Source organism: Gorilla gorilla, chromosome 7 (genome assembly GCF_029281585.2).
Source record: "Gorilla gorilla gorilla isolate KB3781 chromosome 7, NHGRI_mGorGor1-v2.1_pri, whole genome shotgun sequence".
NCBI classification, from domain to species: domain Eukaryota; kingdom Metazoa; phylum Chordata; class Mammalia; order Primates; family Hominidae; genus Gorilla; species Gorilla gorilla.
The window spans coordinates 28632773-28776951 of NC_073231.2; the positions used below are offsets into that span (position 1 = coordinate 28632773).

At 37.3% G+C, this 144179-nt stretch overlaps 1 protein-coding gene and 2 long non-coding RNA genes across 4 annotated transcripts; 2 read left to right on the forward strand and 1 right to left on the reverse strand.

The window, feature by feature from the left end:
• The first annotated feature begins 30862 nt into the window (after window positions 1-30862).
• ADAM7 (ADAM metallopeptidase domain 7) lies at window positions 30863-99462 on the forward strand. Its single transcript, XM_063708994.1, has 22 exons — window positions 30863-30997; window positions 32323-32426; window positions 37066-37142; window positions 53792-53870; window positions 55613-55689; window positions 56708-56897; window positions 58690-58743; window positions 66357-66428; window positions 72077-72246; window positions 75203-75287; window positions 77106-77236; window positions 79080-79254; window positions 80720-80809; window positions 81820-82015; window positions 82413-82515; window positions 82960-83146; window positions 89148-89228; window positions 90084-90162; window positions 90695-90800; window positions 91379-91478; window positions 97371-97426; window positions 98446-99462. Coding segments are annotated over exons 1-22 (2265 nt in total). The 5' UTR covers window positions 30863-30945; the 3' UTR covers window positions 98447-99462.
• LOC134759014 (uncharacterized) lies at window positions 81329-104763 on the reverse strand. Its single transcript, XR_010134855.1, has 5 exons — window positions 104681-104763; window positions 104470-104559; window positions 104009-104075; window positions 81778-82077; window positions 81329-81518 (listed from the first exon to the last, which is right to left on the reverse strand). It is a non-coding gene; the product is annotated as an uncharacterized lncRNA (long non-coding RNA).
• A 10218-nt stretch (window positions 104764-114981) lies between these two features.
• Window positions 114982-117094, forward strand: LOC109028079 (uncharacterized). Of its 2 annotated transcripts, XR_002007151.4 has the most exons (3): window positions 114982-115182; window positions 115333-115497; window positions 116879-117094. It is a non-coding gene; the product is annotated as an uncharacterized lncRNA (long non-coding RNA). The 2 variants fall into 2 exon arrangements; XR_010134856.1 differs by lacking the exon at window positions 115333-115497.
• Window positions 117095-144179: the final 27085 nt, after the last annotated feature.

A 144179-nucleotide genomic window follows, 5' to 3' on the forward strand; every position in this document is an offset into this window, starting at 1 on the left:
TTTTTTCTTCCAAACACTTTTTTAAACTTGTGTTTTAAGTTCAGGGGTACACGTGCAGGATTTGCAGGTTTGTTACATAGGGAAATGCGTGTCATGGGGGTTTGCTGTACAGATTATTTCATCACCCAGGTATTAAGCTCACTACCCATTAGTTGTTTTTACTCATCCTCTCCCTCCTTCCACCCTCCACCCGCCATTTGGCCCCACTGTGTTGTTCCCCTCTATGTGTACATGTGTCTCATCATTTAGCTCCCACTTATAAGTGAGAACATGCCATATTTGGTTTTCTGTTCCTGCATTAGTTTGCTAAGGATAATGGCCTCCAGCTCTATCCACATCCCTGCAAAGGACATGATCTTTTTCTTTTTTATGGCTGCATAGTATTCCACGGTGTATATGTACCAAGTTTCATTTATCCATTCTATCACTGATGAACATTTATGTTGGTTCCTTGTCTTTGCTGTTGTGAATAGTGCTGCAGTGAATGTACATATGCATGCATCTTTTTAATAGAATGATTTATACTCCTTTGGGTACGTACTCAGTAATGGTATTGCTGGGTCAAATGGTATTTCTGTCTTTAGGTCTTTGAGGAATTGCCGCGCTGCCTTCCACAATGGCTGAACTAATTTACACTCCCATCAACAATTTATAAGTGTTCCTTTTTCACCACAACCTTGACAGAATCTGTGATTTTTTTACTTTTTAATAGTAGTCATTCTGACTAGTGTGAGATGGTATTTCATTGCGGTTTTGATTTGCATTTCTCTAACGATCAGTGATGTTGAGCTTTTTTTCCTATGATTGTTGGTCACATCTATGTCTTCCTTTGAGAGGTGTCTGTTCATGTCTTTTGCCTACTTTTTAACGGGGTTATTGTTTTCTTGTAAATTTGCTTAAGTTCCTTACAGACGCTGGCTATTAGACCTTTATCCAATGCATAGTTTGCAAAATTTTTCTCCTATTCTGTAGATTGTCTAGTTACTCTGTTGATAGTTTCTTTTGCTCTGCAGAAGCACTTTAGTTTAATTAGATCCCATTTGTCTATTTTTGATTTGTTGCAGTTGCTTTTGACATTTTTGTCATGAAATCTTTGCCTGTGCCTATATCCGGAATGATATTGCCTAGGTTGTCTTCTAGGGGTTTTATAGTTTGGGGTTTTACATTTAAGTCTTTAATCCATATTGAGTTAAATTTTGTATATGGCATAAGGAAGGGGTCCACTTTCAATGTTCTGCATATGGCTAGACAGTTATCCCAGTGCTGGTTATCCCAGCAACATGTATTGAATAGGGACACCTTTCTCCATTGCCTGTTTTTGTCATGTTTGTCAAAGATTAGATAATTGTAGGTGTGTGGTCTTATTTCTGAGTTCTCTATTCTGTTCCATTGCTCTATGTGTCTGTTCTTATACCAGTAGCATGATGTTGGGCAGCATGATGCCTCCAGCTTTGCATTAGAGAAATGCAAATCAAAACCACAACGAGATACCATTTCACACCAGTCAGAATGGCCACTATTAAAAAGTCAAAAAAATAACAGATCTTGGCATGGTTATTGAGAAAAAGGAACACTCATACCCTGTTGGTGGAAGTATAAATTAGCTCAGACATTGTGAAAGACAGTGTGGCAATTCACCAAAGACCTAAAATACCATTAGATCCCCCAAACTCATTACTGGGTATGTACCCGAAGGAGTATAAATCATTCTATTACAAAGATGCATGCATGTGTATGTTCATTGCAGCACTATTCACAATAGCAAAAAGATGGAACCAACATAAATGTTCATCAATGATAGAATGGATAAACAAAATGTGGTACATATACATCATGGAATACTATGCAGCCATAAAAAAGAACAAGATCCTGTCCTTTGCATGGACGGAGCTGGAAGCCATTATCCTTAGCAAACTAACACAGGAACAGAAAACCAAATACAGCATGTTCTCACTCATAAGTGGGAGTTAAATGATGAGGCACATGTACACTTACAGGGGAACAACACACAGTGGGGCCAATTGGAGTGTGGAGGGTGGAAAGAGGGAGAGGATCAGTAAAAACAACTAATGGGTAGTGGGCTTAGTACCTGAGTGATGAAATAATCTGTATAACAAACCCCCATGATACAAGTTTACTTATGTAATAAGCTTGCGCATCCTGCACATGTACCCCTAAACTTAAAATAAAAGTTAAAAAAATAGAATATATTTACCATGGAATACTACTCAGCCATTAGAAAAAATGAAATGATGTTTTTGCAGCAACATGACTGGAACCGGAGGACATTGTCTTAAGTGAAATAATTCAGAAGCAGAAAGCCAAATACCTCATTTTCTCACTTACAAGTGGGAGCTAAATAAGGTGTACACATGGGCATAGAGTATGGAATGATAGACACTGGAGACTCAGAAGCGTGGGTGGGTGTGAGAGGGGTAGGTAATCAGAAATTACTTAATGGCTATAATGTACATCATTCTGGTGATGAAACAATAAGAGCCCAGACTTCATCATTTTAAAAAAAAAGGAAAGAAAGATGTTAGGTTTCTAACACAGCCCCAGCATTGTGTTGGGATTTAAGCACAATGGATCCTAGCACATAGGAATCTCTGTAAGCTCTCATAGCATTAGCAACTGGCCAAGAGAAAAATAGATATGAAGTGCTCTAGGGGTCATGTCATAATTTTTTAAATGTGGTTATTATCTTGGTCTAAAAACAAATTGAAAAGGAAACATGTACCCTTAATAATTAGACTAGATGAAAAGACTAATCCAACCAAGCCTTAGACATCGCAGAAACCAAGGGATATGTCAGCTACATGTGCATATGAGTTTGTGCCCACGTATGTACACACGTGTGTGCTTCTTCAGAGTACTCCATTGGAACAGGGAAAGATCATGACACATCCAAAGAGAAGTCTGGGAAGCCAGCTGCCCTAGAATGTCAGTGAGTGAGGATGCTGGATAAGGTCAATGCAGAGTTCAATCACCCCTGGGGAGACCTAAGAAGAGCACAGATGTTGGCACGGGGCTATGGGAAGGGAGGTGGCAGCACGTGGGAGATTGCACTGATCAAACTGATTTGCTGTTGATGGTGACAAATGAAGATGCAATGGAGAACTGATGAAGAGTTTGCTGATTAAAGTGGCATTGCAAGGTAGAGGAGGGAACAAAATTAGAACCAAGAAAGGACCTTCATTAAGGAAGTCATATAGCAGTACGCTTTTGGAAAAGGAAGAAATTAAAATGTGGCCATTTAAAAAGGAAGACAAATATTTTGAGCTTTTACAGAAGTCGAGTTTGAAAGAAACACACAAAACAAATGTTGGAGGTGATGGATACCCCAATTACCCTGATTTGATCACTGCATATTGTATACATGGATCAAAATATCACATGGACCCCCAAAATATGTAAAGCTATGATATATCAATTAAAAAATACACAAAAGTTTAAAAAGAAGGCCATTGTATGAAAGACATGGTTTAGAAGATAATTTTGCAGGGCCGAGATTCAGAAAGTCAATACCAAATGAGAAATATCTATGAATAAGAATGTTAGAGAGGACTTTACCTGCTGTGATACACTCAAATGGAGAACAGACGAAAAGTATGGAACAAATGCTGTGTTTTACGGGAGGTATTCTAAGGTGAACATTTAGAGTCTTGTGCCAGACGATATCCCTCAATTGGACTTTCTTCCTGGAGTTTTCTTTAGAATGAGGGTTTGAGAAAAAAGGAAAAGGGTGTCCACAGGCCCAGCACCTCACCACTTAGCACATAGTACAATACCTTGCTCTCAGCTAGATACCAGAAAAATGAAAGAAAGAAAGAATGAATGAATGAACCAATGCATCATGAGAGAATGGGAGAAGAGGACTGCACACAACATCTTTCTAACTTTGTCCACCGCCAAACCCACCACCACCTAGTAACAACCCTAAATTGGCAGAATATTTCATTCTGAAATCACATTAACCTATATTGTAGTATCTCCATCTACAAAGGATAAGAGGCAAGAAGAGAGAAACCTGCAAAAAGAAGACAGAGCCCCCCTACCCATCACAGAGATTTTTTTGAAAAAATAAAAAACCCAACATGCTGTTATCTCGGGTATAAAAATGGCCCCAGGATACAAGAAAACAGTGAGAAATCAGAGGAAAGGGAACATAACGAGGTTTTCATGGACATGTGGGAAGAAACTAAGAGGAAGAGTCAAGATTTGAAAATTCAGTACTGATGAATTAAATTAGAAGTAAGCATTTAGGAGAAAAATGCAAAACTTTTCAAATATTGTGAAGACAGTCCCTGACTGCCAGGTTGAGCGTGGTCTGGGTTCACTCACTCTCCCTCTGGGGATGCACCACGCCAATTCCTGAGAGAGTTAGACTTCCTTCTTTCAACTGCATCTTCAATAACAAAAAAGAAAAGCAAAGCTAAATAAAGGGCTTTTTGAAAAAATAATTTTACTCTGTCCTTAATAAAAACAAGAAATAAATACTGTGATAACATGCAACTTAAGTAGAGTCACTTTTCCAGGGTACAGCTCTCTGATATTAAGACAAACTCCAGGCCAATGGACTGGCAAGTCTTTATGTATCATGTCCAGTTCCCCTTCGGCTCCTCCATTTCCAGGTAGGGAATTGCATTTTATTACCGATTCCCTAATCTTTCCTCCTTAGTTCCTGATACCCTGCATCTTTAAAAATCCTGCTTGCGAACAGTCGGCAAGGCCCTTCCCTATAAGCTCCCAGGAAAGCCTCTGATCTCCACGCATGCCTTCCACCAGGAGCCCACTTAGCAGGTGACAGGGAAGGTGAACCTACTTCCTCAGCCCCACAGGCCTCTGTGCCCACAGAGCAGGGCGGGAGGAGAGGGCCTTCAGGACCAAGGACTTCTTGCCTTTCTTTGCCTTTGCATTTCCTCTGCATTTCTCGTGCATCAGAGGGGCTGTGACTGGTGTACTGTAGGTAGGCAGAGTGGGAGATCCCTGAATCCTGGTGTGTGGACCTGACTCAGACACAGGCCTATGTGGGCAAAACCCGGGACCTTTTACGCCCTCGTGTGGCCATAATGTTGACAGCAGCAAAGCCCAGGTCTCCATCTTCTGTTGAATCCTAGGTGATAACGTAACCCGCGGAGAATGGCTTTACTGCAGGCCTCCGGCTGTGCTGGTCGAGCTGTATGTGAGCACGTGACCGTGGCAGAGAGGAGAAACTCAGCTTCACAGACAGCTTCCACTGGACCTGTCCCTGAACCACAGTCTGCCCAAAGCCTCTACCCTCAGCCAATATGCATGCCCTTCAGGTCACCTTAACAAAAGCTGAGCTTCCTGGGATGAAAACTGCATCCCTGGCCAAGCCTCATTCATTCAGTTCAGCAGAACCAACTCCTCTCCTGTTACCTGTTGAATGAAGAAATAATCGATCTCTGTCTTCCACCCAAATATCTTGGTTCCACTTTTTATTTGAAACTGAATTTGAGACTAAGAGTTTGCAAGGATCCTCTACCTTATTTATGGCTGATTTGGCCAGTTTTCAGCCTAAGAAGAATCTTGGAAGGAGAAAACATGCAAGCTCTGGAAACGGTGTCTCTGGGGCACTGTTAATGTGCCTCGTGAACACACATGTTCACAAGCTGAGCGCCACCAAACCAGAGAGTGGCCAACAGCTTCCACAGAGACCCACAGAGCTGTCACCTGGAGTCTGTGCAGGGTATGGTTGACCACAGGTTTATTGTCTCTACTCAGGAGTGCCAAAGGAAAAGGCCAAATACTAAGGAGATTCTGGCTTATTGTCCATGGATATGAAAAGAAGGGGGAAAAGGGGATCAGATGAATCAGGGGTCCAGGTTAAAGCTTTTGGGAGCAGATCACCAGCTCCAGACTGACATATCTCACAGTCTTTGAACGGAAACAGACCTCCTGCCCAGACTAGCAGGCCAGGCAGGTAACCTCAGCCCAGCTGGCCAGAAAGAAACCTGCTCAGGCCTGTCAGGTGGATTTCCAGGTAAGGGATTTTCAGGGAGTTTAGGGCTAAACTCCCTGAGTTTCATTACTAGGGCAATAACTGGCAAGATGACAACATAATCTGTTCCTCTGAAGTATCATAATTAGTCCAACCACAGTGTGTCCTATCCTAGTGTTCATTCAACCTTCTCTATCCCCTTTTACTCAAAGAAAAAGCTACCTTCTCATTACCTTCTGATACGGTTTGGATATTTGTCCCACCCAAATCTCATGTTGAAATATAATCCCCAATGTTGGAGGTGTGGCCTGGTGGGAGGTGTTTGGGTTATGGAGGTCGATCCCTCATGGCTTGGTGAGGTCCGTGATAATGATTGAGTTCTCCTGAGATCTGGCTAATAGTGTGGGGCACCTCCTCTTCCCTCTGTCTTGGTCCCTCTCTTGTTATATGAGATGCCTGTTCCTTCACCTTCCATCATGATTGTAAGCTTCCTGAGGCCTCCCCAGAAGCCAAGCAGATGCTAGCACCATGCTTCCTGTACAGCCTGAAGAACCATGAGCAAAATTATACCTCTTTTCTTTATGAATTACCCAGTCTCAGATATTTCTTTACAGCAACACAAAGAGTGGCCTAGCACACCTTCTACACAATCTCCCTCCCTTCTCCTTAACCTCAGCCTCAAGCCACAGATGCCGGATGGCTTGTTCCTTTGCTTTCTCCTTGATGGTTCTACTTGCAACTGCAGGCTTGCCTCATTTCCCGTATTTAGATAAATCTCTTGGATCATGACTACCTACCTACTGTCATTTTTGAGGATTAGAATTCTAGGCAAAAGTTCTTTGTCTTATAAACATTTTTCAAATATTCCAGATATGTCACATAGATGTATGTAGATAGAGCATTTCCTCCCAGGCTAGGGCTTGCCTTTTCATCTTCTTAACGTCATCTTTTCAAGGTTAAAAATGTTCAATTTTGTTGAAATCCAATTTATCTTTTCTCTTCTATGCTGTGTATTTGCTCAGTACTAACACATCTTTTTTCCCTCTTGGTTGATAATAATTTCTTTTATGTTTTCTTTCATAACTTACATTCTTTTAGATTTTATATTTGGTTATATGGTATATTTCAAATTACATTTCATATATGGTGTCAGGTAAGGTCCAATGTTCATTTATTCCATATATATGGTGAGTTGGTCTAGCACCATTTACTGGAAAATAATGTATCCTGTTTTTATTGCATTGCCTTGCTACATTTGTAAAATAAAAAAGTCATTAAGAATATATGTGAGAACCAATTCTTGGCCTCTCTATTCTGTTCTATTGATTTGTATATTGATCTTGTAACCTTGCTAAACTAACTTATTCTAGTAGCTTTTATGTAGGTTCTGAATTTTGACATTGCGTTTTCTTAATATACCTTGTCTACAGGATTGTAAATCCAGGGCTCTCCATTGACTTGTCACATTATTTAGACACTGATGACTATTTCTAACCACATTGTGCAGCCAGCTCAGTTATCAACAACCCAGATTAGATTTGACCTACACGTGTGTCCTGTTCTGTATTCTGAAGCTCTCCCCTAATCCTGCCATGTGATGGCCTTCTGGTCCCATACTCAATAGCTTCCTCCCTGCACCAGGTTGTTGACCTGAATGTCATTCTCTCTTCTTCATCCTCCAAGTCAGAGGCATCATTTATATTTGCTTAGACAACAGTTTTAGCACAGAAATTCAATTTAGCAAATGAATCTTTCAGCTTTTACCCTGGAGGGGGCTATCTCTATGTGGTGGTGCAGGGGGAATCTCATGTCCTTTGGTAACTGAGCGTTTAAAAGATTAACACTTTTTAACTTTAATATTATTTATTTATTCATTTGATTATTTAGGGTACTATTCCTTCCCCTGTGGGTTAAAGAGAGATACAGAAGAAATAATCAATTTGAAGAAGATGGACTTGTATCTGGGAATTTTACAGCTCAGCTACTCTGGGGACATCTTTTTGACACAGTAGATACAGACCTCATACTACAAAAGAATATTCACCAAAACAGATGTAATAATCTTAGCTAAAATGGAAGGCCCTGGGTTGAGTGCAGAGACATGAAAAACTCAATACTAAATTACTTTTTTAAAGGAAAGAAAAATCCAGACAGTACTCAATAGTAAAGTCCTCTCTAAGCATGTGAGCACAGGAAGATAAAAACTTTGGCTGAGGTCAGGTGCGGTGGCTCATGCCTGTAATCTCAGCACTTAGGGAGGCTGAAGCGGGCAGACCACGAGGTCAGAAGTTCAAGATCAGTCTGGCCAACATGGTGAAACCCTGTTTCTACTAAAAATACAAAAATTAGCTGGGTGTGGTGATGGGTGCCTGTAATCCTAGCTAGTCAGGAGGCTAAGGCAGATGAATCACTTGAACCTAGAAGGCAGAGGTTGCAGTGAGCTGAGATCACAGCACTGCACTCCAGCTTGGGCCACAGTTGAGCAAGACTCCATCTCAAAAAAAAAAAATGATTAAATGCTGGGAAATGAACTTTTTCATGGCCTGCTAGGCAACTATCACCAGCTAGAGATTGTTAGTGGTTGTGTTTTCTCTGCATTTTTTGAGTTTCCCCTATGGCCCTAGACCAGGACAATAGGCATCTGTTATAGGCTCCGATTACAAAGAGCAGAAAGAATTCTTTATTTCTCTGCTAATTACTCTAAAAATGCAAGTTGAAAGAAAGAGTACCACCTCCTGTATCCATCAGCAAATAGCACCGTGCCTACCACCATTCCTTACCATTCAGGCCCTGCTGCCTCAAAATTCTCCGTTGTTGTCATGAGTCATTGACCAGCATGGGCAATGGCACCTTCCAGAGTTAGCCTCTGTGCAAAGAAAGCAGAACTGGGCAGAGAGACACCTGGCAAAATGGAAAGCATTGGCAGGGATGTGTGACTCACTGGGTACCTTCCAAATAGCATGTGGTTGGTTACCATATTTCAAGTGCTTTCACATTTTAACATATATGAAGTTGGGATACTGCTTGTAGTCTATACGTATGTATATTTTTTGCACATATACATATACACATAGAAACACACACACACTTTATAAGGTAGTGTTCCCCTTTTTCCCCTCAAAAAGTATGATGAAATAGATGGTGTCTATTCCATGTCTATTCCAGCATGATATCTGTGAATGGAGGAAATGCACTCATTACAATAGCCGTTGTAATATGTTAATAATACTAACCGAATGAGTCTGTAGTCTGTATTTTTACGTGTTGGTAGCTTGCTTTTTCGCATTAGGAAATCTTGCAGCTTGCTTCTCTTTTATTAGGCAATTGTGACACCTGCTGTCAGAAACAAAGAACTTACCCTCTTCTCAAAAGCAGGCCTTTTCTATGGAAAGGAAAGAAACATGGCTAGGACATGAAAACTTCTGGGTGAAGATGAGCAAATAAGTTATTTTTTTTCTGACTGTTTAAAGTGCAGTATTAAGCAGGTAGCATTTTTCATTGAAACATTCTAAACAGCCCCAAACCTGTGTCTCTACCTCCCCATCCCTGGCTTTTTCCCTGAGGATGTGGTGGTGAGCCATTTAGAGACCAATAGTTGGACTAATATTTGCAGGCATCTACCCAACCTTTGGGCAGGTAGGTAGCACTTTTTTCTAGTTTCTAGCTACCTACATACGTTTGCCTCATATCTCCTTTTTGGAGATATGACTTTATTAAGGTATAATTTATATACATATAAAATAAAATGCACTTACTTTTAACAAATGTAACAGTTTCTGCAATCATAATATAAAACATTTCCATTACTCATTCTTTTATGCCCCTTCCTTGTCAGCCCCAACTTCACCCTGGGTCCCAGGCAATCACTGATCTGCTAACACTATAAATTAAGTTTGTCATTTCTAGTGTCAAGCAAAGGGGATCATCCAGAATGCATGTTTTGTGCCCAGCATCTTTCACTCAGCGTAATGTTTAACAGGTTCATTTATTGTTCCAGTTACTATTGCTGCATAACTAGTCACCTCAAACTCAGTGGCAGGGAACAATCATTTTAGCATGCTCATTGATCCCGTAGGTCAGACTTTCATCAGACCACAATAGTGACAGCTCTGTGATATATAGGGCCTCAGCTGGGAATATAGGCAGACTAAGGGTGAACAAATGCTTGGGTGCCAGTGTAATGGGGGTGCTCTCACGTGCCTAAGGATTGATGCTAATTACTGATAGAGACCTCAAAGGCATGTATGGACTGGAACACTTGTACGTCATCTTCTCACAGCTTCATGGTCTCAGAATAGTGAGAATCATTGCATGGTAGGTCAGGATTCCAGGCAGAAGCCGTTTGGCCTTTTCTGACCTAGTCATGGAGGTTATGTAGCGTCACTTTGGTTGCGTTATGTTGCTTTTAAGTACATTATCATGGTCAGTGTAGATTTAAGGGAAGATCCAAACAATTTGACAAAGGATCTGTGGATATATATTAAAACTGCCACATTATTTAATTGCACTGGAATCATTTTTTAAAAATCATTTTTAATGATTTTTAAAGAAATCATCTTTTAACTGTTCATGGGTAGTTAGGGAGTTTCCAGTTTTTGGCTATTACGAATATAACTGTAATGAACATTTGTGTACAAGTCTTTGTGTGGGCATATATTTTCATTTCTCAGAGTAAATACCAAGAGTAAAATTTCTAGGCCATATGGCAATATATATTTAACTTTATAAGAAACTGACAAAATGTTTTCTAGAATGATGTCACTTTACATCCCCGACAGCCATATGTGAGAATTCAAGTTGCTTTACATTTTCAACAACAGTTAGTATTGTCAGTTTTTTCAAATTTTAGTCATTCAACTGTATATATAATGTTATCTCATTGTAATTTTAACTTTCATTTCCTTGATGACTTAATGTCATTGAGTGCAGTTTTGAATGCTTATCGGCACAAATGTGTTGCAATCATTTGCTTGTCTTTAATGAGTTATTTGTCCTATTATTGAGTGATTGCAGTTCTTTACATATTCCTGATACAAGTTCTTTGTTAGATAGACACACCACACAAATATTGCCAGGCTGTTGTTTTTTCCTGTTCATTTTCTTAATGTTGTCTTCCCAAGAAGTTTTTGATGAAGTCTAAATAATTTTTTTCTTTTGTGTCTTATTTTCTCTGTATTAAGAAATCTTTGCATCTCTTTGGTTGCTAAGATTTTCTCCTATATTTTCTTCCAGAATTGTATTGTTTTAGCTCTTACATTAGATTTATGATGCATTGCCAGTTAATTTTTATGCATGATGTTAGATATGGTTTAATGTTCACCTTTTCCATACCTATGTCCAGTAATTCTAGCACCATTAATTGAAAAAAGTATCCTTCCCTCATTGAATTACTTTCGTACATTTGCAAAAATAATTAGCGAGTGTAGACATGAGAGTCCATTTCTGCCCTCCTTATTCTGTTCCATTGATCTCTATGTCAATGTTTTGGATGCTTTGGCCTTGCTGAACTAATTTATTAGTTCAAATAGCTTTTTTTAGACTCTTTAGGATTTTCTACATACAATATCATGTTGTCTGCAAATAAAGAGATTTTCACTAAAGGTGTACTAACGAGTATGCCTTTTATTCTTTTTCTTACTGTATCACAATATTAGGTACTCTAGAAAAATATTAAGTAGAATTGTTGAGAATGAATATCCTTGTCTTGTATTTGATCTTATGGGGGAAACATTCACTTATTCACGATAAAGCAAGCTTTCTCAATCTCATACGGAGGAGGTAGACATATGGAGTTAGATAATTCTCCATTGTGCAAGGGGCTCTCTTGTGTATTATAGAATATTTTGCAGCACTTCAGGCTTCTACTCACTAAACACAAGTGGAACATCATCCCCCACCCTAACTGTGACAAGCAAACCTGTCTCCAAACATTGTCAAAAGTTCCCTAGGGGCAAAAATCACTCCCAGTTGAGCAACATTGCTATGAAGTGTGATTTTAACTGTAGGTTTTATGGAGATGCACCTTATTAGGTTGAGAAATTTCTCCTCCATTTCTAGTTTGCTGAGAACTTTTATCATCAGTGGGTTTAGAGCTTTATCAAAAGATTTTATTGTTTTAGTAAGTCATATGATTTTGAAGCGGCATTGCTGTCTGGGGTAAATATCCAAAATTCATCCTCTCACACCAGGGAAATTGAGGATGTGGATGCACAAGAAGTGAGTTTAAGAGGAGAGGTTTGGTAGGCGAAAGAAAGAGAAGAGAATAGCTCTCTCTCTTACAGAGAAAAAGGGGTTCTTGAGTTGGTCTTCTGGTTCTATGGTGAAATGCATGGGGTTTTATAGATGGGCTTGAGGAGGGAGTGTCTGATTTACATAGAGCCGAAAAGATTGGTCGGGCCAGGTGTGCCATTCACATAGCACGAAGAAGCTGACCATCCTACCCTAATCTTTTATTATGAAGATGGGGTCTCTACCTGTTCATTACCATGTTGCCTTTTTTTTTTTTTTTTTTTTTCTTTTTTCGCAGAGTCTCCTGCTTTGGCCCAGGCTGGAGTATGGTGGTGTGATCTTGGTTCACTGCAACCTCAGCCTCCCAGGTTGAATTGATTCTCCTGCCTCAGCCTCCCTAGTAGCTGGGATTACAGGCGCTTGCCACCACGCCCAGCCAATTTTTGTATTTTTAGTAGAGACAGGGTTTCACCACGTAGGCCAGGCTGGTCTCGAACTCCTGACCTCAGATGATCCGCCTGCCTGGGCCTCCCAAAGTGCTGGGATTACAAGCGTGAGCCACCGCACCCAGCCTGCCTGTCTTTTTACTGTCCACATGGCAACAAAGAAAACTGAAGAGGGAACCTCCATTTTGAACAAGCCTGCCCCCAGGTAGCCTTTTCCTATTGGCACAGTTGCCGGCATTCACCTATACAAGCTTCTAACTTGCTTATTTATGTCTACAGCTCAATTTTACAGGCTGCTGTTTGTTAGAAAAGACATTATTTGGAGGAGAAGACGCGGTTTGGTTTTTGGCCTTAGCAATAACACCACACATCTACAACCATCTGATCTTTGAAAAACCTGACAAAAACAAGTAATGGGGAAAGGATTCCCTATTTTATAAATGGTGTTGGGAAAACTGGCTAGCCATGTGCAGAAAGCTGAAAAAGGATCCCTTTCTTACACCTTATACAAAAATTAACTAAAGATTGATTAAAGACTTAAACATAAGACCTAAAACCATAAAAATCCTAGAAGAAAACCTAGGCAATACCATTCAGGACATAGGCATGCGCAAAGACTTCATGACTAAAACACCAAAAGCAATGGTAACAGAAGCCAACATTGACAAATGGGATCTAATTAAACTAAAGAACTTCTGCACAGCAGAAGAAACTGTCTTCAGAGTGAACAGGCAACCTACAGAATGGGAGAACATTTTTGCAATCTATCCATCTGACAAAGGGCTAATATCCAGAATCTACAAAGAACTTAAACACATTTACAAGAAAATAACAATGCCATCAAAAAGTGGGCGAAGGATGTGAACAGACACTTCTCAAAAGAAGACATTTATACAGCCAACAAACATATGAAAAAAGGCTAATCATCACTGGTCATTAGAGAAATGCAAATCAAAACCACAATGAGATACTATCTCATGCCAGTTAGAATGGTGATCATTAAAAAGTCAGGAAACAACAGATGCTGGACAGGATGCACAGAAATAAGAAGACTTTTACACTGTTGGTGGGAGTGTAAATTAGTTCAACCATTGTGGAAGACAGTGTGGCGATTCCTCAAGGATCTAGAACTAGAAATACCATTTGACCCAGCAGTCCCATTACTAGTTATATACCCAAAGGATTATATATCATTCTACTATAAAGACACATGCACACATATGTTTACTTCAGCACTGCTCACAATAGAAAAGACTTGGAACCAACCCAAATGCCTATGAATGACAGACTGGATAAAAAAATGTGGCACATACACCCCATGGAATACTATGCAGCCATCAAACAGAATGAGTTTATGTTCTTTACAGAGACATGCATGAAACTAGAAACTATCATTCTCAGCATCATGCACCGGGGCCTGTGGTGGGGTGTGGGCCTGGGGGAGGGATAGCATTAGGAGAAATACCTAATGTAGGTGACAGGTTGATGGGTGTAGCAAACCACCACGGCACGTGTATACCTATGAAACAAACCTGCAAGTTCTGCACATGTACCCCAGAACTTAAAAGTATAATAAAAAAGATATTATTTGAGGGTTGCTTTTTATTAAAAGGAAAACCAAGAACTCTTACCCTTCCTATCTGCCTAAATAATTTATTTCTAGCTTCTGTATCAGTTTCTCTTTCATAACGATGAAATGTAGGGGTTTATTTTTGAATGTTATTCCAAACTTGTATTTCTAGGATAAACTCCACCTGATCATGTTATATTATTCATTCATATATTGCTATATTTCATTTATTTATATTTTTAACTATTTTCTTGCTCTCTTCATAAGAGATACGTCAACCATTTTTAAAAAAATGTTTTTGTAAGGTTTTGGTAATAGGCTAATTCTGATCTCAAAATGTAATTGTGAATATTTTCTTTCATGCTCAAAATTTTAGAAGAGTTCATGTAGAATTCTTAAGACGCTGGCATGAATTTCACCAAGGAAGTTGTCTGGGTCTTGAGTTTGCATGGTGGGAAGGTTTAAAACTACAGATTCCATTTTTCTAGTGGCTATATCTATTCAGATTTTCTATATCTTGATTAATTTGTTTTAACAACTTGAATCTCTTAAGGACTTTCCCCACTTCATGTAGATTTTAAATATTTGTTAGCATAAAGTGGTGCTGATCGTAATCTCAAACCCTTACCCAACGGTGTTGATATTCAATCACCAGTATTGTTTCTACCAAATTTGCGGTCTGTACATGAGGGTATGAGAAAATGCATTTCACAAAACAACACAGAAGCATGGCAGAGAAGGTAGCAAAGTTCAATAGGAAATGCTGACATCAATGCACATCAATTCATAGAAAAATTTCAGAAAGAACACAGCCACATAGAAAATGAATGCGAATGTATTTTCCAAAAGCTATGCCCTAAGAGAAAAAAAAAAGCAGGTATTCATCATTATGGAAGACTTCAAAATACAGTTAATAATCATAAAAGTCAGTCAGTTCTTAGGAACTACTTATGTTCCTACCATAATCTGTGTCTGTAGTATACTTTTTCACATGTCCAATTTTTCTATTTAATTTTTCCCCTCTGTTTTAAATGGTCAGTGTTATTTTTTACAATTTGGTATGCTGTGTATTTCATTATTACACCATTTCCAACACTAAAGGTGTAAATTGTGTAAAGACTTTTAGAAAGTTTTTATATCTAAAATCTGTCTAATCCATAGAAACATAAAAACATTTTCTCCATATTCCACAGAAATATAAAAGTAAGATCATAAAACCTATATTAACAAGAAAAATGGGTTAAAGTAGCACCAGGTAAAGTTCTTAAAATTCTCTTTTCTAGTAAATCCCATAGATCAACTAGTTTTCTAGTTAATTAATTCTCCCTGTAGGGTAAAACACATTCACATGTAGGCCTGCGCATGTACACATGTAGAAAACAAATGAAAAAAAAATCCATTATTTTTACTAAAAGAAGTGACTATACTGTTTTATGTTTCTATTTTACTTTCATCTAGGAAATTAAAATAAGCTTCACAGAATTAGAGAATCAAAATAGTTTGTTGTAAATTAGGAGGAACATTCATTTGATTGACCTAAAATGTTCTCTCAGTAATTTTAGTCTTCAGATAAAGTACTTTTTCTCAGAGCATGCGGTTGAAGTCAGATTTCATTATTAGAAAAAGAGCATTTTAGAGCTACAAAAGAACTTCAATGTCTAACAACCTTAATGGATTTAGAGCTAATTTTAGAAAAATGTATATTTAGGACACATATTGATTCCTAGTACTGATTAAGTTCGTGTTTCTTCAGAAGTACATATTGCCAGTTACCACTCTATTTTCCTATTACCTAAATGAGACCTTCTAACTGCTCTGAATCATAAGTCTTGGCAATAAATAGATACTTGGTATTTTTTTAAAGTTATTTACTTTTAATAGAGTTAGTGTGATATCCTGAAAACCAATTGGATTTTTAGGACATAGACTCAGGAATCCTTATTCTGCCACTTACTATCTGTGTGAATTTAAAAAGGAGAATTAGTTTACTTATCTATAAAATTACCACCCCATCCTCCATTTTAAAGATGAGCACATAGGATAGGCAAGCCCTGGATAAAGCATGGTTATGTTTTGCCATCTTTGGAAGATTTAATAGAGATTGCTTAGCAGTGTGTGTGAGACACAGTAAGCATTCAGCAAATGGAAGGTAATATTAGTAACTGTCAATAATAGAAATGTTTTTTCTCTTTGTTCAATCTCAGATGTAATGTCACAGCTCTGCTGATTTTCTACTGCACCATTATCTCCCTGACCTAAACCGGTAGGCCAGGACACATGAGCACCTTTCTTTAAGTCCACTTTTTGAGGCCTACCTTCTTCTGTGTCACAGGTACTGACACAGTCCTTTACACACGTTCAACAAAGATTTCAACAAAGAGGGGTGCCCCAATGTCTAGGTAAAGAATTCCCAGAAGCTTTATTATGAGGTTAGATATTAAAGAGACAAACTTGGCTTTTTCTAAAACAAAATATAGCATTAAGTTACACAGTAGGTCAAACAAATTATCTTTGTTTCTTGCTTTTTCTTTTCTTGCTTTTCTATTTACGTGTGCATATGTGTTTGCACATGCATGTATCTGCATGTACATGTGCAGTGCTCTGTTACTTTTACTATTTGAGAGGCCTTCTATACATCTTCGTTCTTCTAATTTCCATTTCAGTTCTTCTTAAGAGCTCTTGTCAGCAAAATGTAATGCAGTAAACCTCTGGGGACAACAGCTACTCCAAGCCAGAAGTATATCCTTAAGAAAACGATTCCTCCTTCTCTCCACCTGCCTTCTTGTAATATAATAGTGAGTTATAACTGCAGTTGTATAATTAGTAGAACATCTATTTTAGAAGGAATATGATTTATTTATGCTCCATGTTTATTTCCTTGGAGTTTAATCTACTTAGCATTACTTTTTTTGGTGGGCCAAAACCTGGCCCAGAATCTGGTCGCCCTAAATAAATACTATTGGATATTTTTATCTTGAGTGGTTCAAAAATCTCCCCAAATTTAAAATGCTTACAAAAAAATGGAAAATAACACTAACATAAAAAAATATCGCTTAAGCCAGAGGTTGATATACATTTTCTGTAAAGGCCAGATAGTATGTACATATTTTAGATCTCACAGGCCATACGGTTTCTCTTGCAACAACGTTGCTATTGCATCATGAAAACAGCCACAGACAAGTAGACCTGGCTATGTTCCAATAAAACTTTATTTATAAAACTTGTTGTGTTCCATATATTGCAGTATCCTTTCCCCTTAAGAAATACAATGGCTGCCATTTTATTTCTTAATTTTGGAGAAAATCATGCAGCAGCCTTCCAAATTACTGAGAAAATCTTCCAAAATGCCTTGAAAATCATCACATTTAATATCCTATATTAAATACAGTTTGAGTACCCTTTCTCCAGCAAAAGAAAACTCCAGGAATAAAATCTCTGAGCCTGAAGGATAAAAATAAAATATATCAGTGTAAGAAAAAAACTAAATTAAGATCAAATCTGGCCCAATAAAAACCATTTGCTTCTTTCCCCATTCCAATCCATTATTCCAGATATCCTTATAATTAAAAAAAAACAGGTTGAACAATTTTATATGTGTATTTAAAATCTTTAGCAGCTATTGCCATCAGGATAAATTATCTTTTTACCCTAGCAAACTGACCTCTTCATGATCCATCTCCACCATCCCTGAGTAGCCTCATCTCACGCACTGCCTTTCCTCTTCCCCAAACCCATTAACCGATTCCATTGCTAAACACATCTCCATTGAGCACCCAGTTTTAGGAATGTGTCAGAGTTTATATGTGCATTGGCTTCATCTATATTGTTTTCAAGCATTTTCGTTTCAATTCATAACAATACTGTACTAAAGAGTACTTGTGGGCAAATTTCATCTTCCCATTAACATCTAACTTATTTTTTAATTTTTTTTTTTTTTTTTTTTGAGATGGAGTCTCGCTCTGTCGCCAGGCTGGAGTGCAGTGGCGCGATCTTGGCTCACTGCAACCTCCGCCTTTTGGGTTCAAGTAATTCTCCTGCCTCAGCCTCCCGAGTAGCTGGGACTACAGGCGTGCACCATCACGCCCAGCTAATTTTTGTATTTTTAGTAGAGACAGGGTTTCACCATGCTGGCCAGGATGGTCTCACTCTCTTGACCTTGTGATTCGCCTGCCTTGGACTCCCAAAGTGCTGAGATTACAGGCGTGAGCCACCGCATCTGTTTTTTTTCTTTTTTTATCTTCTTAGAAGAGTATTCAATTGCTACAAGCATGTATTACTTAGGCGAAGCAACAGAGAAAGTCCAGCAAGGAATATGGTGGAAGCCAAGGTTGGAGGACCTTAAACCATAACAACAAACAAAATAGATCAAAAGAAACAAAAGAGAACAAAGAAAACAAAAGCCTACCTCCTGACTTCATAGGGAGAGAGTGAGAATAGCTTTTGCCTGAATTCTCCTTAACAATTAGGGATAAAGGAGAATGGTTTTTTAAGGAAGAAACTTTGATGAAAGAAAATTCAAAAATTCTTAGATTTCTGTCTGAGGACAACCATTGGCATGAGCAGGCAGCAGGACCACCAACAAGGCACAGAACAAGGCAGAGGCTCCAAATATGCCCTTGACCTTTGCATCATTTGCGGTTAGAATTTGAAAATGGAAGAGACTGGTTTCCTTAATTTCAAAACTTGTGCAGGTGGTGGTTACCTTGAGAAGCAAAAATGTTTTTCTAAAGACTATGATTATAAAGGGTTTCTCTGTGATGCACAGAAGTGAGAGTTAGAATAGTGGAAACCCAGTAAATTAATTGTCTAAGAGACTTAGGCTAGGACAAAGCTCCCTCATTTGCTGGTCTTCCTAGAGCAGGTGAATTTTTCTCTTGAACCTCAGTTTTCTCATTAGTAAAATGGCTAAAACAATAACTAACATATATTGTTAAAATGACTGAGACTGACAGAGTGAATGCTCAGGATATCAGCTGTATTTCATCATTAGCTAGAGGGGTTAAATTCAAACCTGCCTCAAGTGCACGCTTTCCGAACAAAGGAGGGCATTCTGGGTGCCAGAATACACTCCTTTACTTTCTCTTGCCAGGGGACAGTCTTAGCAGGAGGGAGCTTCTGGCACAAATTTGAGGGCCACACTCAGCCTCTGACCCACGATTAATGGAGACCTGCCGGTACAGGCACACAGAGATCAAGCTGTGCCCAAAGGAACAACTGTGGGTGAAAGCGATCTTACAGAGTTTGAATGAGCAGACTGTAGAGATGCTATCACATTCATTTTCTCTTTTCAAGACAACAAAACAAAACAGAACAAAACAATTATGGATATTCAGGTTGTTACAACTATCACTATGGCCTTGGCTCTGGTATTCGATGGCCCATGAATAGCTCTTGATTCCAGATAACTCTGGAGCTTTTCAGCAGCCTTGGGCTAACTGTAGAGACCCAGAGCAGTATATATTTTTAGGAAAATAGAGGTTGCAGTGGTAATGCTTTTTCAGTCACATCAAATCTATAATATTTATAATCTATTCTATAAACTGAGTGTGGCAGTAAAGTTATGATAAATCAATTAACTTCTTAAAGTACTAGTCGCTGAGTCCCAACAAGGTGCATGGTCTGGTGTTTTCAGACCCTGCAGAAGACACGTGAATGTTAGCCACGGTTTCTGTCTTCAAAGAGCCCACACAAATTGTAGAAAATAATATGAGAATATGACCTATGATTCCTGGCATTGCAAATGTTCAGATGCAGGAATAGGCAGACGACTTGCAAATTAAGATTTATCACTTTATTAAGGTCTAAACAAACAAACTGAATACCTCACACTTCACTACAATGAGTCCACAATAACGAGGAAAGAAAAGATCAAAGACTCACTAAAGACCCTCACACACGAACAGGGAGACTGTAGAGCAGAGAGAGGCAGAGTATTAGGAGACAGGGAGGGGTAAGAGAGGTTTCCTGGAGAATGTGATATTACATGTGTGGGTTTGGGGAAAGTGATGGGCGTGGGGCAGGGAGCCCCTCATGCCGCAGGATGATTCATCATATTGTCAAATTGGAGGAGAAAGGTGACATGGAATCAAAAATATGATTAAGCTGCAAAAGGCTTTACAGGTGCTCTCAGAGTTCTGTTCAGTCAACCTTGAAAACTATCTTTCAGCAAAATCTGTAGGAAGATGAAAGCAAAGACAGCTGCATGGGAGAATTCACACAGGCATGCCAATAAAAGCAGCAGGAACACAAAGAACTGAGCAGGCCAACCAACCAAGTGATCTTTGGCCAAAAGTAACATCTCTACTCTTTCTCAGTTATTGATTTTAAAACATTTTCCAAACAGCGACTGGGCATGATAACCTATGCCTCCTAATACTTGAGCATTCATGAGAGTAGGAAATTCTCTTCAGAAAGCCAGAAGAATCTGGAGTCTTGGTTATTTATTAATAACACTCAGTTCTTGGAAAGAAAATGTAAGCTATTGTAAGAAATGCAAGAAAATGTAATATAAGGACAAAATACTTAAAATGGTCAATTCACACTAAAAGTATTTATTGAGAGGCTACTATATGTGAGGGACTATTCTAGACCTTAAGGGTGTAGCACTGAACAACAGATGAAATTCTATGTTGCATTCTAGTACAGAGGGATAGATGAAGAAATACACAAATGAAGTCTTCATTGAGCAGGTGCTAAGAACTGCTATGATAAGACACCAAGTGGGGAGGGGGATGCATGTTTAGATGCATGTGTGTTGGGGGAGTGAAATCTAAAATAGAGTGGAAAGTGCTGATACTTTCTGAAAAGTGGGAAGGTCTTACTGCAAAGCTGACATGTAAAGAAAGGACTAAAAGAGGTGAAGGATAGAGCCAGGAGGAAGGAGCCCTGGGATGACAACATGCTGGCATTTTACAGCAAGAACACAGCATGTTACATACAGCAAGAAGGGCAGAGAAGGTGAGCAGGGGATGGGTAAGGGACAAGGCCCATGAACAACAAGGCCCCAGAGCAAGTGGGGACTTGGAGATCATTGCAAGGAATTTAGCTTCTACTCACCTACTCACAGTGGAGTGGGAAGCTACTGGAGGGTTTTCAACAAAGAATGACATAGTATTGTGTCCATTTTAAAAGGAATTACGGGAGAGAAGCAAGGACAAAAGCGATGACACTGCCAATAAAGAGGGTGTTGAAGAAATCCCAGTGAGAGATGATTATGGATTAGCTGAGTGGTGGCAGTGCAGATGAGAAACGGTTAGATTCAGAGTGTATTCTGGAGGATGAGACAGCAGGATTTCCTGACAGATTACGTATGAGGTGTGAGAGGAAGCAAGGTGTCAGTGGTGCCTTCAGCATCTTTGGCTTGAGTAGCTTTATTGACAGCATTGCCATTTACCTGAGGTGAGAAAGACATATGGAGAAAGAACTTGGGGGATGAAGATCACGACATTGGTTTTTGTATATATTAAAGTTGAAATGCCTACTAGAGACCAAAATGAAGATGATAAATAGATAAATAAAGTCAAGGAAATATTTCTGGGTTCTATTAATTTGACAACCATACAGCTATAGTTTGAAAGACATGCAATTTATTGAGATTCTCCAAAAGAGTAAGTGTAGACAGAAAGGAGAATAAGCAAAAGGAGTGAGTTTTGGGGCTCTTCCCATGTTTAAGTCTCTGGAGCATGGGCAGAAAGTGAGCAGCTAACGAGAAAGAAATCCTGAGCTGAAAGTCACATAAAGAAAGTATGTCCAAACAGCGGATGATCAATAACAAATCAAACATGAATTTGAGGTCAAATGAAGTCAGGACTGCTGAGAACAGACCATCGAATGTAAAATCTGGGGGTTCTTGGCGACCTTGATGAGTAGTTTCAGCAGAGCAATGAGGGCAAAAACCTGTGGGGTGGCCTAAAAAGCGAATGATGAGAAGAACTAGTGACAATGACTATAGATAACTCTTGGAGGGGATTTTATTATAAAGAGATCAGAAAACTGTAGGTAGCTGGATGGAGATGTGAGATCAAGAGAGTTACTGTAAGTTTTTAAAGATGAAGGAAATTGCAACTTGTTTATATGCTCGTGGAAATGCTCCAGGACAGAGATGGAAAAGGATGCAAGAGGGGGTGAGTTGTGGCTGTCAATTGAGAAAAATGATGAGACAAGTCTCGATCATTTCAGGAGGTTTATTTGCCAAAGTTAAGGGCACACACCCATGACACAGCCTCAGGAGGTCCTGCAGACATGTGCCCAAGGTGGTTGGGGCACAGCTTGGTTTTACACATTTTAGGGAGACGTGAGACATCAACAAATATATGTAAGAAGTACATTGGTTCCATCCAGAAAGGTGGGGACAACTCGAAGCAGGGAGGGGACTTCCAGATCACAGGTAGGTAAGAGAAAAATGTTTGCATTCTTTGCGTTTCTGATAAGCCTTTCCAAAGGAGGCAATCAGAATATGCATCTGTCTCAATGAGCAGAGGGATGACTTTGAATAGAATGGAAGGCAGGTTTGTCCTGAGCCATTCCCAGTTTGACTTTTCCCTTAGCTTCGTATTTTGGGGCCCCAAGATTTTCCTTTCATATCGCCATGATGTCCTTTTATAGGGAAGAAGAGTGAGAGTCTAGTGCAGAAGTGGATGTATCAGCCTTTGATAGAAGCATGGCCCATTCATTCTCAGTAACTGTAAGACAGAGGATCTGAGCACAGACAGGTAGGTAGATGTGGTAGTGGGGGTTTGTAGAAATGATTTTCTGATTGTATCTTTTTTCAGTAAATTAGAAGCAAAGTCATTAGCTATTAGAGATGAAGGAAGAGCCATTGGAGGATTGAGGAGTGAGGTGAAGCTGTGACTCAGTTTTGGAAGAAGATGAAACTTATGAATAGAAGCATGAATGTCATCACCTTGGGCCCAGTTATTCAACAGGGAAAAAAATCTAATTATACTGCCTTTTATACCCTGTCACCACTTGGCTTCAAGCCTGTGTTATTTAAACCATTTTGACCTTACTGAACTTAGTGAAATTCTTAAAGCCATTATGAAACAGTCAGATTAAAAGTAAGAAAAACATCAACCCTTTCACAAAATTGAGAGTTATACATGTGTTATGCACTATTCATTAATTATCTTGTTTAATATACACAGTGATCCTGTATAGAATGCTAGGATCAGTATGTACATTAAACAAGATCATTAATGGAAATACCAAGGAGTTTGTTCAATGTCACTAGCTAAATAATATGATTACCATAATTAAGAGGTGAAATTGTTGTACACTCTGTTTACTCTGGGCCTGCCACGCCCTAGGAATAACCTTGACGCTTTGGGCAGCAGAGTGAGTTAAATTTTTTGACTCCTGTTGCATTTATTATTTGACATTTACTATATATAAATTGATAAATTTGTGGTTGGAAATGGAAAATAAGATAGTGATAAAATGACCCCAATCTTTTATTATTATGATAAGTTAAAATCTATACTTACAATAAAGAAGGTCTAAGAGAAGAAAAAGATCAGTAAAGAGATGGAAATATGTGAACAATATAGTGATAGAAACATAGCATTTTGTTGTTAAAACAGTCTAGGGGATCAACATAACTATTCCAATTTATAAATAAGGTGCAGGGGCCCCCAGAAATAAGTGACTTGCTGAAGTTCAACGAATTAGAGAAGAATACAGGGCTTCTAATTTAGAATTTGGTATTCTTTTCAGAATACTTAAGCATAATTACCGAGGTGAAAAGAGCTTCTGAATCTATGAAGAAAATTACAAATTCTCCTGGAATAATGTGTCTTTGGAGTACTTTATGAGGATATTTATTGTAAAGTCAGATAGAAAATGCTGATTTTTATTCCAGTAATTCTATATGAACTTTTTTTGCCATTACAATTATAATTTAAATAAGATACTTTTATTCATTCTCTTCAGTCTCTTCACTGACTTGAATGTATTGCAGCTTTTCTTCATGTTTCTTTTTACAAAGGTGGCACAAGGGTAAGCATTTTGGGTCCACAAAGTGGGCAACTTTTCATTTCCAACTCAGAATATATTCTTTATCAACTGCATTCTTCCCAGGCCTCCATTATTGTGAATTCACTCTTTTAAGTCGTTAGGAAGGTTGATGAGATTGCTCTCCAAGTTGCTAGCTGGGAGTGGGAATGAGGGAACTAGAGAGAGGAGACTTAGGAGGGCAAGCCTGAAGGAGTATGTGGGTTGTGAGAACAACCAAAAGGAGAAAAAGGCAAGCTGTGTGCAAAGTTGTGAGGCCTCCAAGACAAGTACTCCTGGTTGACTGTTTTGTAAAGAGCTGATGCCAGTAGCAATAAGGAATGAATGCAAGAATCTACGACCTCGAAACTCAAGGAAACCTAGATGGGGCTCAATCAGAGCACCAGCTGTGAGAGGTTGCTTCACTAATTTGCAGCAGAGAAATAAGAAGAGAACAACGCATTCTCATACTTGTTTATCTTCTCTAAAATCTGCTTTTGTTTGGCATTTGGACTCCACAGAGTTCCTTTGATATGGAGATGCTTCAGGGTTTATTGTTTTTGTAAAAAAGCTTTGTATATTTCAATAATATCATTAATTTAAATATAGAAAGCTGTGACCTGAGATGAGAATCCATTATGGGCTAGTAATAAAATCTTCATTTTTTTCCCCTATCCCATACTAATGATCTGGTAGAGTTTAGAATTGAGGGATCATATTCCTCAAATGGGAAAAAATTGATCATAGAGTGATCGTGAGAAGGAATAAAGCTTCTCCTCTCCCACATAAAAAAAGAGAGGCCTCAGTGTATAATAAAAATAACAAAGAGCTAGGCAGAAATTTTCTTTTCATCTCTGCTTTCCACTTATTATGTTGTTTGAATAAATTACAAAAACTTTTCTGTGAATTTCCTTAACGTTCTCAGTTATTTCACCTGGGGTAACCATAGATAATGCCATATGTAATATTTCAGATTCACTAGAAAGTTGGCTTGACCGTAAGTTGCTGAAAGACATCAGACAAATGCCTTAAAGCCTTATCTTTTAACATGACACTATAAATAACTCAGATTCCATGATTGGTATTTTAAAAATTGGTTTATTTCATTTTCCACAATCTTGACTGTAATAGAGGCAAGTTCAACATATTTCCCATCACCCAACATAAAATGTTCTTTTCAATTGTCACTGTGAATAAAGCTGACAATTTCCACTTGATGCGTGAATGACTGTTTGTTTGGTGAAGGGTCAGATACACTCAGTAGGCCCATTGGCCTTCAACTATCTCTTCTATTGACCGGAAAGAGTATTAGAAATTCTACCAGTAAAGATGATAATTTGGGTTAAAGCTGTTTCAAGGACAGGTTCAAAATTTCTGGAAAGAAAATATGTAAGGATCTAATCTGAAAATATTTTGCAAATTGGTTTAGTAATTCATTTAACAAATTTATATTGAATGCAATGTCTATATGCAAGACCTTGTTAGGTTTGTGGTACTAGAGCAAGCAAAGCAACTGCACTTTTTACTTTATGGAGCTTTGGTTTTCTGGAGACAAATATTCAGATATTTAGAGTAATAAGTGTAGGACACACCAACATAAATTTTCAGAAGTAAAAGAATCTTTTTTCACAAAGAAATGTGGCCTAGACTTAGGCATTAGGGAAGACTTTTTTGACATAGTGACCCTTGAACTGAGAACTGTAAATGGAGAAATTAATTTGACCACAAGGAGGAGAGGACAGGACTACAGGTAAAGAGGAAAATATGTCTAGAGGTCCTTTAATGGGAGAAAGCATTGCATATTGGAGTAAAGGGGGAAAGCCAGAAAACCTGGAGCTCAGAGAGCAGAAGAGAGAAAAAATAGTAGCAGATACAATTAGATCAATAAAAGTAATTATACCAAAAATCGACATTTATATAGCTCTTAGAAAATCAACACTTATCTATCTATTGACATATGGGAGGCATTGCTTTTCAGTGATTTACATAAATCACTTCATTGAATCCTCACAATTGCTGCAAGTTAGATAACGTTGCTATTCTCATTTTGGGAAATGAAAAAACTGAAGTACAGAGAGATCAGATATTGTCCAAGGTTTACAGGTAGGAAGTGTAAGTGTAAGTGCTGGGAACTGAACCCAGATGGTGTGGTTCTTAGTGCGTACTTTTATTTACTGTACTCTACAACCTCCTCATCATTAGAAGCTAAAATAATCATAGTTTACACTCTTTTTTTTGAAGTAGAGGTTTAATAGGCAAGAGAAAGAGAAAGGAATACAGCTCTCTCTCTCTAGTGAGAGAGAGGGGACTTCCAAGAGGAAAAGGCCCATAGTTTACTTTTATTGAGTGTTTCCGATGTACCAGGTATCTTTCCAAGTTTGCAAATGTATTATATTATACATTCAATAAAAATCTATTGCCAATCTACTGTTCTAGGCAATAAAGATACGGTGGTAAACAAAGCAGACACAATTTATATCCTCAAAGAGCTACATTTCAAGGAGAGTAGTCAGCCTATGAAAAAAAAGTAAACAAACAAGTAAATGTATAGCATTTTAGATGGTGACTAATACATGGCACAAAAGGGCTTAGAGGTGCCAGGGTGGGAGTGGGCAGCTCTATTTTGCATAGGGTGCTTACAGAAGATTCACAGAATGATGTCTTTTAATAGAGACCTGAAAGGAGAGAAAAGCATCGATGTGTGACTGACAGGGTTACATTCCAGGAAGAAGGAACACCGAGCAAAGACCCTTGAAGCAGAATGTGCTTGGCATGCTCAATAGATGCCAAGGACACTTGGCAATAGGCTCAGGGTAGGGAGGGGGGAGAGTAGTAAGATATGAAGCCAGAGAACATCAGGCTAGATCATGTAGATCCTGGAGGCTATCAGAACTTTCCCTAATACTCTGAAAATGGAAGTTATTGAAAAATTTGGACAGAAGGAATCACATAAAGTGATGCGTGTTAATAAGAGCATTCTAGGTGATGGGTGGATAATACATTGTGAGGGACCAAGAGAAAAACAGTAAGACTAATTAAGAGTTTAGCTTCAATAAACTAAGCTAGAGATGATAATGTCTAAATTGTCTAAGAATCAGCAAAATAGCAGTAAATGTGGTGGGATATGGTCAGAGCCTTGATGCCTTTTCAGGATAGTGACAACTGGATTTGCTAAAGAATGGGATGCAAAGTGTGAAGAAAAGAGACGAATCAAGGATGACTCCTGGGCAACTGAAAGAATGGAGTTGCAATATCCTAAGATAGGAAAGACTACGGAAACACCAGGTTTGGAGGGGGAGAGCAAGAATCTGGCTTTGTACTTGTGCTTGAGAAATCCATTAGTCTTTCAAGTGAAGATGTTGAAAAGAGAGTTGCTTCTATGAGTCTGAAATTCAGCAAAGATCAGGTTAGATAAATAAATTTGGCAGCCATCATATTATAGATAATATTGAAGATCAAAAGATTGAATGGGAACCACCTCATGAGTATACAGAGAAGAGGAAAGTCTCAAGAATGATGCCATGGGAATCTATAGCATTTACACACTGGGGAGAGAAAGAGGACCAGCAAAGGAAACTAAGAAGTTGCAGTGAATAAGCATGGAGGAAATCCATGATGCACCAGGGACTCAATTCCTTTCAAAAAATGAAAATAATCCACTGTGTCCAATGTTGCTAAAGGATCAAGTGAGTGCGAATTGAAAACTGACCACTGAATTAAGCAAGGTACAGATCATGTGAACGTCGCCTTGTTGAGCAAAGGGTAAAAAGTCTAAGAGGACTAATCTCAAGAACAAATAAGGAGAAAGGAACTGGAAACAAACTGTAGACTTTTAATTTTTTTAGAAATTTTACTGTTAGAATCCAAGAATGGGTGGTAGCTGTTTGAAAGGAGAATGACGTAAAAGAAGAAATATTTTTCAAAGGAAAGAAAAAATGATTATATATATATACATATATATATATATAATGAGATGATAGTAGAGATGGGGAAGAATTGCTGGAGTGATGACATTGAGGGGACAGGAAGGAATAAAATCCTGCATATTAATTGGGGAATAGACACTAGAAGCATGAACAGTGCATGCATAAAAACAGGAAAGAATGAGTCTATGAGTCTATATGGGCACACATTGTAAGGTAGATGTGATAATGAGAGAAAGTGAGAGTTCCTACGATGGTTTATTTTTTGTCAATGAAATAGAAAAGCAAGATGGTCAGATGAGAGTGATGAAGAGGAGATTTTGAGATTTAGGGAAAGAAGAAAGGGTACATAATAATTAAGAGAAGTGGGGAGTGAATTAACTAGGGAATAAAAGATGGCTTGTGAGTACGGATTCATTTAATCTTCACATCATCCCTATCAGATTTATATTATTATGCCCATTCTATGGATGAGAAAACAGAAGTATAGAAATGTTTCATACCTTAACCAAAGCCACAGAGTTAATAAGTGTCAGGCAATTTAAGTCAAGTGAGTCTTTTGTCTAACACCAGTGAAAAGCTATTGAAGTATTTTTTTTAACAGGCACATGACATGGCCAGGTTTACCTATTAAAAATATCACACTTGTGGCCATGCACAGTGACTCACACCTGTAATCCCAGCATTTTGGGAGGCTGAGGCAAGTGGATCACTTGAGGTTAGGAGTTTGAGACCAGCCTGGCCAACATGGTGAAACCCTATCTTTACTAAAAATACAAAAATTAGCTCAGCATGGTGGCACACACTTGTAGTCTCAGCTACTCAGAAAGCTGAGACAGGAGAATTGCTTAAACCCAGGAGGCAGAGGTTGCAGTGAGCCGAGATTGCACCACTGCACTCCACCCTAGGTGACAGAGCGACACTGCATCTCAGAAATAAAAAATAAATAAATAATCACACTTGTTGCAATGTAACCAAAGAATGTCTTGGACTAGAATGGAGGCAAAAAAAAAACTTAGTGGTGGACTGATTATAAGGGATGTCAATGATGATACTGACTTTCAGAATTGCAATGCTAAAGGGATGAGGCACTGCTGGCCAAGACAGAGGACAAACTGGGGGGAAATGTATTTTAAGTCTTGTACATATTGATTTTACAAGGACTTTGATCCTTCCCAATGAAGACATTAGGTAGAAACTTTGCTGTAAAGATCTGTTGCCCAAATGGCTAGAAATATAAAATGTGAGGCATAGCATAGCAATAATTAAACCATAACTGAAGATGAGATGGCTTTGGAACAAGCATAATCGGAGGAAAAGAGGGTGTTTAATAAATACCTCAAGGAACTCAAAAATTTAAATGCTACATAGAAAAGGATATGCCTACAAGTTGCCACTGAACCAGGAAGAAGTTAAGAAGGCTATTGCGGCAAGGGAGCTAAATAGTATATTTCAAGGGGAAGGATGTGGTCAACAGTGCTAAAAATTGTTAAGAGGGCAAATGAGATGAGGAAATAAAATATCTCTTGGATACAGAAATGGTAAAATCACTGGAGATATTGGCCATTTCAGTAGAATAATAAAGGCAGATGCTAGAACTGGGATGTGGTAGGATAAGTTTGAGGTAAGAAAATTGCAAGAAGTCCAGGTAATACTGTGTAAGAAATTTAGCTGTAAAGGAAATGGGAGAAAAAGTGATAGTAAGGGTATATGAGATATAGAATAGAGAGAATTTTTCAAAAAGGAGAGACTTTTGACTTGACTTAAAATGGTACCCCCGTTTTAAGCCAAGGGACTCTGATTTCTTTGTCTCCTTTCCAAGTTTGCTTATATTTTCCCAATTTGTAAATATCAGTGTCAATTTCCCCACCTGCAAAGTGGGGATTATATTTTATAATGCTGCTATACACGGCTGCTAACTGGGAGCAAGTGAACTGTATGAGAACAATTCTGTTTTTCAACCACAATGGATGAATATCAATGTCAGATGGATTTTTCCCCTTATGTTTCCTTGTAGAAAAGGTCATCCTTGGAGCAGAGGGTCTAAATATCAAAAGGAAGCTTCCAATTGACATAGATTGCTTCAGTTTGTGGAAATATTAGAGATATAGATGCGGGCAAGAAATAGAATCCCAAATGAAGATAAAAGGATTCTATTGGCCATGGGATAACTCTACCAACATAACAAGAGAACACAGACATACAGATAGAATTGTCGAGGCCCTTTGCACATTTGTCCATTGGTATTCTTTTTTGTATTGCTTTGAAAGGGTTCTATATTATATGGACACTTACTCCCACCTTTTATTTATTTATTACATACATTTCTGTAGTTTGGATATTTTAATTTTAATATGTGATTTATGCCATATAAATTTTCAATATTTCTCATTTAACAAATGTTCCTTTTAGTTTTTATATGGCATACTCTGCGTAGAAAGAATTTAACTGTCTTCAACCAAAGCATATATAAATATTTTTCAACATTTTTTTCCTAAGACATTCTTGATTTTTTTCCACTTTTGAAGTTTTCAGATATCTGGAATCAAATTTATATTAGACATGACGTAGGAATCTACGTCCAGCCAACCTTCACCACCACCACCTCGGTAGTTGTCTTTAATTAGAACATGATGTTCAACCTCCAGGTTTTAGCCTCAAGCACCTAGCAAGTTGTGTAACTCCCTCAAGGAACACTTCCTTGTTCTGGATCAAAACTGCCCACCTATCTGTGAGGTGCTTCATCACTGCAGTGGAAGTGAGGAGGAAGAAAGGTGAACTCCTTTTCTCAAGCACTTCTGCTCTCCTCTACCAGAATCACTCAGAATGCTTCCCGGGTGTATATTCTTGATGATTTTACTCATTCCTCAGGTTAAAGGTATGTCTTGCTCTTTTTATCAGGACTTTCTTATTATGCTATGAGGTTGTGTCTCTTTAGTCACAAACTTTAAATTGTAAGTGATAAAAACATTAAACATTGATGATTTTTCTGAGAACTTCGACTAGATTACAGCTAATCATGAGACTCCATGCATCTGTGTAATGCCATATCACTCTTGAACATTCTGACCCACAGTGAGGAGGAGAAAGGAGTGGACAAGTACTGCATATCTGCAGCATGGCAGGCACTGTGCTGGCCATTAGCTGCTTTGTATGTTAAAGTGTTTAAAATTTGAAATTAATATCTCCACTTTACAGATAAGGAAAATGAGACTATTTACAGATCAGAGAAATTAAATATGCTACTGCTGGCCACACAATAAATTGGTAAAGGCTTGATTCAAATCAGAGCATATTCCAAAAACCCCATGCCCTCTCCCTTTTATTGCTTTTTAAGTATCACACCTTAATTAAGCAGGGCTCGTCTCACAGATGACTATCAAGGTGATAAGACATGAATAGAAGATTATGGCTGGCACTGATGCAGGGCTACGCAAAATTCTTTAACAGGTAAAGGTCTTATACTTAACTACGAAAGGTAAGACTTTAAATGCAAACATCCCTGGAAGACCAAATTCAGTAATTTACATTCAAACAGGTCAACAGTGCAGGCTTTGACAGGAGACAAAATCCAGAGGTTGGCATGAGGATAACAAAATGACAACTGCAGGCCATACATGGTGGCTCACGCCTGTAATCCCAGCACTGTGGGAGGCTGAGGCAGGTGGATCACCTGAGGTCAGGAGTTTGAGACTAGCCTGGCCAACATGGTGAAACCCCGTCTCTACTAAAAATACAAAAATTAGCCAGGCATGGTGGTGTGTACTTGTAATCCCAGCTACTTGGGAGGCTGAGGTGGAAGAATCGCTTGAACCGGGGAGGCAGAGGTTGCAGTGAGCCGACTGCACTCTCCAGGCTGGAGAGCCACTGCACTCCAGCCTGGGTGACAGAGCGAGACTCTGTCTCAAAAAAATAAACAAATGAAACAAAAAATAAAATTACAGCTGCAGAACATGGCGAAAATATGGAGGAAATGGAGGGACACTGATTTCTTTGGCTCCTTTCCAAGTTTCCTTATATTCTCCTGATTTGTAAATATCAGTGTCAATTTCCTTGCCAGTAAAGTGGAAATAACATTTCATAGTGTTGCTGTCCATGGCTGCTAACTGGGGGCAAATGAACTGTATTAGAACAATTCCGTTTTCAGCCGCTGTAGACGAATGTTAATGTCAGACGGATTTTTCCCCTTATGTTTCCTCGTAGAAAAGTTCATCCTTGGAGTAGAGGGTCAACAAGTGGTTCGTCCTAAAAAGCTTCCTCTGATACAGAAGCGAGATACTGGACACACCCATGATGATGACATACCGGTACAAGTTTTGATTTAGTAAATAAGATTTGTTGCTTTCACAGGCATGTAGACAGTTGTCTCTAGCTCCAACCAGAAGCAAATAGGGAGAGAGGAGTTTCAATTTTTCTAAGGACTCCCATTCGGCATTAAGCATGTGCTTGGGAATAAGCAACCCCTCAGTGGGTTAGAAAACAGAAAAGAGTAAAGCCTGGGTTTAGGGAATACCATTCTAAATTTTCCAGTTTATGGAGTTCCACCAACAGCTTTTCAGGCTGACTTATAACAACCTCATTTGTTCTGAGCCGGTGCCTGGTGAATGTCATCTTGAGCAAGTTACTTTCCCAGAGGTCTGGTATGCAGGTTTTTGTTTATAGAGTCTGCAGCAAAGATGTGCAACTTTCAGAGGAACTCAAAGGCCTGCTTGGTCTGTGGCTCAGAAGGGTATTTATTCAGATGTTAACAATTAAATAAAAACGTGAAATATTACTTTCAAAAGTAACGAATGCTTATTATAGAAAATAGATAATATATGTAAGAGGGAACAGGCTTGAAAATTAAGATGTTTTCAATTTCCACTGTTATAAAAGACATTAGATGAATGTCCTTAGGTATTTATCATTAGGCACTTGATTTTTAAGCCTTAGGTTTTAATTGGGCTCATAGAGAATACTGACAGGCACTTTGCCCAAATGTACTATGGAAGTCCAAACCCTTCCCAGTGAATTTCTTCTGTCCATCATTAGAGCAGCCAGTTTTTCAAGTTCTCACTTGTTAGGTTTCTCAGTCATAAATTAGATACATTTCACTTTTCTAAACAGTCCCACTGAGATCTGTTTCCTATGGCTTGAGATGATTAAAATAAAAAGCAACTCTCCATCTCCTCCCCTTTGGAAGTAATATGTAACTATTTTGTTCAACGATTCTCTTTAATATGCAACTCTATTCTCACTTTCTCAGACTTTGTCTTGGCTGAAGATTGGTACTCAGCTAAGGGGGCTTTCACCAGCTTTCTACCACCCACTGTGCATACACTGGTGGGGTCTTCTCATGACTACTGTCTTAAGACTTAATCAAGACTGATGTTAAAAATCTCATTATGGCTGGGTGCAGTGGCTCATGCCTGTAACCCCAGCACTTTGGGAGGCCGAGGAGGGCAGATCACTCGAGGCCAGGAGTTCAAGACCAGCCTGGCCAACATGGTGAAACCCCATCTCTACTAAAAATACAAAAATTAGCCAGGCATGGTGGTGTGTACCTGTAATCCCAGCTACTCCGGAGGGTGAGGTGAGAGAATCACTTGAACCCAGGAGGCAGAGGTTGCAGTGAGCCAAGATCATGCCACTGTGCTCCAGCCTGGGCAACAGAGCAAGACTCTCTCAAAAAAATAAAAATAAAATAAAATAAAATAAAATAAAATAAAAATATCATTATGAATATACCAGATAAGTTTGGATAAGGGCAAGGAATGTAAACAATGAACATACACACATACACACGTGTGAAACACACATACACACACATACACATACACATAAAGCTTCTTGTAGTACCAGAATATGCTCAAACAGACAAAACAAAATTCAAACCACATTGAAGGAGTCTTGTCAAAAGAATTCAGAAGCCAACAGAAAGAGCTCCCGATGGCCAAAGCTGGGATAATGTGAAGAACAAAATAAATAACAGTTTTGTATTATGACATGAAGTGTAAATAAATATCATGAGCCCATACTGATATAAATAAATGACTGAATAAATAATATATAATAAATAAATAAATAAATAAATTGAAAAAATGGACAATTCTCCTGGGAGAGGAATCAAATAATTTATGTAGATGCTGTCCTCTCCAGGGGGTGGAACCTAAATCCCCACCCATTAAGTGTGGGTTGTAGGTTGTGACTTCCTTCCAGGAAGTATCATACTGAAGGGGGGAAAGAGTAATTTTACATAGAGAAAGATGAAAACACCACCTCAACCACGTGATCTGGTTTAACACTTGCTAAGTCCTGTGGCTAGTAGGGTGTAATAAAATGGCATTTTCTACTGTGGTTCTCACCTCAAAATCTGTAACATCAGTCTAAGCATGAGAAAAATATCAGAACAAAAACAAATTGTAAGACATCCTACAAAATGCTTGACAGATACTCCCCATAAAGGTCCAGATCGTAAAAAAAAAAAAAACAAAAAAAAACAAAAAAACCTGAGAAACCGTGAGACTTGAGGAGGCTAAGGAGACATGACAACTAAATGTAGTGTGGGATCTGGGATCAGATCCTGAAAGAGTTAAAGCACACCAGGGAAAAACTAAGAAAACCTGAATAACTATAATTAATAATAGTTTATGAATCTGGGCTCATTCGTTGTGACAAATAGACTATAGTAATGTCAGATGCTAATAAACAGGGAAACCTGAGTGCAGAGTATATGGAAACTCTGTACTATCTTTCCAACTTTCTGTAAATCTAAAATGATTCCAAAATAAAAATTAAAAACCAAATTCTGTTATTAAAAACAGTATTGACACAATTTAAAATATCATATTAACAATATTGACAATATTAACAATCTTCTAATATTTGTTAATATAAAATCCATATCTGAATTTCCAAAAAAGTTCCATTGCCACCATTACACCCATACATGCATGTATACATACATGCAGACACACACACATACACACCTCTACACATACAACTCATCATGTTGCAAAATGTGACCAAACCCTTTCTATCTGATTAAGTACCCACCCTAGTTTCTTGGCCTCCCACATGGGGATTCTGTGTCTTTATGATAAAGCCGTAATTTTATTGTTCAACTTGCAGTCAAAACAACCTTAACTAATGCACACTTAACATTGAATAAACACAAAACTCTCCTTCCCAACCTCATAGCTGACCCTCTTCAGATCCTCCTTGCTATAGTAGCATAGCTCTACAAGTTAAACAAATCAGAAATCTGGGCTTAGTCTTGACTACTCTCTCTTACTCCATCTGACTATCACTGAGGCTTGTAGATTCTAGCATGTAAATGTCTTTTAAAGTTATCTACTCCTTACTCCTCTGCTGAAATCATCTGCATTCATCAACAGCCTTAAATGGTTTTCCTGGCTATAGTACTGAGTTTTGCTAATCCATTATCTATAATAAGTAAAGTACTAAAACACCATGCTTGCTATGGCATGTTTCTGCCTAGATATTTAGCTTCACTTTGTTCTTAGGATAAGGCCCAAATCTTTGACTTACTAGGTTGAACATGATTTACTCCTTCCCACTTCATCATTTCATTTCTATTCAACTTACACCTGATTTTCCAGTAATATTGAACCTCTCTCTGTTCTTCAAATGTGTCATGTTCCTTCCTGGCTCAGGGCCTTGGCATGTGCTGTTCCCTGCCCCTGACTTCTCCTTGTAATATCCCTGGCACGGTCCTTGCATTTCTCCTATTATGATGCTCATTACACTCCACTATGTGTGCTTGGTTATCCAGTGTTTTTCTCTGCCAAGCAGGGGCTTCCATGAGGGCAGAGACCTCCACCGTCTACACCATTGAATTTTCCATATTATCTCTGTGCCTGAAATAGTAGTCATTGAATAAATGAATGAACAGTTGTCTCAAAGTCATGTGCAACACGTATGACCAACAACTGTGAATCTTAAATTATAGAGAATTTTTATGAAGCATGAAGAAATAAAATACCACAAAAGAAACTGGTGAAAGGACATGAATCAGAATCCATATGAAAACTACAAATAACTAAATAAAGGAAAAATGTTGATGTGAATGATCATCCAGGAAAACAATTTATCACAATAAGTTATCATTTCATTGTTCGAAATATTTTTTTAATCATAATATCTATTATTGGTAAGAAGGCAAGGAAACAGAAACTGCTATAAATTGATGGTGAGGTTCTAAATATGTCCACTTCCTTTCTTCAGGATAGTTTGGCAATAGTTATAAAAGCTTTACATTTTTTTTCATGTCATTGAAAATGCAGCTCTGTCCAACTACAGGGAATACCCCAAACCAAACTTCTCATAGTAAATATAGATTAAATAAATGAAGTTTCACTCACATTGTGCTTAGCTGCCTAAAGACACATACTATAAAAAATTTATTAAAATAGGAAATAGTCATGATTATCATTGAGTGGAAAGTAGACGAAAAAACAGTATGTATAAAAATTGTTTTAAAAATACGTGAACAGGATATCTGTGTATAGAGCTGCTACATGGACATATGGTAAATGGTGTATCCTTGGATGAGGAGAGAATCTGCATTTGCCATTTTATTGTATAACTAGAAACTATATATAATATGCTATATTATATTAATTATATTAAACTATATTATACTGTTATAAATAGTTGTAATATAACTAATAATATAAACTATAATATAAAAGAATAACTATATTTATATTTTATTCTAATATAACTAGAAGAAATCTAGTTCTAAAATATAACTAGAATGAGGTTTGTAAAATCTTCCTTCTAATATTAGCTCTCTTTCAATTCATCTTTATCAGTATTTTGCATTTTGACTGAAAGGACTGCTGGGTGGATTGGAGATAGGGAACGTTCACCCAAAGCACTACTTGCTCCAGCACACACTAAATGAGCCCATGTTGAAGTCACGTGATGCCTCTTCTTTTTTAGAAAATGTATGAAGAAGAATTGTTGTATGAAATAAAACTAAATAGAAAAACCTTAGTCCTTCATCTTCTAAGATCCAGGTAAGTTCTATTGTGATTCCAGTACCTTATAGATTTTAGTAATTATGGTAAGCCAATTTTCGTAAAAACTGCCAGTGAAGAGGATTCCTCAATTTTTATTTGCACGTAATCTGAATTTTTCCTCTTCAAATAAAAGCTCTTCATGTGTAAGCCAATCACATCTCAAAAGCTTAAAGACAATCACAGATGCCACTGTTCTCCCATTCCTAAATAACTCCTTACTCTGAATACTTGGAGTTTTTTGAGCTCCATATAGTCACTCTAAGAACAGGGTTAATACATTACTGTGTTGGGAATCAGTGGAACAAAAGAGATTTGAAAAACATGGTTTTTAAAATGACTTCTAAGTTGTGTAAGCTAGATATCAAACCAAGTTCCACTGCAGAGTAAACTAAGAACTGTAGCGCATTTGCTTCGTCAAGACATCTTGTGTAACCAAATAGTGTAATTGCAATGCCTATAACTTTCTTCATTGGCTTTCTTCAAAAGAATGTCTATTGTTGCTGCTGTTTAAGTTTCATTGTTTTTCCATTGGGCCATTTCTACACAAAATACCTCTGTCTCAGAGCCCCAGATATTAAAAGGATGAGGAGCTGTCAAATGCTAAGCAGAAAGAAAGAGTGACACTACTGGGGAATTGAGACTTTGGTCTATTAGCTAAAAGTAAATAACAACACACACACACACACACACACACACACACACAGTCCCAAACCCTCCCTCTATTCTGAATCCGTCACCGGACAAATGTGCCAAATAATAAACATAATCCCATAACCATATTGATAATACATTTAGACTCGGCATATTTTCACCTTCTCAGCATGAAAGAAGCAAAGATTTATTGAGATATTTCTATCTCTTTCTGTTACTTTTTAATTCCTGAAAAATGTATATGAGACAGATATTGTTTCATTTACACTTTGCTGAGGAAGAATTATAGGTGCAATGAAAAGATAACTTGTCCAGGGTCACAATACTCAAAAGCACATGATGATATCAGCAGATGGTCTGACTGAAGAGTTCCAAGTTACCTTCGCAATTACCCCAGGCTGCCTAGGCCTCTGAGTCAATTTCATTGTATTAGCCACTGCTTAATTCTGTTAATCAGCCTGGAGTGGCATGTTAGTGAATTGTACACACAGAGAGCAGTTTAATCTAATTTCAACATCTGTAATAGGCAACACTGCCTCATTCCCTCAGTTCTACAAAGTAAATGAACTTAGTGCATATCACAGAGCCTCTAAATCTGTGAATATTATGTGAGTGGATGTTTTCGTAATACAGTAACAAACAGAAACCGATCTTATTAATTTAGATTTCTATTTGTCTTTCTCTCCATGACCACACTTTTCAACATTTCCCCTCTAAGTTTCATTCAGCTTGTTTTTTATTTATTTATTTATTATTATTATACTTTAAGTTTTAGGGTACATGTGCACAATGTGCAGGTTAGTTTACATGGGCCATGGTGGTGTGCTGCACCCATTAACTCGTCATTTAGCATTAGGTATATCTCCTAATGCTATCCCTCCCCCCTCCACCAACCCCACAAAAGTCCCCGGTGTGTGATGTTCCCCTTCCTGTGTCCATGTGTTCTCATTGTTCAATTCCCACCTATGAGTGAGAATATGCAGTGTTTGCATTTTTGTTCTTGCGATAGTTTACTGAGAATGATGATTTCCAATTTCATCCATGTCCCTACAAAGGACATGAACTCATCCTTTTTTATGGCTGCATAGTATTCCGTGGTGTATATGTGCCACATTTTCTTAATCCAGTCTATCATTGTTGGACATTTGGGTTGGTTCCAAGTCTTTGTTGTTGTGAATAGAGCCGCAACAAACATACGTGTGTATGTGTCTTTATAGCAGCATGATTTATAGTCCTTTGGGTATATAACCAGTAATGGGATGGCTGGGTCAAATGGTATTTCTAGTTCTAGATCCCTGAGGAATTGCCACACTGACTTCCACAATGGTTGAACTAGTTTACAGTCCCACCAACAGTGTAAAAGTGTTCCTATTTCTCCACATCCTCTCCAGCACCTGTTGTTTCCTGACTTTTTAATTATTGCCATTCTAACTGGTGTGAGATGATATCTCATTGTGGTTTTGATTTGCATTTCTCTGATGGCCAGTGATGGTGAGCATATTTTCTTGTGTTTTTTGGCTGCATAAATGTCCTATTTTGAGAAGTGTCCTTCGCCCACTTTTTGATGGGGTTGTTTTTTTCTTATAAATTTGTTTGAGTTCATTGTAGATTCTGGATATTAGCCCTTTGTCAGATATGCAGGTTGCGAAAATTTTCTCCCATTTTGTAGGTTGCCTGTTCACTCTGATAGTAGTTTCTTTTGTTGTGCAGAAGCTCTTTAGTTTAATTAGATCCCATTTGTCAATTTTGGCTTTTGTTGCCATTGCTTTTGGTGTTTTAGACATGAAGTCCTCACCCATGCCTATGTCCTGAATGGTAATGCCCAGGTTTTCTTCCAGGGTTTTTATGGTTTTAGGTATAACGTTGAAGTCTTTAATCCATCTTGAATTAATTTTTGTATAAGGTGTAAGGAAGAGATCCAGTTTCAGCTTTCTACATATGGCTAGCCAGTTTTCCCAGCACCATTTATTAAATAGGGAATCCTTTCCCCATTGCTTGTTTTTCTCAGGTTTGTCAAAGACCAGATAGTTGTAGATATGTGGCGTTATTTCTGAGGCCTCTGTTTTGTTCCATTGATTTATATCTCTGTTTTGGTATGAGTACCATGCTGTTTTGGTTACTGTAGCCTTGTAGTATAGTTTGAAGTCAGGTAGTGTGATGCCTCCAGCTTTGTTCTTTTGGCTTAGGATTGACTTGGTGATGCGGGCTCTTTTTTGGTTCCATATGAACTTTAAAGTAGTTTTTTCCAATTCTGTGAGGAAAGTCATTGGTAGCTTGATGGGGATGGCACTGAATCTATAAATTACCTTGGGCAGTATGGCCATTTTCATGATATTGATTCTTCCTACCCATGAGCATGGAATGTTCTTCCATTTGTTTGTATCCTCTTTTATTTCACTGAGCAATGGTTTGTAGTTCTCCTTGAAGAGGTCCTTCACGTCCCTTGTAAGCTGGATTCCTAGGTATTTTATTCTCTTTGAAGCATTTGTGAATGGGAGTTCACTCATGATTTGGCTCTCTGTTTGTCTGTTATTGGTGTATAAGAATGCTTGTGATTTTTGTACATTGATTTTGTATCCTGAGACTTTGCTGAAGTTGCTTATCAGCTTAAGGAGATTTTGGGCTGAGACAATGGGGTTTTCTAGATATACAATCATGTCATCTGCAAACAAGGACAATTTGACTTCCTCTTTTCCTAATTGAATACCCTTTATTTCCTTCTCCTGCCTAACTGCCCTGGCCAGAACTTCCAACACTATGTTGAATAGGAGTGGTGAGAGAGGGCATCCCTGTCTTGTGCCAGTTTTCAAAGGGAATGCTTCCAGTTTTTGCCCATTCAGTATGATATTGGCTGTGGGTTTGTCACGGATAGCTCTTATTATTTTGAGATACGTCCCATCAATACCTAATGTATTGAGAGTTTTTAGCATGAAGGGCTGTTGAATTTTGTCAGAGGCCTTTTCTGCATCTATTGAGATAATCATATAGTTTTCATCTTTGGTTCTGTTTATATGCTGGATTACATTTATTGATTTGCATATATTGAACCAGCCTTGCATCCCAGGGATGAAGCCCACTTGATCATGGTGGATAAGGTTTTTGATGTGCTGCTGGATTCGGTTTGCCAGTATTTTATTGAGGATTTTTGCATCAATGTTCATCAAGGATATTGGTCTAAAATTCTCTTTTTTGGTTGTGTCTCTGCCTGGCTTTGGTATCAGGATGATGCTGGCCTCATAAAATGAGTTAGGGAGGATTCCCTCTTTTTCTATTGATTGGAATAGTTTCAGAAGGAATGGTACCAGTTCCTCCTTGTACCTCTGGTAGAATTCGGCTGTGAATCCATCTGGTCCTGGATTCTTTTTGGTTGGTAAGCTATTGATTATTGCCACAATTTCAGAGCCTGTTATTGGTCTATTCAGAGATTCGACTTCTTCCTGGTTTAGTCTTGGGAGGGTGTATGTGTCGAGGAATTTATCCATTTCTTCTAGATTTTCTAGTTTATTTGCGTAGAGGTGTTTGTAGCATTCTCTGACGGTAGTTTGTATTTCTGTGGGATTGGTGGTGATAACCCCTTTATCATTTTTTATTGTGTCTATTTGATTCTTCTCTCTTTTCTTCTTTATTAGTCTGCTAGTGGTCTATCAATTTTGTTGATCCTTTCAAAAAACCAGCTCCTGGATTCATTAATTTTTTGAAGGGTTTTTTGTGTCTCTATTTCCTTCAGTTCTGCTCTGATTTTAGCTATTTCTTGCCTTCTGCTAGCTTTTGAATGTGTTTGCTCTTGCTTTTCTAGTTCTTTTAATTGTGATGTTAGGGTGTCAATTTTGGATCTTTCCTGCTTTCTCTTGTGGGCATTTAGTGCTATAAATTTCCCTCTACACACTGCTTTGAATGTGTCCCAGAGATTCTGGTATGTTGTGTCTTTGTTCTCGTTGGTTTCAAAGAACATCTTTGTTTCTGCCTTCATTTCGTTATGTACCCAGTAGTCATTCAGGAGCAGGTTGTTCAGTTTCCATGTAGTTGAGCGGTTTTGAGTGAGTTTCTTAATCCTGAGTTCTAGTTTGATTGCACTGTGGTCTGAGAGATAGTTTGTTATAATTTCTGTTCTTTTACTTTTGCTGAGGAGAGCTTTACTTCCAAGTATGTGGTCAATTTTGGAATAGGTGTGGTGTGGTGCTGAAAAAAATGTATATTCTGTTGATTTGGGGTGGAGATTTCTGTAGATGTCTATTAGGTCCGCTTGGTGCAGAGCTGAGTTCAATTCCTGGGTATCCTTGTTAACTTTCTGTCTCGTTGATCTGTCTAATGTTGACAGTGGGGTGTTAAAGTCTCCCATTATTATTGTGTGGTAGTCTAAGTCTCTTTGTAGGTCACTCAGGACTTGCTTTATGAATCTGGGTGCTCCTGTACTGGGTGCATATATATTTAGGATAGTTAGCTCTTCTTGTTGAATTGATCCCTTTACCATTATGTAATGGCCTTCTTTGTCTCTTTTGATCTTTGTTGGTTTAAAGTCTGTTTTATCAGAGACTAGGATTGCAGCCCCTGCCTGTTTTTGTTTTCCATTTGTTTGGTAGATCTTCCTCTATCCTTTTATTTTGAGCCCATGTGTGTCTCTGCACGTGAGATGGGTTTCCTGAATACAGCACACTGATGGGTCTTGACTCTTTATCCAATTTGCCAGTCTGTGTCTTTTAATTGGAGCATGTAGCCCATTTACATTTAAAGTTAATATTGTTATGTGTGAATTTGATCCTGTCATTATGATGTTAGCTGGTTATTTTGCTCCTTCGTTGATGCAGTTTCTTCCTAGCCTCTATGGTCTTTACAATTTGCATGATTTTGCAGTGGCTGGTACCAGTTGTTCCTTTCCATGTTTAGTGCTTCCTTCAGGAGCTCTTTTAGGGCAGGCCTGGTGGTGACAAAATCTCTCAGTATTTGCTTGTCTGTAAAGTATTTTATTTCTCCTTCACTTATGAAGCTTAGTTTGGCTGGATATGAAATTCTGGGTTGAAAATTCTTTTCTTGAAGAATGTTGAATATTGGCCCCCACTCTCTTCTGGCTTGCAGAGTTTCTGCCAAGAGATCTGCTGTTAGTCTGATGGGCTTCCCTTTGAGGGTAACCCGACCTTTCTCTCTGGCTGCCCTTAACATTTTTTCCTTCATTTCAACTTTGGTGAATCTGACAATTATGTGTCTTGGAGTTGCTCTTCTCGAGGAGTATCTTTGTGGTGTTCTCTGTATTTCCTGAATCTGAATGTTGGCCTGCCTTGCTAGATTGGGGAAGTTCTCCTGGATAATACCCTGCAGAGTGTTTTCCAACTTGGTTCCATTCTCCCCATCAGTTTCAGGTATACCAATCAGACGTAGATTTGGTCTTTTCACATAGTCCCATATTTCTTGGAGGCTTTGTTCATTTCTTTTTATTGTTTTTTCTCTAAACTTCCCTTCTCACTTCATTTCATTCATTTCATCTTCCATCACTGATACCCTTTCTTCCAATTGATCGCATCAGCTCCTGAGGCTTCTGCATTCTTCACGTAGTTCTTGAGCCTTGGCTTTCAGCTCCATCAGCTCCTTTAAGCACTTCTCTGTATTGGTTATTCTAGTTACACAGTCATCTAAATTTTTTTCAAAGTTTTTAACTTCTTTGCCTTTGGTTTGAATTTCCTCCTGTAGCTCGGAGTAGTTTGATTGTCTGAAGCCTTCTTCTCTCATCTCGTCAAAGTCATTCTCCGTCCAGCTTTGTTCCGTTGCTGGTGAGGAACTGCGTTCCTTTGGAGGAGGAGAGGCACTCTCCTTTTTAGAGTTTCCAGTTTTTCTGCTCTGTTTTTTCCCCGTCTTTGTGGTTTTATCTACTTTTGGTCTTTGATGATGGTGATGTACAGATGGGTTTTTGGTGTGGGTGTCCTTTCTGTTAGTTTTCCTTCTAACAGACAGGACCCTCAGTTGCAGGTCTGTTGGAGTTTGCTAGAGGTCCACTCCAGACCTGTTTGCCTGGGTATCCGCAGCGGTGGCTGCAGAACAGCGGACTTTCATGAACCGCGAATGCTGCTGTCTGATCGTTCCTCTGGAAGTTTTGTCTCAGAGGAGTACCCGGCTGTGTGAGATGTCAGTCTGCCCCTACTGGGGGGTGCCTCCCAGTTAGGCTGCTCAGGGGTCAGGGGTCAGGGACCCACTTGAGGACCCACTTGAGGGTCTGCCCATTCTCAGATCTCCAGCTGCATGCTGGGAGAACCACTGCTCTCTTTAAAGCTGTCAGACAGGGACATTTAAGTCTGCAGAGGTTACTGCTGTCTTTTTGTTTGTCTGTGCCCTGCCTCCAGAGGTGGAGCCTACAGAGGCAGGCCGGTCTCCTTGAGGTGTGGTGGGCTCCACCCAGTTCGAGCTTCCTGGCTGCTTTGTTTACCTAAGCAAGCCTGGACAATTGCGGGCACCCCTCCCCCAGCCTCGCTGCCGCCTTGCAGTTTGAGCTCAGACTGCTGTGCTGGCAATCAGCGAGACTCCGTGGGCGTAGGGCCCTCCGAGCCATGTGTGGGATATAATCTCCTGGTGCGCCGGTTTTTAAGCCCGTCGGAAAAGCGCAGTATTAGGGTGGGAGTGACCCAATTTTCCAGGTGCCATCTGTCACCCCTTTCTTTGACTAGGAAAGGGAATTCCCTGATCCCTTGCACTTCCCAAGTGAGGCAATGCCTCGCCCTGCTTCGGCTCGCGCACAGTGCGCTGCACCCACTGTCCTGCGCCCACTGTCTGGCACTCCCTAGTGAGATGAACCCGGTACCTCAGATGGAAATGCAGAAATCACCCGTCTTCTGCATCGCTCACGCTGGGAGCTGTAGACTGGAGCTGTTCCTATTCGGCCATCTTGGCTGCCCTCCCCCTCAGCTTGGTTTTAATAATAATAAATACTTATTTTATAAACTCATGTTGAGAAATAGTGATGAATCTTTCTAGGACAATAATGTTAAATCAGATTGTATATTCATTCTGTGGAAACATTGATTGGGTCAATTTTCTGTTCGCTATAATAAATCTATTAATAGATGAAGGGTTTTATTTGTATGTGCATATACACCAGAAATATTAATTTAGAATCTACTATACAACCAAGCAGTTTATTATATATTTTATATATGATATTTCAAAACAACCACAAAATAATTATATTCTATTTACCTGTTGCATCTACTTAATGTTCCCAAAAAGTTTACTATGATAAAATTTTAACACACAAAGCAGAATTGAAAAAATCCATATACCCGCTAACATATACATATATCCATAGATCTATTAAGATACACATATTCACTAATATTTTACTATTTCTGTTTTATATCATCTTTCTCATCTATCCATTCATCCATCAATCCATTCATCCTCCATGTTATTTTTATGCATTTTAAATTATATTACAGACATCAGTTTACTTTCCCCTCAATACATGAACAAGCTTAGCATTAGAGTTTAGTATTTGTTTTCGTTTGTTTTGAGACACAGCCTCACTCTGTCACCCAGGCTAGAGTGCAGTGGCACAGTCATGGCTCACTGTAGCCTTGATCTCAACCTCCTGGGCTCAGGTGATCCTCCCACCTCAGCCTCTCAACTAGCTGGAACTACAGGCACATGCCACCACACCCAGCTAATTGTATTGTTTGCAGAGATGGTGTTTCACCATGTTATCCAGGCTGGTCTGAAACTCTTAGGTTCAAGCAATCCTCCTGCCTTGGCCTCCCAAAGTGCTAGGATTACAGGCATGCACCACTGCACCCAGCCTAATATAGGTTTACACTTAATTTTTTTCTTTGTATAACATTTTCATAAAATGAAATGCACAAATTTTAAATGTGCATCTACATATTTGTTGAATTTTATGTATGTATGTATGCATGCATGTATTCACTTATTGTAATTTGACAAACTATGATTGTATATATTTATGGGGCCAAAGTGATGTTATGATTCATGAATACAATGTGTAATAATTAAATCAAGCTAATTAACATATCTATCACCTCAACTACTTTTTTCTTTTTTTGTGGTGCAAACACTTAAAATTTACTCTCTAAGATTATTTACTCTCACTATTATTAAGTAAATTCACCATGCTGTGCAATAGATCCCAATAAAACACAAACTAACTTACTCATCCCATGTAACTTGGGCTTTGTACCCTTTGACCATCATCTCCACATTTTTCCTACAGCTCCAGTCACTGGTGACCACCATTTTATTCTCTGCTTCTATGAGTTCAATTTTTCTAGATTCCACATATAAATGAGATTATGCAGTATCTGTCTTCCTGTGCCTGGCTTTTTTCATTTGGCATAATGTTCTCCAATTCCACACATGTTGTCATAAATGACAGAATTTTCCTCTATTTTAAGGCTGAACATTATTCCATTGCGTATCTTTACCATATTCTCTTTATCTATTCATCTGTTGATGGATGCCTAGGTTGATTCCATAATTTGGCTATTGTGAATAGTGTTGCAATGAATATGGGGGAGGAGACATCTTTCCCACATAGTGATTCCAAATCTTTTACGTAAACACCCACAAGTGGAATTGCTGGGTCCATCCATTAAGCTCTGGCAAATGCACGTATCTATAATACTCTTATAAAAATACAGAACTAACACTCAGAAAAGTTCTTCATGCTTCTCCTGAGTCACCTCCTCTCAAAATCTGTCCTGGGAAGTTTTTTTTTGTTTGTTTTTTGTTTTTTGCCATAGATTACATTTGTCCATTCTGGAAATTTTTAACACAAGAATCACGCTACATGTACTCTTTTGTGTAAGACTTTTAAAATTTAGCATACTGATATTGAGAGTCATTCATGCTGCTGCATTTATCAGAAGTTTGCTTTCTTTATTTTCTTGCAGTATTCTGTTGAATAAATATACTGCAGTTCATTCATCCACTCTCCTATTGATAGACATGTGGGCTGTTTTCAGTGTTTGGCTATCATTAGTAAAGCTTCTATGAGTATTCATGTACAGCCTTTTTATAAACATATGTTTTTATTTCTCTTTGGTAAACACCAAGGAGTGATATTCCTGAGTCACAGGATATGTATATGTTTAGATTTATAGAAATCTGACAGATTCTTTTCCAAGGTGTTTGTCAAATTTTAGTAACTACCAGCAATGTATGAGAATACTACCTGCTGTATGTATTCTTCATCATTTTATAATGTCACTTTAAAAAATTTTAGCTATACTAGTTGTAATATTTAACTATTATTAAATGTTATGTTTCCTGTTGAAAACTTTTTTATGTGCTTATTTGATCATTTGTATATCTTTTTAATCTTTAAATATTTACCCATTTTTATTGGATTGTTTGTCCTGTTATTATTGAGTTCGAGGAGATTTTTTTTTTCCTCACTCTGTCATCTAGGCTGGAGTGGAGTGGCACCATCTTGGCTCACTGCAACCTCTGCCTCCTGGGCTCAATTGATTCTTGTACCTCAGCCTCCCCAGTAGCTGGGACTGCAGGCATCCACCACCATGACTGGCAAATTTTTTGTATTTTAGTAGAGATGGGGTTTCACCATGTTGGCCAGGCTGGTCTTGAACTCCTAAGCTCAGGTAATTCACCCGCCTTGGCTTCCCATAGTGATAGGATTACAGGCATGAGCCACTGTATAATTTGGAGACCAGCCCTTAGTCAAATATAGTTCTCGTTATGTTTGTTCCTGTCTGTGACCTTTTAATTCATTTTTAAAAATTGTGTCTTTTAACAAGTAAAAATTTATAATTTTAAATAAATTTTAATTTATCAGTTTCTTTCTTTATGGTCATCATTTTCTAGGACCTAAGAAAAATTGCCTAACTGCAAATCACAAATATGTTATATGTTTGCTTCTAAGCTCTTCATAGTTTTAGCTTTTAGTTTTGGTCTGTTATGACCTTAAATTTGTGTGTGTGCATATGCGTGTGAGTGTGTGTGTGTGTGTGTGTGTGTGTGTAATTTGCTGGAGAAGTCAATATTCTTGTTTTTCCATATTTATAGGCAATTATTCCAGTCCATTTTGATGAATTGTCTTTCTGGGGCTATTGGATTACTTTGGCACCTTCGGCCAAAATCAAATGACTATTTCTTGGCTCTCTATTCTATCTTATTCATCTATTTACAGTCTGTAAGCCATGGCCATACTGCCTTGATTACTGCAGCTTTTTAGTATACTTTGAAGGCACAATGTGTAACTCTTCTAATCAGAATTGTTTATTTATTCTAGGTCCTTTGCATTTCTGTATAAAACTTAGAGTCACCCTGGCAATTTCTATTAAAAGGTCCGCTGGAATTTTATTGAATTTCATTTTAACTTATTGACTCTATAGATAAGTTTGGAGAGAACTGACATCTCAGTAGTGTGGAGTATTCACATTGTAACTCATCTACTTTAATGTTTGTTAACATCTTTTAAAGTTTTCAATGTGGAGCTCTCACCTGTCTTGTTAAATTTATTTCTTTATATTTACTATTTGTGGTGGTTATATAAGCTGAATTGTTTTTACTATTTCATTTTTCTATGATTTGTGTCTATAATATAAAAGCAAAATGGATTATTTTATTTAGGCTTTGGATTTGAGAAGCATTAGTAAATGAATTTATTGATTGTTTTGTAGAGTACTTAGAAATCTTCTAGGAAATTTACCATCTTGTCATCTGAAAATACTGATAGTTTTGTCTTCCTCTCTGATTATTATTTCTTTTATTTTTATACTTTATTTTATGACAATGGCTAGGACCTTCATTACAATTTTACCAGAATGAGTGAGGGCAGACTTACACTTTTCCTGATCTTAAAGGGAAAGTGTTCAGTATTAAATGATTAATATGACAGTACCTGTAGATTTGTCATTGATATACTTTATCAAATTAAAGTTCCTTGAAAAGTTTGCTGCAAGTATTCTGTCTGAATCCATTGAAATGTCCATATGGCAGTGTACACTGATTTTTGTTCATTATACCTTATATATTATTTTATAATAAATTATTTTATTTAATTTGCCAATATCTTATTAAGGGTTTTTGAAATTATGTTACTGATGGCTATTCTGTGTTTTTAGTTTTTGCAATAGATTTGTCAAATTTTGATGATAGATTATGTTGCGCTTCTGAGTTGGGAAATATTCTCTCCTATATTTTCTTAAAAAAGTTATTTTCAAAGTGTTTGACAGAATTTACAAATGAAACTTCATGTGCCTTGAGCATATTTGTGTGTATGTGTAGGAAAGAGGTTTTATAACCAATTCAAGTTTACTTATAAGGGGTTATTCAAAGTTTCTATTTTATCATGCATCAGTTTTAAATTACAGTTTTCAAAAAAAATGTCTATTTCACTTAAGTTGCCCCCTTTTTTTGGCATAAAGTGTTTCATAATATTATCTTATAATTTTTAAAAATGTAATAATCTATTTAGTGATAACTCTTTTTAAATTTCTATTATTGGTAATTTGGGTTCTTCTTATATGATCGATCTAAAAGGGACTATCAATTGTCGACCTTTTATTTATTTAGTTATTTTTATTTTTTGTTTTTGTTTTTGAGACAGAGTCCTACTGTATTTCCCAGGCTGGAGTGCAGTGGTGCAATCATGGCTATTGCAGCCTCAACCTCCCAGTCTCTAGGCATCCTCCCACCTCATCCTCCTGAGTATCTGAGACTGAAGCCATGTGCCACCATGCCTAGCTAGTTTTTTAAAAACCTTTTTGTAAAGATGGGTTTTCGCCCTGTTGCCCAGGCTGGCCTCGAACTCCAGGCCTCAAGCAATTCTCCTGCCTTGGCCTCCCAAAGTGTCAGGATTACAAGAGTGAGCCATCATACCTGACCTGATTTTTCTTTAGCTTTGTGAATAATTGTAATTGGTTGTCTATTTATTTCACTGATCTCTTTTATCGTTTGTATTATTTTCTTTATTATTCTTATTGAGTGTTTATTTTTCTCTGGTTATAGAAATATTTAATATTTTCTAAGTATTTAAAATATTGAAGTCATAGCATTTCTCTCAAGTCTTCATTTAGATACATCTCAAAAGTCTTGATTTTTTTATTATCATTCATTTCAAAATATTTTATTTCTTCTGGGATTTCTTCTTTGAGTCATGAATTATTTTAGAGCATGTTATTTAATTACCAATGTTTGGATTTGTTTGATTTTTTAAAATGTATCTTTGGGCCAATCATTTGTGTATTTTGCAGTTTGTTATCTGATATTAACACAGCTATTCCAGCCTTATGTTTACTATATAAATAAGATACTATTCTTTTATTCATTTCCTTTCAACATATCTGTGTCTTTACATTTAAGATGTATCTTTTGTAAGATGGAAATTAGTTTGGTCCTGATTTTTAATGCCTTCTAATAATCTCTGATTTTTAATAGGAATGTTAACATTAACATTGAATGTTAATGTTATTGTTTTTTAATAGGTTAACATTTAATGTTAATGTTACCATTCCTATTAACATTACATTAAATGTTATGATTGGCATGGTTGGAATTATTTCATTTATGTTTATCTCCTCTGTTACTATCCTTTTTCCTTTGATCTTTGGCTTACTTTATTTTTCACTTTCCCTGCTGGCTTCTTATTAATCTCTTAACTTTGTAACAATGACTCTCTACATTAGATTTAATTTTCATTTTAGAGATTGCAGAATATATTTACAATTAATCATTAAGTTACAGTTAATGTCATGTCATTTTATGTGAAATGTAAAAACATTGCAATAAGTTCATTTACAGACACTCCTTATTTGCGAAAAGTTGCCATATATATATATACACATATATATACACATATATGTGTGTGTATATATATGTATGTATGTGTGTGTGTGTATATATATATATATCCCATGATGCATGACTATAATTTTGGCTTTAAACATTTATATGTATCTTATGTGAAAATAGGTTTTAGTTTATTCATTTATCACTTCTTATCTCTCCCTTTTTGTTACAGGTTCAGTTTTTTTCATGTGTTACAATTTCATTGAGACTAAAGAACTTTTACCAATTTTTGTAGCATAGATCTGTGGCAAAAATTCACTTCAGTTTTATTTTATCTGCAAGTCTCTGTCTTCCTTCTTGAAGGCTATTTTTGCTGCATATAAAATTCTGGGTTCGCCAATTTTCTGTAAGCTCCACCTTCTGGGTTCACGCCATTCTCCTGCCTCAGTCTCCCGAGTAGCTGGGACTACAGGCACCCGCCACCACGCCCAGCTAATTTTTGGTATTTTTAGTGGAGACGGGGTTTCGCCATGTTAGCCAGGATAGTCTCGATCTCCTGATCTCGTGATCCACCCGCCTCAGCCTCCCAAAGTGTTCCGATTACAGGCTGAGCCACTATGCCCAGCCGATTTTCTGTATTTTTTTAAGAAAAGATGATGACTGATGATGTTCTCTCTTCTGGCTCAAATAGTCTCTAATGGAATGTTAATTGTTGTATAAATTTCTGTTCCCCAGTATGTGTTGTGTTGTTTTTCTCTTGCTGGTTTTGAGATTTTGTCTTTATTTCTGATACTCTGCAATCCGACGGTGATGTGCAAAGGTGTGACTTTCTTCACGTAAATGCTGTTTGATGTTTGCTGAACTTCTTGAAATTATAATTCACGTCTTTCTCCAAATTGGGTTCCTTTTTTGCTACTACTTTTCCATTTTTTTTTTCTGATACCTTTCTCCACTTTCCAGCACTCCACTTATCAGTATGTTAGTCTTTTGATGCAATCTACATAGCTCTGAAGCTCTTTTTTTTCTGTCTCTTTTTCAGGTTAGATAATTTCTATTAATCTCTCATTGAGTTTGTCAACTCTTTTATCAGTTTTGTTCTTATTTTAAGGATATCAAGTAAAACTTTTATCTAGGTAGTTTTTAGCTATAACATTTTCAATTTGTTTTTAAAAAATACAATTCCATTTATCTGCCACAGTTCTACATTTTTGCATGCATTGCAAATAACTTTCTTTTACTTTGCTAAGCATAGTTATAGTAGCTGCTTTAAAAGTCTTATCTGTAATTTCAACTTCTAGATTAACTTGAGATAAGCCTCTGCTGATCATCTTTTCTCTTGACAATAGTTCAATGTTTTATGTTTCTTCATTGTGTAAATTTGAATTATGAACTAAACAATCTGAATGTTGTGTGAAATGGACTCCAAATTCTGTTATGTTCTGCTGAAGAGTTCTCATATTTTCATTTTATTTGGAGATTAACATTGTTGGACTTAAACGGCAAATTCTGTCTTTTGGGTGGCATCAAATTTTAGTTCAGTTGTTTTATTCTTAGCATGGCTACTTTTAATCTATCCTTCACATGTCATAGTTCAGGGAAAATTCTGAATTTGAGACTGAGTTTGTTTACAGAACTGAGGATTCTCCCCGCTCTCTCATTTTTTTCCATGATTACTGTGTACATTCCTGTTACTGTGATTACTCCAAACTCTGTTATATGGCTTTTCAAATAAGAACAACTGTGGTTTTCTAGCAGAGTTTTATCCGTCCTCTATAAGGCAGACTTCAGCCTGACCTCAGGCTAAATGCTGTAAAACTGGAAACTTCATCTTATGCTGTGCCTTCTTCCCTGTTTCTCATACTGTGCCTTCTTCACCTCTCACGCTGTGCCTTCTCCCCTGAGCCTCCTTCCCTTTCCCAAAGGATGCTGACATCCCTTCAGAGTCTGCCTGCTTTTGCTCGGTACCTAGATCCTTTAGGTACTTTCTTTTTATATATTATCCAGAACTAAATATTTATACATGGAATGTCTGTCTGGTAGTAGCTTATTCAGCCATAGCAGGAATGAAATGCTATATTTAGTGCATTTTAAACATTAGTTCACCATTTATTTTTTTGACCACTCCTAATATTCCAAATACTATCTTAAAAACTGGAAGACACAAATAAATAAAAATGAAAAGTCCCTTTCCTATGGTAGTTCACAGGTAACCTTTGAAGACTGACATGAAATACATCATGGGTGAACAAATGATAATTGGTACACCAAATTGGGCATGTTTTCTATTAATGTATACCCCTTAATCTAAGAGTAATGTTCAAAATTTGGAATATTTGGAGTAAAAACAGCAGCAACAGTAACAAAAAATGAAACAAAGAACATGTAATAGCAGCCACATATATGGCCAATATAGCCTCGAATGCTTATTGTCTTCACCTGTACAGAAAAAGTTTGCTACATTTTTATTATGTAGCAAACATGAAAATGAATATCTTTTGAAGTGTGAAATATGCCTTATGAAGGGATCTCAAAATCTGCTTGATGGAGTCAGGATGTGTGTTTTGCACTGAGTTTTGAAGAACTTCTAGAAGATTCTTATGTTCAGGTTGGGATCAAGAAGCGGCCATGGGTAGTCCAAAAAGATGTTCAAGAAAAAATTATTCAGTGACAGTTGTTAAAGCACTGTAAGGCAGGCTTTATTCAGGCCCATCACTATAGATATAGAGACCACTGCAATGGTAGGGTCTTGCCATGGGGGAGAGAGATTGGGCTCAATTCCAAATACAGCATGGGTAGTGGGTAGTGTGAATTTATTATAATTAATACATATTACTTTTATCTAAATATGTAGCTGTTAGGTTACTATATATTAAGATGTACTCGCCACATATATCTTATGATGTGATGAATATAAGACATATTCATCACATATATTAATGCATGTTTTTTGCATTAATTTTGGTCTCCGATTTTTGCTTAGATAACATTTTCTCCAAGCTATTTTTAAAATACTGCTTTGCTAAAACAGCCAGAATCTATTTTCTAGCTTCTCTACAGTCTTTATGAACCATGATATTTAGGTAGAAAGGCTCTTCATATGAGTGGGCTTGATTTTGCTTTACTATTTCTAGCGGAAGAGGATCTTGCTGAGATTTGGAAGCAAACTGGACACTTCTCCATCACATTATAGGTTTTATCTGTCAGGTTTTTAGAACGAACAAATCTCACCACCTGTCTGCCCTCTTTTTCAGGGAGTTCCTAGGCTCAAATTACAGTGAAACATTCTACTCCATGAAAGGAGAAGCGTTCACCAGGCATCCTCAGATCATGGTATCTTATGGAACTTTACTGTGTCTCTTCTCTAAAAGTAGTATTTCCTGATGTGATTTTGAAACCCTGTTCTAGCTGTACAAGCTGCTCCAGAAAGTACTACATCAGAAATAAGCTCTGAATTGATTACTCTCAGTGAAAAATTATAGTATAAAAATACGATTGTGTGGACCCTAACCTCTTACTGCCTAACAAGCAAATCAATGACTGCTAATATATCTTTGCTTTTCCTAAACTGATTTCTACACACTCAATATGGTGTTAAGTCTGGGAGAGGGTAAAGCAGGACACCAAAAATATAAGGCACCTTATGAGGCTGTGATCAAGCTAAACGGATAAAATCTGAAGCTATGAAACAACTTTAAAATCTCCATTAATTGATCCTTATGTGATTCTCATCCCCTTGCCCAGTTTTTCTGACACACCAATGTTGAGGTCTTTTCTTCAACCCTCAAATGAATTTTTGTTCATTTATTATTATTATTCCATTAATTTTAATACAATCTAGATACAGATTTTATTTTTACATCCCCATTACTTTTTTCCAAAACATGTCCTCTGTAACCTTCTACCAAGAACATTACTTTTACCAAACCTATACATTTAAAAAAGTATTTCCTCCATTTAAAGCAATGGTGAACTTTTTTTGTTTTGTTTTGTTTTGAAACAGAGTCTCACTCTGTTGCCAGGCTGGAGTGCAGTGGCGCAATCTCAGCTCATTGCAACCTCCGCCTCCCAGGTTCAAGCGATTCTCCTACCTCAGCCATCCAAGTAGCTGTGACTACAGGCGCACGCCACCATGCCCAGCTAATTTTTGTATTTTTAGTAGAGGCGGGGTTTCACCATGTTGGCCAGGATGATCTCGATCTCTCCAGGCTGGAGCGCAGTGGTGCAATCTCAGCTCACTGCAACCTCCGCCTCCCAGGTTCAAGCGATTCTCCTGCCTCAGCCATCCAAGTAGCTGTGACTACAGGCGCACGCCACCATGCCCAGCTAATTTTTGTATTTTTAGTAGAGGCGGGGTTTCACCATGTTGGCCAGGATGGTCTCGATCTCTTGACCTTGTGATCCACCCGCCTTGGCCTCCCAAAGTGCTGAGATGACAGGCGTAATCTACCACGCCCAGCAGCAAATGTCAACTTCTATGAGAGCTAAGTCTTCATGCAATCTTCAAAACAGGACAAGAGGAAAACTGGGTAACATTCTTTTATGCAGGGGGTGGGTTATTTGTCAGGGTGTGAGGTCCCTGGAAGACCATAGAAAGTGTCATCCGTAGGGAGGATTTTAACACATGGAAATGATGGGAAAAATAATTACCTGATTGGACTACCATGGGCAGAGCATCAAGTAGGGAGTAATAAAGACACCAACTTGATTGAAACAGAGAGGCTGGAGAGAAAGGCTAGTTTCGTAAAAATTTTAGGGTGGATTAAAAAGTAATATTTCTAAGGAAAAGGTCACAATTCTAAAACTACTGTCATCATTAACAGACTATTAAATTTGTAGAGGAAGAATCTATACTTTGCTTTACACAAAATAATCACATAATTAAGGTAAAATGTCTCTGAAGCAGGCTCAAATATTTCTAAATGAAAGAATTTAATGAATGAATGCAGAACAAATATCAATGCAATGTGTCAAAATAAAACATTGATATATTCTGAACAGAAAATATTTAGATATTAGTATCTATATAAAATCAATATTTATACATATAGTAATAGAGTCTTCTTCTATTTCAGGATCACTGTTTTTACCAAGGATCCATAGTACACGAATATGATTCAGCTGCCAGTGTCAGTACGTGTAATGGTCTAAGGTAATGCAGAATATCTTTCTTTTTCCTTTATGAGTTTTCCTATGGACTTTCAAAGAAGTTAACTTTGTTGATTTTATCACTCCTGGTATATAGAAAAATTAATGAGAAAAAAGCTGCTGTGCATTTTTAGCAGTCTCAGCTGTAGCCTATGATTTACATTTTGACAAAGAGATGTCTAATGCATAGTCCTGAACAAGACAAGCTTTGCAGTATATGAATAAGGGATTCATATTTGGAAGATTACTGAAAATCATTTAGTCTGGCCTCTCATTTTATAGATCAGGATACTGACTGAAATTAGAAACTTTCTCCTGAATATTCCATTTGCTAGTGGTAAAATTGAGTCCGAAACCCAGGTCTTTTGAATGCTAGTTTTGTGAATTCCCATTATGCCGTAAGGCTTGACTCATGTAGCTTTTTACTAAATTGAGCTGTGTTTGCAGCCTCTTGAAAGTAAAAATTCAGAAGTAAAGCCTATAGTTCTCTGTAGATCATAGGCTCATGGACAAAGAAAGATGATGTGGAGAGGTAAAGAGGAAAAGAACAAGGAAGTTCTGTCTTTAATTACGGGAAATTTACTTGACTAGTTCTTAGTGTTTTCAAGAATGAGAACCCCTTTAATGACACAGTTACCACATATTAGTATTTTTACTTTCATATATTTACTTTCATATATATTCCATGTCATGATAGACATAGAAACTCACATAATTTTTGCAATAACTCTGAAGACTTGACAGCCGTCCACAACCACCAGTGGGACTTGCTACACTACCTGTACTCAAAGCAGATACTGGACTGTGAAACTTGTGAAAATCTAGTAAGTTGACTCTTAGAAAAAAGTATTGATTCAGTCAAAGGCCTCATATCATCACATTTCCTTACCACTGAAAGCACCCTCCTACCTGTTCATGAAGCACTGGCTTTTTGGTTTCTCTTTCTTGAAAAGACAAAGTCAATACAATGAAATAGAGTAATTATAGGCCTTGAATACACATTGTGTTCCCAATTTCTACAGGGGATTCTTCAGAATAAACGACCAAAGATACCTCATTGAACCAGTGAAATACTCAGATGAGGGAGAACATTTGGTGTTCAAATATAACCTGAGGGTGCCGTATGTTGCCAATTATTCCTGTACAGAGCTTAATTTTACCAGAAAAACTGTTCCAGGGGATAATGAATCTGAAGAAGACTCCAAAATAAAAGTGAGTACTTTATTATTATCTTTACCCCAAATGAAACACCTTTTATTTTCTTGATGATGTCTAGGGGTAAAGTATGAGTCCAGTTAGTGAAATATATGTGCTACTTTGAGTCTGGCACTTCATCTGATATTTGAAATTGGAAAACTTTTTTCTTATCTATGTAAAAAGTGTTTATTTCATAGAGTAAATCTCAGTTTGCTTCATCAGTTTCAAGAAAGGATGATTCTACAATTCTATGTATAGATTGATAACATTGGGGCTATGAGTAGTTGGAAATAATGAAATTTTCAATGTCCTAAAACCTAATCTAGAGATAGTGTCTTTCCTTTTCTTCCCTGCCATTTTTTTTTTGCAGAGTTATTGATGACAAGCTATGTTCTCCCCTTTTTATCATTCAAATGTTTTAATGGTTAAGGATGATTAAGGATAAAACAAGTTCAGTTTTTGGTGTGATGGTTGTATAAAAGTAGTCCTTGGAGCTTTAGGCTTTTCTATACAACTAATCCATATCCCCTTAAATTCCCAGTGGATGTTGGCCTGTAAGCTACATGGTTGTTTTTCTTCTTCTTATGTCCATGATTTGTATAGTGTCTGACACATACTGTATGCCTAATGGATGTGTCCTGATTGAATAAATCAACAAATAAATGATTACTTAGTCCATAGAAAAAGATTTAGCCAAATCTTTGAACAATTTACCTCTGTTTTGTCCTCAGAGAATATGTACATACCTCAGCACATGCACACTGAAAGCTGAATACTTAGAAGAATTTCCTGGTATTGGTGTTTTATAGACATAAAAGATTGGCCAGGCATGTTGGCTCATGCCTGTAATCCCAACACTTTGGGAGGCTGAGGCGGGCCGATCATCTGAGGTCAGAATTCGAGACCAGCCTGACCAACATGGTGAAACCCCGTCTCTATTAAAAATACAAAATTTGGCCAGGCAGTAGTGGTGTGCGCCTGTAATCCCAGCTACTTCGGAGGCTGAGGCAGAAGAATACCTTGAACCCAGGAGGTGGAAGGTTGCGGTGAGCCAAGATTGCACCACTGCACTCGACTCTGGGCGACAGAGTGAGACCCTGTCTCAAAAGAAAAATAAATAAAAATAAATTTAAAAAAAAGATCTATGATTAGCAAAATTTATACATGTTTGCTTGGAATTGAGACTACTGAAAATTAGAAAGTTGGGAAGCAGGGGAAGGAGTACAAGAAATGCAGTCAGTCCTGTTGGTCCATGCTATGTTTTAACTCTCAGTTACAGATGGATGTTTTTCACGTGAGCTTACTAATGAAACACTTACTCAGTAAATGAAAAAAAAAAGAAAAAACCTGAATGTTAAAGTATGTGTTATGATTATTTACAACTCTTATTTGACCTGAAAGCCTAAACAAAGCATTAGGAAAAAGAGCTAATGCATGCTAGGCTTAATACCTAGGTGATGGGGTTGATAGGTGCAGCAAACCACCATGGCACATGCTCACCCATGTAACAAACCTACACATCCTGCACATGTACCTCGGAAATTAAAAAATAAAATTAAATTTAAAAAAAGAAAAGAAAAAAAGAACAAATAGAAAATACTAAAATCCGATGTATAGGACCCAATGTTTAATCATATAGATCTCATTTAGATAAATTCATACAATTTTTATATATTCATATGCCTCCCTATTTTGTATCAATATCAACATTTCTTACCTTGAAAATACTAGGATTTTTTTTCCAACTTAAAGGGTTAAGATAAAAAGTGTTAACCATACTTCAACTGAATTTTCCCTAAATTTACAGGGCATCCATGATGAAAAGTATGTTGAATTGTTCATTGTTGCTGATGATACTGTGGTAAGTTTTCAATAGAACATTTCTCTCTTTGTTCTTCCTTTTGGAACTTGTAGTTATCATTCTAGCATAGAGAGAAAGGTATTCTAATCAGAGTTCCATTCTAGGCTCAAAGTCCTATTTTTAGCTTCCCAAAACAGACTTACATAAGAGATTATGGGGTCCTTTGCCACAATAGCAGACTGACCCAAAATAGAACACCCCTCCCCATTAAGAACATATGGAAATGCTGAATGACATACAAAAAGTTGAAAATATTTTAGCAACCTGTTGTTAAGCTCAAAAGAAAAAGTGGAAAATCTCCAAGTACTAAAAATGAAGAAGAAAATCTCTATCAGAACAGTGAGTAAAATTTAAAGGCTTGGTGACCCCGCTATACAGAATACAAAAAGAGGCAATTGTAATGTAATTGAATGTAAACCCCTGAGAAGCAAAATACTGAAATTTGGAAATGAGACCTCTGCATTATTCTCAGAGCCATAAAGGGCTGCCCATCTCAGAAAAGGGAACTAGAAACGCTCCACAGAAACTGCAAGAGATAAGGGAAATTTTCTGTCTGCCTATAGACATGAGCAGGTAAAATGTTACACATGGGAAAACAAATCTCCTGTCTGTGTTATGCACAGATGTGGGACATGATATTATATATTTCTTCAGATGCAGCATTGCCAAGCAAATTTTTTAATATAAAAACTTATTAGAGAACTGCTAAACTGCTGGAAGTCAAGTCAAAAATGCCCTAAAGTAACTCTTCAATAATCCAGGATAAAATGAACCACATGAGGAAGAGTCAATCAACTTAAAAAAAAGGAAAATAAGCTCACCCGGAACTGTAAATCATCCAGTGATATTTCAGACTGTGCTGTGACATTAAATGTTTTAAAGTTATTAAAGATGTAAAGATGAATTAAAATGACACTGAAATAACTAGAAAAGACTGGACAAAACAGCAGGCATACTTGAAAAACTACCCGTTTTAACATTTATAAAAGGAAAACGTATATACCCTTGAAAAAATTAAACAGAAGATTAGACACATGTGAAGAAAGAATTAGTGAACTAGAGAATGGAGGATATAGAGAAACCACCATTTCTCCAGAGAAATAAAAAGTTGGAAACTGTAAAAGAGAACATAAGAGACATTAATTCAGAATATAAAGCTTATAAAGAGTGAATGGGAATGATTGGATGACAGATGACAAATGAGAGACAATTCTTGAGAATTTTCCAGAAGGAAAGGAATAAGCAAATCAGATAACATTGTAGAAAAATTTCTGAATATCAAAGACAAAGAAAAAATCTTTTAAAATCAACTGTAAGAAACAGACAGATCGCCTATAAGTAAATCACAAACAGAGCATACGTTTTAAACAACAGAAGATACAGTTTCTAGAAAGTAAGTTCAAACAGCTAATGCAAAATGTTATAAAATTTAAATTGAGTACTAAAGTATCAGGCAAGGATAATATATTCGGAGAAAGAAATCATACTTAAAATGTTCTATGGAATTTTAGATTAGGAATGTAAAGGTAGTCACAATTTTACACTGCGTAAGTAAAGTGTGAGTATTAAAACTTTAATTGTAATCACTATGAACCTAGCAATTAGAATGTAAATATCCCAAAAGAGTAGAGGGAAATAGATGGATTTGAAAATAAAAAAAAAGACCAATCCAACAGAAAGCCTCAAAGAAAATACACACTTGCACACATACACCTACAGTCATGCACCACATAACAATGTTTTGGTCAACAATAGACCACATATATGAAAGTGGTTCCATTAGATGATAACAAAGCAGAAAAATTCCTATAGCCTAGTGACATTGTAGCCATCATAACATTACAGCACAATGCTTCATTCATGTGTCTGCGGTGATGCTGGTGTAAACAAACCTACTGCATTGCCAGTTGTATGAAAGTACAGCACATACAATTATGTATGGTACACAATACTTGATAATAATAAAAAGCAACTATGTTACTGGTTTATATATTCACTATATTATACTTTTTATTGTTATTTTATAGTGTACTCTTATTGATATATTTAAAAAGTTAACTGTAAAATAGCTTAGGCGAGTCTTTCAGGACTTATTCCAGAAGAAGGCATTGTTATCAGAGGAGGCAGCAGCTGTATGTATGTAATTGCCCCTAAAGACCTTCAGTGGGACAAGATACGGAGGTGAAGACAATGATAGTGATGATCCTGATTTTGTGTAGGTTTAGGCTAATGTGTGTGGTTTTTGTTTTAGCTTTTAACAAAAAAAGTTTGAAAAGTAAAAATAAATAAAAAACAGAAAAAGTTTACAGAATAGAGATATAAAGAAAAAATATTTTTGTACAGCTATAGAATGTGTTTGATTTTAAACTGTTGTCTAAAAAAATCAAAAGTTTAAAAATTTTTAAAGTTTATAAAGTAAAAATGTTACAGTATGCTAAGGTTAATTTATTATTAAATAAATAAAAATATACTTGTGTAAATATAGTATAGCCAAGTATAGAGTGTTTACAAAGTCAACTGTAGGGTATAGTAATGTCCTAGGCCTTTACATTCACTCACCATTCATTCATTGATTCGTCCAGAGAAACCTCCAGGCCTACAAGCTCCATTCATGGTAAGTTCCCTAAGGAAGTGTACCAGGTTTTTTTTTTTTTTTTTGTCATGTATACCATTTTTTATTGTACTTTTTCTATGTTTACATACACAAAAAGCATTATGTTACAATTGCCTACAATATTCAGTATAGTAACATGCTCTACAGGTTTGCAGCCTAGGAACAATAGGCTATACCATATGGTTTAACTGTGTTGTAGGTTATAACATTTAGGTTTGTGTACGTATGCTTTATGATGTTTGCACAAAGAAGAAATCACCTAAGAATTCATTTCTCAGAATATATTCCCATTGTCAAGCAATGTATAACTATATTACATATATACATACACACAGAATAGTAAATACAAAAACAGAAAAAAAAATGTGAAAGTAATTCCAAATGTGTCAGAAATTAGAGTAAATATAACAATTACATCTGCCTGTTAGAAGTTAGAAAGTCTCAAATTGAATATAGAAAAAGGACATTATGACATTTACAAGAAATATACCTAAACTTCTCGAGACCTAAAAAATCTCAAAACTAGTTTCTTCTCTCCAAAAATATATCTTATGATTTTAATAGTATATAAAAGAGAATTTATGATTTAAAAAGTTATTTGAGATAAATTGGGGAATTAATCAGAAAAAGAGCACCAAAAGGATACAAAATATGAAAACACCTAACAACAAAGTATAAAAAGATAACAAAAAAAAACAGGGTTGCCAGAGAAAGTAGGGTATTTTTTAGCTCTTCTCCGTCAGAAAATGTTAGGTCAAGAGGAAAAGCTTCAGCCAAAATGGACAAGATTTGAACCACATAAATGTAAGTTTGATTTAACCAACTGATATACTACCTTGCATTTTAAAAAAAGAATATGTGTTTTTTTCATGTACAAATAACATATTTGAAAAAATTAAGTGGGTATCTGGCCACAAAGAAAATACATAGAAATAGCAAAGAGATATCATAAGATCACTGTTTTCTTTTTTACCACAACCCAATTAGAAGTTATAACAGAAATTGTTAAATTAAACCACTAAAAGACCATTCGTTTGGAAACTGAAAGTACAATATATTTCCAAATATTAATTGTCTAAAAAATCAAATCTGAAATTATGGACTATTTATAACTGACCATAAAAAATAGTAAAGTAAAATTTATTAGATACAGGTAGCACACTAGTATTTAGAAAGACATTTGTCAATTTAAACAGTTTTATTAAGAAAAAAGAAAGAAAATAAATGGACTAAGAGTCCAACTAGAGAGATTAGAAAACAAAACAGTATAAATCCAAAGAAGGTATAAAGAAGAAAGTAATTTTAGCAATGAGAAAAATCAATAAAACCACCAAGCAAAACAAAAAAAATACCACAATGGAGTAGTTCAACAGAGCCAAGTACTAGTTCTTTGAAAACATTAATGAAATAGACAAGCTTCTGACAATGCTGATTAAAAAATATAGAAATATATGTACAATTAGAAGACAAAATATAAATAAAATTAAAGTTACACTTTATTAAAAATATATGAAGAACTATGTGCCAATAAATTTATAAACAGATGTAGTAAAATGCTATCAAGCTGACTCAACGATAGGAAACCCCAAAAAGATTTACAGCAGATTTGAAAAATTACATAAGTAGTCCACAACCTATCAGCAAATAAAGACACCAGGAGCCTCAGATTCGTTTAGTGGCAAATTTTACCAAAGTTTGTTATAAACAAACAACCTTTGTTTAACAAAGATAAATAACCTTATCTTTTACAAACTGTTCCACAGAATAGGAAAAGAGGAAAAAATCCCACATTTTATAAGTTTATTATAACCTTTGTATTATTTATCTACCACTGTGTAATCAACTACTCAAAACCTGGTAGGTAATCAATGACTCATGCAGCTGCAGTAATCTATTGGCTCCAATGGCTGGCTAGTCTAAGATGGCCTCAGTCATTTGCCTGGTACGTGATATTGGGTTTCAGCTGGCCATGTATCTCCAATAGGCTAGCTAGTTGTGCTTTCTTGCATCATAGCTGGGCATCAAAGCACCAAAAGAGAGGTGAGGCTGCAATGTGCAAGAACTTTTCAACCTTCTGTTTGTACATGTTTTCATGTCTCAACCAAAGTAAGTCATATGTCCAAGCCTAGAATCAACATTGGAGGAAACTTACAAAAAGTTATAGATACCTGTAAGAGTGATTCCTTGAGTCATTACAATAACAATCTATGACAACTGATAATATTGGTAACAGATCTAGACATGATCTTATAAGAAAGTAAAATTATAAGCTAATGTCACTTATAAATGCAACTTCAAATGTCCAAAAAATACTTGCAAACCCAAGCCAAGATATATCCATAAAAATTTACATGAGAGTGATGGTTTCCTCCGGTAATGTGAATATTGCTTTGCTTTGACATGAATAGATTTTTAAAAAGCGATAATTTCAAATATCTCAAATTTATTTATATAGTATATATTTGTGTATGTATACACATACATATAATTCAACACTCATTCATAATAAAACTCTTAGGATACAAAAAGTGGAAGAAAATAAAGTATATTTACCAAACTCCTATTCAGTATAAACATTAAACTTATTAATAAAATGTTGGCAGTTTTCCTCCAAAATTGGAAATAAGGTACATTTGTTCATTGTCACCAGATTTCTTTTAACATTTTTACTGAAATTCCCAGCCAATGTAATAAAAAAGGTAAGACCCATCTTAATTGAAAAGACGTAACAGTTTTTACACATTAAAGATAGAAGAAACTATAATTAACCTATGAACAAAATTTTAAATCAAAATTAGTAAGTTCTAAGCACTAAACAGATAGGCTTACACTGGCATGTTGCTGAGAAATTTTATAAAGAATGCTAAGAGACACTTTGCTCTTAATAATAATATATGTGTTACTAAAGACCAAGAACAGGTTATTAAAATTTTTACTCATGTAGTAGGTGAAGTCTTGCTTGGTGTGATTTTAGTTGCATTAAACTGGGCTTTAGTGTATAGCTCTTGCTCATGCTGCTTTAATAGTATCTTAAAATATTTAAGGGTTTCTTTATTTAGAGAAGTTCCTATGGTAAATCACCCACTTTCATTAGACAAATAGTTAATGAGCATTCAATATGCCAGGTTCTGAGTATTAATGATATATATGATAGCCAAATAAAAAAAGCAGCAGAGGTCAGGTGCAGTGGCTCACACCTATAATCCCAGCACTTTGAGAAGCCAAGGTGGGAGGACTGCTTGAGACCAGGAGTTTGAGACCAGCCTGGGCAACACAGCAAGACCCCATCACGACAAAAAGAAAAGAAAAAAATAGCTGGGTGTGGTGGTGTACACCTGCAATCCCAACTACATGGGAGGCTGAGACAAGAGGATCACTTGAGCCCAGGAGGTCGAGGCTGCAATGAGCCATGTTCACGCCACTGCACTCCAGCCTGGGTGACAGAGCAAGACCTTGTCTCAAGGAACAACAACAACAAAAAGAGCAAGAAAGCAAGAGAAGGATAGAAAATTTAAGCATTGCAGTCAGATGAAATAAGGAAACCAAAGGCAGTCTTTGGAAACCTGTTGAGAAGTTTATATATCTCCACCATAATGAGGAATTCTCAGCAGGGAAGTGAAGTGAAGATATGGATGAAACACTGACAGCTAGCAAGTTGAAAAAGAAGAGCAGAACACAAATGTCTGAATCCTGGGAAACACCCATCATTAAATAAAGATTTGGCAATAAAAGTGCAAAGCTCATACCTAACCATTCCTCCTCCCTCCCCTCTGATTGAAACTCACTGACTGATAAAGCATCTAATCTTTGTGATCCCTAAAATAGCTTCAGAATATTCTCCACAGTGAATTTTAGGCAGTGAATTTTGGGTAATTTTTATCAATCAATCAATGGAAATCCTGTTGTGAAACACATTTGTCATCCAGCATTTAAGGGATAATGGGAACACACAATAAAATAGTAGGAGTGTACGGGGTAATAGAAACCAAGAAGAAATTTCTTGAAACAGAAAATAGTCAACATTAAATGTGGAGAAGATGACCTGAAAGGAAAATACGTTCACAATGTATTTGATAATTAAGAGAATATTTGTGGGTTATTAAGAATAGTTTCAATGGAATAGTGGCAGTTATAATCAGAGTGTAGTAGGTTGAATACGTGGAAGATGAAGATTGAAGAGATTCTAACGCTATATCTTAGCAGTATTTTGATCTTTAAGGTAACAGGACAGCAATGGCATGGTAACAAGCAGATACTTGAGGGATTCAGGAAAGGCAGGTTAATTTCTTATTTTTATTATGAAAGAAGTTTGACCGTTTGCATTTATCCCTACAGGACATCTTATGTTATTATTAAGTATATTTGATCAGGTCTAAATTGATAATTGATACAAGATCCCGACAGTACAAAAAGGGAATGCAGTTATAAGGAGACAACAAAAGTCAGAGTAGACTGGACATGGAAGTCTGGTTTGCCCTCGTAGCTATTTCCTGGAGGGAAGGGGTAGCTACAGTTTCCTGTCCCTCTTCAGCACTTCTCCAGCTCCAGTGGGTTTTTAAATTACATATTCCTTATTTTGTGAACACCAAGGACACAGAAGGACTAATAAAGTTGCTGTTCTTTGCCATATATTGATTGCTTTGTAACTTTAATAGGTTTGTTTCATCAATGTGATAAAAATGGACTCTAAAGAACACTAATCAGTTGGTTTAATAAATTAATGTAATGGAGTACAATGTAATGTGAAAAGGAAACAGAGTTAGAAAGAAAAGCTTGAAGTAATACTACACCTAAGAATGTCTTTAGGAGGGCTGTATTTAGTTATTTTATATCAAAAATGTATTTAAGTTGTCTAGTTTTTAGCTGAATGAAAGGAGTTCTCTTTCTTCATTAGGCCAGTGATTTTTTTCTTTGTAATAGCTGATGAATGAAGTATTTTGTTGAGCTTTTATGCAACTCCTATTATTAATGAATATTAATATGATATTTATATTTCCAGTATCGCAGAAATGGTCATCCTCACAATAAACTAAGGAACCGAATTTGGGGAATGGTCAATTTTGTCAACATGGTAAGATTTGATACAGTTTTTGAATCAAGCCAATAATACAAATGCAAAGAACCTTTCAGCGCAGTTCTCTGCTGGACTATTGTAGTTACCTGATATTAAGGGAGTACAAAGCACAAAGACTAATAAGCAAAAATCCACGGGAAAAAATAACAACAAACCACAGTTCTGAATTTTCAATTTCGATGTAAATGACATTTAATATTGAAATAAGTTTCAAAACTTGGTCTCTAATCACAAAATTTATGAACCAATGTACAAAGAATATGAAAATCAGTCACTGTAAACCAAATCACACTACTTTAAATCACTGCTCTGTGACGTTGTATAACAAAAAGTCTTATTAAGTTATAATTTGTTGTCCATGGTTTGGCATAGAAAGTGGAGTAACTGTTTCAGTAAAATATATTAAAATGCTTAATTTGTCTCAATTACAATGAGGTATATAACCCTTTAAAAAAAACAAATTGTGAATGGCAACACATTTTTTTTGCCGACTCATTCTAAGACACCTCAGCCCTATTACTAGGATAAAGAGACCCCGTAAGAAAAAGCTGTAAGGAAGGCCCCTCTAGGCCAATGGTTACTAATTCACCAGTTGAGGGACATTTAATCTGTTTGTAGTTTTTGGCTACTGTAAATAAAATGGCTTTAAACATTTGTATATAGTTGTATGTGCAATTATAGAATTTCATTTATTTTTTGTAAATAACGAAGAAGTAGGAATACTGGGTCATATGGAAAGTGTATGCTTCCTCACAATAATATATTCTTTGAAAGAAAGTTACTGTGCGTGGCTCACACTTAAGTGGAAATTACGCTCTTCCTCCTTGACAATGGAGCATCTACATAAATTAGTTGAAATTTTTCTATGCAAGAGATTTATCTCTTTTCTTCCATTAATATGTATTTAATAATTTATTTATATCAGTATGGATTCATGGATATTTATTTTGTACTTTGAGTTACAACCTAACACTACTTTGTTGCTCAAATTGTTTCAGTTTTGTCCATTGGGCAATATTTTAGCTGGTCTATGTGTCCCTTGGGCATACCCTCATCAGTGTGTGAGTGTGTGTGTGTGTGTGTGTGTGTGGTATTTACAGTGCTGGATTCTCTGAACTTCTGGGATCTGTGATTTGCTGTTTTATACTATTTTTAAAAATTATTGATCATTCAAATATTTCAAAGAAATGGAAATATTTCTTCTGCCTTGTTATCTCTCTTCTCTTTCTCATATTTCAATTGTATGCATATTAGATCCTGTGATTTTCCCACAGCTTTGGACCTTCCCCTATGTGGTTTTCACTCTTAACTCTTTGTGTTTCCATTTGGCTAATTTTTGTTGGGCCAACAAGATTCTTTCCTCACCCATGTCTAGCCTACTGATGTACTCATCAATGGTATTCTTTGTTGCTACTACCATATATGTACTCAGCTATTTTCACTCTCTCTCTCTTATTGTTTCCACCTCTCTGCTGAAATTACCTCATCTTTTCAAGCTTGTTTTTCACTATATTCATATTTTATTACTGCATAACAAGTTACCACAAACCTAGCATCTTAGAACAGTACTCATTAACTATCTCACAATTTTTGTAGGCAGGAAGTCTGGGTACAACATAACTGGATTCTCTGCTCAGGATCTCAGAATGAGGAAATCAGGCCTGGGGATCTCAGCTTGTTGTTGTTGGCAGAATTTAGTTCATGCAGTTACAGGATTGAGGTCCTCAAATTCTTGCTGGCAGTCTGCTGGGGCCATCTCAGTTACTGGGGGCCCTGACAATTTCTTGCCACACAGTGCTCTCTTGAACCCTTTCACAACATGGCAGGTTTCTTCTTTGGGCCAGCAGGAGAAATGCTGCTGCTTCAAATTACTAGACTTGTTTTAAAAGATTAAGTTAGGTCTACCCACAGTAAGTTCACTGTTATTCAACTCAGAATCCTCTGATTTGGGTACCTTAATTACATCTGAAAAGCTGTAAGCTCCCTTTATCTTTGTTCTGTATCATAACCTAAATACACTAGTGAAATTCATCATAGTCACAGTCCTGCCCACGTTGAAAGGGAGGTCATTCCACAGTGTGTTACTGTCCAGGAACAGGAATCCTTGGGGGCCATCTTCAAATTCTGCAAACCACATCCATGTTTTCCATTAGAGCCTTCATCGTATTATGGATAACTAATTTAAATTTCTTGTTAGACAATTTCAACATGTGGGTCATCTACGAGTTTAGTTTTGTCAACTCTTTTCTCTCCAACAGTGGGTTGTCTTTTCTTGCTCTTTTGTATGTTCTTTAATGTTTTATTGGATAGTAGACAGTATGTATAGGATAGTAGAGTCTAAGAAAATAGTATTTATGCCTGAAATGGTACACTTCCTCTTTTGCTAGGTCATTAACATGCGGAATTGGATTAATCTGGTCAGAAATTGAGCTAATTTTGTTGCTACTGCTACCTGAAGTGCACTATCAACTGCATATTCATCTAGTGTTACTTTGTGCTTAGGGTGGGTCCTGAATTGTTGGGGAGTTTTTCTCCATATTTCTGTTCCTTTCTCAACTTCAGGCTTTTATTGAGAGCCAGCACCTCAGCATGTTTATTGAGAGCCAGCACCTCCCTTCACATTCTCACTGCTTCTTCAGTAGTGGCGTGTTGTTTGTTCCTCAGTGCCTTCTAGCCTAGTTATGGGGTCCAGAGCATGTTCTATCATCCTGATTTAACCTCAGTCTCAGGGAAGCCCTGTCCATGGGTCATTGGGTGAGTATTTCTCAGTGTTCATTTTCCTCTCCATTGGTAGGAGATCTTGGATGGTCTGGATTCAGGACAGTTTCCCACCTCTCCTCCAGGAGTAGAAGGCTATTTTTGTTTTGTTTTGTTTTGTTTTGTTTTCCTTTTCTTCAGCTGTAATACATTTTAATTTGGGTTCTGGGGGAAAAATTTACTATAGCTCCCTTGGCAGTTTAAGGCTTTTTGTTCCTTGAGGGATAGAGTTTGGTGGATTTTATAATTTTTTGCAAAACAGCAATTCTCCCCTTCTTCAGGCCCACTCCACTGAGGGAGCCATCTTGAGTCTCCCTCTCTGTCCCCCACTGTGGTTGTTGGCATCCACGGAGGCCCATGGAGATCAAACTGTGTGTGGGTCTGAGATCCCTGTGTCTGGATCTCCATAAGGCTCTGCATTCTCCTTCTCTCCCATACTTGGCCTGAAACAATTCCTTAATGATATTTGGTCACTTCTTTCTACCCATGAAAAAGGTGCTCAACATCTTCCTTTCTCATTATCTGCCACAAGGAAGGTGCTCTGGCACCATCTCTCCTTGAAGGAGACTGTCTTTGCTTAGGGTTCAGGCACACTTGTTGGCCCTATTGCCTCAGTTCTGTGGTGGATTCAGAAAAAAATATATGACTTTCTAGATTCTCTGGCTTGTCCTTTTTGTCAGGGTAGAGGCAACATTCTTTCTAACTTTGTACGTTGTAGGCAGAAGCAGAACTTCTCCCAACTGTTTCAATTTATGTCCATGGAAATTGAAAATTTCCCCCATGCCTTTTTGTAAGAGGGAGGAAGGAACAGTGTGGAGTGCAATGATTACATCTCATCGTCACTTCTGTTTTCTTCCATTCCTTGTATCTTGCAATTATGTCTTTTATCACTTCCCTAGCATTGACCCCAACTCAAGACTCAAACTCTCTCCTTGGTTTCTCATCTTCAAGTAAGCATACATACAAAATTGTTGCATATTGCTGACCTTTTACTGAAGATTTGTAGTTTAGATTGGGAGGTTACATAGCACATTATAAAACAAACAATTTAAGCTAACAAAGTCTAAAAGCCCGTGTGCCTGGCCATTGTATCCCTTCTTACTGGCCCTTTATCCTTCACAGAGCCCATACTCTATTTCACTGGGTCCTTTCTTATTTTGACTTTTATTATGTCTTCACCCCTTTTAACTCAGAGATTCCATAGTTATTTCCCTACTATAAAGAGCAGTTCAACTCTCCACAACCTTCCAAATGTGTGTATCCAAAACTATCCAAGAATTTAGCAGATAAAGCATGGCTTTTATTTTATATGTTCTTATGAGAAGAAAATATCATCATCAGAATGACAAATAATATTTCCGTTTGCACTTGTGTGTAGCTTTGTAAACGTAAAGCCCATTGGTGAATAGAGAGGGTCTGAAAATCCCAGGTTAAAATAATTATTGCTATGTAGTACTTGATTTCTAAAGTTTACCATACATTAAGATTAGGGTCAAGATCCTGGTGTGGTGACTCATGCTTGTAATCCCAACACTTTGGAAGGTCAAGGCAGGAGAATCACTGAGCCCAGGAGTTCAAGACTAGACTGGGCAACAAACTGAGACATCGTCCCAACAACAACAACAACAACAACAAAAATAAATAAATAAAATAGCCAGGCACAGTGGTGTGTGCCTGTAGTTCCAACTACTCAGGAAGCTGAGGTGGGAGGATCCTTTGAGCACAGGAGTTCGACTTTGCAATGAGCTATGATTGCACCACTGCACTCCAGGCTGGGTGACAGAATGAGACCCTGTCTCAAAAACAAACAAACAAACAAACAAACAAACAAACAAACAAACAAATTCAGGGCCAAGAGGAATAAGGATGCATATCACAGGCTCCAGTGTAGATTTGAAGTCAGAGTTTGACTACATGTCTAACTTCGGGAGAGTTTAAAAGGCACCTAATCCCCATGATTATGAAATGATCTTTTTGGCCTCTACTGACACATGGAATTGAGTATATTCATATCACGTAGGTTAAGAAAACTAGAATATTAACAGAAGTTTATTGTTATAGGAATGATATAATTGTTACACTTCTTATTGACTAGTTACATTGCCTAGTAACATTGTATGAATGATCTTTCCATTTCTGTGCATTCAGTGTTGATAGTTTATCATTCACTTTCTTTCAACCTGCTTGTACTGACTATTGTAGAATATAAAACTGATACAACACATAGTCCTTTCTCTCAAAATTCTCATAATAACTGCATAAACTCTAACTTCTTTTGTTCTGGCATAAAAGTACCTATCACCCAGGTGTTTACAGAGCAGGTAGAAATAGGTGTGAGGTTTATGGGCTACAACAATTTCTGCCTGCTTAGAGCAATCCCTAATGACATTTCTCAGATTAAATAAAAAGGTAGTTACAAAATTCAAACATAAAGATCAAACACAGCAGTTAAGTTTTTGAAAACCAATACCAACTTTCTAACCTGCCACAGAATGAACACTTGGCCTGAAGTATGAAGGTGCATAAGGAGCACTCACACCGCCTGCCACTGTTAGTAAATTTATGCTTTTAGGCCAGTTCTAAATTCAGAACTTTAATACATTCTTCCAGCACATCCTGAGACAGTGCCTGTAAGACTTATGATAGTTCGAGGAGGCAGATCTTTCTGATCAAATTTCACCATTGCCCAAAAAATTCACCAGGTATTCTGGGCAATGCATTCTGTCCCATTTTGATATATCTGTTTGCAACATGAGGCTTGCACTGTTTACTAAGGTACCTCACAAGTTCAAATTATTGTTTTTTGGGGAAATGTAAAGGAATATAGTAATATTGAAGAGCGTTTCCAGCAACTTGACTTTGTGAAAAATGATTTCTTCTTTGAACAGATTTATAAAACCTTAAACATCCATGTGACGTTGGTTGGCATTGAAATATGGACACATGAAGATAAAATAGAACTATATTCAAATATAGAAACTACCTTATTGCATTTTTCATTTTGGCAAGAAAAGATCCTCAAAACAAGGAAGGATTTTGATCATGTTGTATTACTCAGGTTGGTGATTGCTCTATTTTCTTGCGTATCTTTGGTGGATTATTACAAAAGAAAACAAAAAAAAAAACAGAAAAAAACATTTTTTAAGCATTTGACTTTTGGGTAGTACACAGGGACAAAATGTTATTTGTAGCTACACATAAGATTTCCAAGCGAGGAACAGTAGCATATACCTTTAATCCCAACATTTTAGGAGACCAAAGTAGAAGGATTGTTTTAGCCTAGGAGTTCAAGACCAGCCCCAGGCAACACAGCAAGACCCCATCTGTACAAAAAATTTAAAAATTAGCTGAGCATGGGGGCATGCACCCGTGGTCCCAGCTACTTGGGAAGCTGAGGCTGGAGGATCTCTTGAATCCAGGAGGTTAAGGATAACATGAGCTGTGATTGTGCCAATGCACTTCAGCCTGAGTGACAGAATGAGACCCTGTCTCAATAAATAAATAAATAGAAAGTTTTCAAGTGGACTATTTAATAATCTTTCTTTCTAATATTAATACTAGAAGAGAAAAATTCTAATATATTCATATTCCTTGGTAGACTTAAAAATGCCATTAGGTAAGCAAAGTGCTTTTAGAATCCATTTACATTTTTTATCAGCATCCAGTGCTAACTCCTCTCGCCCTCTCATGTTGTACCATTCCAATATTCTACCAAAATCTGCCTTTCTGGGAAAGCACCTCACTCTCTGAACATTTCCCCTCATCAAAATCTGCCTACCTGGTGACCAGCCCTTCAATACCATCTTCTCTACTATACAATTGAACAAACAACTAATCTGATAAGTGAAACCTGTCAGAGCTATAATATTCCTAAGTAAAAGCGTGACTTTGTCTAGACTACTCAATCTTTAATTTCTTTAAAAAGGGGACCATTTTTATCATTTTTGTTATTCAAGATACCTAGCACAGTACTTAGCCCAGAGGAAAAGGATAAGTAATTATGGAACTGAATGTAATACAACCTAATATTTAGCACAGTCCTGTTATCCTAAAGAATGCTAAATTGTGGAAGAAGTCCTTTGGAGCGATGCCATCTTTTAGCATCTCTTCTGATGCCCTTAAAGCTACTGTATTAAAATAGTGCCCACTCTTCCTACCTTATATACCCATAATATCGGTATTTCTCCTAAGGTCTGCAAACCCAGCGTGCTAATCTTCTATTATTATTTAGATGTTGACTTTCAGTCCGAACTCAAAAACCTGAAGCTTCCAATACCTGTAGTCAGAAGTCAGATTCAGTCCTTTGGCAGATTAATGAGAGTGCATCAGACCTCCAAAGTAACATAATTCCTGTTTTTTATATCTGGGATAGCCCATAGCATATATCTCCAGAGGCATAGTTGTGCCTGGCTTGTACTTGAATATTCATGCATTAGCATGCCCCAAAATCATGGGGAATGGAGCGTAGTAAAACATCACCATAAACTTCAGAGTGGGCAAGATTAACTCCTTTGCCCTCTCCTTATACATGTATTTTTTAATACTTAATAAATAAAACCAAAAGTATTTGAATGGGTGTAAGTAGAAAACTTTTAACTACTTTAGAACACCTCGTATTCTAACCAGTAGCTTCTCATATCAATAGGATGTCTGCAAGTAAGGAGATGGGGTGAAATGCTACTAAATAGCCAATTGAGCATCATATTAGGGACTTCTTATGTGTTAAGTTTCTTGGGTACCTGCCCTTCTGTATTCACTTAGATGTAGAAGTGGCAAGACAGTATATACGGCATTATCATGTGTTACTTGATTTCAAGCAACCATGAGAGGACACTCAAGATTATTCTTGTCCTGGCGCTTCCCCTCCATACATGTGGTTTTCTCAATATCCCCAGAGTTTAAAAAGACCAGAATTCTGTCTCTCCAAGAAGCATAGTCAAATACTGATGCCTAATATGTAGGAAGAGAAACATTTCAATAATAAAGAGAAAAATGGAGTGTATCTTAATCAAAAAAGGTAAAGACTGAAAGGGGTCATCTAATCTGACCACCTATCTTGTCTTTGAGTTCTATTACATTCCAGGTATGACCCTTTAGCCCCTAATGGCTCTTTTTAAAGTGGTTCAACTCTAAATAATATTCCTGAAATCAAATCAAATTTGGGTTCCTATAACATAAATATCTACATTTGTCTTTTCAAGTAATCCAAGAACAGTTCTCATTTTATCTGACAACTCATTTAAGTGTTTTATTATAGCTATCAAATCCTACCTGAGTTTCTACGGTTGATTAAAAGTCTTAACATTTTTCAATTGTAGCTAACCAATCATGGTGTTAAGTCCATTCACTGTGTTACTTTGTTTTTCCTTCTAAACACTTTTACATTTTACACTTCATTAATGTCTGGTCTTGTAAGTGGTTTTATCCAAAGCTGAGGGCAGAGTAGACTAAAGTAAAATGGGATTTCAATTGTATTTTTTGATTTGTATTTTTTTGTTTTTTGTTTTATACCTTTCTACAATTTCAGTGTAAGATTGCACTGGCTTTTTTTTTTTTTTTTTTAATTGAGGTGGAGCCTCGCTCTGTGCCCTCGAGAGCAGTAGCACGATCTCAGTTCACTGTAACCTCTGCCTCTCGGGTTCAGGTGATTCTCCTACCTCAGCCTCCCAAGTACCTGGGACTACAGGTGTGCACCACCATGCCCAGCTAATTTTTGTATTTTTAGTAGAGATGGGGTTTCACCACAATGGCCAGGATGGTCTCGATCTCTTGACCTCGTGATCCACCCGCCTCGGCCTCCCAAATGCACTGGCTTTTTTAATGCCTCTAATATCCCACAGGTTAAAGATGAGCTCAATATCAACTAAGGTCAGCCTCAATTCCAAAACTCCAGAAATAAGAAGGCATTTTCACATGCAAAAGCATTGGCATTGTTGGGGTTCACTGCAATTTGATCTTTGTGTTAATTAAACTACTAACTCAGATTGAAGAGTATTTTTGCATCTTTTTCATAGTGGGAAGTGGCTCTACTCACATGTGCAAGGAATTTCTTATCCAGGGGGTATGTGCCTGCCCTATTATTCCACCAGTATCATTAAGGTGGGCTGTGTTTTATTTATATTACTTAATAATGTTTGAATAAAATTGTTGTAATGTCCTGGGTTCCATGGAAAGAGACTATGTGTGCATTTTGTCATATATACTCACTAAGATATGTCATGAACAGACTGTTATGCTTCCTTTATTAAATGAATAAAAATGTTTTATTAAAAAATTATAGATAAATATTGAAGGTAAACCCATTTTGTTCAGAGTTTAAACGGATGGTATACCACAGATCAGCATGCAATGATTAGTAAAGCTCTTTTGCATATGAAATATAGCTACTTATAAGGACAAATAATGCACATAAAAGTTGATGGCTCATTTAGCAAGTGAGGATAATTTTTCTAGTGCTGATAATAAGGCACATAAACCACTTCATATATCATATCAAGACAACCTTTCAATTCATTTTTAGAAAGCATAAGACCTAAAAACTGTTGACTCCCTTTTTTTTATGTGATTCTTTCCAAAGTCTCTAAGCTCCTAGTAAATGTTGTCCAAGTAACCCCATCTGAGAGATGCTTGAAAACAGGAAGGTTTCTATTTATTTTCTTTATGTCGCACCTAGTTGTTGCTATGCCTTGTCTGGTATTAAGATAAAAAACTTCAAAGCTAGTACTTATTTAAATGACCACATGACTTACTTATTATATAGTTATTTTGTGCTTATAGCTTTTCCTATGGTATTTCAGTAACATAAGTTTTGGATCATAGAGTCAATTTCATCTGATATATGCTGTTAGATTATTGCTACTCATACTGTGATACACGCTACTTAGATTATGATATTATAATCACTCCAGGACACATTTTAAACTTTATATGAGTAAGATGAGATGACCAAATTAGGTATGTTTTATTAGCTTTATAGTAATCTGATAGCCCACCTCTTTTTGGAAATTAATTTTGTATTAACATAGAAATTAAAGCATATAGTGGAACTATGACCAAGTTAACCAATTCTTCCATGGATTTGATATATCTGACATTTAAGTTTTTCCCATAATAGAAACTTCGTCTTTAAGATTGTATAGCATTGTTGTGCAATGTGAGACTATAAGCTGAAAACAAGAACCTCATATTTTTATTTGTATAGAATTTGGATATCTAGTACAAAGAGGACAATCAATATTATATTGTGTAGGATATTTATCTTAGCTCATTCTAGCTGCTGTAACAAAATATCACAAATGAATGGGTAAGAAACAATAGAAAGTTATTTCTCGGAGGCTAGGAAATCCAAGATTAAGTCTGTAGCAGATTCGGTGTCTGGTGAAGCCCTGTCTGGCTCACAGTTGACACCTTCTCACTGTGTCCTGACCTGGTAGAAGGGGCATGGATCTCATTCAAACCTCTTTTATAAGGGCATTAATCCCACTTATGAGGGCCCTGCCCCCATGACTTACTCACCTTCCAAAGACTTCACCTCCTAGTGTCATCACCTTGAAGTTAGTTTTATACCTTCGACATATGAATTTTGAAGAGGTAAAAATCATAATAACATTAGTTAATAGTTTTTAACTATTTATAAGAACGAGCTTCTATAAATTGAACAATGACTATCACCATGCCACAAAGAAAGAATTTCAAATGTTAGAGCTAGAGATACTTTAAAAAGTCACTTTCTTGGGTTTCTTATATAATTAAGGAAACTGAGGTACAGAGGAGAGAGGTAACTGAGTCCATGCCTTTTTAAATAGATACCAGTTAACTAGGAGCTAGAAGCCAGGTTTTTTAACCACTAGTTTGAAGCACTATGTACTACAGTATGCTATCTTTTGAAAATTTCTAATGTAATTTTTTTATCATCAGGATCTTTTACCTGACACAAACATAATTGCAAACAGAATGGCACATCAACTGGGGCATAACCTTGGGATGCAGCATGACGAGTTCCCATGCACCTGTCCTTCAGGAAAATGCGTGATGGACAGTGATGGAAGGTGAGGTTCAAACAACGTACAGAATACACTTATATAATTCAGAAGTGGGCTGGGCATGGTGGCTCATGCCTGCAATCCCAGCACTTTGGGAGGCCGAGGCAGGTGGATCACCTGAGTTCGGGAGTTCGAGACCAGCCTGGCCAACATGGAGAAACCCCATCTCTACTAAAAATACAAAATTAGCCAGGCTGGTGGCATATGCGTGTAATCTCAGCTACTTGGGAGGAGAATTGCTTGAATTCGGGAGGCAGAGGTTGCCGTGAGCCAAGATCAGGCCACTGCACTCTAGTCTGGGCAACAAGAGCAAAACTCCATCTCAAAAAAAAAAAAAAAAAAAAGAAAGAAAAGAAAAAATATGTTTCAGAAGTGGATTTTGAGTCAAAATCCATTATTGTAGGATATGTTGTAAAGCTATGGAATTTCCTAAAAAGTCTATTCCATAACTAGGCATGACAGTTTTCTTTCTGGGGCTAAATCTTGCCAACTGGTAGTGTCTCTCTCTAGTGATACCGTGAGAGAAATCCCAAAACTTTCTGGGTACACTGCAAAAGTACACCATGAACAATTAGTACCAATTGCTACCAAGGCAATTAGGGGAGAAATAGACTCTACATGCCTTGTTTTGTCATCTTTTCTATGAGCTATAATGTCTTCCTTCACATCTTTACTCAAATGTTATTCCCACCGATGTTTTCCCTGGCCACCTGATCTAGATCATACATATATCCTGGCATTTCAACTCCCACTCCATTTGTTTTTTGTCTTCTCTTTAGTACTTATTACTATCTAGCATATTCTCTGTTTCACGCGTTCAGCTTATTTATAACTGTACTCTTCTGCTGGAATATAAGCTAGTCCCACAAGGTCAGACGGTTTTGTCTTTTTGGGTCACTGTTATAACACCACTGTACTAGAAAAGTCCCAAACACATATTAAACACTCCATAAACAGTTATAGAATAAATGAATATCCAGCCTTCCCCATTGTACTGTGAATTACCAGGAGGTCAGGTCCTAAGTTTTGCACATCTTTGAATCCCTTCAGAGCAGGTATACATAAAGCATTGTATATAGTAAGAAAAGTTTGTTGGTGATCAATGCTTCCACACATTGATTAAATGGAGTAAAGTGGCTAACACAACTAAATGTGATGACTGGCACAGAATAAGAACACAGTAATTAATATTTAGTTTTACATTATTATTTATATAATTAGTAATATTTTACAGAGTCCTACTCTCTCAGTCTAATTTAATCAAGACTCTAAAGTCCTACTGTATTGAATTATTATGTCAATAATAATGTTAAGGAAGTCAAAAGAAAAGGAAGATGGAAGGGAGATAAATTTCAGGTTAAGAAGTATATTACATTCCTATGGATATGTATATTATTAAATAAACTGTTTGTCTTAACAAATTTATAGAGAACCACTTTGTGCCAGGCTCTGCGTTAACTAATGTGTATCTTTTTAAAATCACACATGATACAATTATTGCTTTGAGATGCTTGTAATCTAGTAGGGATGATAAACAAATACATAGGTTATTTCAAGAGGACCAAATTAAAGAGGATGTGGAAGCAGTAAACACAGACAACCAGTCTGTAATGTGGGCTTCAGGAAGGATTTGCTGGAGGATCTATAACCAAGACATTTTCACTAAAATAGCATGTGTTTGCTGTGTTTTTAAAAGATATTTTCTATAATAAAGGACCCAGTTACTTCTCTGCTCTAACAGTAAACATTTACATTTGTTCTTTCCAAATGCTTCATAAAATGCTCACAGCCACTGTACCACTATGTACTGATATGATTAACCTTTATTTTTACCTCATTCTATCTCTAGCATTCCTGCACTGAAATTCAGTAAATGCAGCCAAAACCAATACCACCAGTACTTGAAGGATTATAAGCCAACATGCATGCTCAACATTCCATTTCCTTACAATTTTGATGATTTCCAATTTTGTGGAAACAAGAAGTTGGATGAGGGTGAAGAGTGTGACTGTGGCCCTGCTCAGGTATTTGCAAATGATGCTATCTTTAAATTGCAAAATTTATGATCAGGTAGAACCTAGGCAGGGATGTGGCCATTAATCAAAGCAACCGTGGTGTTCCTTGTAAAACTTTTAAAAATTTTGCTTTCCATTTTTATTTTGATTTTATAAAACAAATTATTGGTGCAGCCTCATTCCAGGGCTTCTTATCAAGTCATGAAACATGTGTAATGACCTTGCTGGAGATCAGCAGCATCACCTTTCCTTGTTAACATATAATTGGTTCTGCTTGTGACAAGGGCCCATAAGTGTCCTTAAGTCTGATGTCTCATGCAGAGTCAGAATCTGCTCTACAAAATCTCTTACTCAATCAAGGTTTATTTATTAACTTATGAGACTAGCCTGTATCACAGCTGGACAGTTCCTGTTAATAGAAAACTCTTTCTTAATAGAGCAGAAACCTTCAAATGTTTCATGTATTTATTGTAGTTGTGGTCTCCGGAACATTTAGGAAAAGCCCTTGAGGCAAATTTTAAAGTAATTCTTAATATGCTTTTCCACAACATAGAAGCTATTTCTTTCGAGAGCTTATCACATAGATATGTCTTCTAGACAACTGCCTCTGAAATTAATAAGTGCAGATGAATCACCAGGGGACATTGTTAAAATGTGAACTCAGATTCAGTAAGTATGGAGTGGTTCTGAGATTCTGTACACCTACCTAGCTTCAAGGTTACACTGATGTTGCTGGCCCGAGGACCACAATTTTAGTATCTACAGTCTAGATAATGCACAATACCAGGAGGTCTAGTAGGACAGCAGTTAGAGACTCCATAATCAGACTGGGGACAGTAACCTGTCCAAAGGTTATAAGAATGTCTTCAAATGTGTTAGGTTAAATGCAAAGAGGCTCTTAATTTAGGAAAATGATCCTTCTGTCCATAAGCATTCTTTGGAATGGTTCCACGGATTCATTCTAACACATGAGGTACCTTATCCGGCCACACTCCATTTTCTTTGAGTTTTTATTTTGTTTGAGAAAATAGGGTATAAGTTACCATTTTGATGTTATTTAATGATACATTAAAAAATAAAAGTCAGCCTGAAATAATTGGCAGCTTGAGCAAAAGGTAAAATCAGATCTTCAGCAGTTGAATAGTCTCACATCATACTTCAGTACAGGGAAGCAGTACGACCCTTCAAGGAAATGGAGATAATTAGGATAATTGAAGATTATAAATGTTGGACTCTCTAATTCTGTCAATGAGAATCCATTACCTGTAATGTACCAAACAGCACGAGAGAAGGAGAAATAGTTAAAGTCCCAAATACCAGTTCTAAACAGTAATCTTTATGTATGTACCACAGCCAACAATCATGCATCAGTATTTAACTCTAACAGAATCCACAGAAGCACAACTAATTAATTCTTCAAACAGGAGTCAAAGTACATACCAATTTCTCATCTCTCTTTTGTGGTTATTGCCAGGAGTGTACTAATCCTTGCTGTGATGCACACACATGTGTACTGAAGCCAGGATTTACTTGTGCAGAAGGAGAATGCTGTGAATCTTGTCAGGTAAGGTCATGTGCCAGGAGAAGGTTTTTTTTTCAGTTTAAGAATATGTAGGATCCAAGAGTTATCTAACCACTGGACAGCCCTGCACCACTGACTCCAAAATGAAGCTAGGCTTGCAAGTACCCAACAGAGATTCTTGTGAGATGCTCCAACATCTGAGCATTGGGCTGTGCTATGGCCTGGGTAGTGGAGAAACATCAAGTAGCAATTGGAGGTTTAGGAGGGAAGTCACATGACCAGCTCTATTCTTGCTCCTTTGTAAATAATCACCAATCTGTTTAACCTCATCTGGGAGGATAGTTGAAATCCCAAGGGAGAGCTAAAAGGGAAAGGGGTTATATTAGCATTGGAAAGTGGTAGTGGCTAGTAAGTGGAGAAACGTTCCCGAGGAAGACAACCAGAAACCCCAATGGCTCTGTCCAAGAGTTTATTGACACTTCTTTCACCCAACTTTATTGTGAATTCACAAAGAAAACAAACATATCTTATGCATCTTCGAATTCATCCAGAACCCAGCGTAATTAAATTCATATTGAATGGCTGAATGAGAGAATATCTCTATGCAGTTCCCTCCAGCAGTGAAAGCAAGGGTATTTTTCTCCAGTTCATATGCAGGAATCTGATTTATTGGGACTGGAGATTTCTTCATTATAAGCAGGGGTTCCCAATTCGAAGTGGGTAAGGGGTAGGCAGGGTATGTACTGGATCCCTTGGGACAAAGAAAAGACAAGATGAATGAGAACACCTGCCCGTTTCTTCATTTGATGTACATCCCAACTCTCCCTAAGTCTGTTCTAATACCAAATTTCAAAAACATCATTTTGTCATTCTTAAAATTACATGAGTGCCAACACATTGACAAATGATAATGATTCCTGATGGAATGGAGAAGGAAGCTATGATCCATCCTTAAAACCTTTTTTGGATGAATGGGTCAACTTTCTGTCTACTTACAAAACCTTACCTACCTAAATGTATCCAGGATTTAGTCTCTTTTTTTTCCTCAACAGATAAAAAAAGCAGGGTCCATATGCAGACCGGTGAAAGATGAATGTGATTTTCCTGAGATGTGCACTGGCCACTCGCCTGCTTGTCCTAAGGACCAGTTCAGGGTCAATGGATTTCCTTGCAAGAACTCAGAAGGCTACTGTTTCATGGGGAAATGTCCAACTCGTGAGGATCAGTGCTCTGAACTATTTGATGATGGTGAGAGATAATCACAGTGAAGTATTCACACAGATGGTGGCCTCTATTTCTCTGTTATTGCCCTGTAGGAATTGGGTCAAGATCAGATATAATGTCATTTGTGGCATTATTCCAAGATATTGCTTAGCATTTCTCTGGATATTACCTGTCATATTAGTTGATCTTAAGTCTAATACTAACTATCTCAGTATATGAGCTATGTATATTTGTTACTGTTTTATATCTCCAGCCTAAAATATTCTCCTGAGGCAATAGGATAGTTTTTAAATAATTTATTCCATTCTACTTCACTATGACATGATTCTGAAAGTTTAATTACATTAGAAAAATAAGGTCTTTTATGATTCATGATAGTCATGCTTTTATTGTTTTACTTTTATACCATTTTTTACCCCAGAGGCAATAGAGAGTCATGATATCTGCTACAAGATGAATACAAAAGGAAATAAATTTGGATACTGCAAAAACAAGGAAAACAGATTTCTTCCCTGTGAGGAGAAGTAAGTGCCCTGTGGAAAAAAAGTAATTTGCCTTCTTACAGCACTTTGTCAAAATCAGAATGGCTCCTGTCCCCAGACCTGTTAACCTCTTTTTACTGAGACCGGGAGAAGAGGGAAATAAGAAGGAAATCTTGGTGTCCTGATTAAAATTATGCTAATTCAAATTACTAATAAAAAATATTCCCCTGTAAACTTAAGCCAGTATTGACTTGTGAGGTTCACAGGGAAATCCAAAAGAAATACGATCATTTTACATTTTTTACGGACTCATCTCAGTTCCCAGGGCCAAGACTCTGCTCAGTGGTTTTCTCTGCCCATTACAGCCTCCTTAACTTGGCGAGAAACCTGCATCTAGAAAAAGAGTGACCGGGAGGCTTCATTGCAAGCCTAGTCTCAAAAGTTGTATTTCTAGTTCCAAGTTTGAATATTCTGCCTTTCCTTCAGAGATGTCAGATGTGGAAAGATCTACTGCACTGGAGGGGAGCTTTCCTCTCTCATTGGAGAAGACAAGACCTATCACCTTAAGGATCCCCAGCAGAATGCTACTGTCAAATGCAAAACTATTTTTTTATACCATGATTCTACAGACATTGGCCTGGTAGCGTCAGGAACAAAATGTGGAGAGGGAATGGTAAGACAAAAGCCCTTTGTTTTATTAAAACTTCTTAGTTCAATCCTTTAAAAACATTACTGGATACTGTAATTGCTTCCAAAGAGGTCTAGATATGGAAAAGGAAAAAATATTGACAAGTTTTTTTTAATGAGGAGCAGAGTAGCAATAACACTGTAATAAACATCCATTTTGCCTAATTTTAGTCATGCCAAATGACCCATAATTTTCACAAATGTGCTTAATTAGTAAAACTTACAGCGGATATCTAATGAAATTATACACATGGATTTTTCTAATTAATGTGAGTATAAAGTAGCCTTACATCTTCATTTATTTTATTCATTCACTCATATTTACTAGCCATATACTATAGTGCCACTGACTGTACATTAAGGTAAGCATACATGAGAATTTCATACAGTAAAAATTAAATGATTACAGTTCAAAAAATTGCTTTCTTAGTGGTGTGACCAATGTACATTGATGTCTAAAGGAAAAGTGGCTGACTTTGCTCAGAGAAGATGAAATGGCATCTTAAATGAGTAACATGTCAGCTTTGACTTGAACATTTTAACACACAGGAAATGGGAGAAGACATTTTAGCAAAAAATGCCTGCACAATATGTAAAGGTACAAAGTATATGGCATAATTCAGATAACCAGCAATTTCAGAGTGGCTTGACCTTTGGGTTAAATGGCAAAAGATGAAATTGAAGAGAAGACAGAATGGGTCCAAATTGGAAAGAGTTTTTTATGGCAAGATGACAACATTAGAATGCATACTCTAAACAATAGCTGGCTCATAAAGAATATATGGAAAACACATGCTATTTTACCCCTAAAATCAGCTATTTGAAACTGAGTAGTTTCTCTATGTGATATGTCTTCCCTTCTCTCTCTACACTATCACCAAAAATATTACAGTGACATTTGTACAGTGTGATAGAGAAATACATTGGAAAACCAAAGTTCAGAATGTAAAAAAAAGAACTAGAACTAAATATTTAATAGAGACTTACATTTTGAGTCTGTATATTTAACTATCCTACTTCCTATTAAAATCATTAAATGAATATCAACATGCTAAGAAAGCTATGTTTGTGAAAATTAAGGTATGTATGCTAACCACAAGCTAAAAAATTCAAAGGTATTCAACAAGACTAAGTGTGAAGCCTGAGGTTGAAGAAAATACCAAAAGATTTGCTATTCACCTCAGATACGAAAAACCAGCCTGAGATACAAAGTGCTTCCTTCTTTAAGAGTGGCAAGGACTGAAGAAAGGGGCTGTTAGAAAGGCAGTTGTGAAGGAATCCATCTCCATCTCCTAAGTACACTGTGACCACGTACTCCGCTTAGAGAGCTTATTCCTTCAAGAGAAGGCTTAGGGCAGAAGTACATCCATCACAGTGGTGCCAGTTCTTCAGCCAAATTCTAATGAGGAAATTCATGCATAGTTAATGCCAGTCTATGTAGGTATCACAATGATGTGAGTGAAAAAAAATCTTCTTTTTGGCATTGATATGCTAGTTTTAGACTATGAGCTATGGGACCTTATTCAAATCTGTTGTTTTAGCAGGGCTTCTCTAAAACCAAAGGACAAGAAAAGGAGTAGGCTAACGAGATGGAAAACATTTTGGTAATAATTGCCCCACTCCAACCAAACAGCAGGGAAAAATTCTGTGGTCTGACTCCTCCTACATCAGCAAGGATCAAGTGGGAAGCCTAGACTTCCATTTTCTTCCAGCTCTAACAGATGCCCTGGCTCCAGACAGGGTTTCAGTGGAGGCTTATGGGGAGTCAGGACATTCACCACAGCTCAGTGGTGATGAATTCTTCCAACCCCAGTGTCATGAAAGTATGTCAGGAGGCTGGGTTTCCACCCCAGCTGGCGTGAGTGAAGCAGTGATTCTCTTCCATAACAGGAATGGTTTTAGAGAAGATCTGCTAAAACAACAGATTTGAATAAGATCCTATAGCTCATAGTCCCCAGAGTATCCAGAATACAAATGAGTCACTCTTCAAACAAAGAACCAGGGAAATCTCAATTGAAATGACAAAAGACAGTCTCTAGATGCAACAACAAGGTGACACATATGTTGAATTACCTGACAGGGAATTTAAAGCAGCCTTTACAAAAAAGCTTCAGTGAACAATTATGCACACGCTTGAAATAAATGAAAAAAAATAGAAGGTCTCAGCAAAATAACAAACTTCCAGAAAAGATGTATAAAATATAAGAGCCAAATGGAAATTTTAGAACGGAAAAATTACAATACTGGAATAAAAAAATTCAGTGAATGAGTTCAACAGAAGAATGGAGGGAACAGAAGAAAGAATCAATGAGTGTAAAGAAAAAAATAAAAATTATTCAATCTCAGTTGCCATTTCAAGTAAAGGTGAATGTAAGGTGAAACAGGAGCAAAGATGACTCTTGTTATGTTTTAGCAAAGAGACTGGTAGCATTTTGCCCCTGCTCTAGAGATTTGTGGAACTGTGAACTGAAGAGAGATGATTTAGGGTATCTAGTGGAAGAAATTTCTAAGCAGCAAAGCATTCAATAGGTGACTTGGGTGCTGTTAAATGCATTCAGTTTTATAAGGGAAGCAGAGCATAAAAATCCAAAAAATTTGCAGCCTGACAATGTGATAGAAAAGAAAAACCCATTTTCTGAGGAGAAATTGAAGCTGGCTGCAGATGTCTGCATAAGTAATGAGAAGCCGAATGTTAATCCCAAAGACAATGGGGAAAATGTCTCCAGAGCATGTCACAGGTCTTCATGGCAGCCCCTCCTATCACAGGCCCAGAGGCCTAGGAGAAAATGGCTTAGTGGGCCAGGCCCAGGGTCCCCGTGCTGTGTGCAGTCTAGGGACTTGGTGCCCTGAGTCCCAGCCACTCCAGCTGGGACTAAAACACTCCAAGGTACAGCTTGGGCTGTTGCTTCAGAGGGTGGAAGCCCCAGGCCTTGGCAGCCTTCATGTGGTGTTGAGGCTGCAGGTGCACAGAAGTCAAGAATTGAGGTTTGGGAACCTCAGCGTAGATTTCAGAAGATGTATGGAAATGCCTGGATGCCCAGGTAAAAGTTTGCTGCAGGGGCGGGGCCCTCATGGAGAATCTCTGCTAGGGCAGTGTAGATGAGAAATGTAGGGTAGGATCCCCCACACAGAGTCCTTGCTGAGGCATTGCCTAGTGGAGCTGTAAGGAGAGGGCCAATGTCCTCCAGACCCCAGAATGGTAGATCCACCCACAGCTTGCACTGTGCACCTGGAAAAGCTGCAAACACTCAATGTCAGCCCATGGAAGCAGCCAGAAGGGAGGCTGTACCCTGCAAAACCACAGAGGAGAGCTGCTCAAGACTATGGGAACCCACCTCTTGCATCAGTGTGATCTGGATGTGAGACATGGAATCAAAGGAGATCATTTTGGAGCTTTAAGATTTGACTGCCCTGCTGGATTCAGACTTACATGGGGCCTATTAGCCCCTTTGTTCTGGCCAATTTCTCCCATTTGGAATGGCTGTATTTATCCAATGCCTGTACCCCCATTGTATCCAGAAAGTAAGTAACTTGCTTTTTGATTTTACAGGATTTTAGGTGGAAGGGACTTGCCTTGTACTGAATGAGACTTTGGACTGTGGACTTTTGAGTTAATGCTGAAATGAGTTAAGACTCTGGGGGACTGTTGGGAAGGCATGATTGGTTTTAAAATGTGAGGACATGAGATTTGGGAGGGGCCAGGGATGGAATGATGTGGTTTGGCTGTGTCTCCACCCAAATCTCATCTTGAATTCCCATACTTTGTGGGAGGGACCCACTGGGAGGTAAGTGAATCATGAGAGCAGGTCTTTCCCATGCTGTTCTCCTGAAAGTGAGTAAGTCTCATGAGATCTGATGGTTATTATAAGGGGGGATTTTCCTGCACAAGCTCTCTCTTTGCCTGCTGCCATCCATGTAAGATGTGACTTGCTCCTCCTTGCTTTCTGCCAAGATTGTGAGACTTCCCTAGCCACGTGGAACTGTAAGTTCAATTAAACCTCTTTCTTTTGTAAATTGCCCAGTCTCATGTATGTCTTTATCAGCAGCATGAAAACGAACTAATACAATGTTGAAAGATTTCCTCCTTTATCAAGAAAAAATTTTTGAATGAAATTTTAAAACATATTAAACCTATATAAAAAAGTATAATTTGAGATCAAAGAGCATTGTCTTCAAAGTACAAACCATGATTACTGGTTTATATGTAATGTGGGCAGTAAACCACTGAATTGGATATTACAAAAAAAATCAGTAAGTTAGAAGCTAAACTTCTTAACACAATAACATAAAGGAATGTTAAAACTCAAAGAAAATAAATAAAACCAGGAAATAGAGTTCTAAAAAATTCATTACAGATTTAATATGAATTCTAAATTAAAAACACAGAAGAGAGGTGAAAATATAGTTAATGAAATAATCATAATGTGTCCCTAATCTGAAGAATGTATGAAAAAATTCACTTAGTACCAGGAAAAATTTATAGAAAGAGATGAAGGCTTTTACTTACCCTCATGCCTTGAATGTCAAAAATAAAGAATACATGCCATAAGCACAAAAGAGAAAAGGTCATTAGTTTGCTACAGAAAGAAATATCAGGTTACCATAATACTTCTCTGTAACAAGTATCCAGAAGACAATGGAGCAACATCTACAGAGGTTTGGGGAACATAATCGTTGGGACCCTAAAACTATATTTACAGCCAAGTTTTTATTCAGACAGAAAAGCAATACAATGACACTCTCACACATATTATAACTAATAAAATATATTGTAATATATAGACTGCACCTATTTTTCAAAAAGAAAAATAGTCAAGAACGTATTCCAGCCAAGAGAGAAATAAATTTAAATTTAGAAGGTAAAATAAGGAGATAGGATATTAAAGAAATGATTGCAAGCAACAAAATCCATAAGATTTTTGAGTAAATTCTAGTAATTAATTATAATATTTTTATTACAATGATGTAAAAAATCTCAGGAATAATAAATAATTTTGACAATGTAGTATCTGATTTACTCAATCAAAAACTTGAATTGAGAGAAAGAGGAAAGAAGTAAAAACATGATAAATTTCTTATCTTGCAAAAGGAGGAGTTAATGTTGATGTTTTTCTTGAAAATGATAGAATTATTTAGATTCAAATATATTAATGTAAACCAAATTAATCTTTAGAAATTAGCATATATAGCTTTCAAATTAGAGAAAACAATAGCTGAATAAAAGTGATAAATATAGTAAAAGGTAAGCCACAATGTCTAATGTTGGGAATCAAGTAAATAAAATGAAAGGAGTAAGAGTATATATATATATCACTTATTCCAATAAATATAGATGTATTAAGTTCTCCCTACAGAAAATGTAAATATAATCTTTGAACTGGTGGCAATAAATGAATGTTTAATTATAAATAAAATTTAAAATAACATTTAAAAATTAAATAAATGAGTAAGGATGAATCACGCAAAGACCAAAAATAACAAAACCAATAATATTTTAGTGATCAAATTTACCAAGAGAAAGGAAAATTTAAAGCAAAAATATTAAACACAAATAAGATTAATTGATATTAATAAAATGACCATCAAGTGTGGTATAATAAACATACATTGCTAAACCAAATCAAAAGAAAAACTTCATTGAAACAAAAGAAACTGTTGCAATTACAGTTGTAGAATCTTTGACAGATTAACGCTGAAGTAATTACTCAGAACATAAATATTTTAATAACTAATGAGTTTAAAATATTTCTTTGCATGTATAGTACACACCCCAATCATCTATAGAGGATTTCTCTATCCACAGAAGATACTACATGTGGAATTTTACAGTAGGAAAAATTACATAACTTATAATTCAATCATGTAAATTGAAATTTTTCATATGTAAATTACATGCAAAATTGTGCACTTCACATGCATTACATGAAATTACAATTTCACATCAATTGTAAGTCATTTTAATTCATGCTTGGTTACTTCATTTCTAGGTGTGCAACAATGGTGAATGTCTAAACATGGAAAGGGTCTATATCTCAACCAATTGCCCCTCTCAGTGCCATGAAAATCCTGTAAGATATGACTGCTTTCAAAATTAATGTCTTATCAGCCATATATTTACTTTATTCCCCAGCCTATATGTGCATGTATATGTATGTATGTATGTATGTTTGCTGCTTTCTAAATCAAATATATATTTGGGATTCATTTTTTCATGTGTTATCAACAAAATTTATCCAAGAAGCCAAATCACATATTATTATACACAGATATAGCCAGTATTACAAGTAATGCTTTCATTATTGTACTGGTTATCTAGAAATTCAGTGATTCATGTATGTATAAAGTTTAAATCTGATGTTTAAAGTTGAATCTATTGCAACATATCTTATAGTTAAATTACACCAATGTCAAGTTAAGCTTTTGAGAAAATCAGCAAACATTGTATATTTTTTACAAAATAATATACTAACACTAATACCAGCAATTACTAACAGTTAGTGCCTAACATTGCTCATAAGCTGGGTTAATCAGTAACACTTATATAGTAATACACACACACACACACACACACACACACATCACACATCACACACACACACATACATATCAGGTTACCATATTTATCATATATATCGTATATTTATCTGGAAAGATAAATCATGCTGTCTTGTTCATCTGCCTTTGAATTTGTCAGTATCATTCTCTTATTCAAAGGCCGTTTTCAAAGATGGCTGCTTCCTGTATTTTGTTTACTTATTTTTATACATCATTGATTTTGTTACACAGTTTAATTAACGAATAAAAAGTTCACGCTTGTGCTTGTGTGCATGTATGTTTGATGTAGAGGTAGCACTAAAGTAAGTGAGTTGCAGAACACAACTTATATCAGTCATTTGAGAATATATCATTGACTGCTCTTCCAGGTGGATGACCACGGACTCCAGTGCCACTGTGAGGAAGGACAGGCACCTGTAGCCTGTGAAGAAACCTTAAATGTTACCAGTGAGCATCCTAAAACAAAATCTTTCATATATCAAAAGCCTACCCAGCGAAAAAAGTTTTTCTTATTTTTCAAGTCTGCTACTTATTTGCTGTGTTTTGGTATGGATTTGTATGGTCTTCATATTATTGTGCATGAATACCCAAATTGATTTTACTGCAATTACGTTTTACAGCAATTCCCTTTTACAGCCAATGTAGTCTCTTCTAGCTAAATTAAAATTTCTTAGGTATTCCACAAACCCTCAACACACAAGGGCTTTTCTATAGTTATTAAGTGACAATCAAAACTCTTCCTGATGATTGTGGTTCCCTTAAATATAACAGAATATTGGGTGGAGTGTCAGTTGCAAATACAAATGATAATTTGTATAATGTTTGGGCTTTTTACTTTAAATAAAAATAATTGAGAGGAAAGGAGAATTGAAGTCCTATAGAAAGGAATAAGGAGCATTGTAACAGCTCCATTAAATGTTAATATTCCACTGTTTTACAACTGATACCCTCGATGAAGGTATGTTTCTTCATGTTGCAGATACCACCATCTTGGTTGTTGTGCTTGTCCTGGTTATTGTTGGTATCGGAGTTCTTATACTATTAGTTCGTTACCGAAAATGTATCAAGTTGAAGCAAGTTCAGAGGTACATTTACATTTTTCTATGTGTTGAAGAAGGGAATTGTTACTGAGAATATGTAAGCTTTGTAGTTATAGAGGATATTCAATGGGGGGAAGTATAAGCTTCTTACTGAAGATCAGGTAAGAATAGTAGTAACTCAAGCTTTTATGTACTTGCTCATATCCAGATGCTAATATCAATGATTCCCAAACTTTGTGCACATTGAAATCACCAACAGGTCTTTCAAAAAATACTGATGTGGGTTGAAGACATTGTGATTTAATTGTTATTGGGTATGACTTGAGCATCAGTATTTTAAAAATCTTGTAGATGATTTAATTTTAGCCATAAATGTATCCCATAGTTTGTTTATCCCAAAATTTCTGATTCTTCCCACATCAAGAATCAGGTGACATCAATGAAGATTGTATAAGTATTAAGTTGATAATTAGACAATATAAAAAAGCATTATTTCAATATATTTAACACTGTAATGAAATGGAAATTTTTGAAATATAAAAATTACTAAAGCTTACTCATGAAGGAATAACCTGAATAGCCCTACATCTAATAAATTAGTTGTTCAATTTCCTTCTTGACAGCCCACCTACAGAAACCCTGGGAGTGGAGAACAAAGGATACTTTGGTGATGAGCAGCAGATAAGGACTGAGCCAATCCTGCCAGAAATTCATTTCCTAAATGTAAGAAACTGCCATTTGCAACAGTTAATTTATTGATTTTTTTTAAGTAGCTGCATGTATTTAAAGTAGAACCCGTCCTAAGCTAAGTGACATGGGAAGTGCAGAGGAGCAATTTAACATGGTTCCACACACATGAAGCTTTGAATCTACATGTAGGGAAAGAAAAGAGGGCAGGATTCAAAACAAATATGGAACAATAACCAAGATACTATATCAGAGCAGAATATATTGGTTGAATAAAATATTAATTTGTGCACTATTGGAAAAATTTACAAGCATAAACCACATGATGGGCCATAAAGCAAGTCTTAACAAACTTAAAAGAATTGAGCTGGGCGCAGTGGGTCACGCCTGTAATCCCGACACTTCTGGAGGCCGAGACAGGCAGATCACCTGAATTTGAGATGAGCCTGGCCAACATGGGAAACTCCCTCTCCACTAAAAATATAAAGACTAAAAAACAAGAAAGAAAAGAATTGTAGCCACACAAAATATATTCTCAGAATTAAATTACAATAGAAGTAAGTAATGGAAAGATATCACTAATTAGAAAAATTCTCAGTTGAAAATTAGGTAACGAATTCTAAGCAACTCAACTTTCAAAGGAATAATCAAAAGGGAAATTAGAAAGTGTTTTAACCTGAATGAAAATTAAATACCACGTGCCAAAACATGCAGGTGTAGTAAAATCAGTAGAGGAAAATGTATAGCGCTTATCCGCTTCTGTTTGAAAAGAAGAAAAATAAAAGATCAATGACCTCACCTTTTACTTTAAGAAACTAGAGAAAATAAAGAAAGTGAAGCCCAATATATGCAGAGAAAAAGAAAAAGTGAATATCAGATTGGTCACTAATGAAATAGAAAACAGAAAAATAACAGAGAAAATGTATTTTGAGAAGATTAATAAATTTTATAAGCCTCCAGCCAGTCTAACTAGTTAGTACATATTATTAACATCAAGAATCAGAAAGGCAACATCAATGAAGATACTATAAATATTAAGTTGATAATTAGAAAATATTATGAAAAACGTTATTTTAATAGATTTGACAGTGCAATGAAATGGAAATTTTTGAAAGATAAAAATTACTAAAGCTTACTCTTGAAAAACAGATAACCTGAATAGCTCAAGTTAAATTTGTAGTAAAAACCTTTCCACAAACAAAAAAATATTTGACCCATATGGCTCTACTGGTGAATTCTATTTAAAAATTCATGAATGCATAACACCAATTCTACATAAACTTTCCAGATAATTGGAAAGAGGGGGGAAATTCCCAATTTATTTTATGAGGCCAATATTTCTCTGATGCCTACCTATAAAAGTCATTACAAGAAGAAAGCACTACTAACTAATACACTAACAAATATAGGTGCATGAATTATTATTAGATGTTAGCCAATTGAATCTCATGATAAATGATAATGCATCATGATCATATATAGAGGATAATGAATCATGATCAAGTATTACTGCAATAATGCAAAGAAACTTCAACATTCAAAAAAGCAATGAGGCTAACTTACTGTATTATCAGTGAAAGTGTAAAATCATATGATCATATCAATAGAGGCAGATAAATTATTTGAAAAAATTATATCTATTCCTGAGAAAATTCAGTAAACTAGGAATGTAAGCAATATATGAAGATCTAAGAAAAATGTTGAAAATCCTGCAGAAGTCCCTGCAAATCACAGCTTGTTCAATAATTGTAGCAACAGCGATAATTTCCAATACATTCAGCTCACTTAAAAAACTGTTAGAATGGTGATCATTAAAAAGTCACATTAACAACAGATGCTAGAGAGGATGGAGAGAAATAGGAACACTTTTAAATTGTTGGTGGGAGTGTAAATTAGTTCAACCATTGTGGAAGACAGTGTGGCAATTTCTCAAGGATCTAGAACTAGAAATACCATTTGACCCAGCAATCCCATTACTGGGTATACACCCAAAGGATTGTAAATCATTCTACTATAAAGACACATGCACACGTACGTTTACTGCAGCACTATTCACAATAGCAAAGACTTGGAACCACCCCAAATGTCCATCAGTGATAGACTGGATAAAGAAAATGTGGCATATATATACCATGGAATACTATGCAGCTATAAAAAAGGATGAGTTCATGTCCTTTGCAGGGACATGGATGAAGCTGGAAACCATCATTTGCAGCAAACTATCACAAGAACAGAAAACCAAACACCGCATGTTCTCACTCATAAGTGGGAGTTAAACAATGAGAACACATGGACACAGTGAGGGAAACATCACACACTGGGGCCTGTCGGGGGATGGGGGACAAGGGGAGGGATAGCATTAGGAGAAATACCTAATGTAGGTGACAGGTTAATGGGTGCAGCAAACCACCATGCCATGTGTATACCTATGTAATAAACCTGCACGTTCTACACATGTACCCCTGAACTTCAAGTATAAAAATAAAATAAAATAAAATAAAATAAAATAAAATAAAATAAAATAAAATAAAAAAACTGAGTGGCCAGGCACAGTGGCTCACAGCTATAATTCTAGCACTTTGAGAGGCCAAGGAAAGAGGGTAATTTGAGGCCAGGAGTTCTAGACCAGGCTGAGTAATATGTCAAGCCTTTGTCTATATAAAAAAAGAAAAATAGCCAAGCATAATGGTGCACACCTGTAGTCCCTAGCTACACAGGAGACTGAGGCACCAAGAACCTCTGGAGCCCAGGAGTTCCAGACTGCAGTGAGCTATGATCATGCCACTGCATTCCAACCTGGGCTACATAGTGATACCCTGTCTCAAAAAACAACAATAACAACAACAATCAAGACAAAACCTGTAAGGAAAGATCAAGAAACTACAAAGGCATTAGCTTTAAAAAAAAAAATAGCTGATGAAGAAAGCATCATTTTTGAAAAGATTACCTCTTTAAAATGATGAAACTGCCCATTAGGATTTAAGTCATGAAGAAGGGATCGAAAGGCCCAAATTTTAAGGCTAATAATTAACTGACTCTTGCTAGATCCAAGTGCCAATAAAAATATTATATTGCCAGTATTTTAAAATCAGGATATTTTTGGTGTGGGGTGGTCTGGTTACGTAGTTCCAGAGGTTTTGAATGCTTTGCCATGGCTTTAGGCATGCCATAAGCCTTGTGATTTTTACTGCACAATATTGCAGAGCATACCCCCACTCTATCCCCCAGAACACATATATGACATTTTAGTGGAAATGGCTCTGTGAATTTCACTGGCGTATAGAGATAGTGAATCTTTCTCTGGTTATATATGTTAGTTATCATTTTTATCCATTTATACTCTTTATTATGCCAGATGTGATTCCAAGAAGGTAAAACCAAGTCTTAATTGTCCATTAGAATGGACAAAATAACAACGTGTGATTTTTTTTAAGTTTACACTGAGATTTTCAGGAAAGAAACCACATGATGCTAATGTAATTCTCATTCATTTGTCTTGAGGTTTAAATGAGAAATTGTATGTAAATATACCTAGCACAGTGATTGGTATACACTTAGCACTTAATATGTGTTATTTTAATCTACGATGCCTCATGTGCTGTTGCAGTTACTTTCCTAATTACATTTTCCTTAAATTAATACTTTAAAATAGGTGGACTTCCAGAGAGATGAGTCAGGAAAGGTAGGCTGAGTACTGCTCAATGATGAATAACCATAGAGCGTAGGACATATTTGTTATGATTATAGATTCTAAGCTTCCTTTAAGGGTTTTTGGTTTTTTGGTTAAATGAGGGGCACCTAAAAGAGAAGATGAATAAACATCTGTTGAATATGTGAATAAATTCAATTTACTGTTGATGGTATATACACCATGATATTAACAGAGATAGCAGAGTTGGATCCTCAAACATCACATTTAGGGTTTTTGTATTTTTTGGCATGAAGTATTATAAACAATAATGATTTAACTGATGCTTATTTGACACAGTTATCCATCAAAGACCAGTCCTCAGCAAAACTGGGGTTTGGGGGAGGTCTGTCTTTGGCATCTTTTACCTGTTACGTTAATGATGCTTGTTTTTTGTTTATTTTTTCTCTCCCTGCTCTGGCATCCAGGGCCTCTCACAGATCCTGCTTCCATTGGACCATGCTTTCTAGTTGTATTAATATCTACTGGGGAGTTAACAGAATGCACTTTAAAGAGGGAAACTTAATTTAGGAATTTTTGTATTTTAATAGGAAATTGTGGAGTTTCTCAAAGACATTCAAGGCCCAAAGGAATGTGGCTGGTTAGGGAATTTCAGGCATACAGTCAGTTAGTGATAGTAAGATTTGGTGGCTAGCAGACCTGCCTCATCATATTCATATCACAATATATAAATCCCCACTCTTCTCATATGTAAATTTGTCTTATAGACAGGTCCTGAGATAGACTCATATGTTGTAGGATAACAATCTACACAAGAATATTATGTCTGGGTCTTTCAGTATTGGTATATTTACTAGGAATTGCAGGTTAATAGTATCTCTTCTTACTAGCAGAGAACTCCAGAATCCTTGGAAAGCCTGCCCACTAGTTTTTCAAATCCCCACTACATCACACTGGTACGTTCCCCTCCCCTTCCTCTTGGTGGTGGGCTATGTCCTTTCCAATAATAATTTTCATGAAACTTAATCATTTGTTGGTTCCTTGAAAAGGACCAATAATATAACATCAATAGCTCTCTGATCGGAGGTAGAAATGGGACACTCTGACACTCTGGCATAGAGATCTACTTCTTAACAGGGTGGGGGTTAGGGTGAGGAGAGTGAAGTGAGCCAGGCAAGTCCTAGGGCAGACCCAAGTTTTTGTTTAAAATGTTGGCATTTTGTTCACCATGATACATGCATTTTCTTGCAAATTAATTTTGATATTTTAAACTAACACATTAGCACAAAATTTATCTTAATTACTGAATTAGTTTTCTCCCCTTAAATTCTGCCCCTGAGACCAATGCCTCACACACCTCACTCTAGTCCTGGCCCCTGTTCTAAAAGGTAAAACACAGCAATGGTTTTCAGTGAGTCCTTGATCAGCCAGAGGGCTCTCCCCTGGAACCCTCAGTTAGACGAAGCTGTGTAATCCCTGCATCTTTATTTATAAGGGAGAAACAAAATATTAGCACATATTAGCACACACATGCATTAGAGACTGAGTCAAAGCACACACACACACACACACACACACACACACACACACAAAATAGAACCACTACAGGATTTCTAGGAATTGCCCAAATGACTAGAATCTCTATCTCTACATCCTCAAGGTTACTCAGTAGAGCACCTCTTACTCAGAACTGGGTGCTGAATACACACAGATTTTCAACTTTGTATTTTTAAAAGCAGCCATTCTCATTAAGCTTTCTTTATGGACGACTAAAACGCTGTGATTAGTTGATTAGTTTCTAATCTGTGGTTGCAGAGAATCCTCAGATCACACAAAAGGATTACAGAAAGTGGCAGACAGCTGGGGGAGTTGTATGAATGAATTCTTCCTTGAACCCGGGCAGTCCATGTTTAAAATCAATTTTACTGAGATTCCAACAGAGATGTTATCGGAATGAAAGTGCTAATACTTAAAAAGTGTTTGAAAATCTCTTACCTAATACATTCTAGGGAAGATTCACAGATTTTACAACCAATAATGGTTTCTGATACAACTTTGCTTAACCAACACCATCTATCCTCCTCTCCCTCAATCCCATAGGAATTTACAAACTGTCTTAAGCAATTTACAAACCGTCTTGGATTTTTCATGGAGCAAGCAGAGGTGGCCTGCGTGTGTATGTGCTCATGTGTATGTGTGCACATGCATGTCTGTGTGTGGATGCCCATGCGTGTAACATCTGATGTGGCACATGATACAACATAATTTATTTATTATAGAAACCTGCAAGTAAAGATTCAAGAGGAATCGCAGATCCCAATCAAAGTGCCAAGTGGTAGGTTACCCTGACAGATAGTACCTCCCTTTTTTATTTTTCAAATGCTGGCATAGTTTTGTGTTCTTTACCTACTCATTGATTTACTGGGGACATCCTCTGTACTTATCAACAGATTAGGAAGGTTAGAATTTTTTTTTTTTTTTTTTTGCTGATATGCTTAAAGTTCTAATATATAATTCTGCTAAGGATGTTTTAATCAAAACTTTCTAACCGGACCAAAGGAGCAATCCAGAATTCAACAGTGCCAGAGTCTCAATACAGGTTAGGAATAACGAAAGCAGCACTATTCTTTCAGACTTTTGTTGGTCAGAGTATACATACCCACAGGTTTTCTTCAAGTATGTTAAAGGACTTCGTAATGTTGGGAATCACAGAAAAGGAACAGTTTCCTTCATGATTCCTTTTTTAGATTTTTCACTTATCAAATCAATAAATGGGAGGGTTGATTTCACATTTGACTTAGTATGTCTATATTAGAAAATTTATCCAAAAATTGTGATTTATGTCAAAGGGAAAGAAAATGAGCATGGCTTCAGTACATTTTGAGTTTGTTTTCATTTCTTCCTCCTTCATTTCTGCTGAGTTTTTACAGTGCACTAGGCACTGGATTAGTATGAAGGTCCCTTCCACAAAGCGTTCTTATGAGGAATCTTGCTTAATAAGATACACCGCCCACCTCCACCGAAAAGCAGGGCATTTTCTAATGATCTTTCCACTCCACAATGACAAACCTGTCCCACAGAGAGTAGAGAGTGAAGACACTCCTTAGTGCCAGCAAACTGTTTGGCATCCCATAATGGAAAACAAAATTATTTTCTTTCTTTCATAATAGGCCTATTTATATTATAACTGCTTAATTAGCAATGGCTAGGGAGATCTATAAAAGCATGAATAAATGTAGGACTACAGAACACAGAAAGGTTATTCTAATTAGTAGATATAAATGAGTAATGGAAATACATGGTTCACAGATTTCATAGGAAACAATCTATTTTTAACCATCTGTTTCTATTTAGAGCTTGAAGTTGGATATCCAAAATGGCCGTGCAAGCTTAGGCTGGGGATTCTGGATGCAACGTCTTTACAACCTTACCTAGATATCTGCTACTCACATTTTTGGTAGTGTTTCAAACGTTCTTTATCCAGACAGACAATGTTTAAGAGAAACAACTTCTTTCTGTTAATATTTACCGGTAGAATTCACACCCTCTATCATAAACATATGCTGCAGAAAAAAAATGTCTTGTGGTCTTTCAAATGCTCTTTAGCACAATATAAAAATTCGTAACCTTGCTGTAGTATTTTCCTACAAAATGTTACTCTGCTTTCTTTTAACATCCAAACTTTGAGGATGATAACTTACAGTCTAAGAAGAAAATATTGCATATAAAAAGTTACTTCTTTGGAAACATAAAAGTACGTTTTAAAACTTGAACATGACATCATTAGCACTAATTCTGGTTTAAATGAAAGTCCTGCAGAAATGCCAAAGAAGGCAGGGCAGAGTGGCATGGATTCTAGGTAATTAAAAGTGAAAGAGGCAGAAGAATAGTGGACAGAACTGCAGGATAGTCCTTAAAATAATGGTGGTGGGAAAGGAAAACACAGAATGCTCCTGGCAATTCTAAATTCCTAGGTTTGCCTTTCTAGAATTCCTTAAGAAGCTGACAGAGAAATCAGAGGGTTACAAGAATTTCAGAAAATTTACTCCAAGTGAGAGGACATACTCGCAACTCCTATGAAGGGTTTCTAAGGTCTTTATCCTGTGCAATTTGACAATGGGCCATTTCTGTGCTGTCTCTGCCCTCTCCCTGTCCGTTTGTTATGGGATAGGGGGTTACCCTGGGAATGATTTCAGCTGCTTCTTACACAGATGCCTCTCAAGGTGTTCTTTTGTGTCCTCTATTTTCTTCTTGTGAACTGTTAAGGCTACATGCATTTTTTTTTCCATTTACTGAAATAAAGTTTTCAAGTTCTAAATAAAAATGTTCTGACTCGATGAAATAAATAAAGGCCGCAAAAGAAGGAAGAAAGGCTGTTGTCCTTGTTGACATTGTTGTTGCTCTGCTGACTTGTTTTTCTCCTGGCGCGGAGCCTGCCTGCAGCACAGCACAGCAGTGACTCAGCACTGGATACCACAGGAGCTTTCCTTCGGCGTCTGCTGTTCTAATCAAAGCCGCCACTTTAAGAAAGGGTGTTGACAAATGTGTACTCAAAGCCAAAGAAACTAATTTAAACGTTTTATGTAAATTTGAGGGGGAAAAAAAAACCCAGAAACTCCACATCTGATATATGCTGGCCTCGTTAAAGCAAACAATAAGCCTCTGATGTCCAAAATTAAGGAACAACCACATCTTCATATTCTCCTGAACACTGCATATGTGGATGAACAAAGCACATTTTGATGATATCGTATTTCCTTTATAAAAAGGATCACCTTTCTGATTCATTATTTTTGTATTGCCTCCATATCTCTTTCAGACAACATCACCTCCCCCCATTGCTTCTGTCTTGGGCTCCATATTTAACTAACTGCTACTTTCTGGTGAATTTTTTTCTAAGTTCTTCTCTTTCCAATAATAAACATGTCTTGTACCCCCTCCACTCTCCCACCTCATTGCTTCCTGTTCAGATCTCTTTAGCTTTCTAATTTGCTTCCTTTTCCTTCCAACAACCCCAGAAGCCTCTGACAGTTAAGCCCCTTTTCAATTTTAGGTCATGTTCTCCAGGTTTGTCCATATGTAGACCCCAGGCCTTAGGACTTTCTATTCCTTTTAAATGCAGTTAGGAAGCCTCTCCTTCCAATGTCTACAGAGCAGAATCAAACGTCACAGCTCCTCGTTACTTGTTGACCCCTTGTCAGCCCAGTTCTGCCATGACCGTGGAGCCAGTTACTGGCCGTGATTTCCCAGGAATGGACATCGGGAGTCCCTGCCCCATACATGGACATAGCTGGCACTTGCCCAAACTCAACTTGAGTTTGTTGTGTTTTGAGATGCTGTGTTTTAGGGTATGGGGTTGTCCTTGCAGTTGGGTCATGCCCCTCTGCTCTGAACACACACAGATTTATATGGAAGCAAATGATCTTACCCTTTAGAGCCCATAATATGTACTGCCCTTTTCAACACCATTTATCTGATTTTGTATTTACATTTTTAAATGGCCTTCCATAGGCTGGATTTGGGTTGGGGAGGAGAAATCCAAAATGTTTATAAGCAAAAACGCTAAAACCTATGGAAAACAAATAGGACAAAGATGTGTCTTGGCTATCCTGGGACTGGAGGCACAGCTAAGGTGAGGCAGCTGAGGTGAGGAGTGGACTAGCCAGGGATGGAATTAGGGTCACAATTGGGCGGTGTTCTGAGAATGAGAGAAGCATGGAAGGCTTGCCAATCTCTCCACTCACCCCTGCGACATGCACAGAAGTGGGTACCCGAGAGAGCACCACGGAGAGTAAAATCCAAGAGAGGACTGAAAGCTGATGGGCTTCGATTACACTCCCAACCCACACACAGATCAGTGGCCTGAGGGCTGAAGTTTTACAGGCCCCCGGGGTTTAAGCAAAACCTCTGTCCAAATTACTGACCACTATAACCTGCCAACCCCAGGGCAACCCATAGAAAAACAAGATAACATATAAAAGTGAGAATTAAAACCTGAGCAGAGATGTCCGTGGCTATACGCTTCAAGCAGAGATGTCCGTGGCTGTACACTTCAGGAAGGGAGTTAAGGGAGAGGATGGGGGAAATCGATTGTGCAGTTGAAGTCCAGCCCAGCCACTTTTTAAAACACTCCAAACAATAAATTGGAATCCACATTTGCTATAAGACATTATCAAAATGCTGTTGTGCCAAGGAATCTCAATGCACATATTTACATCAGTTCTGCCAGGAATGCACCAATGACAACACAAAACAAAACCTTCACTGACGGATGACCTATCATCAGCATTCCCAATATACCAGCAATTATTCTCAAATATCAGCCAACTCCCCACAGCTATTCTGCCTTTTTCTCAAAATATCTGTCCTGCCGGATGATTCTAGAATTCAGAAACTCACATCGTATGTGCTGAAATTAAGAAGTCATATTCCAAGAAAGATAATAACTTCTTTATTAGTGGGCAATTGTCTGTGTACCTGACAATGCATCAGCGACATTCATGGAACAGCCACTAGGTGGCCACATAGCTAACAAAATTCTTGTTAGCTAGAAAACTGCTCCAGGCTGCCGCTGTCCCTTTTCCAGATAGCGCTAGGCTGTCAAAATCATGACTTTAAGTAAATTTCTTAAGGAATTTGATCAATTCCAATCTTGATGATTACAGATGGAAATCTTGGTGAATTGTTTCAAACACTGCTTTCGTCTCTGGCAGAGTTGTGGATGGAAATAGGCAAACAGGAACCATATCCCTAAAACGAAAGGGGAACTGGGTTCTCAGCTAGAAAGCTTTGAATGGAGATTTTAGACTGGAAGGATAAATCTTCTTTACTCTCAGTTATGAAGCCCAGTCTTCTTGACATTGGCATTTGGATAAACCCCAAAAAACCCAGGGTCCTTAAAACTACTGCGAGTGGGTGTCTAGTTTTTGTTGTTGTTTAATTATATATTATCTGTTCATTTTTTTTTGAAGGCCATCAAATTAGCTTGGCTGACTGCTGCCATGGAAACCTGAAGTGCTCCCACCTCCCGGGGGGATGTATAATGGATGGTGAATGTCAGAAGCCTGCATCCTGTGTTACTTATCTGACATTGTGGTGGACTGTTGATGACAACTGATGTCCTCTACTAATCATCACCATTGTGTGAGAAATATTGATTAGATTCCTAGGCTTTTTGAGAAGCTTCCTGATCACTTTCTAATTGAAGGTCAGGCTTTTAGGAAACTCAAGAGCTGATGTATAGGGAAGTGAGGGTCTAGTGGGCTGGACAGAATCCATTAACATCTGTCTCCAGGAAAAGTTGTAATTGTGAGACATATGTAATGGGTATTGATTGCTAAGGAAAGAACATACATATAACTTTAAACCTTAGAAGTCTCCAAGGACAAAAAAAAATATGGAAAAGGGGGGGGTCTTTGGGATTGCAGGAATGCTGGCTGGGAAGAAATTGTATCAGAGCTGTCTTAGAGGATCTTAGATAAGTAAATTCAAAAGCCAAAGTCTCTTGCCCAAGGATACGAGAGATATGCTACTACAGCAGCTAGAACAAACAGCATTTCGTGAGTGGACACTATTTGTCAGAGATTATTCTAAGCACTTCATATGTATTATTTCATTTAACTTAAAACAATGAGTTAAATACTATTACTATTTTCATTTTACAGCTTGGAAAATTGATATGAAAAAAGTCAAATAATTTGCCAAAAGAGACAACTGATTAACTAGTATAGTCACAATTCTAAGCCAGGAAGTCTAACTCCAAAGAGTATGCTTTTAATCATTATTATGCTACTGATATAAATACAACTTTGACAGGAAGAATGCACAGCCCTCACCCCCAAAATTCAGAATTGTGTAAATATCTCACTCCCATTCTCGTCTTCCATCTACCATCCACCATACTTCCCAACCACAGTATAATGGTGCGTGAGTTAACATATCAGGTAGGAAGCGCAAAGCTAGGCAGCTGTCACCTCCCAATTCAGCCAGAGCATGGCTGAGATGTTTTTGTCCAAGGAAGAACTGTATTTGGGGATGGACTAAAACTTAAACACTCTTTGCAGCCCTCATTGGCCACTTCCTAGCAGGCACTTTGGGATCCTTGAATCTTTCCCTTGTGTTATAGTGACCTCAATTTCTGGATGATCCTTTCTTAATAGAATAGACCTCTACCTGGGTGGTGCTTTAATTCAGCTTAGTGTGTTTGGGCAAGCTGTCTGTTGCTGTCTCTGCCATCACTGTGCATAAAAGGGAAGACGGTGGGTCAGGGGATGGCAGCGGCCAATCAAGAGATACAGCCCTCTGCTAAAGCTTCCTTCCTTGCTTTAATCAAATGAAGAATGCACCAGATGAGGGTCACTTGGAACACATAGGGAAAGGTAGAACGCCTACAAAGAATCTTCCAGACCCCATACTATTGCATTTCCATGAAATGCACAAGGTCCATGGGAAGGATTATTTTACAAATGAGGAGGCTAGGGATTAAGAGGTCCTCAAACACACAGCCAAGAAATGGCAAAACAGGAATCACAGGCCTCAGACCAAAGCCACCATCCGAACAGTAACTCACTCCAGTTTTGAGAGTGACAGCATCACAATTGGCCACTGGATGACCTCAGAGTTCAATCCTGCTAAAAGTAGCTTTGGATTGAGACCATCCTGGCCAACAAAGTGAAATCCTGTCTCTACTAAAATACAAAAAATTAGCCAGGCATGGTGGCATGCACCTGTAGTCCCAGCTGCTCGGGAGGCTGAGGCAGGGGAATCCCTTGAATCCAGGAGGCAGAGGTTGCAGTGAGCTGAGACTGCACCACTGCACTCCAGCCTGGTGACAGGGCCAGACTTTGTCTCAAAAAAAAAAAAGTAGCTTTGATGTTGAAAGGGGCTGGGTAGTAGAGATCAGTTAGTGGGCCCTCACCAATCCTAGCCAAAAGGAGCACAGTATCCATTTCATTTTCACATCTTCAGGTTCTTCAAAGTCATGCCTAAGGGGGGGAAAGAATTAAAAGATCTACTGTCATTCTAACAGGATTCAAAGAGAGGAACCACTGGATGGAAAAATGTGAATTATTTTAGACAAAGCCTTGAGCATTTAAAATACTCCTCATCCCATAATTAATCTATTCCTTTCTCTCACGTTATCAGTATCAGTGCCTTGATATCAAAGTGTATGTCAATAAGTCACAGAAGGGGAGATAATAGTTGGAGTGACCTCCTGAGCTTCTAGGTTGTTCTACCCTCTCCCTTAAAGTCCTGGCTCAGGGGTGTGCCTCCTCAGGTCCACCAGGGAAAGCAGCTGTAGAGTAATCTGATCCTCTCCAAAATGTCCCTGACGCTGTCTCTGAAGAAGGACATTTCCCAAGTTTAAGCTATCATTACCTACTGCAGTCTTCTGTCTGGCCGAAGGAAGGAAGAAATAATCTCCTAAAGTGGCACATTGTGCAAATCTGATGCATCAATCTTGAAGCACTGCCAAGCAATTCAGAAGAGAAATAAATCAATTCATTCCATCTCGTTAATGCTGCCGTGTCTAACAGGTTTCTATGCTGAAAATATCACCAGCTGGACACTGTGACACTTAATATTGCACCTTCAGAAATGAACTATCAGGCACAAGCCCAGTCTGATGTCATTCTCCTGCCCTGGTTCACTTGAATCTTCAAGAGAAAGAACACTCAGGCTCAGAAGGAACAATGATAAAATGGCAGAACAACATGACATCACCTCCTGCATCACAAAACAGGCAAAGTTATAACCCTCTTCACTAGGATCCCTCTGTGACTCCTCTAAATAGAAGCAATAACAAAAAAGCAGAGGCAGAGATTAAGCACACTTACAGATTTCAGAGGGAAAAAAACTTATAAAAGTAAACAACAAATGTGGACTGATGCCATGTAGGTTCTATTTACTTATCCATTAACGTCTTTGTTCAACATGTACTCATCACATACTGGCTGTGTTAGAGGTATTATTCTAGGGACATGAAGATATGTAGGTGTACACAGCCCTGCCCTGAGAAAAGCAAGCTTTGTGAGCAAGCAAAACAGGCTTCTAAACGGATGGTCATAAATTATGTGATGTCTGTATCAAAACATCTCATGTATCCTCTGAATATATATACCTACTCTGTACCCACAACAATTAAAAATTAAAAGTTTGAAAATAAAATACATTGCCACATATACATGAAAAATGAAATTCTGGAAAAAAAATTAGAAAAATAAATTAATGTGATACATGGCACCAAAGAGGAAGGCAGTAGGTGAAATTGCCCAGGGGAATGAAGAGGAGGCTTCTAATGCTTGTTGGAATGGAGAAGGCGCCAGAGAGGTAACTTTTAATCAAGGTCTTAACAAAGGTACAAGGGTTTGCCAAGCAGAGAATTAACATTCCAGGGAGAAGCAGCGAGTCTAAGCATACCTGAGTTTGGTAGGTCTGATCACAGAAAGTAGGTTAGTGTAGTTATATCATGAGGTATATAGGAAAGCATGGTATGAGAGGACATTAAAGACAGGCTACATTGGATATTCTATGCTGTGATTATCTGTTGTTGTTTGAGACAAGGTCTTGCTACACGGCCCAGGCTGAAGAGCAGGGGCGTGATCTCGGCTCACTGCAACCTCTGCCTCCTGGGTTCAAGTAATTCTCTTGCCTCAGCCTCCTGAGTAGCTGGGACTACAGACGTGTGCCACCATGCCCAGGTAATTTTTTAATTTTTTGTAGAGACAGAGTTTCACCATGTTGGCCAGGCTAGTCTCAAACTCGTGGCCTCAAGTGATCTGCCTGCCTCAGCCTCCCAGAGTGCTGGGATTACAGGCATGAGCCACTGTGACTGGCCTGCTGTGGATATCTTAAAGGCAAATGACTTGGTAAAATAACTTAAATGAAAGTAACAAGGTAAAATTTGTGTTTTGGGGGGAAAACTTCATGATTTTGAAGGTTGGATAAGAGAAGGCTACTGTACTGTCCAAGTTGGAAGATATGAAACCTCAGAGAGACTGGAGTAGTAGAAACATAGATTAAAGGAGGGCTATAAGAAGTTCTTTTTTGATTGGATAAGGTAACAGGGATGAGGTCAAGGGCAGAGTTGATGCTGTCTTCTATGTTTCTGATTTGTGTAGATGAAGTTTTATGGGTTCCTTAACCAAGAAAAGAAAGTAAGAGAGAAGCAGGTTAGATTGGAGATGACAATGGAGCTTAAGTTTGATGCATTTTTAACTTTCTTATGTAAATAAATATAGTGAATTAATATAACGATAAAAGTATACTGGTAAGTTTATGTAATCAAATTGGGGTAACTGAGATACCTATCATCTTAAATATTGTCTTTTTTTAATGCGAGGAACACTCAAGTTATTTTTTTCCAGCTACTTTGAAATGTACAATTGATGAATGTTAAGTGTAGACACCCTACTAATTTATCCTGAAAATATGTACACGTATATCAACCAAAAAATCTAAAAAAACAAGTATACTAAGAAATACTCAGATAAGTTTTCCTAAAAAAATTACTTAAAAATACACATTCAATTTTACTCAGTTATTGTGTTAACAGTTGACTATCTAGAACTTTGGACTAGGAGCAGAGGGTATATAGTACAGGGTAGGTTTATCAAATATTGTTTTAGATTTAAAAGAAACGTGTTCCTTTTATAAGTTTTGAAAACAAAGCCCAATGAAGTTAAACAGCTAGTGGAAAATAAACAAGATATGGATAATTGTGTAAACAGGACCCAACTCTCCTAGCTTCTTATGTAGTACATGGTCCCTGCTCATCTGCAGACTCATTGGTGAGATAAAGACTATTAGGCTATTCCAAAAATTCTCTACAAACCCCAAAGACTTTATGGCTCTCCTGAGTAAGCCCCTCTGTGACTTTCACTCTAAGCCCCAATAAAGGCCTCTCAAGGGAGAAAGTTAAGGTCCCCTGAAGCAAGAAAGTCATTCTATTTGAAAAGACAGAATGACAATTTTATCCTATTCTACCCAACACAATCTTCCTTGTTTCCCCATCTTGGAACACTAAGTCTACTGCAAATGTTTAATATCTTTTATATCTTCCATGTCTCTACTTAAATTTTTGAACATATTGAATATTATTTTAAAGAGTATTCTGAGCCTAGTCTGCTAAATCAAACATCTGTGTCTGTTCTAGGTTAATTTTAAGTTTTCTTTTCATGTAAGACCCCCACTTTGGCTTTACCTTTTGCAATGAGTAAAAGCTCCCTGAGGCCTAGCCAGAAGCAGAAGCTGCCATACTTTCTGTAGAGCCTATGGAACTGTGAGCCAGTTAAAACACTTTTTTTTTTTTTTTTTGAGAGGGAGTCTCACTTTGTCGCCCAGGCTGGAGTGTAGTGGCACAACCTCGGCTCACTGCAACCTCCGCCTCCCAGGTTCAAACGATTCTCCTGCCTCAGCCTCCCAAGCAGCTGGGATTACAGGTGCCTGCCACCACACTGGGAGAATTTTGGTATTTTTGGTAGAGATGGGGTTTCACCATGTTGGTCAGGCTGGTCTTCAACTCCTGACCTCAGGTGATCTGCCTGCCTCGGCCTGCCAAAGTGCTGGGATTATAAACCTCTTTTCTTTATAAATTATCCTGTCTCAGGTATTCCTTTATAGTAGTGTGAGAATGAACTAATACATCCTGTGAAATACAGCTGCCTTACTCTGCTTGAATCCATAGCTCCTTCTGCTCACCTCAGGGAATCCACTGGGCTCTGCCTGGGTTCCCCCTTCTTTGTGCTGCAGCCTGAAAACTCTGAAGGCAGTGAGTTTGGGAAACCAAATAGTTCAGATCCTTCATTTCCAGTCTCTCAGGATTCATCACCCTTCATTGTTGGATGACTTGTGCCTTAAACTGTTGTTTTCATACTGTTTGCCTTTAAGTTTTTGCAGTTGTTCCAGATAAAAGGGTAAATCTGGTACCTGTTTCTCTAGTTAATGCCTGTTTGGATACAAGTAAAGAGGGAAGTTGAATTGTAGCTTCCCTAGCTGGCAAAATAGTGAACAAAAAAGCTAAAGAAATATACCTGGTATAAAACACCAAAAAGGTCTGAAAAGTTCTGGAATTTTTTTTTAACTTTTAAATGGATTGCTGTTTTGATAAGAAAGTAAAGGTTATCCTCAGAGTCCAGAAACAATGAGAAACATAAATCCAGAAATGCAAGCTAAATACAAACCACTTTAATCACAACCTCAATGTTTCATCTCACAATAAGCTTCCTGTGAACATGAGACTGTGTTTTAGAAAATCACCGAGTGGAACTAGAACTAAGTCATCCAGAACAAGGGTCGTAGAAAAAGTAAAGAACAATGTTAAGACTCACAAATATGGCCCAGTGTGGTGGCTCACACCTATAATCCCAGCAGTTTGGGAGGCCGAGGCAGATGGATCATCTGAGATAAGGAGTTCAAGACCAGCCTGGCCAACATGGTGAAACCCCGTCTCTACTAAAAATACAAAAGTTAGCTGGGCATGGTGGTGCTTCCCCATAGTCCCAGTTACTCAGGAGGCAGGAGGATTGCTTGAGCCTGGGGGTGGAGGTTGCAGTGAGCCAAGTTTGCGCCATTGCACTCCAGCCTGCGCGACAATAGTGAAACTCCATTAAAAAAAAAGAAAAAGCCTCACAAATATAATCAGTTTTGGAATAGACTCAAAATATAAAATAAGTACATTCATTATATTTAAAAAGTTATAGGATGACCAGAAAAATAGAAATATTAAATAAAAATAGTCTGTGTAATTTAAAACACACATAACATAGTTGAAATTTAAAATGCAATGGATGTATTGAGCAGCATTTTGGACATAAACAAAGAGATAATTAGTGAGCTTTAAGGCAATTCTAAAGAAGTTATTCCAAAATACAGCATATAGTTGAAAATAAAAATAGTTGAAAAATAAAAGGCTAGTTGAAAGATGTAAGAGAAAGTGAAAAGATGTAACATATCTAACTGAAGTGATGATAGAATGGGTTGACATTATTCAAATAATGATGGATATATTTGCTCCAGTAACGTGAAAAAGAAAGAGATGAAACAGAAAAGAAAAAACATTTTCAAAACTAGAGCATTTCGGTTTCCAGGTAAAAAGTACTCTTCTTAAAAGTCATAGTAAAATTTCAAGTCATAGGGTTTAAAGTGAAGAATCCAATACCTCCAAGAGAAAATACAGGTTATAAAAAAGGGATTAAGAATAGGATGGCATTATATTTCTTAATGCAGCTTGAGAAGTCAGAAGAAAATGGAGCAAAGCCTTCAAGAATTGAAGGAAAATGCTCATCAGACTGCACTTTCTTACTTGTAAGACAGCAAGTAACAAAGGTACAAATGGAAGTACAAGTAACTTACTTAGAAATATAGAGGTAGCTGGTAGTGGGAATGTAAAAGTATGGAATGTCTAGTATACAACAAATGAGAATCAGAAGTGGTAACATATGGGGCAGAAGCTCATGTATTTCATTATAAATCTTTGGATATTATTTGATATTTTAAACTATGTGTACATTTTATGAAAAAAATATTTTCGAAGAAGATAAGGTAGCTGTCCATCACAAGACACAGTGAGCTAATTAAGAAATTCGACTTCTGGTTCATACAAATGAGTAAATAACTTAGACAATTTTGCTAAAAACTTAATAATTTTATTTTCCAGTTGAAATACCAAGAGATGCAATTTTTTTTGGTCTTCAATGTATAAAGATCAAAATATCTAATATTATATCTCATATATATATATATCTCAGTACTTATGGATGTGTGTATAGATAGATAGATAGATAGATAGATAGATAGATAGATAGATAGATAATATAAATATAGATTTTTTTTTCAATTTCAAGTTGACTTCCCCACTGGAGAATTCATGCAGGGTAGGATGAAGGGGGTATGTCCACAAGGTTGAGTCAGGGAGGACCAGGACTGTCCCTTTATCATCTCTACTTAGTGCCAGAAGGACAATATGAAATTGTGACTGAGAGAAAAGTTGAGGCTGAGCCAGAGAGGCATGTGAAAAATGGGCCCTTAAAATTGCAGTAGAGGAAGCATCAAGAGTCCACATATTGAAATCAACTGGAATTGAAGAACTAGTCAATTTGGTGAGAACTGGCTGAAATGAGGGAAGTAAATAACAAGTGGCCTGGAATAATTCCAGACATGAAAGCCAATGTCTGCCACTAGGCTTGTACAAATTCTCCACATACGTTTGCATAAGTGAGTTCTTCCACTTAAAAAAGGATGGGACAAAAAATGACCTCAGTCTGTCATATGATGGGAGGCCTCAAAATTAAAAGCAATACATATATACCCAAACACACAAAGGACTGAATTTTGAAATTCAATCCATGGCCTCTATGAGCCCTCTAAACAGATGAAATAGATGAGATTACCAGTCTGCAAATGATCAGGACAAAGCTCATTGTTGTGATGGTGAGACAGCATCATTGGATGACAGCATCACTAGCATCTGACTCACTTGACAAAGTATCTGTATCCTGCCTTTTACTAAAAAGCCTAGCACTGAGGTCTCATCTATTCTAGGTAATGGGCACACTTCTTTGCTTTAAGGAGCACTGTTAAGATAGGAGTGTTAAAATCAAGGCTTTAACAATAACACAAGGATTTTTAAAAGAGATTTACTACTTTAATTAGAACCAATGATTAGAAAGTCTTGCATTACATTGCAGTACTTAGAATTTGAGAATGCAATTTTCCTTTAGTCACTAAGATAATAATTTTTATGAGTGTATTCAGAGGATGTGCATATGTATAAGATAATTGGAAGACGGTTTTTAGAAGAATAGTTATGTCACAAGAAAATTTTAAAAATTCACTAAGCTACTGATATTAATACTTGCATTCATTTGTTAAAATCTTTCCCTTTTTCACAGTCAAATTTCCTACTTATACATGTGAAGTGTATAGTTTTTCCCCCATTACAAGAGGTGCAAAGTTTTTCCTTAGGAAAGTTGCATTTTGGCAAGATATTCAAAATAAAAGAAACACAATTGTTGTTTTAGTTTTAGCTTTAGTTTAGTTTTTTTTTTTTTAAAGAAAGTCAATGATAGTCACAGAAATATTAGGATTTCTAATAGGTCCTCAGAGTATGATTGAAAAGGTCATGTCAAGACAGGGTCAGCAGTATACCTTGGCACTGAGTGAGTTTGAATTGGTTTAGGAGATGGGATCATATTTATCTAAAAGGAAGCAGAAAAGATACTCTAAATCATTTTTGTTCTCAGGAACTTATATCAGCTTAGGAAGAAGGACTAACATGTTCAAGAAAACAATCCCATTGTAAGTGGCATGCATTAACCTTAAATAGACTAGGTGCACAGGGCGATCTATCCCTATAAGTGAGTTTGTGTGTTAGAACCTGAAGGACATTGTGAAATACTATTTTTCAGGCTCTAAACATGGGTCATTGTGGGAAACAGAAAATGAAAGAGGCAAAGATGTTAAATTTCTCTTTACAAAGTTGCATGATTTACTAGTTAAAATCAATAGGGACTACCTGCAGTAATATACAAATAAATAATGATTTTTAAGATAGAAACATGAGAGACATCTGACTTGCCATCCTCGTTCTCAGAACAGCAAATGGCTCATCTGAGATCTTAGAACAGATGCAGAACAATAACACAGGCTCTTGTTCCATAACAAGGGCATCACATACTCTTCCTCTAACACAGAAGTGGATCATGAAGGGCATTGCCAACCCCACTGCCCACCTCTCATCTAAGTAAAAAATCTACTAGGAGTTTTCAAAACAGCTGTGTATTATTGGAGAGGAGGCCCTTAGGATGAAGATACCGATGATGCCTACTTAAATGTGTCTTCTGTACTGAATATTAAGTACAAGAGTAAAATCCTAGTTTAAAGAAAAATTTGGAAGAACACTATTCTAAGTAGTAAGCTTTCTATGTCCAATTGTGGGGAAATTTTTGGCTTGTTTTATTTTCTCAGTTTTTTGTCACTTGATTGTGAATGAGAATAGCCATTTCTCCTGCTATAACACTGTGCTATGCAGTAAGCACTCATTTATAGAACACGGTACTAGATCTGCTGTACATATATATCAAAGCATTGGTTCCTGATTTGGTGATCTTTCTCTTCAATTCACTTTACATAAAAAGTCTCAAAATAATTGTAATTCCTGTTCATGACATTCTAACATCCTTACCAGTGAGAGAATATATGCCAGATATAGAAAATATAACAGTTGTTCTTCCCCCATGTTAAATGTATGAACACATGGGAATTGAGATACACAGAAAGCAGCTTCAAGCAAGGATACTTATTGTCATTGCCTGTGTCATTCATTAGAAGTTCTATGGGGATAAAATAGCCATAGCCAGATAGTTGTTTTTATTTATACATAATCAAATTTTATAAAATTTAGCTTTCAAAGTCTACTAAGCCATCAACAAATATTTAATTGGCACCTACTATGTGTTCAGCCCTCAGAAATACTACTAAATATACATGATAACTATTGTTAATGTTAAAATAATTAGGTTTATCAATTTGGAAAAGAGAACTTTATTTCTCATAAAGGGTTGCAGCCTACAGGGTGACCATTCTGACAGACTGGGAAGCGTAGCCTCTGGTCAGAAACCAAAAACAGACACCTCAAGGGAGGGGCAAAGGGAATAGGAATTTATGCTGATTATATATACACACACACACACACACACACATATAGTTGGTAAGCTGTGGTAGCCATGTATATTTATGAAAAGAGAAATGTGTGCATGCACAGTTGAGTCTCATGTCCCTTCACGAATATAAACAGCTGCAAATGCGTGACCCCAACATAGAGTTTTCAGCTCTCTGATGGCAAAAGGTGAAGCAGAGAACATGAAAACCCTCATCACACATTCTTCGTAGACTGGCCAGAGCCACTCCATGGTTGGTGGACTCCTATCAGAAGGAATGTGGTTTGTTGTTTTGTTGAAACTACAAAAGGGTGGACGACCAGTATCCAGCAGTTGGTTGACACCATTGGTAAAGTCTTTTGAAAGGGCTGGTTTCTGTTTTTCCCTTAGGGAAGAAAGCTTAACAGCAGTTTGCAAAGGAAGGGGTATAACGAGGCACATCTAAGCTCCCATCCCATCATGCCTGAGAAGTCAGTTTTCAAGGTTTCTCTGGGTCCCCTTGGCCAAAAAGGGGTCTGTTCAGTCAGCTGGGAGGCTTAGAATTTCATTGTTATTTCTCATGATAAAGAAGAAATGCAGTTTTTATCCTTCTATTTGGATTGTGAAAATAAGATCGACCTATAAATAATACAAAGTATGTCATTCAAAGCTGGATGTTAGTGCACAGTATATAAAGTGTTACATAACACGAATATCCCAGGTCTCCCTACACTGTGACTTCAAAATAGAGATAGAGAAGTGAAATAGTTAAAACTGCAGGCTCTGCAGTGAAACCACCCAAGTTAGACTTCTCAGCTCTGACACATACTAGTAGCATGTTCCTGGGCCATCACTAAACCTTTCACTGCTTCCCCCATAAGCTTCACTGGTAGGTATTATTCTCTCCTTTAAATTTCCTCCATTTATAATAGTTATGGGAGTCCTACAGGGATTATCACATGTATCCAACAAATCAAAGAGTTGGCTGCAATTATGCAGGTTTATGCTGTTTGTACACCCAGGCTCATGCTTGCTCCTTTCTGCTGTCTCATCCCAGCACTGTGCACACCCCTTCTCCAGATAATTCAAAACTTTCAATCATCAGGATGCCTCTGCTGGATACTCTCTATGTGATTCTCAGATTCATTTTCCATCCTTTTTTCTTCCCAAGGATGCTGTGGGCAACAGCAATGAACATTTCCTTTCTGTGGTTTCCTTTGGAGTTTGTCCAATAGGAGGTACAATAGGCTGAAGTCTGGAAAGGGAAGACTGGAACTGGGCTTTGCATTCTCCCAACTCCTTTCGCACAGGGCTATGGCTTGGGAAGTTGCTGTGCTACTCTATTAAAGTCCACAGCACTTGTCAAGCAGCCCTGTCCCTAACAGCAACTCCTCCACACCTTTGTCTTCCAGCAACAGTTCACTCCCTTTGCCCTTTAGGGTAAGGGTGGTAAGGGCTAGCTGCTGTTGATAGCCTTGGGGTTCTTCATCATCCTTTTTGATTTTCCTGAAACCCTAAATATACCTTTTTTATTATACTTTAAGTTTTAGGGTACATGTGCACAGCATGCAGGTTTGTTACATATGTATGTATGTGCCATGTTGGTGTGCTGCACCCATCAACTCGTCATTTAACATTAGGTATATCTCCTAATGCTATCCCTCACCCCTGCCCCCACCCCACAACAGGCCCCGGTGTGTGATGTTCCCCTTCCTATGTCCACATGTTCTCATTGTTCAATTCCCACCCATGAGTGAGAACATGTGGTGTTTGGTTTTTTGTCCTTGCGATAGTTGGTTGAGAATAATGGTTTCCAGCTTCATCCATGTCCCTGCAAAGGACATGAACTCATCCTTTTTTATGGCTGCATAGTATTCCATGGTGTATATGTGACACATTTTCTTAATCCAGTCTATCATTGTTGGACATTTCAGTTGGTTCGAAGTCTTTGCTATTGTGAATAGTGCCACAATAAACATATGCGTGCATGTGTCTTTATAGCAGCATGTTTTATAATCCTTTGGGTATATGCCCAGTAGTGGGATGGCTGGGTCAAATGGTATTTCTAGTTCTATATCCCTGAGGAAACGCCACACTGACTTCCCAAATGGTTGAACTAGTTTACAGTCCCACCAACAGTGTAAAAGTGTTCCTATTTCTAAATATACCTTTTTGCAAAATGGCAAATCATCCTCTTCCTGCTACTCCTCTCATTCACACTTATCAATTATCCCCCATTCAAGTGCAGCACCTGTGACCTGCCTGGACTCCATCATCACAATGTCAAAATTCTGTCACAATGTCAAAATTCTGTCACAGCGTCAAAATTCTGTCACAGTGTCAAAATTCCGCTGAGTTTCACGCCAAGGGAGGGGAAGGAGAATATTCATCCTCTTTTCCCATTTGGTGTCACATGCAATTATATGGGGCCCAAAGCAGATCAGCTTACATCCAGGTAAGTCAAATAGTTACACCAAATCTTATAAAACTCAATTCCCTACAATCTTAGAAAAGAGGCAAAAAAATAAAAATGAGGAATCAAGTTATTCTTCCCATCCTCTATCCTCTTCATAAACCCTGCTTCTAATCACAATATTCCTCCCAGGCATAAAACAAAAATTGCATTGCCTGCCTATGGATACAAAGAGGTTCGGCTGATGGGAGCAAGAGTTGGGAAGGCTTGGCTTACAGAGCATTGGCTTATCCAAGCAGAACGTTCTCCGTTCCAATAATAGAAGCCAGGAGGAGTAAGAAACTGATCATTACAAAGGTTAGACAAATCAGAAAAGGCTTTATGGACAAGATGAAATTGACTTGGGCTTGACAGATAAAAAGGATTAAGAAGTTTAGAGAGTATTTCGGGGAAAGGTAACATTTGTGCAAAGATAATGAGGTAGGACATTAATACATTGAGGGGAGTGGGGTTTAGGGAGCAATGGAAGATAAAGTCAGATGGGTAGAGGAAGCCACTCGAAGCCAGATCTTGAAAGTTACGTAGAAGTATTTACATTAGATGTAATCAGCAATAGGAAAATATGGAAGGTATAAAATCAACCTGAAGAGACAAGTGACAGGCCACTGGAAGGAATTCTGTTCTAGTAGTTTCGGTTAATTTAATGAGATCTTGGAACTCTGGTAATGCTATCTTCAAAATGGCCCTTTTAAACTTCCTGGACAATGTAGAAACCAGTAGAAGCCAAGCCCATTCTTCCATAATGGCAGATGTGGAAATCTTTAAATCTTTGGTTAAGCGAGCCTTACAAAGAATTATGGCACTTTGCTAAAGCTCCGCTCAGAAGACAGATGACAGATAAATAAGCCTTCAACACAGCTCTGCACTTGGAAATTGCAAAGCTGACAAAATGTTCAGAAACTCACCCAGAAGTAGTTTCTGTACAAGAAAGTTTCCTTAATTGCTATTTCTTGAAAAGTGAGTAGATAATATTTCTTTAGGCCCAGGCTACCTCTGTGATGACACACGCTTTGAAATGTAGTCTAAAAGAAGCAATAATGTAGAAAAAGGGCAAAGAGATGACAAGGATCAGAAATGACTACAAAGTCCATATGACATGGACTCCAACAAGATTACAGGTCATAAAGTGGTCTAAGCTTTCTGATTATCTAAATTTTCTGCATATGATGCTTCCTTTTTCCCTTAAGGACGACTGTAAGAAATACAAAATCTTTGGAGGAAAATGGAAAGCTAGCATATTTAGAATATTTTTTAAAAAGGTTAAGCCTCATGCACTATTCTGTGCATTTCCTTATTTAGTAATAACTTTATTAAGTCTATAGGTATTTAGTAGTTTGCTCAAAGTCACACAAAAAGATTTTAAATTAGGACACTCAGTCTTCATAATCAATACCTTTCACATGTTACTTACCTGGTATAACTAACAGAAATCATTTATCTGAATATATATATGGTCAGCCCAATTGATCTGAGTTTTCTTCTAAGAATTTTCAATAGTCATACTGTTGAGCTATATCTCTCTGAATTAAATCAAGCCTATAGCTAAAGGAGACCCCCTCTATAGTCCTTTCCTCTTTTCTAACTGGTTTTACTCATTGTTTTATTCATTCTCTGTGTGTTTTTTTTAGGAAGTTAAACTTTGATATCATTTATTCATTCATACTTTCATATATTTCAGCACCTCTTATATGGAAGGCATCAATGAGAACCAAAATAAAAACTACAATCCCTCACTCAAGAAGTTTAAAATGAAGTGAATGGACAATTGTGAGAAGAAATGCTATGGATCTTCCAAAGTCGTATATTCGATAGTGAATATTGTATGTTTAAAGTAACCTTGCAAAATGTGTCATGTCAAATGTAATAAATTGTATGTTCTGACGAAGGAATGGAATGCCAGATCTAAGGAACTGAAATTTATCTGGGCACTGGACAGTCGTTTTATATTTTTGAGGAGAAAAGCCATTTTAGTATTCCTTGAATATGTGTAATTTCTTAAATACAATATATATGTAGCATGTAAGTACTGAATTTAGAATGGAAAGATACCTTTACAATTACCTTGTTCTATCCTCTTATTTGACAAGGAGGACATGCAAGCTCAGATAAGTGAAAATTACTTACCTGGATCTGATAGGGCCTGAATTCTACATTTTCTAAATTTAAACTTCCTGGTAGATTGTCATTGAACTGAATGTCTATTAACTCCCAAATCAGTACTTCGTCAGATCTTTGTGACCCAATATTGATTCATTATCTTATTTGCCAAATAAATAACAGTTTAAGCACAATGCTATGTGCTGGTTGTGAGGAGAAAAGTGACACACAGCCCCTGACCTAGAAAAACTTCCTTAACGTGGGAGAGGGTAAAATGCAAAGCAATACATGTGTTAATCCATTTGGATTAACAGGGTATTGGGAGAGAATAATAAATATATTGTGGCATCTTAATTACCCATTATGCTTATTAAAATGCATGAGTATTATATAAAACATTCCAAATGAAATGCTGTCAAATTCATATGACATTGTTGTAAAACCCTCAAGATATTGAATAGCTTCATTAATGACACTGTTAGAAAAATACTGCTGCATTGCAGGCAATATTCCCATTTGGAATAAACTCATTTGCACTTTTCTCCTCAGTGATGGAGCCACTGCTTTGCTATCAGCCAGTGCTCCAGAAACTCCTTAAGCTAAACTCACATTTAGGAAATAATAGAGATCGGTTTTTTTGACTCCTCTAAAACCTTCTAAATCTTCCATAGCAGTGGGTCCATTTGCTGAGCTGCAGAACTCACGCTGTCATGAAGGAATTTTACTTCACAGATTCAAAGAGTGGTTCAGGGCTGTAATGGTCATTGGGCCATTTTTCTCATTTTTCAGGTGAGGAAACTGACACTCAGAGAAACTGGATGACTTGCTAGTTAGCTGCCAGATGAAACTAGATCCCTAAATACCTAGCACCTGTCTGGTGTTGCTTCTGCTACAACATATTATCTGGACACCTGTCTTACTCTGTTTTGTGCTGCTATGATAGAATATCTGGGATTTGGTAATTTATTAACAAACGAAATTTATTTGGATAATAGTTCTGGAGGTTGGGAATTCCAAAATCAGGCAGCCCACCTGGTGAGGGTTTCTTGCTGCTTTAACTCATGGTAGAAAGAGGGGAGGGGGAAGAGAAGGGGAATGTGTAAAGAGACCAAACACGAGAAAGAACAACCTGGTTTCTGCTAACTAATCCAATCCTGCAAGAGGGAGAACTTGCTTCCCCAGATGGTATTAATCTACTCGTGAGAGATCCATCCCTGTGACCCAATCACCTCCCACTAAGCTCCACTTCCCAAAACTGCCATATTGGGAATCAAATTTCAACATAAGCTTTGACAGGAACAAGCCACATCTGAACCACAGCAATACCTTCTCCAATATAATTTTTCCATTATCAATAAACTCACAGTGACCCATTATGGCATGAGGTTCAAAAAGTGTTCTATCTATTCATGAAACACTATTATGAGTCCACATGGATATTTATTCCAAGCAGGGAGCTTGAATGAGAAAGAATGACACAAACAGGGTTTTCTCTTTGTGGCACCTCTGCTGGGATGGGCCACCTTAGTCTGTTTCTTGTATTGAACATGATATCCTCTAGTGATTTATATAGAAAACTTTATGGAAACTGCAAGACAGAAATTCTTCTGGGTACTTTGCCTAGGTTATCTCATTCAGCCCTCACAAATCGTGACGGGTTTGTATGTGGTGTGTGTGTGTGTGTGATTGTCTTTCTTTTGTAGATTAAAAAACTGAGGCTCTGAGAAATTATCTGTGCAGGTCACATACATGGTAAATGGTAAATCTCAGAGAAACTTTGGTTTCTCTGAACTTAAATTCATGCTGCTTACACTGTGCCAGGTTACTCATTGAAAACACCAACTCTGCCCTGAAATTAAGCAAAAGCAATATTTGTTTTCATATAGTGTAATTATATGTGTATATTTCAGGGTTTCAAATTAACAGAATCATGTTGGAATTGGTATGACATTTTGCATTTCCCAAATGTTTTATAATTTTTTTGTCTGATCAATGAGAAAATCTTTATAAGTGATTTTGCAAGTCATAGTGTTTAGTTTTTTGTTTTTTGTTTTGTTTGTTTGTTTTGTTTTGTTTTGGCAAGGAGTAGGAGCCTGAACAGAACTGACTTTGTCATTCTATGGCCTCAGAGGCAGGGATGAGTTACAGCTTTTTAAGTTTCCTGGGTTTTGTCCATGTCCTACGTTCATAAACCCATTCATCTCAGCTCCAGAATTGTAGACTCGTCAGGGCCACTGGGAGCTATTGTCTAAAATACCAGGTCTCGGCCAGGTACGGTGGCTCATGCCTATAATGCCAGCACTTTTGGAGGCTTGGGCAAGCAGATTGCTTGAACCCAGGAGTTTGAGACCAGCCTGGGCAACATAGCAAACCTCATATCTACAAAAAATTAAAAATAAGTTAGTCAAGCATGGTGGCGTTTGCTTGTGGTCTCAGATACTTGGGAGACTGAGGTGGGAGGATCATTTGAAACTGGGAGGTTGAAGCTGCAGTGAGCTGAAATTGTGTCTCTGCCCTCCAGTCTGGGTGACAGAACAAGACCCTGTCTAAAAAAATAAATAAAAATAAATAAAGTACCAGGTGTCTCTTTTAAAGAGCAAAATGAAAAACATTACCAAGATTGATGTGAAAGTCACAGAAACTGATGTTTGTGATTTGTGGAAGACTCATTACCACATTGAAATGTCAATGCCTCCATGCAACCTAATGAACCCTTGGCCTTAGGTCACCCAGTATTATGCAATGTAATAAAAATCTACTGGGGTTCAGTGGGGTAGGTGATAGTGTCATGGTGTTACAACACTTTTGTACAGTGGCCAACACAATGACTGCTTTCACATTCATTTCCTTCGGCTTCATTGATTATGTTGTGTGACTTTGCATAAACACAGCATAGATGTTACTCTGATTTACATTGCAGTGACCTCTAGCAAGCGGCACCAATTTCCCTTCAACTCCAGTCTCACAGCTCCCAAAACTCAATATTTGGGAATGGTACATTTAAACAAAGCCAAGGTGCTACAAGGTGGATCTAAAACCTAGGAGCTTTCTCATCTACCCCCAGCTACAGGAATAGACAGTCATTGGAAACCCAGTTAGACTATGAGCAGAATAAGAACAAGAAATGAAATCATGACAAAGGAATTTTACCAGCAGATATGAAAGAGTTGCAGGAACAAGTTCTTCTGTAAAATATTGTGGTTAAAATCTACGAGGCTACGGTTAAAGTTTAAGCCAGGTGCTAAAAGAACCATAGATTTGCTCCTAGCTCTGCTCTGATTCTTTGAAAATATTGGACATTAAATTTGAACTCCGGTGCCTATTTTCACATCTGTAGTTTGAAGCATATATCTATCAATTCTAATGACAACATGTCTTGGTCATATTTACCACACTTAGATCACAGCAGTATCTAATTCATAGATGACACTAAAGTTAGCTCTATTGAATAAATTAGGGCTTGGTCTTCTTATTGCCTGTAGTGCTCGCACATAATTAAAAGGCAGCATAGTATGGTGGTTAAGTGCACAGGTTGAGCCCAGTAAACCTGAGTCTGACTCTTCACTGCTTATACATGTAAACCTGGTTAAGTTCCATAATCATTCTGTACCACACTTTCATCAAAGGTATGTTGTAATAATGGTACCTACATCATAAGATTGTTATAATAATTAGCTGAGTAAATATAAGTAAAGCAATCAGGGCAGAGCCTGGCATATAGAAAACACAAGTACATGTTATTAAATTTGACCTTGTTAAAAAGATCTTTATTAACTCTATGATTTCCTGTTTATTCCCTTCCTGACAATATTCTATTAAAACAATTAATGAATACTGAAATTGCCCAGTGAAGAGCAGGGGAAAGTGAAGGTAAAGATTAACAATCAAGAAGTAAGAGTAAACATTTTATACATCCCCAGATCTCCCAAGTTGCTCTCATGTCCTAGAATACAAACCAATCAATGCATTTCAAGGAGGCTCCTTTGTAAAACACAATGTATTACTCATTAACTTAGGAATCTGGAAATAGAATGCATTTTCTCACAACTGCAAAAAGGAACAGAAGGGTAGGTATGCTACTTAATTCCCTTGTTTGAATTCAGTATTACAGTGTGTAGCATTTTTTACTAGAATACCCTGGGCATAACATGTTTATCATAAGCTTTCTCTTTGAGGCCTTTAATTTGCCCACACTCCCTCCCCTTGAGTTCCCATTGCAGTTCCACTAGGGAAGGAACTTTCTGATCCTATAGCCTACACATAGGTTAGAGGTTTGTCTGTCTTAATTTTACATTCCACTGAGCAAAGGAAATTGTTTCCAAAAGAATAAGGCAATAAAATTCCTAATTTTGCCTTTAAAATGCTTAGGTAATCTATTTAGAATGATTTCTCTTTGAATACATAGGTTTGAAACATCTTAGGGTATGGTGATTATGAGCTAATTCCTGCTCCATTCTTCCAGGCTGGGCTATAGCTCTTGGGCCTATCCTGTAAAGACTCAGCTCTGAGCCAATTTAGATTAAACCAAAGGAGACCAAAAGAAAACTGGTAGCCACCCTGGGATAGGGTCAAGAACTGGTAATGCTTGAACCAGCCCATGGTTTGTTCTGCAGTGATTCACAGACATCTGCTTGTCAGTGAGTTGCAATCTTGCATTAACCTCTACCATGAGTTTCCAGACCACATACCTGGGCTTCTGCCTCTGTTTCCTGAGTTGCACTCTATTTGTAAGCCAGTTTCCTGATGGCATTGGAAATTGGAGCCGAAACCCAGCTGAAATAGAGAGGACCCTGACATACTACTTTACCCCATTGTTATTTGCTTTGGGGACTGGACCACTTTTCTCTATTTCATATGTTGGTCTTTATTTTGTTCAAAATAACATGGATCACCTGGAACCATGACATTGATTTCTAATTACCAGGCATATCTCCACTATATAGAAGTTCTTTATTTTGCACCACTCTTTAGATCAGACTCCTCTGTAAACAGACAGCTCAAATCAAGAAATAATGCTACTTGTGGATACTCTCATTCTTATTTGTTTAAGCTCTCAGAGATAGCACCACATTCGGGTTTGTTAGTTCTGGCCTGGCTTATGCCTACTCACTCATGTCCTCGTTGAGCAGCCACAGATGGTTAGTTCATCATGACCCATGGAAGGGCCTAATGTGATCCTACTTCATTAAAAATTAGAATCACACTCTCACAGACACACACACACATGCACACACACAAAAATAATATTCACAGAGTTACTCACAATAGAAATACATGTACACATGCACAAAAATGTCATAGCAGGATTATTTTTTATTTCAAATCATTTAACAATACTGTATAAATAAATCGTGGGCTATTCATACAATAGAGTACTACACAATAATAAATAAACATAATTTATTGGTACATGCAACATTATAGATAAATTTTGTAGGCATAACTGAGCAGAAAAAGCCAAACACAGAAGGACATATTCTCAGTGGTTGTGTCTGTATAAAGGGCAAAAACAGACAAAACTAAGTGGCTATAGTGATTACCTCCGGGAAACAGAAGAAAAGACACAGAGAACAAGAGTTAAGGAGTAAATATGAGTAAATCACAAACTCCATCTTCTAGGAGCTAGCAGCCCTGTAGAGAACAGGAAAATGTAAACAGAGGTTTATGAAATTGGAAGTAGCACCTTAGGAGGCAGCAAGCAGAGAGCCTTTCCTTTGACTCCTAAGGCTCCCTAGAGATCTGGAAGGCTTTTATTTTATGACAGAGTTTATACTACAGCGAGTCCTGGAAATTGTCACCCATCTACTATAATTTGACAAAAGAAGAACTTGAGGCATCCTAGGATGTAGATAATGTTTCATTGCAGTCTCTCAGTAAAAAGACAGACATTTTCACATTCAATATCTGTGCACTTTTCTGACTATGTATTATAATTATAACATTATTAAAGATAAAAAATATGGCCTCCTGCAATTAAGGTTCCTGCTGTTTAATTTTGGGGCTACAGATTTATAAATAGAACCTAGTCTTCCCCTTGGCTACTTATCCATCCTCATTCTACCAATATTCTTCTGTGGGCAGATGGTGCCAAAGTCTATAGCTGTAGCCCTGACATCCCTATCCTGCTGTCAAGCACACTTGCCACACGGGACCACTTGAACACTTCCTCACCTTTGACAGCTTGTCCACAATACTATTCTTTCTGCCTCTAAAATCTGTTTAGTCCATTCTTTCCTCCCCTCCCTGATAATTATCACTCTTCTTGCCACCTCATGCCTTTTCCTGGACAATTGTAGCTACCTCCTAATCGGTCTTCACAACAGCAATTTGTATCCATCATAACTGTGACTCCATCAAGACCATAAATACGTTGACGTCATTCCTTTGCTCAAAAGTGTTAATATCTCCCAAATGCTAATTGAATGAAATAAAAACCCCTAGGCCTGGCCTTCATAGCTGGTTTCAAGCTATCTCACTTATGCCTTTTGCTGCTCTACTTCTCATATCTGATTCTTGTAGCTAGTCTGATTTTCTCAACATTTGCTGTGTCTAGTCTTACTAATCATATTTTGTTTCTTTTATTCATAACTGGCCCTCTGCCATGGATTTGTATCCTCCTATCTTCAGAGACCTAATTCTATGTATCCCGCAATGTCTAATTCAAATGCTACCTTTTTGATAAAAGTTTTTCCTCATTCCTTCCAGGTGCAATTTCTCGCTCCTTTCAAGGACCATCACCACTTTATTTTTATATCTTTTATATGTATTTATCAATTTTCCCCTTTTGTCAAGGGCCCAATTTGCAAACAAACAAACAAAAAACTCAATGTGTAATAAGTAAGCAGTAGTTTGAATCCTACCTTTGTTGCTTACTAAGTGTGTGATTTGAGGCAAGTCATTTAACTTGAGCTTCAATTTTTTTTTTTTTTTTTTTTTTTTGAGACGGAGTCTTGCTCAACTGTTGCTCAGGCTGGAGTGCATTGGTGTGATCATGACTCACTGCAACCTCTGCTTCTCGGGTTCAAGCAATTCTTCTGCCTCAGCCTCCCGAGTAGCTGGGACTACAGGCATGTGCCACCATGCCCGGCTAATTTTTGTATTTTTAGTAGAGACAGGGTTTCACCATGCTGGCCAGGCTGGCCTCGAAATCCTGATCTTGTGATCCGCCCCCCTCGGCCTCCCAAAGTACTAGGGTTACAGGTGTGAGCCACCATACCTGGCCTTTTTTATCATGTCAAAATATGGAAGATGGCTGCAAATTTTCAGGACTCACTAGAATATAAACTCCATCCTAAAATAAAAGCCTTCCAGATCACTACGGAGCCTTGGGAGTCAACAAAAAGACTTTCTGCTAGGTGCCCTCTAAGGCTACTCCCTGTTTCATAAACGTCTGTGTACATTTTCCTATCCTCTGCAAGGCTACAAGCCCCTAGAGGATGGAGTTTATGATTTACTCACGTTTAGTCCCTTAACATAAGCACCATGCCTTGTACACTGTTAGTGCACTAGAAATGTGTGTTCTTTAAGTAAATCATGGAAAAGAATCATATAATGAAAGGGTGGTATTTTACATAAACAATTAGACAAGTCTAGAATTTACTGGGAATGACCAAAGAAGTTGTATTCATTGATAACATCAGGATCTAAACCCAGGTGTCATGTCTCAGAGGCTAAGACTCCAATAACTTGACAGTTCATCCAATCATAAATAAAACAGTGAAAGGAACTCCAGTGATCATCTAGTTCCGGCACGTCGTTTTATAGGGTGTCCCTCCAACCGCTGAAATGCTTTTCCCACTTAATATAGCCAGAAAAGGCTACAGCAAGAGGCCAGGTTTCCTCTTTTCTCTAGAGATCTCTTCAGCTTGTCACTCTGCTTACCTCTGGAAGCCCTGTTGCTAGGCAACCATGAGCTCTTTCTACCACTTAAGTTTCAAGTGTATTTTATGAAATTTCTCTCCTTGATATACTTGAATGATGGTGGAATTTACTATGAGAAAGAACAAACCTGAAAACAGCCAGCTTGTGAGCTTAGGGAAGTTAACTCAGTCCGGTTCCTCTAACTGGACAATGGGATTGTTTTACTTGATGTGAATAACGAATAGGGTACTGGCATTACAGCATTAAGCACCCCGAGTCCACACCAGCTCTGGGCATGTGGATGAAAATGCTTGCATGTTTTTTTAAGGGTGGTGAATATTAATCTCACTATGCCCTTTTAAAATACAGATTTTTCCATGAAAATTACATGTTTTGGTTGTTTGCTTTAACAAGATTTTCCCTTGGAAACTTCCACATTTTCACTTGGAATCTGATTTTTATAGCAACTGCATGTAGTACAGAGGCCTTTTTCTTGTACCTGATTTATGATCTTTCCCTGGAAATTGCCCTGGGGACCCCTCTGGCCCATTGCTGAACTCTGGTACTCTTGGTTTCTCTGGTTCCTTCAACAGGGGAGCAAATGGGAATTAAAACTGACTTCTTTAACTGGTTTCAGCCTTGCTATTCATATTTGTCTGCAATGCAGCACACCATTCTCTTCTAAGCACAGTGAGCTCTAACTCTGGCAGTGTTTTCATAATATATAATATATTTTAATATTGGGACTCAGTTCACATATTTGGGAGGATTCAGTTAGTTGTTTCTCAAAGGCTTGGATATAATAGGACGTTTGTAGCCAGTTGCTCTTCTGGCCATTATTTTGTCTCATAAGCCAACTCTGAACCCAGTTTACTTCACAAAAACTGACAATAGTGGTTTTACTTTTAGCTCTTGAGCCAACTCTGCAATGAAAATCAGTCAGTTATTTCAAAGGTGATACAAGAGCTAGGAATTATTATTCCAAAATATTTGAAAGTTGCCAAGGGCCATACAAATTTTATTAAATCACTTATAATAAAACATGTTAGAATTACAAATTATAATAATTTACTTTTATATATCACTTTTCAGAATACAAAATACCTTAATATTGATGCTTACAATGACCTTGTGGGATAGGCAAAGCTCTCTGAAGGTAGGTATTAGCTCCAATTTATACACTTGAGAAGCTGAGACTAAGGGAAGTAACATGACTTGTCAGGAACATTCTGTGGAGGAGCTAGGACTTTAACCCAAGACTTTCAGTTCCAAACTCACCTCTCTATTACTAATGATACTCTTTGCCAAATATCAGAAGATTACACTTATTGAGCTACTTATCCCATACCTTGCATGGTAGAAAGTAATGATAACTCTAATAAATGCTAATACTAAACGCTGTGAATACATTTGGAATTCAAGTTCTATGACATACATGCTATTATTTTGCACATTTTATTGATAAATAAATTCAGGCAAAATCAAGTTACGTAACTTGCCAAATGTCACACGTTTAAGAGAAAGAGTGAAGATTCAAATCGAGGCCAATTGTTGAGTTCTAAGCACCGCTATGACTGATGTAAGAAATATAAGACAGCTAGCTGCAGAGAAAGGACAGTGGTAACCAAGCAAGTTCACAGGTTCATTTGAGGATCCATCTTGGGACCTCATGTTCATTAACACAGTATTCACTTGCTACATGCTTCAAGCAAATAACTGGTTGGTTTACGACTATGCAGCTAAAGAATATTAGACTCAAGTACTGTAGATCTAAGAACACAGCTGAATCTGGTGGGTTGGGGTCACAGAGATGACTCCTTCTCTAAGTTACTGATTGGGACACTTGCCTTTGATCCTGCTCTAAATAATTTCTATATCTTTATTTTTTTTCCCATGAGACATAACTTAAATAAAATCTGATAGGATGATCGTATGTCCCCATTTTCCCAGGTCCTTACTGTTTTACTTCTGTTGTTTCAGAGTAATTATTGACAACAGCCCCTTTCACTCTCAAAGGCTTCCCAGTTTGGGGTAGTAGATATTATGATAAGAAACCCATAATTTCCAGACTATCAAAATTTCAATTGAGTGGAAAACCTCACATTTTGTTGTATAATTGACTTGAATGTGGATAGTTAATAGCATTTTGCCTTGATTAGATTGAACTTAGCTCAGTCTCCTGTCTTTCATCTGCAAGATGGATATACCAATATAAATCTTGCATACTTATTACAAAGATTACATTATACACAAGCATTGGCTCCCCATGAATTTGTTCCCATTCTTCACTTCCAGTATCCTTTATTTAATACTTAATTGAGGGCTGACAGTTGTTCTTTTCTATATATGCTGCTCGTCTCTTAAAATAGGTAAGCCCCTCAGTGGTCATGATCAAATGTTAAATCATTGTAAGTCCCAGTCACTTGATATGCTTCCTGTAATTGCTTTTTGTGTAATAAATGTTTGCAGATAGTGGATTTGTCTATGAGTAGATCTTATTGAAATATTTAAGCATCTCTAGTATACAATAGTTTCATGGAATCAGTGTTAATGTCAGAAAGTCATCCAGCCACAAATCTTACTCTCTTCTGTAAGCAAGTTCATCCTGGTGGTTACAATGTCTCTCTTATGCTACTAGGGTATTCCTTAGCAAATAACTGCAAGATTGCTTTACATGTCATGGTGCATTGCAGCTAGAAATCTTCCCTTCTTTCTGATCCTTATATCAATATTTGTTTTCTTCATTTTGTACATGATAAAAGTTCGTCCTTTATTAAGGAACTAAATAGTATAGCAGTGGCTTTAAAGTGATTTAGGTGCTCTGTAAGAATTTCCAAGGTCCTTAAAGAAGCACTGCATTGTATCTTAAGAAGGCACCACATGGTTTGGCTACAGAGAAAGTCAGTTCCAAGTTAAAGTTTACGAGAAGATACATTTGCAGGGGTCTTTGCAGCCTTCTGGACTGGTCTGCATAGAATCTGTATAACACGCAGTTGAGAGGGAGAGTAAGACACAATGGCTAGCCTGAAACACACACACCAGAGCCATTCTAGAAGAATCTGACCCTGCTAGAAAGGCCAGCGGCAGAGATGACCAGGCAGGTCCCAGCGCAGTGAAACTGGCCTCAGTTAAGGTGTTCCAAGTGGTCAGTGTTGAGGAACAGAATGAGGTAGGGAGAGCATTTTATGGAAAAATCCAAAGAAGAGGGAGTAGGATTCCCTCTTCCTAGGAATTTTCCTCATTGAGGAAGTCCAGGAAGTTTCCTCATTGAGAACTCTAGGCCTAGCCTCTTCAGGGATTAGGAATTATACTTCCTCCATAAACACTTTTCACATTTTATAGCAATTTCTTGTTAATTATCTGTCACCTCACTAGACTGTAAACTATGTGAAGGTAAGGGAATCTCAGCCTTGTCCTGCTCTAATCCAGTACTCAGCAGGCACACTGTAATTGTTCAATAAATAATCGTTATGTAAATAAATGAACCAATAAGCTACATAAACAGCAGTATCTTAGCCACGAGTCTAGGTAGAACACTAAAGCAAAGCTTCATAAGGGAACTAATGAATCAGGCAAGTACCAGGTTGAAATTGTGGGTGTGATATGGACTCACCTCCATAGACAATATCCAAGGTCAACCTGGCAGAGACTCTATGGGACCACTGAAATTCAGGGTATAGCATATGGCTTAATCCCTAGTCTAACCAAAGAGAAGACACTACCATTGATATCCCCTGTTGCTGTTTTGCTCAGAGAACACAAGTCTGACTGTTAATATTAATAGGTCAAGCCTTGAGGAGTCACAAAAGGCACTGTGGTATTTGTCCTTGCATTAGGTCATTTTAAGCAGACGCTTCTAGCAGATTCTGTAAAATCTACGTATTGGCTTCATTTTTATTGTAATTTGATGGAAAGCTGGGTATTGATTTTTAGAGTAAAAGCAAAAAATACTTGGAAAGGTTTTGATTCTTTCCATTAACTTTATTAGAACTATAACAAATCAGTCATCTATTAAGACCACAGTATTTTTATAGAGAAGACAGATTCCTACATTAAAATTGTTTTGTCCCAATCTCTGTCTCTCCCTAAGCAAACACAGTGTGTTACTCAACTATTCTTCTAAAGATATTTTTTCTCGGGCAGGGCATGGTGGCAGCGCCTGTGGTCTCAGCTACTCAAGACAGGGAGGTGGAAGGAACACTTAAGCCCAGAAGGTCGAGGCTGCAGTGAGCTATGCTCACACCACTGCACTCCAGCTTGAGCAACAGAGTGAGAACCTGTCTCAGATAAATAAACCAATAAAAATAAAGAGATTAACAAAATAATAATTTAGAAAGACAAAAAATATTTATTTATTTTTTGAGACAGGGTCTCCCTCTGTCACCTAGGCTGGAGTGCAGTGGCATGATCATGGCTCACTGCAGCCACGACCTCCTGGGCTCAAGCAATACTTCCAACTCAGCCTCCTGAATAGCTGAGACTATAGGTGTGCAGGACCATGCCAAGCTAATGTTTGCATTTTTAGTAGAGATGGGGTTTCACCATGTTGCCCATGTTTGTCTTGTGCCCCTGGCTCAAACAATCCATCTACCTCAGCCTCCCAAAGTGCTGAGATTATAGACGTGAGCCGCCACGCCTGGCCAATCTCCTCATTTTTTAATGTAAATAATTCCACTTTAGAAAGATCATTTGCTTATTTGCTTTGAGGTAAATTAAAGACTTAGGAAATATCAAAAATATTCAATATACATTTGAATCTATTAACATGTCTTCATTTTCTATTTGAAAAATTTTCTTAAAACACTATAAGGTAGCTTTTAAGGATACTTAAGGCTCAGCTATGAGTCACTCTGGGATAAGTACAGTTCAAGGTGAAGCTGAGGCTTGGTCAGATCAAAACCAATGGGATGAACATTAATATATGTAGCTCTGTATCCTAGGGCTTAGGCAAGAATTTGAAGTAGAGGATGTGCTCAGAAAGTGGACGAAACAATAGATGAAAAATTTAAAAAGTGAATGAATTAAATAATCTTGAAGGATGTGTCTGTTAATCAGCTAACCAGCGATACCAAATAATGCCCAAATAGGTAGAGGCAATTGGCTTACTATTGGTAGTGATAACATACAATCAGGTCAAACCTGTGGTTCCTGGCATGAGTTCCCATAGTTTGAATGGATGGCACAGCTCAAAAAAGACAAGTGACAGGAACGATGTCTAGATTCTAATAATGCTGAGCCACAGGTGAGGTTAAATCTCTTTTCTCACCATGGAAATGAAACGTTGAGCAGGAAGACAAGATTAAGAGGAACAAAGAGGCCTACACCTCAGAGGCAGAGGTGAAGACTGTAGCCTTGTGGCTTTCAGATGCTCATGGCTCATGAGAGGTGAGGCAGATCAATGACAACAAATCTAATTCACGACCTACGCTGTCACTGAATTTTTTTCTGTTCTGATGGGGATTGGCTACAAACTGGGAGGGAAGTTAGGGCGAAGTGAGGGTTTCAGTATCCCATGGCAGAAATCAGTGGGGAGTCACAAAATGCACTGGGGTATTTTTCCTTGCATTAGGTCATTTTAAACACACGCTTCTGGCAGATTCTGTAATATCTACGTATTGGCTTTATTTTTATTGTAATTTGATGGATGGAGAGTGATACTAAAAAATTCCTGCTAAGTACAACATTTTCTTTCTCACCACCTAGGATGAATGAATCTTATCTAGAGTAAAGGAGAGATGCTAAAGGAGATGCCAGAGAGGGTGGGTCTATGTACCTGCCTGTCATCCCTACAACTGCTTTGTGATCTAGGTTTCATTTCTCCCAGTTTTACAGACAAGGAAACTAAAGCTCAAAGAAATTAAATAATTTATAAAAATTTACAATACAGGAAGAGACAGAGATAGTTATCAAAGGTAGATCTTTTCCAATCTTATGGCACCTTCAGCTAACTTAAGACTCTGAGAATCTAAGTCTATGAACTGCAACAGAAACAAAAGACACTGCCTGCCCTTCTTTTTTGGACTGGGCTGTCCTCACCTGTTAGCTATTAAGAAGTGTGATCATTTTCAGTCCTTACTCCAGAGTCTGACTCCAATCATCATCCCTATTACCAATCTTCAGATGTGTATTCTGAGAGAGATTGAAAACTTATAACTCCTAAATCTTGACTTCACAGGACAGAAGAAAAAAATGTAAGCAGTCAAAAATGTGAATTCAGACTAATAGGAACTGCTTTAACTAGAAGAGATGAGATATTATTATGACCTAAAGGATTCATGGGACTAGAAAGAGAGGTAATGGCAAAAGCATCCCTATACCAGAGAAGAACGAGTAACTGCTCATGGTTAACTATAGGAGATTTTTAATTCACGGATCCTTCCAATGCTGCTCAAATCCTTAAGCTGTATTCATCCTTTTTGTTCCCACATGTGTAGATTTCTATTCCCCTCTCCAGCGCATAAATCCAACACTAACTCCCAGTTTACCAAAGACAGATGGTTAAGGAGGTGTAACCCATGGGAAATAGATGTTTCCGAAGCCACAAGGTTTAGTACATATAGTAGAGCATCAGTCTATGGTTCTCCTTGCTCTTTTATTTTTTTCAAGAACTAGTATCTTTTTAGCATTCAAACAGAGGTGTTATGAGTCAGCAAGAAGAAAATAAAGTTTTTGTTATAAGTCAAATTGACTATTAGTATTGTATGTTTTGAATGGAAATAAATGGCATTCACTTCTTTAATCTATCCATATGCTATATGTATATCACCGAAAATGTCTTTAGTATCAAGAGTTAGCTCCAACACTGCACTACATAGATTTATACACACAAGGGTTAAAGTATTAAAAACTATCTTAAAGCGACATGGAAAACGAACAGCCAATGAAAAGCTCTTTTGATGAGGTAATGCTATTTGCTTAAGTTTCATTGGTTGAGTCTAAAATTTCTGTTTCCAGGAGTTGGAGGACAAGTTTCTCTGCAACCAGAAAGAACTGGATAGTCTCCAATTGCTTATATAAGATATTTTATGATCACTCAGTAAAAGCAAGTCCCTCCTCAACTTGCCAATAGCCTAGAATTATTTCCCAACAAATTCATACATAAACTAGCCTGCAGGGATTTCTGCTTGTTCCAAAACAAAATCTACATAAGAGATTAAGAAATGCAGAGTTAAATTCTGAGTAATTATATTTGTGTACTATGTTGAAAGGAATATTAAACTATAAGTTAACACACCTCGTTCCTCATCCAAGCTCTGATACAGTCACCTTGGCAACCTTGTGCTGCTACTTACCACTTCTAGAATTTAGGTTCATCTTGTTTTTGTTTTTCAAAATTCTTATTTCTTGCTGAAAAATGACAATAATTGTGGCAGTCCTACCTATTCCATAGACTTTTTGCATGCAAGGGCATCCAATGAAATACTGAATATGCAAGAGCTCTGAAAGGTATCATATCTACCTCAACTTACAGGGTTTCCTGTAATTTTAGGGAAAGATGACATTATGACTCCTTTTTGAGGTAACATTAGCACCCTTCATAAGCAAGCACAGAAATCCTCTTAGCTAGATATGATACGTCCATATGTTAAAAGAAAAAAAAACCAACAGAAACTGAGAAGGTAGTCTGCTTTAATGCTAGGGAGGAAGATACAGATTTCACTGAGGTAGAGTTCTATCCAAGCCAAACTGTCTTGAGACTTAATTATCTAATTAGAATAGCTCTCTTAGCTTTGTGAAATATAGATAGGCTGTTTGTCCCATTGGGAGTTTTAAATCCTATCTTCAAGGCCACTAGACTTTGAGGCAACTATCCCACTACTCATTGCAATGTCTAGCCATCTAAGTATACAACCCACTGCACAGGCACATCGGTAGCTTCAAGTCTATTGTTATCTTGGCAAGAAAAAAAATGCAACAGATTTATTTTCTGGGAGAGAGTTCTAGTTATACATCTTAACATATTTAAAAGCAAAACTCTTGATACTCTTACTACCCAACTCTAGCCTTCCCAAATCCCTACCTCTTTCATCTCAGTAAATGGCAATCCCATCCTTCATGTTGCTTAAGCAAAACACCTTGGAGTCATCTTTATTTCTTCTCTTTTTCTCCACCCAACCTTGACTCTATCAGCAAATACTGCCAACCTACTTTCAAAATACACTCACAATCCAGCCTTTTCCACTCATAATCACCACTGTGATTATCACTCTGGGGGAAACTGCTGCCATTTCTTCCCCCTGGATTATTGCAAAAACCTCCTAGTTAGTCTCCCTGCTTACACCTATCCCATATGATCTACTGTTCAAAGAGCAACCTGAGTAATTCTCCTAAAAAGTTAATGAATAATGTCACCTCTCTGCTCCAGACCCTCAGAGGTCCCATCTCACTCAAAGTGAAAGTCAGAGGCCTTACACTGACCTGGCCCCAACATGACTTGCCTACTCCTCTTCTACTACTGCCCTATTCTGCACCTGGAATAGAGCAAGCATCCGCATCCGCCCTCCACACCTTTGCACTGGGTGTTTCCTCTGTCTGGGATGACCATCTTCCAGCAAACTTTCTCTTGCTCTCTCTTCATCTTTATTCTCAATTAGAACCTTTTCAAATGCATTCTTAATCTACTGTCATTGCAATGGTTAATTCTGTATGGCGACTTGACAGGGTTAAGGGATGCCCAGATAGTTGACGAAACATTATTTCTGCTTGTGTCTATTTCCAGAAGAGAGTAGCATTTGACTCAGCACACTGATTAAAGAAGATCCCCCCTCACCAAGGTGGGTGGGCATCATGAAATTCATGGAGAGACAAGATGGAGCAAAAAGGTGGAGGAAGGGAAAATGCACTCTCTCTCTTCTTCTCCCTCCTTCCCTTCCTCCCTCCCTCCCTCTCTCTCTCACGTAGACACACATACACACACATCTTGAACTGGAGCATCTATCTTCTCCTGCCCTCAGAAATTTTAGTTCTTGGTCTCTGCATCTTCAGATTCCAGGACTTACACTAGCACAACACCAGCACCCCCTCCAAACACACACCCTGTTCTTAAGACTTTAGACTCAGAGTGGGAGTCACACCAGGGGCTCCCCTTATTATCAGGCCTTCAGACTCAGGGTGGGAATCACACCATGGGCTCCCCTGGTTCTCAGGCCTTCAGACTTGGGCTGAATTACACCACCAGCTTTCCTTGTTCTCCAGCTTACAGATGGCATGTCACGGGTCATCATCTTCATAAACGCATGAACTGATTTCTGTAATTAATCTCATATATATTAATTATGTTTTTCTACAGAACCTTGACTATTAAACCCATATAAAATTGTCTTCTACACAAACCCTTTCTTGTCTACATTGCTATGTTTTTCCCTACAGCTCTTGTTGCTATCTAGCAGATTTTAGGTTGTCTTGTTTATTGTCATCCTTTTGCACGACAACATAAGCTCCATGAGGACAAGGATTTGATAATTTTTCTTCCATATTCACAGCGCCTAGCAGTAGGTGCTGAAAAGTATTTAATATAGTATGCAGGAAAGGTAGTGTATTCACATCTTACTTGAAGTAGTCATAAAATATTTAATACTTAAGGAAAACCAAAGTGTAATTATGAACTCTTAAAATTGATCCTAAAAATATTGTAATTTATATGTTCCCAGAGGAGGCATTCAGTCAGTGTCAGTATCATTGCACTAAGTGTATAGATGCTCAAGGACATTCTATTGATTGGAGAAATAGGAAAAAGTAATGTATAAATGAATGCTTAGAATTACTCAGACAGTGGGAGATTTTCTTTCTTTAGCTTTTTGATCTAATTTCAGGAATCTCAGTGGTTAATAATAATTTAGATGTACATATTCTTATGCATTCATTATAAAATCAGTCCTTTTTGTTGATGTATAAACACATGTGTACCAATAAGATACTGAAATATCACCTATTATCCTGACTACAGACAGTGAAATTCTGATATATGAGTAAGTTACTCTCTAAGCCCAAGTTAACCAGTTATTCATGTAGGTTGAGAAATGCATACTTAATTCATCTTAGATAGGAAGAATTTTTAAAATGATCTAGAAAAATCAGTATGTCTCTGAGAACCTTATTGATGTGCAGAGGGAGTACCTTCATGAGAAACAATATGGCATATATTAAAGAAAATATTATTCTGATACTTGTTAAAATGATGCAAAAGATTTTAACGAGGACTATTACCATAGGTATCAAGACCATTAGAGTAGGGGAGAGAGATGACCTCTGAATAGAAAACAGACCTTTAAGGATTTATAGCCAAAGAGCAGAGTGAGAGAATCAGTGGATAGAAAATTACTGGCTGGGTGCAGTGGCTCATGCCTGTAATCACAGCACTTTGGGAGCCAAAGCGGGCAGATCACTTGAGGTCAGGAGTTCAAGACCAGCCTGGCCAACATTGCAAAACCCCGTCTGTACTAAATATACAAAAATTAGCCAGGCATGATTGTGCACACCTGTAATCCCGGCTACTCGGGAGGCTGAGGCACAAGAATCACTTGAACTCAGGAGGCTGAGGTTGCAGTGAGCCGAGATAGCACTGCTGCACTACAGCGTGGGTGACACAGTGAAAATCTGTCTCAAAAAAAAAAAAAAAGAAAGAAAAAAGAAAAGAAAATTACTAGGAGGTGACAGCTAGGATTCTTGCTAAACTGACTTAACAAGATTCTTACCAAAGGTAAGCCAAGTATATATGCACCAAAGGCTGAGAATGAGAAATCTGATGAGTTATCGAGGATGATCGGATATCAAGGGTGGGAAGATACTTGCTAAAGTGGCTTAGCAGGATTCTGGCTAAAATTGCACTAAGCAGGCCTAAGGTAAAACCCAAGAATGAGGCCTAGTCTTAAAGGCAGCTCAGAGGAGCCTGGCTAAGGTCTGGTTACTGAGAGAACCTTTATTACATAAAAGGTCATATCAAGAGCCCATCTGAAGCTCATTTGTCTCCAAATATCATAAATAAGACTTGGCCATTATTTAATTCAACAATATGCATCCACTGACCTTGCTGTAGGCACTGTGCTCAATATAGAAGAAATAAATTCAAATATAATGCCATTTTGACCTGGGAACTCCCACTCTAGTGGAGAGACCAAAGTGTAAAATAATCATCACAATGTAACACAGCGTGTGCTTTAATAGAGGGTGAAGAACATATGAAACACAAGGAAGAAAGGGAATTGATGTTGAACAAAAGAGAAAAATACAGGGGTCACGGAAGTCTTCACAGCAGTCTATTCTTTTGGTTTGGGTCTTGATGGAAAGGTAGGAGTTTACTGATCAGAAAAATAAAATTGAGGAATATCTTTCAAGGAAAAAGCAACAACACTTACATAGGTTCAGAAATATAAAACAAATATGATAGCTCACTGGGAGATGCAAGAAGAGGCTGGACCCAGCACGGGGTGCCTGAAGAGGAATGGAAATGAGTAAGGCAGGTAGTCACCTGGATCCAGATTGTGATGGACACCGTACTCTAATTGCGTCCCTGGGTTTGGGATGCAATAGGACCCTATAGGAGGAACAGAGGAGTGGAAGTCAGATTTACAGTTTAGAAAGATTTCTCTGACACAAGTAGAAGAGGGAGACTGAAGTATAAACAGACCAAATAAAAAAGACTACTTTGGTGGTTTCTGGACTCTAGGAGAAAAATAATAATGAGGGTTTCAAGGAAGGCAAATGAGGTTGGAAAGGAAATGACAAATTTAGAGGGGACAGATTTTCATTAGAAATCCAATGTTAATTATAAGGTAAGACTTCTGAGTGCTTATGAAAATAGTGGTAGTACTAATACATATAAAGAGTATAGAAAAATGAAATAAAATAAAAACATGTCACCTGTGGGGTATACAGAGAGATTTGTTTCGAATATGTTGAATTTAAGGTGCTCAAGTGACCTCCAAGTCTAGATGTCTGGAATGCAGATCTGTGTGTGGGTTTGTGACGCAGGTGGAGGTAGAAGGTGAGACGGGAACTTGCAAATCACTGTAACAGAAACAGGAGTTTGAACCACTAGAGATGGAGAGCGTACACAGGAAGAACACCGTGTGAGAAGACAACAAAAATGGAACCCAGGTGCACTCACGCATAAGAAAAACCACTGTGTGTTCAATTAAAAAGAAAAGGCTTATGTTATATAACCCCAACTGTTCCTAAGCAGGATGAGTTATGTTAGTAAGAAAAGCCCTGTTTTGAGAGTACATCGATAGGTTTAGATAAGCAAATATGAGATATGCAAATCTGCTAAATTACTCTGCAAATGAGAACAAGAGAATTGAAGTTCTTTAGAGAAAAATACAGACAAAAGAACAAAAAAGGAAGACTAGGTGCTTAGGGAAATCAGAAAGCGAGATTCTGGCAGGAACTTTAGAAAAAATATGTTTCAAAAACAGATTTGAAATTCTATGTTGTGATTTACACTCTTCCCAAATGAAAACTTCAGTAAGTCCACAGTTCTCTAATATCTTTACACCTGTGGATTCACTGGTCTGGGATTGTGTGGAGGGGGTCAGTTCTCTAAGAGCTATTGATTTCCACTTTTGGCTACTTAGTGCAATTAAAAGACAATGTTTATAAGATAAGACAGAGGAGGCCATGAGAGACTAGGCAACAATAATTGACACACAAAAAAATTGTGAGGAGGACTTCCTACTTCCCCCAGGGGCTAGAAGTTTCCTGTTGACCCATGTGCTACACAGTATAGATATTCATAAATGATACATACCAATAAAACACATATAACAAATTTAGCTAGCTAGCTAGCTATGGGATCTTAGGCAAGTTTCCAATATTTACCCATATACTGACTCACTTACATATGCCTCTGTATTCTTATATCAAATTCAAATTCAAAATGATAGCCTCATTGACATGCATAGCATGTCTATATATTTAACCTCCTTTCTATTAATACATTCCCTACCATGTGCATATGCAAAATGTTGCTTCACTGTACATCCCCAAAAATACGGGAACAGTATATGTATTGTTTTTTGTTTGCTTGTTATTTTAAGCTACATATTCGCCAGGTGTGGTGGCTCACACCTGTAATCCCAGGACTTTGGGAGGCTGAGATGGGTGGATTACCTGAGGTCAGGAGTTCGAGACCAGCCTGGCCAAAAGGGTGAAACCCTGTCTCTACTAAAAATACAAAAATTAGCCAGCAGTGGTGGCACATAATCCCAGCTACTCATGAAGCTGAGGCAGAATTGCTTGAGCCTGGGAGACGGAGGTTGCACTGAGCTGAGATCGTGCCACTGCACTCCAGCCTGGCCGACAGAGCAAGACTCTGTCTCAAAAAAAAAAAGGCTACATATTAATCTCTGGTTTTAGAAAAAGATAATTTTTTAATTTTACGAGGTTTTGTGTTAGGGAAATCATGCAAAGCAGATATAAGAAGCTTAAAAATATTTCCATAATGCAAAAACATAAATTAGAAGGCTTTTTTAGAAAAATCAATACAGCCAAGCAAACCTTATGTGCATTCTGCAGGCAGCTGCTGTCAAGTTTCCATGTTGCCCTATGGGTCTCAGAGGACGCCCTTATTCTTTCTGCAGATACTGCAGAGATGTGGGTGTGGTTTCCAATACAGAAGCTAACTGTCTATGAATATTCATAAACACACTCTAGCTAAAACCTTCTAAGGGTTTTCTGGGAACAGTTAAAATAGCAACAGTAAATTTTAATCTAACCAGATAAAATAGATAAGGAAGGATGCTGAGTTATTTGAAAATGAATATATAAAGCACCCCACTCCCAAAGCCTGTTCAGCACAGAGCCAGTTTCCTCCAAATCAGTCCCCTCTGAGTTATGAGGGCATGTTACTTGAAACAGATTGGTAAGGAACAAGAAGCACAATTCACAGAAGCTACAAAACAATAGGATCCAATGATATGTTAAGACAGTGTCTATAATTGGTTATTTCTGAATCCCTAGGAAAAGTTCCAAAACTCAGATAGCCTCAAACTTTCCTTACATAGTATTGATTTTTTACAAAATTGTGCACTTAAGCATTGTTTTCCCAATCATGAGCTGATCTTTGCACAACATGTGAAAAATACAAAGTTGTATAAAGAAAGCCAAAATACATTTAATTCCTCAATCCAAAAATTATAAATGCTATAAACATAGAGACAACTATTTTATCTTACATAAATCTCTATGTGCAAATTTATCTGTGTATCTATCTACCATCTATCTAACCTATCTATACATATATACACATACATATCACATAAATCTCTTTATACAAATTTATCCATATATCCATTTATCTACCATCCATCTAACCTATCTATACACATATATACACACACACAATATTTTTAAATGGATATTTTATATATTTAAAGACAGTGGTAGTTTATCTATATACTGTTTGATATCTCTCTTTTCAGGTTATATCAAGGTCACTTTGCTAAATTTTTACAAATGATCTAAAATCCCATATTATGGATATGCTATCATGCATGTAAATAAACTTTAATTGTTGGATATTTAGTAATTTTTATTTTTTGCTATCATAAATAAGAGTATAATAAATATTACAGTACATAAGTCTTTATGGGCATTTCTGATTATTTCCTATAAATAAATTTCTCGATTAGGATTAGCCTGGTAAACTTCCACAAAATTTTAGAGAATGTATAGAAATTTTTGCTCATAAACGAACATTGCTTATTTTGCCCTATAGTCACAACTAAGATAATAAGTATTATCACAATAGCAAAAAAATCCTAATCTGCATTATTGGATTACTAACAAAGTGGAACATTCCCATATGATTATTTATTTCTTTTTCTATTATTTGGTAATGATCATATTATATCCTTGATCATGGTCTTTAATAGTGCAAAAATTAATTTTTATAGTATTTATTTCACTCTCTGTTTCTATCATTATCAAATATAGTTTTAGCAAAATGTAAATTTTTGTTAAATGAATTGGAAAGCTTTTGATCTTATTTTCTTTTAACCTGGCATAATTAGTTATGGACATTAAATCTTGGAAATTCAAAATAAAGATAGACCTGGAATTACTAGTTGCGGCGACAGTATTTTTCAGATGTAATTTTTTGGCCAAAAATAAAAAATCTCATTTTTGCATATCCATGATCAATTTCTATCTTCTATTTATTCTTAAATCAAATGAAGTCATAACATTTTCTAGGAATTATGTTTATTCTGTCAAGATTTCAAATGAATTAAAATTTATTGACAGAGTATTCTACATGTTAGTTATTTAAAATATATTTTTTATTAGTCACATATCGTTTTTATTTATAACATTGTGGGGTTTTTTTCTCTATCTTTTCTTAAAATAGATAAAAGTTTAGTTAATTAGTACTTTATTTTCTGGGAAGTTATCATTTTAATTTATAAGTGATCTTTGTATTCCCACTTAAAGTTTTTGCCCTGGAACCCTCTAGCTGTAACTAATGTTATTTATACTTTGCTTTAGTATTTTATAAATTTTTCGTCCAAAATATTCTCTCCAACAAGTTACTGACAACAAATCCATTTCACCTTATTTTGGAAGAGATCACTGAACAACAGAATTGTTCTTTACTTTTGTCCAGTTTATAATCAGGCTGTTTATCTTGGTTAAACGTTTTATAAAAACTCATGTTGGGTCTTTTATTACATTTTGTTATACCTTTTTTTCTATTTTGCTCTTTGAGCTAAGATTTCTTATTGGATTTTGCTTTTCTCCAATAACTTGGAGAACTTAAAACCATTTCGCATTTTATGTATGATTAACTCAAACTTTTAAAACTATATTGGAAATTTATGTTTCTAATAATAAGTGTTAGAAATGGGAAAATATTAACTGACTTCTATTTTAAGAGATATGGTGGATTTTTTTTTTGTTTTTCTGTTTTGGTTTGTTTTGGTTTTTTGAGACGGAGTCTCGGTCTGTCACCAGGCTGGAGTGCAGTGGCGTGATCTCGGCTCACTGCAACCTCTGCCTCTGGGGTTCAAGTGATTCTTCTGCTTCAGCCTCCCGAGTAGCTGGGACTACAGAGACGCACCACCATAAACTTCCTATACTGTTACGCTTTGGGTGCTATTTTCCCAGATATACCTATGATATTTTTTAATTAGTTGTTTGTTTGACTTTCTTTTTGTCACTAGGTTTTAGTTTCCTAAACTTAACTGATTATCAAAATCACATTGGGCTTTGGTTGCAATTCTGAATTTTTTGGTTCCATCCAAACCTACCTAATCATACTCTCTAGGAATAGGCCTGGGAATTAATATTTTCAGCATGTACTTGAGGTGTGCCTTTGAGCTTGTTTAAAAGGTGTGAGTTTACATTCAACATTTTTTAGAGTTTGCATTCAACTTTTTTTTTTTTTTAACCCAGGGGATCTGATTGATCTGCAAACTAGAGTATCATTCGAGAGTCTCTTCTGTTATCTATATATATATTACTACTGTTCCATTTGTGGGTTTTTTTTCCTTTTTTATTAAGAATGCCAATTATGTGTAGATTATCTCCAGTTTTTATATGAAAACTTTCACCCTTTAGCCATTTGAATATTTTTGCTTTTAATGGTGTGAGTTTTTGTCTATCATGGTTCCATTTAGTAATTTGGATTTCTGCCATTATGATATGTTCCCCTCAATATGATGCAGATTTTAATTCTTAGCTCCTTCTGTTCTTGTTGATTTACAAATTTTAAAAAATAATTTTATGTCAATTTTACTGAGAAATGTTTTTATTTTATCTTGCTTTATTATATGTCCTGTTTGCTATGGTTATTCAATTTCAAAAATGTGTTCTTTCCTTAAGGGCACAGAATTGTTGTAGAATCATTCAACTCTGTGTTTTGTTTGTTTTGATTTGACTGGGCTTTGTTTTTTCACTCCCAAGTGAGAGCGAGTAAAGGTCTACCCAAATGTTTTTCTCTATAACACGGTGGTTGAGACCTCCTGGGTTTTTCTCTTAATTTACCTGACTGCTGCTTAACTCTTTTTATTTTTAATTTAGGGCCTCCTAATGCAGTGTTTTTCTTACTAACATACTTATAAATCAATAGGAATCTTCTTTAAAAACAGATTCTAATTGAGAGCAGTGGGTGGAGCCTGAGAGTCTTCATTTCCAATCAGCTCTCAGATATTACTGATGCTGTAGCCCTAAGACCCACACTTTCAGTAACAAGGTCAGTAACAAGATAGATAGTAACTATCTCTTAGTGCTTTGGATTTATAGATATGAAATGGAATCAACTGATAAGGTTTCAGTCTTCTGTGAAAACGTCCATTAACTGTTAACACTTGCTTCTCCAATTTGGGGGCATGTAAGGGATACAGGTTGTATGCAAGCTGTTTTGTTTTTTAATTTTTTTATGTCCATAGGTTTTGAGGGAACAGGTGGTGTTTGCTTACAAGAGTAAGTACTTTAGTGGTGATTTGTGAGATTTTGGTGCATCCATCACCCAAGCAGCACACGCTGAACCCAGTTTGTTGTCTTTTATCTCTCATCCCCTTCCCACACTTTCCTCCTGAATCCTCAAAGTCCATTGTATCCTTACACTTTTGCATCCTCATAGTTTAGCTCCCACTTATACTGAGAATATATGATGTTTGGTTTTCCATTCCTGAGTTACTTCACTTAGCATAATAGTCTCCAATTTCATCCAGGTTGCTGTGAATGCCATTAATTCATTCCTTTTTATGGCTGAGTAGTATTCTATTGTGTGTGTGTATATATATACACCGCACATTGTCTTTATCCCCTCATTGAATGGTGGGCATTTGAGCTGGTTCCATACTGTTGAAATCACAAATTGTGTTGCAATAAACATGTGTCTGCAAGTATCTTTTTCATATAATGACTACATTCCCTCTCTGCCATCCTCTCTTCCCACTTGTAGGTGCTACATGAGCACAGTGGCCTCATGGTGACTTTGAGCCTACAAGTGTGTACAGTGTCACACCTATGATCTGCCTCAGCCACAGGCTTTCATTGCTCCAGAAAAGATAGTGAGGGTGAAGTCTACTGTGGTCTCCTCTGTATATTTCTTGTAACAGAACACTCTCAAGTGAATAGTGCATGTCAGCCCTGTCTTCCTTGAAACCCAAGTACTTTTGTACTCTATCCTGCAGATTTCTTAACTTTTCAGGACTATGGATCACTCCTATCTCTTATCAAAGCATTGATGATGATTTTTCCTCATTATATTTTGTGTTGATCATTTCATTAATGTACTGTGAAGAGGATGGAAAAAATAGGGAGAGAGCCATTTAGAGAAATACATGAAGTTTTCTGCTCATGTTGCCATCTCATTCAGAAGTCTTACAAACTCTTGTTAATATTATTTGTATGTTTGTGTGTGTTTTCTGTTTCCCACATAAAAATAACCCTATTAACTTTATGGTTATATAAGTAATACTTCTTTATTGTATGTTTTTCAGATAGTACAAAAATGTATCATGATAAAAAGGAACTAAAATTGCTCTTGCTATGGTCTACGTCTGTGTCCCTCCAAAACTCATATTGAAACAATCTCCAAGGCAACAGTATTAAGAGATGAGACCTTTAGGAGCCAATTAATTAATGAGAAAGAAGCTCTCATGGATGGAGAGTAGGCCCTTATAAAAAGCCTTAGGGAATGGGTTCCCCTTTTCTACTTTTCTGCCATGTGAAGACACACGCATCCTGTTTTGCCCTTCCACCTTCAGCCTGCATGTGAAGCACTAAGCTAAATATATTAAACGCCTTATCTCATCTTAACCTCACCATAGCCCTGTGAGGTAGGAACTTCATTATTTCAGTGTTGCAAAGGAGGGAACTGAGGTGCAAAAAGCACAGTGGATTGGCCAAGGTCATTGAGCATGGTCACTGGGCAAAGGCCAAGGAATGAAAGGCCGTATGTTCAAAGTCAGACGGAATTTCCTCCTGAAAGCCATGAGGAGATGCAGAAGGATTTTTACCAAGACAGTGACATGATCTTATCTGAATTGTATAAAGCTAGACCTGGAGTTGGGGACTGGGGA

Excerpts from the sequence above, each read along its gene's own strand:
- ADAM7 (XM_063708994.1), top strand. The coding sequence starts at position 30,946 with ATGCTTCCCGGGTGTATATTCTTGATGATTTTACTCATTCCTCAGGTT. Across the intron at positions 56,898-58,689 it reads AAGAAGACTCCAAAATAAAA|GGCATCCATGATGAAAAGTA; the intron begins GTGAGTACTTTA and ends CTAAATTTACAG. Across the intron at positions 58,744-66,356 it reads TTGTTGCTGATGATACTGTG|TATCGCAGAAATGGTCATCC; the intron begins GTAAGTTTTCAA and ends TTATATTTCCAG.